This window comes from Chenopodium quinoa, unplaced genomic scaffold, assembly GCF_001683475.1.
Source record: "Chenopodium quinoa cultivar QQ74 unplaced genomic scaffold, ASM168347v1, whole genome shotgun sequence".
NCBI lineage: Eukaryota > Viridiplantae > Streptophyta > Magnoliopsida > Caryophyllales > Amaranthaceae > Chenopodium > Chenopodium quinoa.
In genome coordinates, this window is record NW_018744988.1 from 3,134,055 (window position 1) to 3,276,392 (window position 142,338).

General features: G+C 36.7%; 10 protein-coding genes across 13 annotated transcripts; 5 read left to right on the forward strand and 5 right to left on the reverse strand.

Annotated features, from left to right (window-relative positions):
* Positions 1–8,946: 8,946 nt before the first annotated feature.
* On the forward strand, positions 8,947–13,454 carry LOC110706704 (UDP-galactose transporter 1-like). Its single transcript, XM_021884665.1, has 5 exons — positions 8,947–9,542; positions 10,723–10,972; positions 11,067–11,274; positions 12,243–12,474; positions 12,920–13,454. Exons 1-5 carry the CDS (start codon positions 9,435–9,437, stop codon positions 13,139–13,141), a joined length of 1,020 nt encoding a protein of 339 aa, XP_021740357.1. The 5' UTR covers positions 8,947–9,434; the 3' UTR covers positions 13,142–13,454.
* Positions 13,455–15,262: 1,808 nt separating this feature from the next.
* LOC110706705 lies at positions 15,263–17,470 on the reverse strand. Its single transcript, XM_021884666.1, has 3 exons — positions 16,673–17,470; positions 15,899–16,020; positions 15,263–15,754 (listed from the first exon to the last, which is right to left on the reverse strand). Exons 1-3 carry the CDS (start codon positions 17,078–17,080, stop codon positions 15,604–15,606), a joined length of 681 nt encoding a protein of 226 aa, XP_021740358.1. The 5' UTR covers positions 17,081–17,470; the 3' UTR covers positions 15,263–15,603.
* Positions 17,471–27,930: 10,460 nt separating this feature from the next.
* On the reverse strand, positions 27,931–41,190 carry LOC110706706. Of its 3 annotated transcripts, none has more exons than XM_021884669.1 (17): positions 40,799–41,190; positions 40,247–40,304; positions 37,542–37,714; positions 37,125–37,292; positions 36,715–37,008; positions 36,512–36,600; positions 35,654–35,738; positions 35,287–35,487; positions 34,697–34,756; positions 33,879–33,958; positions 33,489–33,796; positions 33,255–33,346; positions 33,035–33,164; positions 30,097–32,234; positions 29,711–30,000; positions 28,404–28,571; positions 27,931–28,292 (listed from the first exon to the last, which is right to left on the reverse strand). In XM_021884669.1, exons 1-17 carry the CDS (start codon positions 41,042–41,044, stop codon positions 28,163–28,165), a joined length of 4,710 nt encoding a protein of 1,569 aa, XP_021740361.1. In that variant the 5' UTR covers positions 41,045–41,190; the 3' UTR covers positions 27,931–28,162. The 3 variants fall into 3 exon arrangements, with proteins under 3 accessions (XP_021740361.1, XP_021740360.1, XP_021740359.1); XM_021884668.1 differs by having other exon boundaries at positions 36,512–36,564; positions 40,664–41,190; XM_021884667.1 differs by having other exon boundaries at positions 40,664–41,190.
* Positions 41,191–62,428: 21,238 nt separating this feature from the next.
* LOC110706707 (lysM domain-containing GPI-anchored protein 1-like) lies at positions 62,429–66,272 on the forward strand. The gene is made up of 5 exons (XM_021884670.1): positions 62,429–63,570; positions 64,408–64,525; positions 64,635–64,796; positions 64,887–64,918; positions 65,770–66,272. Exons 1-5 carry the CDS (start codon positions 62,889–62,891, stop codon positions 66,063–66,065), a joined length of 1,290 nt encoding a protein of 429 aa, XP_021740362.1. The 5' UTR covers positions 62,429–62,888; the 3' UTR covers positions 66,066–66,272.
* A 5,370-nt stretch (positions 66,273–71,642) lies between these two features.
* Positions 71,643–72,596, reverse strand: LOC110706536 (aspartic proteinase nepenthesin-1-like). The gene has a single exon (XM_021884452.1). It carries the CDS (start codon positions 72,594–72,596, stop codon positions 71,643–71,645), a length of 954 nt encoding a protein of 317 aa, XP_021740144.1.
* A 999-nt stretch (positions 72,597–73,595) lies between these two features.
* LOC110706708 (RNA polymerase II transcription factor B subunit 4-like) lies at positions 73,596–79,167 on the forward strand. 2 transcript variants are annotated; one of them, XM_021884672.1, is made up of 12 exons: positions 73,596–73,861; positions 73,978–74,066; positions 74,151–74,442; positions 74,549–74,595; positions 75,089–75,126; positions 75,218–75,263; positions 77,132–77,185; positions 77,270–77,338; positions 77,537–77,613; positions 77,765–77,860; positions 78,505–78,586; positions 78,749–79,167. In XM_021884672.1, the coding sequence occupies exons 1-11, from the start codon at positions 73,831–73,833 to the stop codon at positions 78,572–78,574; spliced, it is 909 nt and encodes a 302-aa protein (XP_021740364.1). In that variant the 5' UTR covers positions 73,596–73,830; the 3' UTR covers positions 78,575–78,586; positions 78,749–79,167. The 2 variants fall into 2 exon arrangements, with proteins under 2 accessions (XP_021740364.1, XP_021740363.1); XM_021884671.1 differs by having other exon boundaries at positions 73,598–73,861; positions 78,505–78,623.
* Positions 79,168–79,290: 123 nt separating this feature from the next.
* LOC110706709 lies at positions 79,291–80,442 on the forward strand. The gene has a single exon (XM_021884673.1). It carries the CDS (start codon positions 79,319–79,321, stop codon positions 80,198–80,200), a length of 882 nt encoding a protein of 293 aa, XP_021740365.1. The 5' UTR covers positions 79,291–79,318; the 3' UTR covers positions 80,201–80,442.
* A 312-nt stretch (positions 80,443–80,754) lies between these two features.
* On the reverse strand, positions 80,755–85,280 carry LOC110706710. Its single transcript, XM_021884674.1, has 5 exons — positions 84,927–85,280; positions 84,135–84,252; positions 83,788–84,027; positions 83,066–83,174; positions 80,755–81,126 (listed from the first exon to the last, which is right to left on the reverse strand). The coding sequence occupies exons 1-5, from the start codon at positions 85,194–85,196 to the stop codon at positions 81,045–81,047; spliced, it is 819 nt and encodes a 272-aa protein (XP_021740366.1). The 5' UTR covers positions 85,197–85,280; the 3' UTR covers positions 80,755–81,044.
* Positions 85,281–106,135: 20,855 nt separating this feature from the next.
* On the reverse strand, positions 106,136–108,147 carry LOC110706537. Its single transcript, XM_021884453.1, has 4 exons — positions 107,986–108,147; positions 107,240–107,529; positions 106,217–107,161; positions 106,136–106,142 (listed from the first exon to the last, which is right to left on the reverse strand). Exons 1-4 carry the CDS (start codon positions 108,145–108,147, stop codon positions 106,136–106,138), a joined length of 1,404 nt encoding a protein of 467 aa, XP_021740145.1.
* A 9,140-nt stretch (positions 108,148–117,287) lies between these two features.
* Positions 117,288–122,265, forward strand: LOC110706711 (HIRA-interacting protein 3-like). The gene is made up of 9 exons (XM_021884675.1): positions 117,288–117,577; positions 117,712–117,817; positions 119,396–119,700; positions 119,844–119,949; positions 120,035–120,397; positions 120,477–120,556; positions 120,666–120,790; positions 121,290–121,568; positions 121,874–122,265. The coding sequence occupies exons 1-9, from the start codon at positions 117,477–117,479 to the stop codon at positions 121,885–121,887; spliced, it is 1,479 nt and encodes a 492-aa protein (XP_021740367.1). The 5' UTR covers positions 117,288–117,476; the 3' UTR covers positions 121,888–122,265.
* Positions 122,266–142,338: the final 20,073 nt, after the last annotated feature.

The window sequence follows — 142,338 nt, forward strand, 5'->3', positions numbered from 1 at the left end:
CCGATTTACAACTTGCACCGATTTCATTAACTCAAGCCTACCACGAACTTCTATAACAACATATAATGATCATATATGTTTTCAAACGGCATTATATGACCCCATATGTATTCCCAAAAACCTCAAAACTTTTCGACACCGGGCCCCGAAACCTCTAAAATTTCTCAAAAAGCGTGAACATTAACCTTCAATTTTCGAAAATTTTGAATTTTTTTCGCCTGAAAATAAAAATTGTCAAAATGTTTACCATGGTCCTAAATACCCTCCGGTTGTCCAATTGGGTGGGTAGAACCATCCAATTTGCCTTTAAGCAGCCAATTTACCGGTTTACAACTTGCACAGATAACTCAAGCCTACCACAAACATTTATGACAACATATAATGATCATATATGGTTCCAAACGTCATTATATGACCCCGAGATGTATTCCCTAAAATCTCAAGGCTTTTCGACACCGTGCCCTGAAACCTCCAAAATTTCTCAAAAACGTGGAAATAAGCCTTTAATTTTTAAATTTTTTGACTTTTTTATTGCCCTTAAATAAAAATTGCCGAAATTTTTACCATGATCCCTAATACCTTCCGGTAGTTCAATTGGGTGGGTTGAACTATCCAATTTGCCTTTAAACGACCAATTTATCGGTTTACAACTTGCACCGATTTATAATTTCAAGACTTTTCGACACCGAGCCCCGAAATCTCCAAAATTTCTCACAAAAAGGTGGATATTAGTCTTCAATTTTGGATTTTTTTTGACTTTTTTCGCACAGAATTAAAAAATTGCCGAAATGTTTACCATGGTCCCTAATATCCTCCGGGAGTCCAATTGGGTTAGTGGAACCATCCAATTTCCCTTTAAACGACCAATTTACCGGTTTACAAGTTGCACGGATTTCATTAACTCAAGCATACTACGAACATTTATGACAGCATATAATGATCATATATGGTTCCAAGCGGCATTATATGACCTCGAGATGTATTCCCTAAAATATCAAGACTTTTCTACACTGATCCCCGAAACCTCTAAATTTTTTCAAAAAATGTGGATAACTTTCAATTTTGGAATTTTTTGACTTTTTTCGTCCGGAAATAGAAATTGCCGAACTGTTTACCATGGTCCCTAATACATTTCGGGAGTCCAATTGGGTGGGTGCAACCATCCAATTTATCTTTAAACGGCTTATTTATCGGTTTATAACTTGCACCAATTTCATTAAATCAAGCATACCACAGATATTTATGACAACATATAATGATCATATATGGTTCCTAACGTCATTATATGACCCCGAGATGTATTCCCTAAAATCTCAAGGCTTTTCGACACCAGCCCCCGAAACCTCCGAAATTTCTCAAAAAGCTTGGATATTAGCCTTCAATTATGGAATTTTTTGACATTTTTTTGCTCGGAAATAAAAGTTGCCAAAATGTTTACCATGGTCCTTAATATCCTACGAGAGTCCAATTGGGTGTGTGGAACCATCCAATTTGCTGTTAAATGGCCAATTTACTGGTTTACAACTTGCACCGATTTACCAGTTTACAACGACCAAATTAATTAAACCCGACTTGAACCGAAATTGACCCTAACCCGTGAAAACCCGAATTTAACCCGACTTGTTACTAACCTAACCTAAATTCAGCCCGACCCGTTCCTAACCCGACTCGAATTTAACCCAACCTATTACAAACCCGACCAGAAATCAACCCGACTTGTTATTGATCTGACCCAAATTCAACCCAACTTGTAATTGACCTGACCCGAATTTTATCAGACCTATTAGTTACCCGACCCAAAAATTCAACCCGATTGGTTACTAACCCGACTCGAAATTAACATGACTTGTTATTGACCCTACTTAAATTCAACCCAAATTGTTCCTGACCCGATTTCAAATCACCTTAAATGCAATTTAGACCACCTTATTATTGTTGATCAAACCATTTTGTCTAGGGAGACCAAGTCGATCCAGACCAGCAAAAGAAAGGATCATCATCCTCAAATTTAAGAGTTAAATATAGTATATATTTTTGTATGGTCAAAGGAGATAATTATCTTCCTAAATTATAGACTATTGTTCCCTGGTACATTTTCATATATATTATAGTCAAATGAAATAATTAGCTTGATAAAAATGATAATTATCTATTTATACTTAGTTGAACCCGAATATGACCTGACTTAGAATGACCCAACATGATTGTAACCTGCAAATTATTGACTTGAACATAACCCGACTTAAATTAGAGAATGACCCGACTTGGAAATGACCCAACCTGATTATAACCCGCAAATTATTGACTTGAACCGAACCTGACTTGAACCCGAGAATGACCCGAGTTGAAAATGACCCGACCAAATTATAATCCGCAATTTATTGACTTGAACCAAACCCAACTCAAACTTGAGAATGACCCGACCTGATTCTAACCCGCAAATTATTGACTTGAACCGAACCCGACTTGAACCCGGGAATTACCCTAACTCGTTTTAACTTGTGAAAACCCGAATTAAACCCGACCTATATTGTTCACCCGACCCGAATGTAACCCGACTTGTTATTAACCCGAACTAAACCCGACCCAAATCCGATAAGAAGTATGATCCGACGTGACCCGACCCAAGCATGACCCAACTCAAACCCGACCTGCATAGGTTATGAAATTAATCCGAATTGACCCAACCCGTTTACCCGAATTGACAGCTCTAGCTTGCACGAAGATAATTTGGGCCAGACCTAAGTGTGATTCGTAAGGTGTATGACTCTTAGGTTGAAGTGTTATTTTTCATTGATTTCACTTTCCATTCAAACAAGTTTCATACTTGGGTAGAATTGACAAAAATTTAGCAAATTTGTAAAAGTTGATTCTAACTATTATTTAAAGATGGTATTATGTTTAGTATATAGGTGATGCCAAGACCTTTTTTTTTTTTTTTTTTTGATAAAATACCATTTATTTTAGGAAAATTTTACATTTGCTACCACCAAAAAGATCATGCTTCACATTTGCTACCCCTTTAATTTTTTATTTTGAATTGCTACCACACAAACACACTAACTATTAAAATCACTACCACTTAACGGACACCATTAGTATTTCCGTTACCACCACCCAACCACCGTCCGGCCACCACTGCTCAACATCAAATCACCGCAACCACTGCCAATCCGGCCACCACTATGTCGCATGAGCCCACTCCCTGCCCTCGACTCCGACCACCCACCCTGTCGACACCGTGTCGCGTTCCCAGCCCCCTCAAAAATCTGATCTCACCCCCGTCTCTCCCCTCAAAAACCCCCTCGATCGCAGCCCCTCTCCCCTCGAAAACCCCCTCGATCTCAGCCCCTCTCCCCTCGAAAACCCCCTCGATCCCAGCCCCTCTCCCCTCCCCTCGAAAACCCCCTCGATCCCAGCCCCTCTCCCCTCCCCTCGAAAACCCGATCCCAGCCCCGACCTCGTCCCCCGTTCCCTTTTTTGGCCGCGTCGGCGTTCCTTTATCAGCCTCAAATCGCAATTCCCTGCCACCCAAAACCACCCTAAGCGAGGTTTCGAGCAAGAGGTTTAGAGTTACGGTCGTCGGTTTTGGGTGGGGAAGGGGAGTGGTTCGATTCTGACCCGGATCACCGGCGCCGGCCGCAGGTTTGGGCGCTGGCCGCCGGTAGGGGGAGGGGGGAGGGTGGCTGACGAGGAAGGCTAGGGTTTTTTGGGTGTTTTTTTTTATTTGTTAATTTTTTTAATTTTTTTTTAATTATCTAATTTTTGTTAGTAAACTTAACGGAAATTCTAACGGTTTCCGTTAAGTGATAGTGATTTTAACAGTTAGTGTGTTTGTGTGGTAGCAATTTAAAATAAAAAATTAAAGGGATAGCAAATGTGAAGCATGATCCTTTTGCTGATAGCAAATGTGAAATTTTCCTTTATTTTAATTGTTTCTTTTGTAACTTTGAGGACCAAATTCACTTTTAGGCCTTTGAACACCAATAATTTATAGTGCTCATAAAATTGAATTAGAGGTCTGTAACTGACTTGATGCCGCAGCTACAGAAATTAATGGTACTTTGCCGTATTTTATATCTGATGTTTGGCTACTTAGCACCATAAATTGTGTGGTCAAAACTCAAAAGTACCTTTTACATAGTCTAATGTTTTTGCTAAGTTTTAGATTTCATTATAAGACAATTTTGGCTTATTAATTAATCTTTTAATGGTAAATCTGTCTAATTTTAGCCGTGCAATGATTTATATTATGATCATTTTTGTATTGACAAAACAAAATAGGATAAAATGTTAATTTTCCATATTTTCATCCCAAATTAAACCCAAATAGTAAAGAGAGATTCACTTTGTGACATGGTGGCCATGATTTGAGTCACTCATGCTGTCATGCATAGTTTGAATTTGGTGGTTAATAGCCTGCCTTGTTTTATTGTTTAGTCTCATGTTGTGAATGAGTAAAGTTCAAACTCTACCTAAAAGTTCAAATAAAAAATGGACATAAACTCTGAAATTTGTAATATTTAGCTCGTGGGCTCCTTATACTTTGTTCGTTTTATTGTTATTGTAACATGCAATGTAGCTAATAATGTGTAATGAAAAGAAAGTAAACCATAAATAAGAAATACATGGACTGCAATCACATGCAAATTACAATATATAAATAAATAACTAAAACTTTTGTAAAAGTGAAACGTTGCAAACATTGCACTATTAATGATAAAAGTGCAGAGCAATTAGGAGAAGTTACCTCTCAAATTAAATAATGCTGCCCTATACATCCTTTAGCCTAGGTCTAAACTTTCCTTATAATTATAAAGATGAGGTAGTTATTAATAAGACATGCTTGATTTGAACACAGATTGAGTTGCAATAGCAACACTGATAGTTTATTTTGTTATAACATTGTTGATGGAGTAAAGCTCGAGTTACAACACGAGGGTGATAAACAGTATTTTAATTAATCTTGAAATGATTTCAATTTCAAAATTAGTGGATTCAAGTTATATAGAGACAATCTATGTAAGAGTTTGGTTTGAGTGTCTGACTCAACATTTGGTTGACAAGCGCTATTGATTAATTGATTTTAACAGTACAATAAATTTTCAAAATGTGGAATGTATAAAAGATTTTTTCCTTTTTAATCAAACAAGTTTAGACAAATTCTCCATTTCAAACAAAGTTAAACATATCCACCCTGAAGATTAAAGTGAAGTAATTAATGAGATGTTGATCACTTTATTACTCTATAATTTTAAGCATCTTTAAACTTATTTGACAAAGTCATCACTCACTTATTAGACCAACAAATCAAGCAAAAGTGGAGTTACATTAAAAGTATCATTATAAGTATGAAAATGCCTAAAGAGGCATTCATTTTGCCACAAATAGATGGAGTTCTAACTTTCAAGTTTTACCAAGAATATAAAAAAGGCTAAACTTAATGCGTACTTGAATACTTGGCAAGTATTCAAGTACGCATTAAGTTTACCACATGGCAAGTATTCAAGTAAGCATTAAGTTTAGTTTTTTTTTGTATTCTTGGTAAAACTTGAAAGTTAGAACTCAATGATAACTTGAATTCATCAATAATTTACACACTATGTCAGTCAAGAATAATTAGCCAAGAACTTTTATCATTAATTCATTAAAATTAGTTTTTTATAAACAAAAAAATATATAAAATATAGTTGACAAATTTTTTTTATCAAAATAAAGGATTACGAAAAATTTGTTAGGTATAAAATAATGTAAATATTATCAAACTTTTTTTTTTTGAGGAAACATATTATCAAACTTATGTTAAGAATGTTTTTTTTATACCTATATAAATATTTGTGTTAAAATATGTCAAATCTTTTTTTATTTTAAGTAATTATATTATATAAGTTTATGGAATTATTTTTGTATAAGATCTGTTTTTTGAGGGGATTGTATAAGAGCTGTTTCAATTCTATAATAGAATTTTATTATTCAGCAAAAAAAAAAAAAATAATAATAAAAAACACTAAGGACACACCAGGAAATGACACGTATCATTGCTGGTGTATCTTTTAGTATATAGGTATTGATAAGAGGTAGATTAGGATTGAACAATAAAAAGTATGTGATCCTGCATATTGTATTGATTATATTGAGTGGATGAAAATTTTGGCATATTTGATGCATGAGGGTGATTTGTTAGTTCATATGGTTGATCCATAATTTTGTAATTTTAAATGTTTGAGTACCAACCATTCTTGGTAAGGGTTGGGCACACTTGCACCCTACAAAAGACCAAAGTCCAAGTCCGTAATAAATCTATAATACGACGGCACAATGCAAACTTAGAATTGATTGATTATTGAAAGCAAGACATTATATAGACTAATGAACAAGCATTCTTTCTCTACGACTATACTTGGGGAAAATACAAGTTAATCTGTCAGATAAACGAATTTTTGTTAATCTGATGGTATTTTTGTAAACATATTGAAAAAGCAAGGTCATTTATTCATTACTTTTGATGAGCTGTCCAATTACTGTTTGCTTTTACTGTTTGGTGAGGAAATTACACATGTACCCCTCAACTAGTACATGAAAAGACGCATATACCCCTTCACTGGTACTTGAAAAGACAATTATACCCCCAGATAAACAAATTTTGTTTATCAATTTTGTTTATCTGGGGAATTAACTGGGTATTGCTCCTATACTTGGTGGGATTGTCTAGCTTAGTCCTAACTACATTCGAATCCGACCCGGGTTGCACATTTTTTACTTATGGTGGGTGAGTCTCCCAACAAGAGTTTCTACATTTAGGGCATGTTCTCTTATGTTGAAATTCAATTCAGTTCAGTTCAGTTCAGCTCAATTCAGTTCAGTTCAGCTCCTAATTTCCTTCTCTTATAAAATATTCATTTCATTTCAGTTCAGCTCAATTCAGTCCAGTTCAGCTGAGTTCAGCCAATGAGAACAGACCCTTAGTAAGACTCTCCAAACCTCCTTTAAGGGACATCAAACTGCTTACCATTTGAGCCAACTCTGATTGATATATTCAATTATTCATATTCCCAATGATATTGCCCATTTGCCATAGTAGTCAAACTAAAAAACCTTAAGCCTTTAATGTATCCCAAATATTCAAGGAAAATATTACTTTAAAATGAAATTGTAACTGCAGCATTGCAGTATTTCACTGACCAGTATAAATTCCTTGTTAAGTATAAATCCTTGTAATGGAATATTCAGTCAAAGTTCTTTTAATACTATGTGGTATTCCCTTCATAACCCGTTTTGTTTAGTTCATTATATTTTTACTTATTTGGTCTGATCTAATTTAATTGTCAAATTTAACTAAATTTTAATCTTTTATTAATGTACGATAATTCATATGCAGGATAAAAAATATTTCAAGTGAAATACAGTATTTGTGTCAAATTTAACTATGTTAATTATGAGTAATATGTATCTGATCTTTCAAAAAAAAAAAAAAAAATTGTGCATGAAGCAAAGGAAATACTCGGTGTTCGACTTGTCAAACGTTGGATTAGCAGCCACGTAATAGAGAATACATTTAATTCTCCACATTTACAGGAACAACAAGCCTACTTTATAACAAACGGCTGCCATTCTTTGGACCTTCCAACCTTCGACTGTTATGTTTTCTGTGGGCCCTACTAACCTTTAATAATTTTTATTTTATTCTTTCAGGGAAAAAAAAAATATATTTTACTGTTTTTTTTTATAATTTTTGAAGTGCCTTTAATAAATATTTATCTGTTGTTAAGGCGCAGAGGGGGGGAAGACATGCGCATGGTGCATGTGTTAAAAGCTTTACTTTAAGATGAAAATAAAATCAGCCCAATTTAACTTAAATTATTATGATAAATACACCTAAGTATAAGTTTAAATACGTGTACTTTATACGTCATATATTGTGCAGTTTATAATAAGGAGTACTTTTTTAAAAGAGAAATACAAAGTAGATATTCTTTTACAACACTCTGTCCTAATAAGGAGTACTTTTTGAAAAGAGAAATACAAAGTAGATATTCTTTTACAGCACTCTGTATTACGTAGTAAATAATTGCTTGCTCTCTTGCAAAATACGGAGTATTTTAAAATTTTAACAATTTATGAAATTTACATTGATAATCCAACAACATTTTTTTAATAGGAGTAATAAATAAATTTTCAATTAATATAGAGAAAAAAAAAATGATCAAATTTATTGTAACAAATCAAATAGATGACCTAGGATAATGATTTTTATTTATTTATTTATTTTTTTTGAATGAAGCTAAGGATAATGTTTTCTTTAATTTGCTTTTGGTTTGGAAACTAGATGAAGCCCGTGCGATGCACGGTTTGTTTGAATTTTTTATATATATATTTATGTGCTAAAATTTGTTATATATTTAGATAATTTTCTAAATATCAAATGATAATATTTTATATTTAATTAATTAAAATGGGAAATCTCATTCGCCAATTTTGCTTACGTGTCATTTAAATTATTTAATTCTAAAAAAAAAAATATTCTCGTATTTAATTGGCTATCACTAAAATTTATAATCCTACGTGACGCGTTGAAAAAATTAAATCCTACGTAACTCTCTACAAATTCAGGAAAAAACTCCCCTATCTAATTTTTCACTCATTTAAACGTATTACTTCGTAATACCCATATTAATCATAATGTATACTTTTATAATTCTTATTAACCTTTACTCCGTTGTACATGAATTTGTTTGAACTAATTTGAATTTGTTAACTTTTTATAATTAAAAAAAAAATTGTCCTATAACAAATCAAATTATTATGAACAATATAAGACCTTATTAGAATGATAGAACTTATATCAATCATAAAATAAACTTAATCATAAAATAAACTTGCGTAATTTTTATTTCTAGTAAACATTTATAATATGTTTGAACTAATTTAAATTCCCTTCAAATTAATTTGTCCTTTAATAACCAATCAAAATACTAAGAACAATATTAATTTTACACCATTTTATTCAAAAGTTAATATCTTTAAGGGAAATATTTCAAAATGGCAACAATTCACAAATGATAATAGTAAATAAAAAAATTAAAAAAAAAAATTAAAAAATCACACAAATATCCCTCTTTCACATAAAATTCTCACATCACATAGTTGAAGAAGAAACAGCTTCACCTTCTCTTGTCAGTTGTCACTATAAACACCCCAAATGCCTTCCATGCTCTTTCTCTCTCCTCTTCAATCCCCTTACTCTCCATGACACTCCAACCCCTTCTCAATTTCAATTTTAGGGTTTTCTCTCTCGTTTCTCTTCACTCTTTTGCTGTTTCAATTGGGTTTTTGATTAATTTTTCCGGGTTTTTGTTTAATTTTTAAGGGGTGATTTTGATCTGGGTTTTTCTTATTTGGGTCTGTGGAGAAATAGGGGAGAGAATTTTTGAAAAATGGAGGAGGGGTTTTGTAATTGGGGAGTGATCCGATCTCTTCTTGCTATTGTTCAATGGTGGGCTTTCAATGTCACTGTTATCATCATGAACAAATGGATCTTTCAGGTCTTTTTTTACATTTTCCTTTTATTATTATTAATTGGGTGTTTATTAATTATCCATCTTTGATCTTATTTTAATAATTTTGATGGGTTGTCTGAGCTTCTTCCTGTATATTTATATTTAAATGTGTACAACTTGAGGTTTCCTTTGTTCTGATTCTGTATTGTTGGTTTGTGATGACATCGTTAATGTGTATTTTGAGGTTTGCGTGTCAATCGTTGTAATTGATGTTTAGTTGATTATTTGTGTATTTTATTATCGTTTTTCTATTGTTATATCGTGTGAAAAAATGATTTCTTCCAGTTGCTAATTTATTCTGAATAATATGGTTGCTATTTGTTTTAGTATTTGTATGTGATTAGAATCGCTTTCAGTTTCGTGTGATGTTACATTTGCTAAGTGAGGAGGTTATCTTTGGGTATGATCCAATTGATGTTACGACTGATTGATGCTTATTCTAGTTTGTCAATGGTTTTTTTTTTTTTTAAAAAAAAAAAAAAAAAAAAAAAAATTAGAACAGGGGAAAAAAATAGGAAAGGGAAGTTCTTGCTTTATCACATTTGGCATCCCTCCAAGGGAGATGGATCGACGTGTTTCGTGTTAGTTTTTACACAATTGATTTTCATTATAATGTTGGAACTCATGTATAATTAAAGTGGTTAGAATGCCAATTGTATTACCATGGACGTCTCAATTCTGTTGTGCATCTATTTTCCGTGAATCGTGATATGTTATGGCTTATGATGCATAGTATTACTGTAAAAGACGGTATTATTGGCTTCTTAGAGAAATTTGCTATTGTGGAATTACAAGTATGTTGATCTAGTCAGATGGTAATGTTTGTGTCTTCACCTAATTTTTGAATGTGCTATATATGCCTATATGGTGTGATGAAAGATTGAAAGCAGTTAAATTGTTAAATAAATTCCTTTGAAATGAACGCAGGGATTAAGAGCAGCTAGAGAAACTCGTAGTTGGTAATTCAGTGTTGTCCTAGGAAGAACGTCTGAATTGATCTGAAGTAGAGATAACAATTTCCTCTCTTCAGTTTAGATCAGATCCATTGATGTCAAATGTGCCATTGCATGCATTACTTATAACTATGTGTTGTTTTAAATTACTCATGTGCGAGTTATTTGTGCAAATGTTAACATGTTTTCTTTTTTGGGTATTGGTTAAACAGAAACTGGACTTCAAGTTTCCTCTTACAGTATCTTGTGTCCACTTCATATGCTCTTCCATCGGAGCTTATGTGGCAATTAAGATTATGAAGGTAAAACCTTTAATAACAGTTGACCCTGAAGATCGCTGGAAAAGGATATTTCCCATGTCATTTGTCTTCTGCGTCAACATAGTCTTGGGAAATGTGAGTCTTCGATATATACCAGTCTCCTTTATGCAAACTATCAAATCCTTCACTCCAGCAACAACTGGTCAGTTATAGAATCAAACTTATCGATTTTTTGTCTCCAAATTGGTTTAAGATGGCTTTCTGCAATAATTTTGTCTAAACATAAATTGTAACAGTTATTTTGCAGTGGCTCATATGGAGAAAATACTTTGAGTGGAAAATCTGGGCATCTTTGGTCCCAATTGTTGGTGGGATTCTTTTAACTTCTATGACGGAACTTAGTTTCAACATGTTTGGATTTTTGGCTGCTTTGTTTGGTTGCTTGGCGACCTCAACCAAAACTATTCTTGCAGAGTCTCTTTTGCATGGCTACAAGTTTGATAGGTACTTGTTTATCACTATCTGTTTCCTTTTCCTGCTCTGCCAATGTGTTATGTATTTTGCATAAAGACCTTTGTGCCTCATACTTGATCTATCTAATAGGCTGACCTTTATTGTTCTTCATGTTTTGTGTTGTTAATTGAAAGGATAAAGGGGACTTGTGAAATACTGAAATTTATGGTTTCTCATATGCCTTCCAAATTATTTTATTCATCAAAGAAGATCATTTCATGTGCATTACATGTTGACCTATAACCTCTATTATCATGCTTGTGATACTTTAGAATGGCGGCTTCTGTTAGATCTGTAAACGTCTGTTGGCTGACTCAGCAACTTTGCTTCATTCTTCAGACACCTACTATACGTATGAAGCACATCCCACTCCCTGTTTTTCTTCCATTGTTGAGATCATTACAGTTTACAGATCATCCCTGATTTTTACGGTGATTAACTTTCTGTGTTATCGACCATCTGTTACATACTCTTATATATTCTGAAAAGGGAGTTAGAGATAAGTAGAAGGAAAAGATAACGATACGAGAAAATGATTTCATTTGGATCTGGATTGATTAGTAGGAAATGTGACCTTCAGTAACATTGCGCACTAATGTACCTTGGGAATTCATGATTAGTAAAACCTTTCATTGTTCATGCATTCTTGCCTTGTCCTAGCTCTGATTGGTGAAGTAGGGAGGTAGTGGAATGGGGAATTTCTGCTTTCCTCCTCATCACCCGTTGTTTTCTGGATCTAGCGGTGTACTGAAAATGAAAATCATTTCTTCATATGAGCCTTTGGTTGTATTCAGAATCTTGTCTATCTATGGGCAAATTGCAAATATGCTTGTTTAGCTGTCTGCTACAATCTTTACCTTGCCTTGCCTGTGTTTGCCTTCATTCACCTTCTTCTCTTTGGTCTTTAGTAATCTGGTTCTTCTCTGCAACTGATTTTTTCTGTGTTGATATTTTTCCAGCATAAATACTGTCTACTACATGGCCCCTTTTGCGACAATTATTTTAGCATTACCAGCTTTGGTACTTGAAGGTCCTGGAGTGATTGTATGGCTTAACACACACCCTTCAGTCTTCTCTTCTATGAGCATCGTCTTTGGCTCTGGAGTATTGGCTTTCTGTCTCAATTTCTCCATCTTTTATGTTATTCATTCTACTACAGCAGTCACGTTCAACGTTGCTGGAAATCTCAAGGTGAGCTGAAATGATTCTGGTTATTGTTTTTGGCATCCCTTGATCTAAAGTTGTTTTGTTGAATCTTTCTACCCTTCATTATTTGCGAGTTCAAAGAACTTAAACCTCCCTCTGAAGTCTGAACCAAAGTATCAATCGATTTAGCTTATTAATTCAATCCAAAATACAAGTCATTGTACATTACAATACAAATGCAACATTAAGTATATCAATACAATGCCCAGAACAATTGTATCAATACAATCATTAGATTAACAATACATCTTTCATAGAACTTTACTTGATAATATGCTTATAGTTTATTACAACAACCTAGCAAAGGATGTAATCCAAAAATTAAACGAGATAATATTTGCTAAATATTCTGATTATGTGGATTGTTTCTTTTTCTTTTCTTTTCTTTTTTTAAATAAAACACCTAATTTGCTTGTATTGCTTTTCTTAGGTTGCTGTTGCCGTTCTCATTTCATGGCTGATATTCAAAAACCCAATATCAGGTTTGAATGCACTTGGGTGTGCTGTAACCCTGGCTGGGTGTACTTTCTATGGCTATGTGAGGCACTTGATATCACGACAACCGCCCGGCACACCAAGAACACCCAGGACTCCACGGAGTCGGACAGAAATGATCCCCCTTGTGAATGAGAAGTTAGATGACAAGGTCTGAATCAAAAGTAGCATATTGCAGGTAAATTCAAGGTGCTTGGAATAGGTTTATAGGAAGACAACATAGGTGATAACGATGATATTTATTTCTTTGTTGTGTAGACATGATTAGATTCTTATAATTCAATAGATGCTTCTTTTCTAACCCTTCATACATATATATAGAGGAAAAAAAGGTAGTAGTTCTAGAAGTATTGATTGTTTAGGAAGTTCTTCAATTTCTGAATTTACCATCGCCAGTATGTGCTTTATACAGTATGTTTTGTTAGAGCTGTTGCCCTCTTGCTCTGAAAAATATACTTCCATATTCTCCGTAGAATTTAGCTATGCCTAAAGACGGGAGTACACATTAATGTTGAGCTAGCAAATCACAAAGATAGGTATGTTTTATAGAAACAGCTGATTAGATGAAAAGGAAATGGATATAGTTTATGCTTATGGACTGAAGAATATTGCACAGTATGTTTTGTGTCTTATAAACAAGAGAGTTATAATCGTATTGGTTGTTAAAATAGAATAAGTAGGCAGTGTTTACTTAAACTACATATTATTTTGATTTCACTTCCTTTTTAGCTGAATAATGTGCTAACACATTGGCATAATAATGAAAATGGAGTGGATTCAGTGGATGTAAATAATCTAACAGAGATAGTAGAGTGAGAATAGACGTTCTGGTTGATAATGATATTGAGTATATACACGCGAAAGATAGTAAGTAGATATACGAGAAAGAGGGAGTAATGCATTACGCATATACGGAATAGCATATTTCAGTAAAGGTTTGGTTTACCTGAATGGCTGAACCAACCATTTTAGACATTAACACGGGGCTTCAATGGTAATACGAAGTTGTGGATTTACTCATATAAGCTCTTAAGATACGTACCAGGAACTTTCGGGCCTTATATCTCTTAGGAGCCATTTCGCGCAGCCCATGCCACTGACCTGTGAACAGAATGGTATGGTACTCCTTAGTCCTTACTCTTAGGAGTAATCTAGTTGGTTTCTAACTTTCTATTCATGTCCAAGCTTATTAAGGCAAAACCGAGTCGAAACTTGAGCTTTTGGTCAAGTTCAAAAACTTGTTCTAACTCGGCTCATTTTAGTTTACTCATTGCACTATTGCAGTACTATGAAGCTTATATTTAAGCAAACACCTGATATTTCAATAGCAGTTAACTCGTATTACTAGCTGCTTAAATAGTTCTATATTGACGTTAATTTACCTGCACATGTATGTTTTATGTTGAGGAAATGGTATTCAAACCCGAAGCAATTTGCTATCATGTATGTTTAGCTAATCCATGCCTTAATTGACTTCAATGGTTGACTATCATTATATTAGACGGGGGGATGAGATCTTCTCGATATATGAGGATCTTATGTTCTTTGTCTATTACGAAGGATTTTGTTATCAAATAATGTGTCGTATTTACATTCACCTAGTTGATAAACGAAGATAATACATGTAATGCTAAGGGTTACAAATAAGGAGCTAAAAAACTCAACTTTAAACCGTGAAATTTGAAGCGCGAATTATACATACAGGTATGGTTCCAACCCTTCATCGACATGGTTGATTATCCAATACAGCCCTCCTCAGACCATATCAAGGAATCATCTAGACCTCAATCTTGTAGTAACCTCTGTAAATGATACAGCAACATGGACTTTCTTCAAGTTCACCTACTTTCTCATTTGTCTTGAAGCATCTTTGTAATCTTTAAAGTTCACATTCATCATTTTTCAAGTAAATATTAAAAGGGTGGTTAGGCTTTGATGGCCTCAATGTTTTGTTTTACTTAGAACGGCTACATACAACTTCAAACTCCATAAATTAAGAATTTTGGACATCATATAAAATCAAATACTATAAACAACATAGTATAAGACATAAAAATGGTCCTACTCTTACTTTAGTTTATACAACCTAAATTAATTTAACCCAAATTTTTTATGCCCTCACAAATTCCAAGGCACCTTATTGATTGCAATACAAAGTCTTCATTTCAATGCAATATAAAAACCACAACCAAACAATGTACCATTCAAAATCCAACCAAGCACCATTATATCTCACAAATCTAAAGGTACCCTTCACCTTGTTTTAAATTCTGATTAGTTATGACAAAAGTTACTAATCAATTTTCAAAATCTGACAATTTCTGACATTATTGTCACATATCAAAATTAAAGAAAATAAATTTACAGAGGAATTTAATTGAAGGAGATAATCATGATTATGATACTTTCCCATTTCATAAACAGATCTAAATTAGTTTAGTTAGTAATTACATCATGGGTTAACATATAACCCCAAATATTACTACTTAAAAGGATCCCTAATAATTATTAATAATATTCTTCATTCCCTTCTAAAATCCTAAATCTTTATATTTCATTTTTTTTTCTCTCTACAAACCACATAAAATTTAATTTAAATTAATTTATTTTAATTATTTTTTAAGCTAAGAGCCAGAAATTCTTCTGCCACCTGGTGCTAATGAGGTAACCACCCATGCCTTTGCTCTGCTTTCTGACTCCAATTGTCAAGCATTCAGCATTGTTAATGCATTGCTCCACAAAATCCTCTGAATTGCTCATTCCAAATAAACTGCCCAAAAAATCAATAATTAAAAGTATGCTTAATACAATAATTAAAATTGATTCTAAAATATCTGATTAAATTTTTTTATAAGGTAGATCTAATAAATTTTAAAACAAAAATTAATTAAATTCCTTAGAGAATTGGACTCACCAAGTCATTATTGGGGAGGGCTTCTTCTGGCCTAGCACTAGCACTGATGCTTCTAGCTTCTTCACTTGGCTCAATACTGTTGATAGCTTAGGACCTTGTATCACTAGTGCTTCTACTTCCACCTGAAAATAGAATACCAAACTCCAATAATTACAAGCAAATCTAATATATTTAGCATGTAATTATGAACTACTAGCCATTAATCCAAAATTACTAGACTTTTTAGCCATTAATTCAAAATTTATTAGACTCCGACTAATCCGAATTTGAACTAGGAGCTACCAAAGCTTATTGGACGTTGACTAATCTGAATTTAAGTTCAGGGCATACCCCACCTAGGAAGAATTCTTCCCAAAGATTTACTCATTTACACATTTGAATTTATCATACATTGATGCTTAATTATTAAGAAGTTCTAAGAAAAAACAACAACAAAATAACATCCCATTATTAAATGAAAATTTCTTGCTTAAGTCACTTTCCACTATTTCATAATCAAAGATAACTACAAGTTTACAAAGTGATAAAACAAAAAGTAGTATATTCCTAGATTTCTTTACATGCATAATAAAGATCCCATCTTTACCTCATTTTTTACAAAAACCTTAACTTAACTTTCTTCATAAACCTTTATGAATCACCATTTTCACCCATTTAAATGCAACAATATAATTTTTTTAAACTTTAAACACAAAAGATCCCAACTTTACTCTGTTTTAATTTTTCTCTGTAAATCAATCTTTTAAAAAAACAGAGTGAAGAAGAAGAAGATACCTCAGGTTTGCAAGCTTTGCAAAGAGAACCAAGAGAGCTAGCAAGAGTAGAAGCAGTAGAATGAGAATCAGAGTCAGAAATAATATGAAGCAGAGTAAGCCAATCACCCTTATTAGTAATATGAGTTAATGCCCACATCATAGCATGTTTAGATCTAGAAGTTTCTTCAACAACCACCATCACCCTTTTCTGTGCCATCATTCCTTCATTGTTACCACCTCCATACTCATTTGCATACATACTGTTAATCCCATTCATCTGTTTCCAACAAGACCCCATATCATTTTCACCTCCATAAGAGTATCTTCCATGGCTGTTGCGACCTCCATAGCTTGCCCATCTCTTTGATGTGGACTTCCATCCTTCTTTTGCGCTTAATTGCCTCAAGATTGAACCTGGGGTCGGCATTTTGAGAAATGCAGGTAAGGTGTTTGATGAAATGCGTGAGTGAAGAAAAAATGGGGGAAATGGGAAGAAGAAGGTTTTTGTGAATGTAGAAGAGAAATGGGTTAATGGGTTTTGCTGGGATTGTTAGAAATGGGGGTTTAGGAGAGAGAAAGAAGGGTAAATGGGGGTTGCAGGTGGTATTATAATGAGACAAGCACTGAATGAAGTGAGGGAAAGTGAAGAAGACAAAATAGTGGACGGATGGATGAGTGTGAATTGTGATGGGATGTGATGGACGTATGGATGTGATTAACAGGAGGAGAGAGAGTGTGTGTGAGTTTGACGGAATCAATTAGGATGGCAATGAATTAATTACAAATATAAGTATATCCCAAGATTACTTAATTAATCATGTCATAAAGGAAAGAGTAGGTATAAATTTGTAAAAGTATTTGGATGTCGACTAGCTTAATATGGTTAAAGTTTTATGGTCGATTTATTTACGGGACGCTATCTATATACAGAGCAGTATGTAAATCAATATGAAAGAAAAAAAGCGGGTGGTGAAAAGTATACAGAGTAGCACTATAACTTCTTAACAATTTAAACATCTGTTGCGTGAATGAGATTTACATTTAAATCTCCACAAAACTACATGAATGAAATGAGGTATCAATAATTCAATATATCCACTTCTCTTCTAATCTTGAGATTGAGTTAAAAGGCATTGGACAAGTACTTGTATTTTCTTAACTCAAATCTGATTCATGATCATCTCTAATATTTGTAGTTATTATAAAAGGTATACAACGTACATTTTAGTCATCTTAACCTATACTTTGAATTACTCTCTCTTTTCGTTGAGTAAAATGTATTGAAAATCTCAATCCTAACCAACCATTTTTAAGTTAGCTAGATCCGAGCAACTTATCAAATCAACTTAACTTCTATTGAAGAGCAAAAATCTGATCAATTAATGAATCGAGCTACATTTTAATCTTAAAATTTATAGTCAAGCTTACTAAAGTGGCTCAAACTTTCAACCGAGCTTTTAATCATTTATAGATAACCAGGGTTTATTTCTTAAACAAAATAACCCATTCTTTAAACGGCATAAACACTTTTTTTTTTCTCCCGCCTAGTCAATAACGATCAAATCTACGCTCTAAGCTAACCCACACCAAATCATCTTAATTAACAAAGGATCTTTGATTATGTGAAGAATTATTGAATTAATATTAAAAAGAAAAATTAGATTAAAGATATGAATTAATAATGAATATGATGAGGTTGGGGAAGTAAAGGTCGTGGGATGAATGATAATGGTACACTTTATGGGTAGTTAAAGGCTCACGAGAATCACTTTGTAGCACCAGATCTAGCAAAAGCATCACTACACTTTTCTAGTCTTCTGTTTTTATCATCATTGTTATTGAAATTATACTTTCTTTTTTTTTTGATAAGATATTGAAATTATACTTTGCTTTTCTACTCCTATACAGTTTTTTTTTTTTTTTTTTTTTTTTTTTTTTTTTTTTTTTTTTTTTTTTGCATCTACCAGAAAGATTCGATCTTTGTTTATCTTTCTTGTACCACTGCTTTTCTTTTTTTCAGTTTTATTCCCTACCTTTTCCTTAATCTTTATTTTAATTTTCCGTATTTTTGTACTTGATAGTTACTCCCTCCGTCCCAAATTACTTGCAACGGTTTGACTTTTTGCACTATTCACACATCTCCCTTTGACCATCTTTTTTAACTATTATATGAAAGTCAATGTAATTATTGGGTCTATTTTAATGTATAGTTTTTTAATATAAACTTTTTATAACTTATATAAATTTATAATAAAAGATATCAACGGTCAAACATGTGCATCGGCAAACGTGTCCAATCAAAATGTTGCAAGTAAACTAGGACGGAGGGAGTATCTTACTTTAATGTATTTTGAGATCCCTGTAATGGTTTGTACACTAAATTTTCATGTTATGTACTTCGCCAAATCAATGCAAGTAAAGAACAACACAAGTATATATGACCTTATAAGTTTTGGTCCAACACGAGCCAAGTCTAACCCGACAAGCCAATATAGAAGAGTACGTATCGATCATTTTACGTTGGGTAGTCTAGCACAAATTTAAGCTTAGGTTTGATTGCACAATCTGCACGTGAGCCGTATCATGGGTTAACCCCTTAAAAATGTCAGCATAGGAATTGAGGCTAACTATATTGCGTTGTGGGTCATGCTCAACCTTCTGACCATACATACGAGTCACGACTTAATGAAAAGCTTGTTTCATTCCTCTGTAAAAAAATATTATAACTAATTGAAATACTTGAATTAAAGCCATAACCATTCTTAAAATAATATGTACACTTATGCATATCAATATTTCATTACACAATAACATAGTGTACATACTATTGGTTTTTTTTTTTTTTTTTTTTTTTTTTTAATAAAATCAAATCAGCTCAAAATGATTTGAAAAGGTATTGAAGTAAGGAACACTATCCCTAATTGAATTTAGAATTATTCGCATAGACGTACTACTAGTGTGTATGGATAACCATTGATGCAATAACAATATAGCTAGAACCTATCACAATTGATCACACAAATTTGTCACTCCATCACCCATTCTTTCTCTCCTCTTTACAAATATAGAACCTATTCCTATTGATTAAACAAATTGGTCACTCCATCACTCCATCCTTAATGTACATTTTGATCCCTCACCATGGCATCAAATACGCTAAGCCGACAAGCTAGGCAACTCAACACCATCATCTCGCGGCAACTTCCAGTCATCGGCAGGATGTCAAAGTAAAGGAATTTGGCCTTCACATAAGAGTGCTTGTTTAGCTAGGATCAACAAAGTACTCGTATTAGTGTAGGTTAGTTCTTGTGTCCTTCTAATCATTAGACAAATTAATTACAAGACCATAAATTATTAGACAAAAAGCCAACTGTAACCGTGTGCTATGACTACTAAACGAATCTATAAATAAAAATAACAAGATCCTAATCTTAATAGATCCATAAATAGGTACATTAATTAATCACATGATAATCTAATCTAAATCAAATGTCATAAATAAATAAATTAATCTATGATTCTCAAACTAAAATAAATGAACGTGAGTTGACAATTACGTAGCATGTACGTTGCCAAAAAGGGTATATTATTTATAATCCAAATAAACGTATTTATGTCGTATTTGATGTAATTAACACAACAATTTGTAATTGGGTTTTGTATGTTTTGTATGTATCATCTCTTTCAAATGACCCCGTGAATTTCATCCACATTATCATATATTCATATTGCATGAATTGCCCTCTTTATCAAGTCGTATAAATCCTTAAAACGTGAATTTAACTAGGAAAGAGGGACCTCTATATATTGGATTATTATTGGACATAGCAAACTAAATGAAGGAAAAAAGTTGGGACCAACTAAATAGAGATTTATTTGCCTGAAGTAGTGTAGGGATATTTATTAGTTCGCACTTTAATTTACGTGTGGTGTTGAGAGTTATTGGTCATTAGTGACGGATTCAGTACGTAGTGTATCTAAGATTTTGGACTACGATGTTTAATCTATCATGTACTTGTCATCGTGATTATTGTTATGGTTTCTATTCACTTGATCTTTACTAATATGAATATAATTGAACTTATATATGTGAACCTATTTGAGCTAATTAGAACTGATCTAAACATGTATATTATAGTTGTAAATTGAACTTGAATATCACTTATTTAAACTAATTTCATATTGTTTTTATAAATTATCTTATTATAACTAATTTTTCTGACAATAATAAGTAAAAATGAGGTGAATTAAATCAGAATTTACTCCATATCGTCGTAACAATTTAGAGAAAAACCTTTGTCAATTTTCCTATAGTATAGCCGTAGGTATATAGAAATATGAAATGACAATAACATTATTGAAAAGTTTGTTGTAAATTTCCATAAGGTCTCCCTACATCATCGTTGTCTCTTCAATCCACTCCTTCCAATCGATGTATCCATATTCTATATTTTCTTGCATGAGTTGCATTGATCTTTCAAACAATGTCCTTCAATTAAGGTTGATTCTAAGTTAAAAGCATAAAAATCAAGGGACTATATTTGAAGTCTTTTCTTAAATCTTAATAAGGAAAGTTATACATGACCAATATATAACCTTTATTCTCCATGCATAATATCATCAAATCAAATAAAGTTATGTGTATTGGAATTGGTAAAAGAGATGCAAATAGGAAGAGAATATGTTTTTTTTTTAATTATTATTTTTTAAATATATCCCTTTAGTTTTGAAATGACCCTAAAATGCCAAAAATGTACAAAAATATATTACTCCTTGAATGAAGGTGATTCCTACGGACAAAAGTAAGGGCACACGGCACGTCTTCATAAAATATGGACTTTAAAGATCAGAGTAAAGTAAAGTATTATACACTCAATCGATGTCTCTGATATTTGGTCACTTGCTTGATAATATATACTTCGTAAGTTCTTCTTAATTGCAAATTAATTATATCCACCAGGTAATTAAGATTGTGGAATATTAGCACAATGATACCTCTGTTCAAACTGGCTGAAATAATAATGTGTAGATTAGAGTAGATTATACTCCTTGGTCGTCCCATGAAGTTGGACATAACGAAGTTGTTGTAATAGTACATATTTTAACCTATTGCTCATATTTGCAATATAGGTAGCTACTGAATTAGCATCTTTCACATACTCACATGTCAAATACTCCGTAAAAGGGAAGATAATTTAAGAGAACTTTCCCTACGTACAAGAAGCATATGTAATTGGTGAGACTTAAACTTGTTACCTCAAAATTATTAGGTGGATATCTCACTATCTCTACCAATTAATTAACCTTTTTTTACACGAGAGACTTTAGATTGTGAAAGTGTTTGAATTAAGGGTCTGTTCTGATTTACTGAAAACAATTTAACTGAAATGGACTGGTTGGAGCTGAACTGAACTAAACTGAACTGAATTGAATAGAGCTGAAATGAATTGTTTACGAGAAAATAAAATTTGAAATTGAACTGGACTGAACTGAAATTAAGCTGAAGAAAACAAGCCCTAAATCTGATTTGTCTGGACTATACTTAATGTACTTCTATTTATTTGAATTGTTATGAATGTAGATTTTATTTGAATTGATATAAATTAAATGTAGTTTGTATTTGAATTGATATAAATTTAATGTAGGTTTTATTTAAATTTATTGAAACATTTTAAATTTAAATATACACATTTACACTTCATATGAATAAGATAAATTAAGGTTGGTAATATCTCTCGAGTAAAAAAAATTAAAAAAATAAAATATTGTGGTAGGAATGAAATAACTCCTCGTATAATGTTATCCCCACCTAATACATACTACCTCCGTTACAGATTATGTGCAACGATTGGACATTTTCCCTCTCTGCTTTATGTCAAGTCGTTGCACATAACCTGTAACAGAGTTAGTACGTACAAAGTACAAACCACAAAACAAACAAAAGGCAGCTTGGTCTAGGACTCTAGGTGCATAAATTATTTATTGTTGTACGTACCACAAGTTAAGATTAAATTGTATTTAAAATCATCGTCAATGGTGAGATTTAAGGGAGTTTCTTTAGGAGAAAAATAATATTTTTTTGTAAAAGGATACCAATAAGTTAGTATCTAAACTAAACAACTCCAAAAGAAAGTTGCTAAATTGGAAAAATTGGACTTCACATGAGTTGCTAAATAGAGAAGTGAGTTGGGTATTAGTGTATTACCATTAAAGGGAAAAAAATAAAAATAAATAAATAAATAAAAAACTCATTTTGTATTTCAATACTCAAAGTTGAGTCTAACCAATGGAGATGATATTAAGGACGAGATTTGTGCTTATGATAGTTAAACATTATCGATAAATAGAGTATTATAGTACGCGTGAATAGCTAATACGAGTTACACAAAATTTACCAACTTAAATATTTAACAGTGTATTATGTTAATTTCCAAATGTACAATCCTGTGAATTGAATAATACTGAAAGTACTATCTGCATTATATTTCTAGTTAGGGGGTGGGAATGTGACAACTTAATGAAGATACAAGGGTGCAATAAATATTTTAATTTGTAGTGAATGCAACGGTTAATGTATGACTTAGATTAAATGGTCTAATATTAATTCAAGGTCAATGAGAACTAGAGAATATAATCCTAGTTTGATGGATTATTCTCTAAAATATAAAACGTTTAAACAATTTTAAAATTTTCCAGAAATGTTGATCAATAATAATCGAGAGGAAAATGTGTCAATTAATCAATCTAATTAATGGAAAAAATTAGTATAAACAATCAATATTTTTTTATCTTATGTCAGCTACTTAACAGTTAAATAAATAGACAAAACGCGTCGATAACGAAAGAGGCTACCCTTTTATCTATGGTCTCCAACTCTCCATCCATTCATGGAACTTGTACCTACCTTGGCATTAAGGTTATATATGTACGTGCACTCATTGTACAAATTTCAATAACAGAGAACTAATAACATACATAGGCATGTATAGGCAATTGCATCATTATTATTTATGAGGCTAAGATTTCGTACCAGCATGTAACAGGCATATATAATGCATGCATGCATGTAATGACAAATTGAAATCATACCAAAAGCTGCTTCCATATTTCTTATCATTATTTTTCAGATCCTTTATTTACTTTACTAGTGCCTTCTTCCTTCTAATTGGCCAAATAATGTTTACCTTTTTTGTCAAATTTTGTCATTAAATTTTTTAGGAAAATGCTATACATAACCCTAAAAGCTACGTATAAGCATTTAATTTACTCTTGAAAATTGTTTAAATTTAGAAAATCATGACAAAAACACACTAATTAAACCGATTTGCGCGTGTTTTTGTCATGAATTCCTAACTTTATACATTTTCCAAGAGTAAATTCAATGCTTATATATAGCCCTAAGGGCTATGTATAACATTACCCAATTTTTTATAATACCCCGTTAAATATTATTTGCAACAATTAGACATTTTTTTCTTTCTTATGTCAAATCATTGCAAATAATATGTAACAAATGTGTGTTTTTTTAAACGACTAAGAAAAAAAAAATGGAATGGTGATGAAGCATTATTGCTTGGATTTTATGCTATACAACACTTTTATCAAAATTTGGCCTTTCTTATATCATTGTGAACGTTGGAAGGTATATGATGCCCAACCAACTACGAGGTACCTATTTATTATTGCTATGAATTTTGGGCACAAATAATGAGATTGTTTTTGTTTGTTTACAAAGACTTATTGGGTCTAGAATGATGGTTCATAATGGGTATTGCTTGTTTAAGAAAAAAGAGTGTAGTCCCTTTGTGATGATTTTACTAGGAAGATTTTACTTCAATCATTTATGTATTTTTTATATTGTTATACAAGCTTAGAGGTAAAGCATACGAGAGAGAGAGAGAAAGTTTGTGGTCATGAGAAATTGAGCACCCTCAAATTTCATACTCAAATGCTCAATTGTTTGATTTGGAGATGATCAATTGAAAATAATATAAAAGATGATAACAATTTTAAGGTGAATATTATAAGCGATTGAATTTGTGCAAGCAATTGATCCTAATCAAACATTATAAAATTAGGTAAAATTTTTGGTTATGATTTAAGATGATGGACTCAATGGGTCTCCTATAATTAGACACTTTTTAATATGGTTTTGGGCGCAGTTATTAGGCAAAATAGCATGACTCATCCTCGAGGCCTTGCCTATCGTTCTTCATGAGAATAGAATCGATCATCTCATTTAAAAGGTGATGTAGATAATTTTTGACCTCTTTAGTCTCCTCTGAAAAAAACTAAGGGTACCCATAATGAAGGATACTAGTCACTTTTTCAAGATCGACTCGAGTGACTAATTCTATATAAAGAAAAATTTAATGGTAAATTCATGTTAATAATTACTTTGTACTGCCTCCGTTTTTAAATACTTGCTTCATTTCTTCATGCGCGGAGTTTTAGGAAAAATTGGAGAAACTAATAAAATATGGAGGTAGTGAGGTTGGTGGAAGAATAAAATGTTGTAAAAAGCAAAAGTAGTGGAGAAATTGGAAGTGAGAGAATATGAAATGAATAAAATATGATATTTGTTGGGTCCACTAGGTGGTAGAAATAAATTAAATATTGTAAAAACTTTCCAAATAAGAAAATGGAGCAAGTATTTAAAAACGGTCGAAAAAGAAAAGTGGAACAAGTATTTAAAAACGGAGGGAGTATATGTGAACAACAGTTATGTTATATTGGGACAAATTCCCGCTTCATCTCAAATAATGCGTATCTACAATTATCATTAATTTATTTTTTTATTTTTATTTTTATTTTTTTTGGAAGAAAATAATTATCTTAAGTTTGAAAACAGAATAGTTCAATTTCTATTTCCACAGTTACGTTCTTACGTATATAGTAACATGCGTGAAATTCAACAATTCGAAAACCCAATAATTAGAATACTAGAATCTTGTACAATTATTGTAGTAGTACATTTCTCTCAACTCTCAATATGAAACGAAATGGATAATAAAATTTCTAATATCCTAAATTTCAAATATATTGAAATTATATTTTTAACATATTCTTACAGCCAAATAAATAATGACAACAAAATTGAAAGTGAAATATCATTCAGATGGGCCCACAAAAGTGGGCCCAATGGATTTGGTTAAATAGGAAGTCAGAAATTCAGTTTGCACAACTCCAATATAATTACTCCCGATTAATTCGCCGGGGCCCTATCTTCTTCTCTGAATAATCCGATTTAAGACTGCCTTTTTTTGGGCTTAAACAGTAAAACTTTTTTAACCCCCAACTTCCCAATTATTGAAACCACTACTTTTTTCACACAATTTTTTTGTAAGACCAAGAAAGATTAATTTCCAACTATCTTTAACCTTTGTAGTTCGTTTTATCCTTTGAATATTTTCTAAATTTGGTAATTTTATTACTATATCTAAATAAAAATAGAGAAATGGTAATTCTATATGGGATGGGAAGATATGATTTCCATCTAAAAAGCCAAAAACAATTGTTGTAATTTATTATTATTATTTTTTAAAAACTTTTAGAGTAATTTTTAATGAGTAGGATTTTTAAGATGGCTTTTAACTTATTACAATTTTAGCAAACAATAGAAATATACTTTGTACTTCGCATTTGATATTGATAGATAAAATTTATAAAGGACAATAGGCTTGTATTTTCAGCTCATCTTCATCAAATGACATACACTCATGATATTCTATTTACCACAACAAAAATTTAATTTTGACTAAAGTAGGACAAAATCACGTATTACTTGGTGTGATATTTTCACTTTTACCTCCTTATATATAATATATTATTTTTATTCATATTTTGAACTCACTTTTCTTATTAATTGATAGTTATAGTTTCACAAATCAATAAAACTAAGGACATGTTCATATTTACAGAATTGAGTTGAATTGAACTGAAATGACCTAATTGAAGCTGACCTGAACTGAACTGAATAGAGCTTAAATGAATATTTTATAAGAGAAAGAAATTAGAAAGTAAACTGAACTGAACCAAACCGACCTGAAATTAAGGGTCCTAAAATAAATAACATCTCTCTAATTCAAACATCACATGACAAGCAGAACCAGAATCTTCACAACTCAAAAAAGTAAGAAAAATAGGAATACCGGACAAATAGGAATTTGTGCCAGCTGATGAAAGCCATTTTATTGCGCAAAAACTTGTAAATCCATGTTATCTTAATCTCGGTTGGTTAAACATTTCTACTCAGAAGAAGATAGAAGAGACAAGTTAGTGTTCAACATTCTTGTTATGAATGGCCATCTTGTGAACAACATAACACACAAACCAACCTAACTTTTTCTCAATCATCTTGCTAAACTAACAAAAACTAAATATCATTCGTCTTATGTTACTTGCATCATTTTCTTCATCACGGCCCGTGCCGTGAGACTTAAACAAAGGAAATAGAATAAACAATTGAGCAATTCTAAATTTATACTTCGTAATGTCTTATCTTTAGTCTAAAATGACCATAATAAAGGCCGATTAAAATAGTAAATAACCCATTAAAAAGTTTTTTTAAAAAATATCATATGTCCGAAGGATCAATTAGCGACAAAGTTTGTATATCTCTTAACAATTTAGGTAACAACTATTTTGTAATGCGGAAGAACATTGGTCCAATAGAGTTAAATAGTGTCACCCAGGGTTGGAACCCTATCATACAATAATTACTCCTAAGGCACACACCTTTGATAATTGATAGTGAAATATTAATGGTTGGTATTGGTATATTCTATGATTTTACTAAAAAAAAAACTAAGTTATACAAAGTATATCAGTGGTTGTAGATATTGATCATGAGCAGATAGTATAATGAGACGAAGGGAGTAGTATAGCTCGAAATAGACCTGTACTGAATTAACCCAATGTGTCTGTGGTGTTACCACGGTAACTACAATAAGCCTGTAAAATGTTAAGTGTACACAAACTCTTCTCTACTGCAATTATATTTCTAGACTGTATTATGTATTTTATGTTACAGACTCACATGTCTACAGACTGCATTTGCATATTTGGAGTATGAGTATATGGCAGTATTCCATCACTAGGCTTTCAAAATAACATGAAACCCAGGTATTATTTTTGTGAAAAAAGATAAAATTTGTCAATTTGATGGGTGAAATATACAGTAGTACACACAGTACACTGTTTGATAAAGTATACTACATTACTTTTTTTAAAGGTAAGAACTGACCAAGGCCCAACTCAAGGATTTCATGTCTGAATCATTAGTATGCCATTACTTGAAACTGATTGTGAGAGGTTACCTTTGAATTTAAAGAGCGAATTTTATCATAAATACTGTAGCATTTACAACAAATCCTGCTCATCGAATTTTATGGAGACAAGAATGAAGGATCAACATAAGCTATGTTATCTATCTACAACTCTACAAGACTACAACAGCCATCTTGTCAAAATTATAACTATCTGCTTAATTATAAATAATTGATGTATTCTACCTATAAGTTTCAGGTGTTGATTTGGATGAATCTCTACGATAAAAATCGTACTCGTTCAGCTTTAAGATATCGTCCTGCGACAAGCCTAGACCACCGCAGCTTAAATAATTCTTGGCAGCACGTACTCTGCAATGCACAAAACTTAGTTTAATAGTAATTACATGTTTTCAGGAATGAAATTGTTTCTTTTCGATAATATCAGTAACAAGGTCAAATGAACAACAGCCAGTAACTTACCTCCTTCGCTTTGTCTTCTCAGCAGCTTCAGCCAATCTGGAAGCCTCTGATCTCGAAATGTGAGTCAGAGAAGATAGATAATCATGAAGTACAGATCCTCTTACTGTCAAGTAAGATCTCAATGGAACTACTGACTGAACAATATTCTGTAGGCAAATCTCCCTTTCTCTGCAATAGGCCACAGCAGATTAGATATACTCTATATAAGAATTTCACAGAATCACAAGACATAGGAGACAAACCACAAATATAACAAGAAACTGGAAACTTGTAGGGCTTGATAAATTTACCAGAGAATGTGTATAACGAAAATTAAACTGGACAATAAAATTTGAAATCTTAAATTAATAAAGTAGAACACCAACATCCCATTTGGTAAGAGGTCATAAATTGAGATAATGGTGATGAAGTTGTATACAAAAAGTGTTGGTAAGGAACGCTCGTGTTCATTGCCATGGTAATGACACCACTGTTTATTACGAAGTATAATTTATTTTCCACGTTTATTCAACAAAACATCTCACCAAAAAAAACAAATATCGAGGAAAGTTGTCCAGCATACAGCAATTCCATTCCACTGTCCTAAAAGTCATGACATACCATAGCCTTCTGACTTATGTGCATCAACAATCTATATAAAGGAGCCTTAGAGGCTTAGACATCACTTAAGAATAAAAGAATGGCTGCATCACTCAATGACAATCATCATGCTAACACCTCCAAGTTCATGTTTTGGTTCAGCTTACTAGCTTAGAATAAATCTTAACTTGGATCTGATCCTCTTACTTTGTTGGTCGTAATCCACATCCTCCACAAGTGTGTGTGTATGTGCGCGCGCGTGCATGTAACTTCCCCCGTAGTCACCCCAAATAAGTCAATGCTTTTAATATTGCAAAGGTATTCCTAAATGTAAAATTAAGATTCGATTTGTCTTCACTTCAGGAAAAAAAAATCCCCATTAATTACTGCCAGGAGGGTGCATATAATGGTCATTTTATTTACAACCCGTGACTAAACAGACAAAAATGCAAACAAGTATTACAGTAACCTGTAAACTTAATAGGTGGCAACAGCATTGAGATCAACAGGATACAACTCTATGAGGGGTAAAAAAGTTTATATTATGCTATAGCTACATTTCACAACACACAAAACACACCAAATTCAGCTCATGAGTGGGAATGTTCATCTAAAAAGGACAAACTCCTAGTTCTGACACAAGGAACATCATGGAATTGGTTTAAATCAATAATAACTATGCAATGCATTTATCACAGTCAAGCACATAACTAAGTTCATGTTCAAACCTTGTGGATGAAATATCAACTGTTGTTGCCGCCTGTTTTATGCTCATGTCAACCAATGGAATTTGCCTCTTATTTAGACTTAGTAACTTTCCTAACGCCATTGAATTGCTTGTTGATATGAGCATCTCCCAACCTAGATGCAGATTTTTGGCAAGGCCCAGCTTCGCTTGTAAAGCATCAATTTCTTTAGCATACAAAAAATAGCCATATTGTGCAACTGAAAATGCCATCTGAATTTGCTGATAATGCAAACCAAAGGAAAAATCTTCCTCACTAAGACCTGATGAATCCTGCAACCATAAACAAATTATCATAGATGAAAAAATGAGCATAACATAGAATAGTGAGAACAAACAGTAAAGCTAAAAATCATTTGAGTTGCTTACATTGAGTAAAAATTCATAGTCATGAAGTAAAAGATCACCCTCTGAAATTAAATTGCTCATTCTATAACCCAACTCCACAAGTTGAAGAGCATTTTTATGCTCTGTGACACAATACTGCCCCAAATCTGTCTGCCGGAGTTCATTCCACCTTTCCTGCACAGGATTTTTCACTTTTATTGCAGAACTTCTAGAGTTTATAGATTTCTTAAAGAAATCCATGCGACTGCACTCATCCATCACCTGACATCCAGAGGTGCTGGGCTCATGATGTTCATTACTATGAGAATCTCCCATCTCTTCATCCCTTGCATTCACATTTAAGTCAATACCACAGAATCTATACTCAGAAGCTTGACGTCCAATAACAGACGGGTCAGCGTCATCAGTTGCAATTGGTGAGACAATTTCCATCATATCTGTTCCTGATGGACACTCTGTTCCATCATTAACTTCAGTCTCTGGAACAAATGTTGACTCTGGCACATAGGACATGTCGAATGACTGACACTGATCTTTAAAGTGATTAAAATTTGTAGCATCTGAATATTGGCGATGATGCTCCTCTGCTTTTGCCAAATTTAGTGTTTGCCCACCTAACGGGTTTGGAGAATTATCTACAGCAGGAAAGCTTGTGAAATCAACCACATTCTTCTTATCAGGTAATAGATGTTGGACACTTTTTGCTTTTTCCTCATCTCTATATATTTGTTCACTCATTAGTTTCAGAGAATCATCTACTTGCAGACAACTAGGATGCTTGACAGTGGGAACTTGTTGATGTTGCTGTTGGATTTTCTTCTCCTTTCCTAATTCACAGATCTGGTTACTTAATTGCAACAAGGGAACATCCACAGCTACAAAACTATTGTCACTTCTATCACCTGTCTCCGGATGCTGGTGCTGAATTTCCTTCTCTTTAGCTTCTACGAAATGAAATAGCTGGTCATTTGAAGGGTTCAAAGAGTCACCCAGTGCTGTATAGCTGAAAGGATTGGCACTTGCTGTTTCTGGATGTTGATGCTCACTGTTTTGAGTTTTTTCCAGATTCAGATTGTCAAATGATGGATTGAAAGAGACATCAGCTATTACTGGACCATCAAGATTCACTGTTCCCATTTCAAGATGCCAATGCTGAGGTTCTGCCATGCTAGCCTTCTCTATGCACTGCATGAGTTGGCCAGTGGACTGATTTCTTGTACTATCTATTGTACCACTGATGGGATCAGCATGTGTTGGAGGTGTAAACAAGCATCTCTTTATTGGGTTTTCCCCCTCTTTGCACTGTCCTACCTGGTCGCTCAACGGGTCCAAACACAGATTGCCGGCATTTTCTGTCTCTATCTTCACATCATTTGCATCTCCAAAATGAAAGACTTGATGCGCTGACTGATTATTAGAGTTGCCAATGATTGAAAGCATTTCATAATCCACTACAGGAAATTGGTGCATGTTAAAATCTAAGTTTCCATCTTGAGTATGTACAAGCAGGTCATTCAACAGGCTCAGAGAGTCATTGTTTTCCTCATTACTACTGCAGTTTGCACGGACAAATTCCAGATGTTGATGCTTTTCCTCTGCAGTTGATTGTTTGCATGAATTACCCACAGCAAAAAAGTTGAAGTCGTTAGCATGTTCCATGTCTGGTGACCGGTGTAATGTACCATTACCATCACCAGGCAAACTGTCTGAAACAGCAGGATATTCATTATTACAGATGTCATCTTCAGATTCAGACAGCACAGTGTCAGATTTTCTGCGGACATTGCGGCGAGTAAATGCTACTGGAGAGCCTGAAGAATTGAAGAACTCACAAGTATTGCTTCCTTCTATTATATCATTATCTACATGTAGAAAGCAATCTCCACTTAAAATTGCTTCTTTCTTTGCCTCAATGCTTGCTGATTCACTTATATCAAGATCCAATTGATCCTGTATACTGATATCACCCGACTCTTCTTCATCAATCAGTCCTAACAAGCTATGATTTTCTTCCATTTTGCAGAAGGATTTGGCAACTTCTGCTTCAACAAATTCAGATAATGAAGAAGGTAATGCCCAAGGAATCAATTTAGGCAATACACGGTGGCCAGCTTCCAGATTGAACATCAGAGGACTGAATATACTTCGCACATTTCCATCTGAAGCATTAAAAAAACCAATCTGAGAAAAACGCTTTTGGAAATAATATATAATTCGTATATAGATACAACAAATACTTTAATTTTGAACTACAGGTTCTTAATTATTTAAAAACTTTAGGTAGATCATTTGCAAGCAGCATGTACATAAATTTCATCAAGCCTACACTCTGATATATATGCGCATATGTACATGCAATTCATAATATATGTACCTAGCGAGAACGTCTTGAAGGATTTCAGACAATAAGCAGAACTGAATGAGCAAAATATATACCTAATTTCAAATATGATATACTAGTCTTTGACCTGAGCTCTGAATATTGTTATAATAAATGCTTTCTGTTTTTTAGGATTAAATTAACATGTTTAGAATTTACATCTTCATATGTATTTCAAAATTTAAGCAAATTAGTTAATAAAAAACAAAAACCTATTATCTAAGATATTTAGTTAAAACCTCTTTTTTTACTTTTTCTGTTAAAGATGCATATTGTTTTGCAGGGTAAAACTTCAAATATTTCCGCCTAGTGTCCCTTCCATCAAAGCTCTCTCTCTAACTAACTAGCTTATTACCCATGCCAATAGATCATAACGCCACTACCTAAATTGTGTATCCCTCTTATATCAATTAATAGCATACATGCTTCCGATCCGAGCTTTCTCCTGGAATATGCGCTATGTACCTCTATATCATGCCTTCGTTAAAAGGTATTACTGTTTGGAGGAGAGTGGAGTAAAGGACGTGTAGTTGGCAAAGTATTCTCCCTAGACAGTATTACACTCTGAATCTATCTTACCTTTAACGCATTCTTTACTCTGGCACCAAAATTGAAGATTCATCAAAGTCTTACGAATGTCCCCGCCGCAAAATTTGATGCATCTTTCAATAAGGATAGGTTGTATGTTGGCCTTTTCAGCAGAAGAAACCTGTAGAACAAGACACAATGAGATATTTGATGAGTGAACGGAAAAACTTCCAAACAGGAGAAAAGTCAGAGGATGTTATTAAGGTCAAACCAGAAATATATGGTCTGCCAGCTCCTTTAGTGATGGCATCATAAAACAAACTTCTTCTCTATCCAAACTGTCCGGCAGCAGCGGGCATTCATCTGAAAATTATAACTGTGAATAACTTCACAACCGAATAAATAGAAGAACATATCAGAAATATTTATCATGTTTATTAGCTAGTGGAGCATATATAATGTTATTGATAAACTTGTAAGAAAATCTTCATTAGTAATCCCTTACTATTACTGGTCAATATCATGGGCCGCTTCCCTATATCAGCCAGTTGTTGTATGGTAGAAATGAATCCACGATCATCGCATAAAGTAACATCCACATCTTCAAAAAGTATCAATGATTTGATGTCACCTTTGTCACAAGAAAGTTTACCATTACTGTGGTATTGACTTTCATTATTACCCACATAATCTTCCTCTTCTGAGAGAGATATTACTTCAACTGCACCATTGTTCAAATACTGTTCTGCTGCTCCATTTGTTTTTACGGGTGAAGTCTTTAAGTTGAGCTTACCCTTAGGACTTTCCTGGGCCCTAGGCAATACAAAAGGTCAATTTCAGGAGATTGTGGGTTATCTTAAGAATGATTTCAAGACAATGGGCATCAAAGGCAAACCGTTTGAGAAAATGCGATCCTACAGCCTCGCCAAATTTTTGCTTGAGAAGAGCTCCATTCCTCCAGTCTGATGCATTAACCTTGAAACAGCATGAATAAGCAGCAAGAAAAATGAATAAGTGTTGTTTAAGTAGAATACTCCATGATAAATTCTGCCAGTGGCAGGATCTACAGATGTCCATAAACGAAATCAATTACTACCATGTCCCAAAAAGTCACAAAACACTTTTACACTGGGAGAAGAAAACCCACATTAGAAATGGAAAATCACAGGGCCTTTCACAACTTAACAATATGCTACCTTGAAATTATGCAGAAGCGTTATCAGGCTCTTCTTTACGCAACTAGATAAAGTCTCTAGGTAAGACAATGAAGGACAATTAAAGACCTTTTAGCCAACTATTTACATTCAACAGTTACTAGAGAAACCGCATGCTACCACCATGTATGCAGCAAAGTTGTGTTTAGAGGTATAAAAATGAGACTACATTGAAAAATAATGATTTAGCAGGCAGGACAAGGTCACAGTCAGATCATTATCCAAAGAAACAATTAAGGTTAGGCCACTAATAAAGTTACTGACAATATAATGCGACCAAAGAGGCTCAACTGAAAACTCAACGCAGCAAGTATCTGCAGAACAATCAGCAAAATTGAACTACTATACTTCTAAAAAAATTGTGTCCCCTCAAGTATCCAAAACAAAGTAAGGAAACACACAAAACGATATGAAGCTCATTTGACTTTTAACTGACACTAGAGCTGATTTTTTAGCCTCAAGCAACAAATACGGGGTTTTCAACAAAACAACAACATACCTCAATGACTTGGAAGCCTTGCTCTTTTGCACAAGCGTATATGGCCGCCGATTTTCCACTCTGCATGGCAAAACAAAGAGCTTAGAAAAATCAAAGGAAACAAAAAATCCAGAGAGAGCAGGAACAGGTTAACCTGACACAGTGATACATGATATGATTGCAATTTCTTCATGAATTGTTATAACAATTTTTTTTTTTTTTTTTTTTGTGGGCTAGAATTACTTAATAAACATATTTGTGGGCCAAGGCAGCGGGAATTCTAACATTTACTGGACGGGGGTAAATTTGCAATCTATCTTTGGTGTTCTGACTTCTAAGCACAACTAGCACTCTTTTTAACGTTTTCTTGATGAAGAAAAAAATTATAACAATAATATATCTTTATAATTGATTTGTATAAAGATTTTTGTTATACGAAAAAAAAAAAATTGAACGTGAGGACAAATGTTAGAACAGAGTCAATAGACCATACAGTGAAAAGAAGGGATATGTCATACAAAGAGACTAGTAAAGATCAGAAACATGATTGTGATTTATTTCTATACTCTCACACTGTTAGAACATAAACTGCATTGTGAACAAGAACATACCCCAACAGGCCCTGTCACCAAAAGAACATTTTTTAAGCCAGATGCCTCTAAATTTTCAGCATCTGAATCACTATCATATTCACCATCTTGGATCGAGCACTTGTCAGCAGAGTAAGAACTTTTGCTGAAACGAAAATCCATTTCATGCCAACGATGAAGCCAGTCATTTATAAACTTCACAGCTTCACTGTTACCACAAACCTGCCAAAGTAATGGGAGAAGATATATTTTAAAAAAAACATTTTAAAGTACATACTAAAAAATGATTCCCCCTCCTAACCACCCCAAAAAGTTAAGTGAAACAAATACGAAGTATGTAAAAGAAACAAAAGTTGTTCTGTATCAAGATAAAATTCAAAGGCCAGACCTCCAATCCCTTTTCTGGATGATATTTGTTTGCCCACATGCTATTCTCTGGATAATTACCACGATTGAGATAATCTGCCATATTTCTGCAAGTCAACCACATCAGTTAGGTTTTGTTAAAACCGACATATTCCTCAATCAGAACTTGCTTTAAGAAACAAGTAGGATCTTCTAAGCATATAAATTGCCCAAAAAGTCAAAAGCAGCAACATTTTTATATAGGATCACATTTTGTTGGTCCAGAGAAACATGAAAACTGTTTAATTAAGACAATATCAGAGAACAAGCAAAAGGTGTTAAGCTTTTTATTGATGTAATATGTAGATAGACATCATGAAGACAAAACAACACAAGTATCTTATAGACAACCGAAAAGCGGACACCTAGAATACAGTATATACAGAATTTGTACCCTGAACATCCCCATCACCACATACATTTTTTTTTATTGTCTCCTTTACTGTTACTGCTTCTAGGGATTGCTACAATACAGTTTCACTATTATTTTTCTACTTTAGGGCTTTCCTTGAATCAAAATACTTAAAAGTATGGGCCTCTGCGAAATAACTTATACACTCTCTACAGGCTATGCCAAGCCTTCCTTCTGTATATGGACGTCAGTATGTCACCCCTTGGTGACTTTATAAGATAGTCCTGTAAAAAATTAATACAAGCTCCACAGGGAAAGAGTATATCTTACAGGAACTGGTAAAGACTAATAGAAATGGAGAGCCGAGAACCAGAATGGTACATACAGTGATACAAACATATGATATAATGACACATCTATGTTCATTATAATTAAACACAAAAACGTGATACATCCACTGAAATTTAAAAGCAAAGAGTGCATGACTACCTTTCCTGTGGAAAAACATTTTGCTGCTCAAAATGTGTGCTAACCTGGCCGACCTTACCAAATATACAAGGTTCAGTTTCTTCAGAATTCTAACAAAGTAGCACTTAGTCAGAGCAGCAGGTAAAATGCAAACCAAACAAAGATTTTATTTGACTTAAATTAATCTTGAGACGTAACCTCGTCTATAACAATGATGTGCTTACCTTTTCTAAGTTCTTCAACGAGTCACATGGTGTCACGTCTTCATCGATGATTATAGGAGAGGTGTACGTAAACATTACAGATGAGTCTTCATCAGTACTACAGAAATGAGCCAAAGAAACATCCTTAAGGAGCTGTGAAGTTCTGGAAGTATTTGAAGCTCTTGTAATATCATCAAAATTTAGGGAACCAACAATGCCTTCGAAGCAAGATCTTTTCCTTTCTTGATTACAAGAGGTGCTGAAGATCCCCTCATCAAAGGTCCAATTGCTCCAATCAATAGAAAATAAATCATCCTGTTAAATCAAACGTGAGAAAAAAAAAAAAACAGATTGTCTTCAACTCAACTGGAGATAGAAAGCATTAAATTGAGAGTGAAGTGTGACGAAGCCTACTAGAACAGTTTATCTACCTTAGCGTTATCAAAAACATGAATAGGACCGATCTCAACATTTCTCTCCTTTCTTTTATCAAAGCACCCATTATTCTCTGCCTCAATAGTCTCCAAATCTTTCTTTCCTGCCTTCCACGAGGAGAAAAATGGGTGTATCTGCTTTCCAGCAAAAATCCGTGAATTCTCCTGATCAGAATTGATAGAGTTAGCCACATAGAAAATTACACATTAAGAGAACAGCTCATTAAAGGCTGAATTTTCACTATACATTTTTTTAGAAGAAAAAATAAGACTGGCAGAGAGCAAAACAGTAAATTAGAGCTGAGCTAAGTCTTCATGACTTAAACCAAACATAAGCAATCAACATATTTTATCACTTGACTTAATAAAATATTGCATGAGAAAGAAATTAGAAGGATGATGTTGGAAGCAAACCTCGGCAGTCTTCTTAGCCTCCAGCCACAGATCAGGAACAGGCTGTGGAGATTGCAGGGTAGCTATTGGATAAGTTGATAGCTTTGACGTGGATGTCGCCTTATTTCCATTAGTTCTTCCATTTCTTGTTGAAGCGCGTTGCTTTGCTTTTAGTTGATGAGGGCTTGCATCATCTTCAAGAATGAATATCAAATTTAAATATATTCTCACAAAAAATGGGTAAAGCATTGTATGACGCCAAAAGTATAAGCATTCCAAGATAAAATTTCTAACTAGCTTTTTATCTACTGATAATCAAATATAAGAGGTAAGTGCAGAAATAAAATTTAACGTTGATCTACTAGTGAAAAAAAAACAAACAAACAAACAAACAAACGAACGAACAAAAATTTTAGTCATAGAAAAAGGTAAATGTGAATTGGAGAACTTTCCCTCCATTCATAATGTCTATGTTATTTCTTGTGCACAATCAATCAATCAAAGTCTTAATCCCATATGTGGGGTCGACTACATTAACCAAAAGTGATTATTCTATATAGTCATCCACAAAAATCTTCATCCTCCATCCCATAGGATCAAATACCTCATTCTCATGCAAATTCATATTCTTCCTAACTCCTTCCAGCGAAGTCTCTTTTTGTCTCCGTCTACCCTGTTAAATCTCTCCATGATCTCACTCTTCCACTCTTCGTACCGGTGCCCCCGGGGTCTCCGTCTTACATGCTCGAACCAACGGTGATTTTTCCTTCGTTTGTGAGGACATGACACAGTACAAACGGGTGCTTTATCATGTTTCAGACACCAAAATTGTTTAATAACTGCAGTCCATTAAGACAGGCAGATCAGTCGTTGCTCATAACCAGCTGAAGATAATAATGGGCCTAATATACAACTTGTTTGATTTCCTACAAATATCATTACTTAGGGACAATTAGCTCTTCAGATACTCAACGGTGTCCTGAGTTGGTTTGAAAAATAAAGTGCTGAAGTCCAACAACACTCCCATTAACACACACATCAAAAACTCAAGCTGAAAATTCTGACTGATCCTCTAGATTGCCAAAAAAAAAAAAAGAAAAAAGAAGTCACCTTTGACTTTGTTTTATCAGAGTTAGATTTTACTATCCTATTCTACTTTCAAAAACATACTCACTTTTATTTAAGTGAATCAACTTGTGAGCAAATTTCAAATAAATCTATGGAGTAGCAAGAAAGTTAAGAGAATATATGCAAATTTTCTCTAATCAAAAGTCAATGAGGGGAAAGTGCAACAGTATGTTGTGTGAGATTTAGTTCATAGACCACAATAGGGAAGGAGTTTAGGTTTTGAAGCACGGTGCTATCTGAGTGGGTAAGCAGCTAAAGATGTTTCGTTTGGTACCTGACTCTAAGTCACAAGGAACAAGTTAAAACTTTATCTTCAGCAAAATTGCCGCAAGGCTTAAGGTAGCACTAAGTTTGCTATCTAACGCCATCGAAGTCTACCTTAGACTCTTAGAGATATCTTTATAATTTGATTTTTGGCCAAGTTTGAATCCAGTTATGTGACTAATGAACGGTTATGGAGGGTTCTTGGACAAGAAAGCATCCATTACTTCCCCTGGACTTTATCATATGTCCATCTTTCACCAGGCTTATATTTCACAGCTTATAGTTTGCGAGGTTTATTAGCTAGTCTTAAAGCTTTATTGTATAACATGATGTTGTCCATCTGCAAGATTTTCCTGGATTTTTATGCTTTAATAATGCTAGTCAAGAATCTGGATCGTCCATTTTTCAAGCCATTCACTTTGTAAATGTTTCTATGGGGCATAGAGCACTTTGCAAAATACCAAATCTTACTATATTCCTGCTTCCAATTGCATTAGGATGGCAAAAGCCCCTATGATGTTTACCACCTTTATGAGTTTATGTAGGCTGCAGTTTTGAATACACTCTTAATATCTAAGGTGCAATGGCCAACTAGAGCCTTGGTTCCTAATTTGCATTTTATACTATAAGGGTGCAAAATGATCCTCATTTCTCGAGAAATATGACAATCCATATATGATACATTTTCACGCTCTACCCCACTAAAGGTATAGACAGTAAGATATAAAAGAAAGTTTTGGTCTTTCCATCCCACTTCGATGGGCGAATGCAAGTGCTGCTTTCACAAATAATAAATCACAGGGTTCTTTGGGGGTACAAATCTATGGCAGTTAAGTAGTGCGCATGGTTGGTGTGTAATGGCAATACCTTTCAGGAAAGGGCTTATGATGTTTTGGAATCATGTAGTGATTGTTGGCTTGTTGCCTCTTTAGCATAAAATCTTCCTGTGTTGAGACTTGAGAAAAACCGGAAGGATAATGCAAGCTCAAACTTCACCCCCTCTTTCCCTTCCCTCCTATCCCCTCCCTTTACCTTTATAATTTCTACCCAAAAATACTCTTTGCCTCTTCAGCTGAGATCAGCTCTGTTGAGTACCATCAGCACCTTATGATTTGCTAGAGATTTCCACATGATTGACATGGCCTCCAAACCGTTATAGAAGCAACATGGTCATAAACACATATGTCATATAAACCTAATCCTACCATCCCTAAAGCTAGAGAGACAAACTCCAGGTAACATCAATTTGTTTAACATAAATATTTAGGACAACTAGTTAACTACACCAAAATCTCAACACAGACACCAACAAGAGAAGATTAATTTAGGACTACCTGGAGATTCCGTATCATCGAGATCAACAACAGAAGCATCTTTTCCATTGACAGCCGCCTGCTTTTCAACCACAATGCACGTAGATTAACAAGAACATCATTCATGAGATGAACAAAAACATGTACAGAAAAACAGATAAGGTAATATAACACACAACTATGAACACATTCCCTATTGAATAAGATTATCTAAACAACACTCCACCAAATTCAACCATACTCAACTAAATCATAATCATAGCTTTCTTTTAGCATACCACATTCATATTAGTTCAATAAACATATCGAAAAATAAATCAAACTTTTAAAATACCACAAAATCAAGCTCAAATTAAACAACTTTCTCACAATTCAATCAAACAATTAAAGCATAAAAAATTAAAAACCCAAACCCACATCAAATAAAACAATCTCTACCTTTTTAGACCCCCTTTTCGACGGCGTAGAATTCCCTTTTGCATTCCGTCCTCTCTTTCGCTTCCCTCCTTGACTCCCACACACTTCCTCCTCGTCATCATCGTCGGCAATCACCTCAACCTTAGTATCATTCACCTTCTTAGACCCCCGTTTCTGAGGCGTAGTACTTCCCTTAGGTCTACCCCTTTTTCTCTTTCCTCCTTGACTGCTGCCAACTTCCGCCGCATCACCGTCGTCGGCGGCAATTTCCTCGACTTTGGTGTCGTGCGGTTTGAGAGGAAATAGCGTTGTTTGTACAAATTTCCGACGAACGAGCTTCGGATCCGGTGATTGAAGATCGACGACATTGGAAATTGGGGGTTGATCGGGTTGATTATCCATGGAATTGATGAGCTAGGGTTTGTGGAAAATTAGGGCTTATCAATCGAATTTAGGGGTTTTTTAAGCGGGAGTACACTAGAGTTTTACATGTGATAGGAGAGAGAAAGAGTGATGGAGGGAATCAACGATTTATTCCCGCGCAATTTGGATGAGCTTGTTGGATTCCTAATTTAATTAGGACTTTTTTTTTACTTCAAAAAAAAAAATCTAATATATCATATCATATATAACTAATATATAAAACTAAACTTTTAGTCAGGTCACGATGCAGCGACACTTTGGCGTTTAGGATAAAATTGTTGGTTTAGAGTTTTATTTTCGATAAAATACCAATATTTCAATCGTACAAATTGAATTATAATTTTATTGAAAAAAATTATTAGATTATAATTTTAAAAAATTATCATATAAATTTATTTTTTTGTATCATAATATTTTTTGGAACGAATAAAGTAGTTCAAAGCGCAAATCATTCATTTATAATATTACTAATCGGTTAAAATAACATATATACTTCACAATCTAATAGAATTTTATTACTATATAGACCTGTTAGGTCTGGTCATGAGTTAACTCGAAATATAAATTTATCTTAAAATTCAATAAACAACCCGAGCATCGCCAGGGTACAAAACTAGTATATATATAAAGGGGAGTTTTTTCCAAAGTTTTTAGAGAGCCACATAGGATCTAATTTTCTTAGCGCGTCATGTAGGATTATAAATCTTAGTAGTGGCCAATTAAATACGAGATTATTAATTTCTTTTAGAATTAAATAATTCAAATGTCATGTAAGCAAAATTGGCAAATGAGATTTTTAATTTTAAATTAATTATATATTATATATTATCTTTTAATATTAGGAATTTTATCTAAATATATAACAAATTTTAGGCTCATAAATACAAAAAAAAAAAAAAAAATCAAATAAAACGTGCATCGCACGGGCTTCATCTAGTATATGATAAAGTACAGTATACATAATTAAATATTGATTACTCAAAAAAATAAAATAAAATAAAATATTGATACGCCCTCAAAAAAAAGAAAAAAAAAAAATTATTGATACTTGTCAAGAAAAAAAAATGGTGAAAAGGGCTTAAATACTTCTTTAGGGAAAAAAGGGGGAGGAAAGACTTAAATAATGCAAAGTATGTGCCTATGTTTTTTTTTTCCCTTAACTGTCATTAAAAAAAAATTAAAAAAAAAAACTTTAGTAAAAATAATGTATAAAATGTTGTAAAATAAAGAGAATAGGATTGAAATTGGGAAGAGAATTGATATGTATATCTTTATTTCCATATAATAAGGTGTATATATATACATACAATATAATTAGGGTTTGGTTGGATAAAGATATAAACCCTATATCTAGATTGTTTCGGAATGATACAAGGGAGGATAATGGATATCCACAAATATTTCATAACACTCCCCCTTGGATGTCCATTATTGAAGACTGTGCCTCATTAAAACCTTTCTAGGAAAAACTTGTGGGATGAAAACCTAATGAAGGAAAAAGAGTACAACATTCTTCATAATACGCTCAAAATGCTGCCTCGTTAAAAGCCTTACCAGGAAAAACCCAATATGGGACAAAAACCATGGTTAAGGGAAAAAGAGTGCAGCGCGTAATTTCTCCCCCTGATGAATACATAACTTGAGGTATTCTAATGTAATGAATCTAATATAGTTGGGAGTCTTCTCACATGACGCAGAATAGTATCATTCCTTGAATTTCGATCCTCCCAAATCTTCAAATTTTTACGCGAACAAGTGAGTCTTCATATCACCAAACCTATAACAATAATACATGTGTTTATCCACATTTCATTCGTAATCTTTATTTTTAGTTGCCTTAACCATTATACTTATGCCTTCTTCTGGAGGCCGTGAATAATAGAAATTGATGATCATATTATTTGATTAAACATCCTTAATAAGCAACACATGATATTATTAATGTTGATTTTTCAATCTTGTATGAAATAATAATATAATACATGTAATTATATACATTGATCATGGTTCTCCTAGACCATGATAAAACAGTCTCACGCATAAGTATCTTGTTGATTCTTTAGAATATTTATAATTGACACGTTACTTCTCTTTCATATACAAATAGTAATTCTCATTACTAACACTTATATGCTCAAACTTCAGGTTGAGATGTCAATGATTTAGTCACATAGACTAAAAGTTTAATAATAATTACAATATTCAAAATATAAATTTTGTAGGGCTGGATATATATAAATTTGCAGTACATAAGATGTTCATAAACTCTTCTTCTTACATGATTCATAACATGCAATTAAATCGACGTCATCAATAATTCTATCACAATTATAAGCCCATTGGAATATAAATATTTCTTCCTCACTTTCCATCAAAGTTGTAAATATGTCTTACTATACTTTGAATGAATGAACATTGACGAACACCACAATTATTGTATAGAAAGTTATGCATGCAATATGAGATATAGAAAATATGATAACATATTAAACAAGTTATACAATAAGTAATCATGCATCCAACGACTTCGAACATATGTAATGAATAATCCAGTAACCTATGACTCACACATGCATATGAACATACATAGTACTTGAAATGATGCAAGACACTGTATAGTGTGGATTTAAGAATCCATATTTAATTGGACTTCTGGTCCATGATAAACTTTAATTATTATCATTATGTCGACATTAAAATGGACATATATTCCACATCCCTTATCCACTAGTCCATTATATCATGCATATGCATTATTTATCGGTTCCATCATGTACCGGTATCATCATATAATTCTCAAGGTACAATTTAATTTGCATGCTATTTTGACAATGATATCTGAATACATTTTTCATTGGTACCATCATAATTTTTCTTACATCATAGGCCATCTATTGTAATAATTCAGATATCTACACAACTTCAAGGGTATTTCATACACCTGATATTAATATACCATTACACTATTAAAAGTGTCAACTGCACTATCTTGCCATATATCACATTTTTATTTTGGAACCGATTATACAATCTACACTTCAGGTGTAGTGATTCAAGTATATACAATTGACAAGCTTTATCTCAATGTGAAACATATCTTGATAACATATGGACAAAAGTTGGCTAGAAAACATTTCAAATTACCATTATATATAGGGATCATCAGTTTAATTAATTTTTGCCAACTTATTCCAGTTCTCCCCCTAAGTTGGTAAAATATCTCATATATAGGGGCATCCAATTCTTCACCAACTTAGTATACAAATTTGCAATAAAATTCATTTCATGGGAGGATCATAATCAACAAAATTTATCTCTCAGAAGAATTATATTAAACAAGCTTTTGTCTCTTCTAGAGAGCAATTTTTAATTATTTCTTCATTAACTATACATTGCATAACGCATATGTATTTATTATTAAATCTTTCATAATTTGTACTCTCCAGGAGATCAATAATTCAACATCAATGGGGAGACATATGTTGTGCAGTTGAATTTCCTTATTTTCTTATTTCTTATGCGCTGACATATAATAGCCCCAATCAAAAGAATTGTTATACAAGCATAAATCACTTGCTTGTAATCTACTAGTGGTGATTTTCTAGATCTTTAAAGACTTAAATAATGTATTTGGCGAGCTTCTAGTCACCTGATAGTTGACAATTATATATAAGTTATTTTGGTGAACTTCTGGTCACCCATTACTCTTTAAATAAGAAATCAAAATATATTAACTCTTGAAAATTTTCATCAATACAAATTATTATGAATCATGATCCAAATATAGCTCAATCTTAATGTTATGTCTTGCCATTCAATTCATTTCACATATCTAACATTAAGAGAACATCAGCACATTATCAAATGAAACTTCAGGTTTCCATAACGGGTAATTATTAAACCCGGATGACCTATTTTAATTATCACATCCAATCACTTCTCTAACTTTGAGCTCTGGTCAGTTTTCCAACACTAGTGATCATTTTATTAAACTTAATTTATGCATGGCCATGAGTATGATGTGATATTATAACACCAACATGTGTTTCTTTATACAATTGACAAGACAATCAATTAATATTTTATCAAATAATTACCCATACTCTACTGGAGTTTAAACTATAAACTTGATACATGTTTATCTTGTTAGATATTTCATACTCTTCTGGAGTCTATTATATAATATGGAACATAAGAATTTTACTAAAAGTTATTTCTTCTAGAAATGTAGTTTATCACTCCCTCAAATTCGTCATTTTTTTGTCAAAAAAAAAATCGTCATTGTCAATAGTGGCTCCTTTCCTTTTCGAAGATACTTAATTATCTTTAGATTTTATTGATCTATCACACTTCATGCACGCTATAGGTTCATCAGCAATTGGTGTTGTCCATCTGAGACACCGATTTTAATTGGAGCATTTACAATTAATATATGATCAATGACATTTTTTATATCCATCTTCAGGATGGTACCATTTCAAAATATTTAATTAACAAGTGGCCACCCTCATTAAATAAATCATTGATTATTTATGTGCAAGGATTACATAAAATAATGGAATAAATATAATCTCCCCCTAATCCTTGCATATGGGGCATAAAATGAACAACATTAAATCTCATCCAAATTTAAAGGAATAAATTATTTTAAAATTACTCTTATATAGTCAACTCGTAACTTGAAATTGACTTCTCGAGTTAATAACATTCAAACTATTCTGTTATATATTATTAGTTTTTTTGGTGTTTAGAGAGCCACAAGGGCGGAGGTGAGATTCGATCCCAAGATCTCTTGGAATCGGGAGGGAAACTCTAACCACTTGAGCTATCCCTCACTTTCTGTTATGTATATTAGTTAATTTTATATGTTTGTATATTATCTTCCCTTAATTATAGGAAGTTAGGTCCTTCTTTATAGCCTTAGCTTACATTGATTACAGTGTATATATTGCCTATTGCTAGGCCTTTGAATAGTCAAAGAATTATCTTCTTTCACAATCATTTAATGCCACAAACATACAAGACATTTAAGAACTAAGATAGCCAAATGGTTTTGTCACACAACATCATAGAGAAGCCAACCACATACTCTTAGCTTGTATGTAGAGCACTAAATTAAAATAGTACACGAAACTTGATACCAACTAATCAAATGTTAATGAGCCACAACATAATTAAAATTCCAATAAGAAGATAAGTGTATATAGTTGTATATAATAATACTTACCTCAATGACAATGGTACAAGAAGTGGTTCCTTTGTTCATCAATATCGATATAATTATAAAGCAAGTAATTGCTCTATCATACAAGAAGTAGTGATAATCGTTGAAAACCCAAACAAATTAAACAAGTCATAAATATATATATGAACGCAAAGAGAATAAAATGTATATCATAATTACGATTTACGAAGTGAACCTTAAATCTCAAAGGTATGTGAAATAAATAATAATTTCAAAAGTTAATGGGCCTAACTCACAATATACTGTACATAAAAGAAATTTATCAAATCACTTAGATTATATGTTCAAGAATAATTTTATTCTAATTGGAAATAATTTGTCGTGGTGCAATTAATGAGGAAAATCAAACAAGTACTTTACTCCATCAAAAAATATATATAATATTCCCATCATAAATTATGAATGAAGTCTTAACCAAAACCACCATTATTAGGGGATAATGGAGTGATGAGAATTTGTCTTATAAGCACTATAGATAATACTCTACAACATACTACATATATATAACAAGTCAAACAATGTTAAACCAATTAGTGTCATGCCAGACTTGTTTCACTGATATGGGTAATATTATTCGACAGTTTATGTGGCAAGCATTTAGGAGTACTAATTTAATTTCGACATTGCAAAACAAAACAACGAATAAAATACTAAACTTTCGTAACATAATTAACATATACAGTATATACAATATGGTTACGAAAATAATAAGTAGAGGAATTTCCTGATACGGATCTCGTTGTAGCAATTGAGGATTCACTATTCTTAATATGTTCACTTTCTAGATTAGTCACATCTCACATACGCAAGGAGGAGACCGCAACCCACTTAATTCCATTAAAGGAATATGTTCCAACACAGATCATGTAATTCCAACAAGAATATGGTCCAACCATTAATCTTGTTGTGAATTTTGAAATTAAACAAAACTATAATTCAAGTAACATAATTGCACGCAAGATGCAAATCACAAAATTTGGATTTATATTCCATTCAATTTGTCACTTTGAGAGAGATCTATGGTGTTGATAACGTGTTGTAAAATAAAGAGAATATGATTGAAATTGGGAAGAGAATTGATATGTATATCTTTATTTCCATATAATAAGGTGTATATATACATACAATATAATTAGGGTTTGGTTGGATAAAGATATAAACCCTATATATAGATTGTTTCGGAATGATACAAGGGAGGATAATGAATATCCACAAATATTTCATAACATAAAACTCTTTTTCTAGTATATGTAGTTAAACTCTAAGTTTTAAAAATCACATATCTAAAAACATGACACTAACATACATAAAAACTTAAACAAATACAAAAATACACTAATAGACACTATTCAAAAAAATATATTTATACACTAATAGATATATGTTTTTTTTTTTTTTTTTTTGACAATAAAAGACATATGAACTTAAACAAATACAAACATCATTTATTTCGAGGATGGTAGGAAAGGACCAATGGTGGGAGGACATCATTTTAATTTGTCGCTTCATACCAGCACAATACATACCTCCACCAGCAAACTTATCGATTTTTAAACATACTCTTATATTTGGAAGATGATCTTGTCATGGTTTTTCGGCTTAAAAGATTGGAGGAGTTGCTTCCCTTCACAACAAATTTCCCTCTCCTTTTGTTGTCCAATTAAGGAAATCACATTCTCTACCATTACTAGATTGGCTAGTCGCACCCTTTAGCATACTGACCTTGGGCTCTTCAATTTTCCTCATAATACTGCCTTCGCTTTTTCCTTCAAATATTTGGTTCCGAACTTCCTGTGAAAGGATGCCTCAACCTTAGATATTTTTGCATCCGGACTCAATGCTTCACTTGGTGCAATCTCACAAGGGTTTTCGTTTACTGTGACAATTGATGAATTTGAGACTATTACTTCCCTCAATCCTTGTTAGGGGGGGTCCATTGAGATTTCTTCAAATATTGTCATGTTGAGTCTTATTTGACTCGTCTCAATGAATTGACTATTGTTTAGGGTAATTTTACCCTGCCACGTGGCCCAATCAGAAGGTGACACGTGTCATCCCCAGATTGGTCTAACATGGACCAATCCCTGCTCGACACGTGTCATTCCCGAAATCAAGGGAAAAGACAGTCTTTAGGCCCAAATCCCGAGAATGCCGCCAAACGGCGCAGCCCACCAATGATTAGGGTTCAGTAACCTAATCAGGGGCACAATTCCCAAAGACCCTATAAATAGGGAGATGTCCCTCATTTTGAGGGCACGTTTTGATCATTTATTACACATTTACTCTTTGATAGAGACATCCTGAGCTTAGAATCCGAGCAGATCCCTACCTAAATTTCCGCACCTTTTTTCTCCCTTCAAGTTTCTAACTTGTGCGTCGGAGGCGGAGCACCACCCAACTGGTGTCTCCGTTTGTTTTGCAGGTACTGTTTGGGGTAAAATTACCCTCTATATGTGGGCCAATGCCACCGCGACACGTGTTCGCAAGCTCAGCTCTCTATGAGCCAATTAGAGCATGACACGTGTCACTCAATGATAGAAGAGTGATAATGGGCTCTAAGCCCATAAACCTAGAGCCTTTTAGGTTAAATGACCTACAAGGCACACATCCCAATGCTCTATAAATACTGATCTTCATATCAGTTCAAGGAGGTTAATTCATTCTCCAAGGGCCATGCTCCCCACAATCCACTCTCCCTTCTCTATATTTTCTCTCTCTAAAAAATACATTATATCGATCACTAACTTGATCGTCGGAGGCAGACCTCCGGCCCCCCGGGGTCCGTTGTTTTGCAGGTGATCGGGCCGTTCGAGTGTTGCATTGCAGATCTGTCTCCCGAGGGACGTACATACCCTCCATTCGGGTACGTACAAAAAACCCCGAAACAGGTACAGCTCACCCCGGATCAGTCTTCGTGTTGTAACTCTCCCGAGGGACAAAAACACCCAAAACATTTGGCGCCGTCTGTGGGGAGAGTACCTCGAAGATGGTTCAAGAGTCTGTACCACCCCCTAACCGTCTGGGTGAAGACCCAAAAGTTTTTACAGACCATGAGGAGGATGAAGATCCTCAGGTCGAAGCTTTTACAGCCGAAGACGACTCTCTCAGAACTAAACGCATCCGGCCCAGAGACACTCTGGAGCGGGGTGCCTCCAAGGCAGGTCCGAGCAGACCCCCTGGGCAGCCGGAAGAGGCGACCCAAACGGCAGTTGGATTAGCCCCTGTCACCCGAGACGAACTCATGAGGTTCATGACGAGTTTCAAGGGTGAAATTACAGAGCTGGTCACCAAAAGCAGGGCTGGCCCAAGTAAAGGTCAGTCGGCGAAGAAGACTCCTCCAGAGAAGGGGAAGTCAGTCAGAAACCGGCAGCCCACTCCCCATCCAAAGGAGAAGGCAGCCGGGACCATTGATTGGTCAAAAATTCTCCTTCCTGAGGGGAACACCAATAACACTCGCCGGCCTCAGCAGCCGGTGAGAAGTAACAAATCAACTCTTGATGCCCGGGAGATTATTAACCGGAAGAGAAACCAATCGCTGTCTGAGTCGGCTTCAACGTCGAACTTTCCAGACAGCTTCAACAACATCTCTGCGGGGAGTGAACCCTCCTTGCATGAGAGCCAGACAGGCAGTAATACCGTCCATTCTGGCCCTCATATGATTGGAGCCGTCCCGTACGTGCCTACTCAGGCTTACGGACAGTATCCTCCTCACTTCATGCAGTCGGCCTTCTTTGGGGGTCAGGCGGCATATCCAAATGTCCAGCCATTGGACTGGCAGCTTCGCTTGCTGCGCCTGGGTGAACAACCTTTTGCGTTCACTCGGGAGATAACCGAGGCGGCTCAGCCGACCAAGGTTAAGAATGTGTTGGTTGGTACCTATGATGGTACCACCAATCCGGAAGACCACCTCATGGCTTACACCAACCTCATGTATCTGCAGGGGTTGGATGATGCCACTTGGTGTCGATGCTTTTCGGCTACATTGAAGGGCATTGCCCAACAATGGTTTGGCAACCTGCCAGCCGGGTCCATAGACAGCTTCAGGAAGCTTGCCTTCCTGTTTGCTTCCAACTTCTCAATGAACATCCCTGCTAAGAAAACAAGCCTTGATTTGAGCACTGTTAAGCAGGGAGAGATAGAAGGGTTGCGCTCATATGTCAGGCGGTTCAACCTGATCAGAATTCAGATTCAGGGACTGTCTGATGAGGTAGCTTTTACAGACTTTTTTAAAGGTCTGAGAGACGGGTCGACCTTTAAGTTCGACCTAGTCAGAAAAGGGGCTTTCACCCTACAGGCGGCCCTAAGGGAGGCGGAAAGCTACATTCAAGCTACCGACCTCTGCTCGCCTGGTAGCCAGTCGGACTCCAAGAAGTCTGACAAACAGAAAGACAGCCGGTCAGCTCAGTCGGCTAAAAACAAAGAAGAGAGCAAGAAAAGAAAAGAAGTCTGGGCGGTTACTGATTCTGACCAGTCGTCCCAGAAGAAAAAGAAAGATTTTAAACCGTACGTCCTCAAGTACGAGTTTAACAAAGATTGCAACTCCATCCTCATGGAGGTAAAGGACCGGCTGTCCATTGAGAAGCCGAATTCATGAAGAGTTCTGTCCAGTCACGGAACAAAAATAAATTTTGTCAGTTCCATGAGGAGGTCGACCATGACACCAACGACTGCTTCAGTCTTCAGCGTGCGTTGGACCGTCTGGCTGACAAAGGGCTGTTGAAGTCCTACATTTCTAAGTCCCCAGCCGGGGCAAAAAAGAAAAACAAGGGTCAGTCCTCCAAGACCACCCCCAGCCTGCTAGTAGCTCGGATACCGATAAGGAGCCGGTCTACACTATAACAGGCGGGTTCTCATGTGGTGGCCCTACCATCCGGGGCACCAAGAGTCATCTTCGAAAGATGGACAAAGATGATGATGAACAGGCGGAAGCCAGCTCCTCCTTCCCAGACGTCTTGATCACTGAGAAGGACAGGGGCAGCGTTCGCCGCCCGCATGATGACCCAGTGGTCATTGAATGTAAGGTTGCCAATCAGCTGGTTGGACGGATCCTTATAGACACCGGCAGCTCATCAGACATCATTAGCCTCCGGTGCTTGCAAAAGCTGAAATACAACGTCAGCAGCATGCATCCGGTCACCCACCCCTTGGTTGGTTTTGGGGGTGGGATGGTCTACCCAGCCGGGAGAATTGACTTAACCATCCGGCTGGGAGAGAAAGGCCAGGGACGACATATTGTCGTCAGATTCTTGGTCGTTGAGGAGTTGACCGCCTATAACATCATTCTTGGCAGGCCAACCCTCAACGTAGCCAAGGCAGTAATCATCCCGTCCCTCATGCTCATCAAGTATGAGAGGGATGACGGCTCTGTTGGTTCCTTGAATGGGGATCAGAAGACGGCCCGAGAATGCTATCTCTCAGCCGTCCGAGATACCGTGGCCCCAGGCGGTCAGGAACCAATAGACCTTAACAATGTCAAGGATGCCGACCCAGCTCCTGCCCCACCCACAGCCGGAAAGAAAAGAAAGGCTCCTCTGCTGGTGGAGGTGAAAAAAGAGAAAAAATAGCAATCACTGACCGGTGAACGATCAGATGAGCTCCATCCCCAACCGGCTGGCGAAAGCATTGATCTCGTTCTGGACGACAGCCGTCCAGAACGTACTGTTAAGGTTGGGACGGTTGCTCATGCTACCTTGGGTGCAAGCTTGCATCTTCTGTTTAAAGTTTCAAAGACATTTTTGCCTTTGAAGTGGAAGAGATGCCAGGCGTCAGCCCGGATCTTGCTGTCCACAAACTCGCCGTGGACCCCAAAAAGAAGCCCGTCCGGCAAAAGAAAAGAAACCACAGAGAGGAAAGAAGTCAGGCGGCAACTGCCGAAGTCAAAAAGCTGCTAGACGCCAGGTTCATTCGGCCTTGTAATTTCCCCGACTGGGTGGCCAATGTGGTCCTTGTGAAGAAACCTAACGGGACCTGGCGCATGTGTGTTGATTACACAGATCTCAACAAGGCGTGTCCAAAGGATAGTTATCCGCTTCCAAAAATCGACAGTCTGGTCGATTCTACAGCCGGTCACGCCTTGATGAGCTTTATGGATGCCTACTCCGGGTTCCATCAGATACCCCTGTGGAAGAAAGATCAAGAGAAGACGGCCTTCGTCACTGACCAGGGGCTATTCTGTTATACTGTGATGCCGTTTGGCTTGAAAAATGCGCCTGCCACTTTTCAACGGATGATTAATACGGTCTTCATTAATCAGATTGGGAGGAATGTGGAGGCGTACATTGATGATATGATAGTCAAATCCAAGCTACAGACGGATCACCTTGTTGATCTCCGAGAAACATTCACCACCCTCAGGCGGCATAAGGTTATGTTAAATCCTAAGAAATGTGTCTTTGGTGTTGAGTCTGGGAAGTTTCTCGGATTCCTGATTGATCAAAGGGGGATAGAGGCTAACCCCGAAAAGATACAGGCGGTGATTGACATGAAGTCACCCCGCTCTGTTAAGGAAGTTCAGAGACTCACCGGTTGTCTGGCCGCCCTGGGGAGGTTCCTCAGCCGGTCAGGTGACAAATGCCTCTACTTCTTCCAAGAAATTAGGAAGAAGACCAGATTTGAATGGGGGGATGATGCTGAGGCGGCGTTCCAGAGGTTGAAAGAGCATTTACATTCTCTGCCTAGGTTGGTCAGTCCTTTGCCTAGGGAGACGTTGTACATGTATTTAGCCGTCTCAGACCATGCCCTCAGTGCCGTTCTCCTTGCTGAGCGAGACGGCGTGCAGCTCCCGGTTTACTTCTTTAGCCATGTTCTTAAAAATGCTGAACTCCGGTACCCCATGGTTGAAAATTTTGGCCTTGGCATTCAAAAAATTGAAGCCTTACTTTTTGGCACATCCGGTGGTGATTTACACGGACCAGCCACTTAAGCGGCCAATGTCTACCTTGGACTCATCCGGGAGAATGTTGAAATGGGCTATTGAAATGCAGAGCCTTGAAATCACTTACGAACCAAGAAAGGCAGTGAAAGGTCAGGCGTTTGCCGACTTCATTGTGGAAATGACTCGTCCGGTGGCTCCAGATAATCTTGATCAGGTTTGGAAAGTGTACGTAGACGGGAGCTCTACAAAGAACGGCTGTGGTGCAGGCGTAATTTATGAGTCTCCTGAAGGAGACAGATTTGAATATGCACTACGCTTCAAGTTTCAGGCCTCTAACAATGAGGCGGAATATGAAGCCCTGCTAGCCAGCATACGCATGTGTAAGGCGGCAGGGGCCATGAAAATTGACGCCTACTCTGATTCTCAATTGGTTGTTAGCCACTATGAGGGAAGTTATGAGGCTACCCATCCGGCTATGATTAAATATCTTTAGGAAGTCAAAGAAGAGACCAAGGCACTTGAGGAATTCCGGCTGAATAAGGTGCCTAGGTCGAAAAACAACCAGGCGGATGCATTGTCAAAGCTGGCATCTTCCGCCTGCCATGATACGCCTCAGCCAGTCTTCTGGGAAGTTCTTGAAAAGAGAAGCATCTATGAGGATCCCGTTGGAATTCTGGACCGAAGCTCTACCTAGATGGATGGCATCCGGGCCTATCTCTCAGACGGCACACTTCCTGATTCGCCACAGGAAGCAGCCGTCCTGAAAAAGCAAGCTGTAACATTCGAGTTGAAAAATGGAGAACTCTTCAAGGCGGGGTTTTTGAAGCCTTTGTTGAAGTGTGTCACCCCAGAAAAGGGGAAAGAAGTTCTCGAAGACTTGCACTCGGGATTCTACGCCTCTCACATAGGCGGCAGGTCCCTAGCCGTCAGAGCCAGACGAAATTACTTTTGGCCCACTCTTGAGGCAGACGCCGAGGAGTTGGTGAAGAAATGTGACAAGTGCCAAAAATTTGGCAAACTCATTCACCGTCCGGCTACTGATCTGACGGCCATCCACAGCCCAATCCCGTTTGCAAAATGGGGCATGGACATTCTAGGTCCTTACACGCCTGCTCCAGGCGGAAAGCGCTATATCTTAGTGGCTGTGGATTACTTCACCAAGTGGGTTGAGGCTGAGGCGGTTAAAAACATCAAGACCTCAGACGTAATTTCCTTCATCTGGAAGAACATTATCACCCGGTACGGGGTACCCATGTCTATGGTTTTTTATAATGGTCCTCAGTTTGAGACGCCTCAGCTAAAAAATTGGTTGGGAGATCAGGGGATCTCAAGCTATTTCGCATCTGTTGGCCGGCCCCAAGCAAACGGCCAAGTTGAAGCTTTCAACATACTCATCTCAGACGGCATTAAAAAGAAAATAGAAAGAGCCGGTGGCTTATGGGCAGAAGAATTAATCCATGTCTTGTGGGCCATCCGGACAACAGCGAAAGGGGCAACCGGTGAAACCCCATTTCTCATGGTTTACGGTGCTGAAGCCGTCTTGCCCATCGAACATTACGAGCCGACTCTCAGAGTCATGCTGTATGATGAAGAGGCAAACTGGGAAGCAATGCGCCTGGCATTGGATTCACTCCCAGAACGCAGGGGCAATGCCGCCTTGCGTCATGAGATTTACCGTCTGAGAATGACGAGAGCCTACAACAAAAAAGTACACAAGCGTCCCTTGAAAGTTGACGACTTAGTGTTACGAAAAATGGAGGCAACCGGTAGGACCAATGAGCTGGGAAAGCTAACCCCAAATTGGGAAGGCCCCTACCGGATCTATGAAGAAGTAAGGGACGACACCTACCGCCTGGAAACTCCATACGGCAGGCGCCTGCCTAGAACTTGGAATGTAGACAATCTAAAAAAGTACTACTTCTGAGAATGTAAACTTTTTGTAAACAGTGAGTCAGTTAATGAAGATTCAGACTTTGTTTGCAAAATTATCGTTTGATTATCCGCCCGGGTAATATCCAGGCGGATTCCCCATTTACCTAACTAAGTTCGATACTTAGTGAAGGTTTCATTTGTTTGTCCGCCTGGGTAATACTCGGATCTCTTGTTTATTTAAGTTTGATACTTTGTTTATTCAACTGCTTGACTATCCGCCTGGGTAATACTCAGACGGATTCTCCATTTATCTAACTAAGTTTGATACTTAGTATGATCAAATATTTGTCTGTCCGTCTGGATATTACCCAGACAGACTCGTATGCTTAAAAAACTAAGTTCGATACTTAGTGTAAATTCAACACTGATTAAGAAACTAAGCACAAAAACGTTTAGTGGCTACACAACCGGTCTCAAACAGGACCAGAGGCTAAAATGGCCGGATGGTTGCTATTTTTATAAAATCGCCTGTCCCAACATGGACAAAGGCGTCCGGCGACACCCCTCCGGGTGCAATCGTCGCAGAGAACAGATTATCTATCGGTTCTATGTATCCATGCAGACGGCAAAAATTGAACGACCAAATTGGTCAACTCATAGCCGTCTGACTAAAAATAACCTACGAAGAACAAATCAGTTCCTAAATACCGGATGCCCATAGGCATCAGTCGTTAACCGGCTGAAGTTCTCACTTAGGTTATTTATTTTAAAATTGCACCTCACCCCAATTGGGGCAAGAGTTCAATGGCTATGAAAACTCTACCAAGACGGGCATAAGTCGTCTGTGTAGTGACCGAAATGCCTGTTGGTGTACGGATGTGCACTTGGTTTGGGGAAATCACTACTGTGATTGATTGACTTACAAACACATCATGCTCTTTGCAGCATCAGACGTCTTCAAGTCAATCAACCAGCTCCAATCGAAACCAATCACACAGCCGTCCAGGGGCAAGGACAGCCGAATTACTGATTAGTTAGGCAAGAAATCGCCGCATGCTTTTGATAAGTTACGCAAAAATTAAAATTTGCAAAAATCAAAAATTCAAATGCAAAATGATCAAAACCGACTTAGTCGGTGCAATTCATAAAAGTCCATCCAACCAAACGGTTGTAATGGATCAAATGTTAACCAGAACCCGCCCGGGAGAAAGAAATTGTTAATTAATTCGGCTCCATAGCCGGTAAAAACACAAATACTCGGCACGCAGGCCGGAAAAAGCAAGTTTTGGCATACAGCCGCTGAATAAAAAGAATTAAAAAAAAAAAAAAAGCAAAGATTGGCATACTGCCGCTGAGGGGTCACTTCTGGCCTGCAGACGGAGCCTCCTGGTTCTCCCCCTTCTCCTCATCATCTGAGGGAATTTGATGCGCTTCGTCGGGACCAAGAAGCTCAGGCGCGGTTGGCTCATTGTTGCTGAGCCAGGCTTCAAAGGAGGCAGGCTCTGGCTCACCTTGCTCTCTCAAGTACACCAGGTACTCGGCATAGCTGTGTGCCATTGCCCAGATGCTATAATCAGCGTCTGGGTACAAGGCAACCCAAGAAATTTTCATACGGGCGTTGTTGTCAGCATCACTCTCAGCAACAAGGCGGTTTTGCTCCGCCTCCAAGGTTGCTGCAAAGTTTTTCTGAGCTTGAGCAGCATCCTTCTCCAACTTCTCAACCTTGGATTTTAGTTTGTCAAGGTCTGCCTGGGTCTTCTTGAGCGCCTCTTCAGCCTGTTTGGCACTCTCGTCTGCTTTCTTCTGAGCCTCCTCCGCTCCCTTCTTGGCCGTCTCAGCATCTGTTACCCGCTGGTCGGACGCCTTCAGATCTAGCTCCAGTTGCTGGATTTTAGACGCTTGTGTCATAATTATTGCTTTAGTTTCAAGTTCATTTACGATAGTTGAGTGTAAAGCAATATTATCAGCATCTATGGCGGACTTCTTGGCCCTTTTTACCTCTTCCCGTTTGCGGGAATAAGGACGTTTGAGCCCGTCCACCCGCAGCATGGCCTGCAAAAAGCAGGCGGTATAAGAATTACAGGCGGGATAATTACTTGGTAAAAATAACATTGAATTGACAAGTTTCTTACCTCAGCCAGAAGGGATAGAATGCGTTCAAGATTGAACGTCTCTATCCAGGGATATTGTCCTTATCCCTCTTCCGGACGGCATCCAGCATGGCCTTGGCGTGCTTCTGGACATCTGGCCAGCGGGGAGATTGATCTGCACCACAATCAATACGTGATGAGTGCGAAACTAAGGCAGCACCTATCTGTTGCCGACCGTCTGAGGATGACGTCTGTTGGGAGTGGGATTTCACCCGTAAAGGCCACCCCAGCTCAAGCGGGGATTCAAAAGGGTTCTTACCTTCAGAGCCGGCCAAGCGGGAAACGCTTGCAGGCGTGGTGAACCCCGCGGCTGCTGAGGGGTTGGCAAGATCAAGGCACAGGCTGCCGCCTACCTTCTCGAGTCGCCCGCTATCCGCATCGTCTTAGCCCCGGCTGAGGCGCCAGGAGTTGACGCAGAGGCAAACTTTTTTATTTTATTGAGAACGGCTGGGGCCTCCTTTCTAGCCCGTTTGAGATTCTTCTCAAACGATTTCCCAACTTCTCCCCCCTGTGAAAATAAACAAGGTTAGTATCCGGGCAAGACAGTTTATAAAATAAACTTAAGAAAGGGTCAGGCGCTCAATACCTTGGCCCTGAGCTCGGCCGCAGCTTTCTCCGCAAGATCTTTGCGAATGGTCGCAGAAGACCGCTTGGGAGTTTTCTCCGACTGCAACATGTTTAGCGCTTCTTCTACAAAAAGAGAAATTGATCAGAATCATAAATCAATTCCGATAGAAAAATACTACAGACGGTGTGAACCCAGGCGCATACGTTTATTAAACATGTGCCCTAGCCCGCAGGCGGCTAGAAAACATTCATCCCTGAACCAAGCGCTCTTGGGAATCCAATTCTTAGGGACTTTTATTGTTTCCCCGGTTGACAGAGTTGCGTCTGTGAGGCCGAAAAAGTCTGCCTCGATTATTTTGTCAAAGTCTTCCTCTGGGATCCGGGGAAGAGCGCACTTCCTGCCCAACAAGTCGGGCTTCTTATTGTACAGACGGAATTCATAATTTTCCCGTCTGGTCGGGGCTGACATCAGGTAGAACCTGTGCTTCCAGCCATCGAACTTGGAGACCTTGTCCAAGGTCATCATGTATTGCGGCTGTGTGGTTAGAGTATACCACGCCCTCCAGCCGCCTGGGCTTCTGCTGAGGTAATGCATGCTTGCAAAGGCCTCCCAGCTAGGGTTAAGCCCTTGGAACTCGCAGGCGGCAACATACCCCAGAATGTTGGTCCAGGAGTTGGGGGTAAGTTGCTAGACCCTAAGGCCGTAACCTCTCAAAATTGCCTTCACCGCCTGGTGAAGGGGGAAGCGAAGGTCGGCTTTGAACGCCGCCTCATAACAACCAAAATAGCTATTGGCGTTCTCTTGATCATCCCCCCAAGCGACGGTGCCCAGCTCAGGCGGCACCCGGATCTTATACCCGTCTCCAAGCGGGTGCATTTTCTTAAAGTTCTCTAAGTTCTCCCCCATCTGGATTCGGTCCTTGGAGGAGACGTGGATGCTGAAGGGGTCGTCCTTCTCACTCCACTTTTTCCTTTCTTCCTCCTCGCTATCCGGAAGAGGGGGCAAGTCATCGCTGCTCTCGGAGGTAGAGGCGGAGCTGTCGCTCTCCGTCTCCCCCTCGCTTTGGTCCATGGGGGCAGAGGCGGCCTCGTCGCCGCCTTGGTCACACTCTTCCAAAAAAGAGTCTGCAGGGGTTGAAGGGGCGCGCGAAGGGGATCTCTCCAGAGCCGTCTAGTTTCCCTGACCAGACGTTTCTCCCTCAGGCGTTTGGCCGCCTGAGCCTTCGCTCTTGTAATTCGGGTCCGTGGCCGTCTGCATTATCCGAGCCATGGTGTCCTGCACAGACACATAACTGGTCGGAATCCATGGCAAAGGGTGGTCCCAACACCCCGAGCCGGCACTCCCAGTCCTAGACTCAGCCGACCCTGGTGACCGGCTGGACTCTAACCTAGGTTGTGCCGTGTGTGTTGGTGATGCATCCATTTATTGCAAGAAATTGTACAAGCAGTGCAAAAAGAAAAGAGCTGAGAGAGACAGAGACGGTACCTTTTGATTTGGTATCTGAACGTAGACGGGACCGGCTGTATTGCTGAAGAACAAACTTTCTTGCTCGCGTTTGCCTCAAACAAGTGACTTCTGCTCTCTCAGAGTTTTTCTCTCTAGGAAATTTTTGTAAACGTACAAAATTATGAGGGTAAAACGGCTATATATAGAGGGTAAATTTGGGGGCATTTCCGTAATTTACCCGGAAGGTGAACGGTTACTCTGTAACGGTAAAATTACCGCCAGCCGGAGCGTGACATGTGTCACATATGCCACGTGGCGTGCCACATCACATCTGTGAGGGGCAAATGTTTAGGCTAATTTTACCCTGCCACGTGGCCCAATCAGAAGGTGACACGTGTCATCCCCAGATTGGTCTAACATGGACCAATCCCTGCTCGACACGTGTCATTCCCGAAATCAAGGGAAAAGGCAGTCTTTAGGCCCAAATCCCGAGAATGCCGCCAAACGGCGCAACCCACCAATGATTAGGGTTCAGTAACCTAATAAGGGGCACAATTCCCAAAGACCCTATAAATAGGGAGATGTCCCTCATTTTGAGGGCACGTTTTGATCATTTATTACACATTTACTCTTTGATAGAGACATCCTGAGCTTGGAATCCGAGCAGATCTCTACCTAAATTTCCGCACCTTTTTTCTCCCTTCAAGTTTCTAACTTGTGCGTCGGAGGCGGAGCACCACCCAACTGGTGTCTCCGTTTGTTTTGCAGGTACAGCTCACCCCGGATCAGTCTTCGTGTTGTAACTCTCCCGAGGGACAAAAACACCCAAAACAACTATTAATATTCTATTGTTAGACTCTATACTATTCCACTTCATACTAAAGTAATTGGGCGTGCCCTAGTTCCTCTTCTTGAGAAACAAGAAGAGTTTCTCAAATGGCATTTGTGTAATTAAAATGCATCGGGAATTGTAAACTAATGGTATTATAATCATAAGAAGTGCTGACTGTAAAATCCACTATAGTTGATGACTTGGACTAAACTTGACGGCGTCATATCAAGTTTGCGTTTATCGTTAGCGGCGTTACATTGCAGTACCATCGGAGCTTAGTCTTTCACCTCTATCACAACAAACACCAACACATTCACCTTCCACTTTTGTCTCCACCAACAACAAGCACCGACTGTCCAACACCATCCTCTTCCTCTTTCATCTAAATCATCTCCACCAACAACAACCTCCATTGAAGCTTCGCCGCAAAAGCTCCAATTCCTCCATTCAAACTCGAATGCCTCCATTGAATGGCGGCTTCGCCGCCAGAATTTAACGAAAAACCCTAAAAAAATTGAAATTAAGGGTATGGTTAACCCCTAATGTATAGGTGTTTGACGCTTATGAGCTTTCCTTCTCCATTGAAGCTACTACGTAATAATAGATTGTGAAATTGAACTTTGATGATTACCGATTAACACTAGATCGTGAAATTGAGTTTTTAATCTTACCTTAAATTGCTTCAATGGTGGAAAACTGGAAATAATGTACTGTGTTGAATCGGAATTTGGGAATGTATTTTTTCTTCTGAGCATCAATTTTGAGCATTGTTCAAAAGTAAAGTAACATGGGTTTACCTTGTTAACTCCGTCTATGTCAAGTCCAACAACTGTCATACTAGAATTACAGAAATACCCTCATGAGAAACAATTTATGTTAATCAATATGAGAAACTTGGGATTACCCAAAGTAATTTATACTATAGGTAGTGTATTGATACACATGTATTGTAAAATTGAAAAAACTTTTACCAGTAATTAAACTATATAATGATACCATTTAAAATGATATTTTGCACATGTGTCGAGAGTCAATTGACATCAAGATAAAAAAATAAAAAATAAAAAAGAAAGAAATGGTAAGTGGACCAAATTTGAACTTGTAGATTATTACTATTCAATTGTTTAATTTATAATTAATAATAATTAAGATAATATCGATTAAAGTTTTGCATCGATTTATGTGTCATGTCACTATGAAATACTAAAAAAATATAAAAAATACTCTTTCCGTTTTTAAATACTTGTTCGATTTCTCCATACGCGAAATTTTAGGAGAATTTGGAGAAAGTAATAAAATATGGAGGTGGTGGGGTAGGTAGAAGAATAAAAAATTATAAAAAGCAAAAGTTGTGGAGAGAATTGGAAGAGAGTAGTGAGTATAAAAATAATAAAATATGATCATGATGGGTCCGCTATGTGAGAGAAATTAATTCAATATTGTAAAAGCTTTTCAAATAAGAAAATAGAACAAGTATTTAAAAACGGCCCGCAGAAGGAAAAAAAAAAAAAAAAAAGAAGAAGAAGAAGAAGAGAGTTGAACAAGTATTTAAAAACAGAGGGAGTATATTGCAAGTTACATGACAGTTGAAACCCAAGTACTGGGTATATGTTTGTACTTCATTATTTAGAACAAAATTTTAGTACCCATGACAAAGGTTTTGCATTAACCATATAAAGGTTCGTCATTGCTTTCATTTATTATTTTTTTTTAATGCTGATTGCTTTCATTTATTAATTATCAATCTAAATGTAATATGTCAATATTAGTTGTTATGACCTATGAGAATGAAGTTAGCAAGCTAGTAATATGTTAATCATGGAGTGTATTACAAGCAAAGTTTATTCAAGAACACAAGTCTTAATTTTATTTCTCACAACATTTATTGGCTATATTCTAGTAATGAAAATTTTCTTTTTCTTGTAAAAAAATATAATTAAATTGCTATTATTACTAAACGAAATGAATATATTGTATTCCCTTAACAACTCAATTATCACCACAAAATGAAAAAAAAAAAGTGTTTCCAAATGAAATGATATACACTATAAAGTTCCTCAAAAAAAAAAAAAATATACACTATAAAGTATGCAGATATTCTGTCCGAAAATAACTGACATATTCAAATTTTACAAATATACTGATTTACTAATTTGACCTTATTTTTATAATTTACACAAGTTAATACAAGTATTAATAAAAATTATAAAAATAAATTGTATTATGAATTTATGATAGTACTTTATATCAAATTATCAATACCAAAATAAAGCCTGTTCTCATAAACTGAAAAGTGCTGAAATGAATTGAAATGAATTTATTATAAGAGAAAAAAATTAGAAAGTGAACTAAATTGAACTGAACTAAACTGAAATGAAAATACTCATATTAGAACAGAACCTAATATTGTACAATTTTAGTGAGACTGAGCAAAATAGTGAACTCATGGAATCATGGTAAAATTGAAAATAGTCTTGTCACAACTCAAAAAAAAAGCTCGAAAATCAAGACAACCACACCTATGTCTTGCACAACTTTTGTCCACTTCTTCCTTACTTTTACAACTTTAACAGACTTCTCCATTTCTCCTCCCTCTTCTTCCGCCTCCAATCTCTCTCCTCAAACCCAGTTTTTCCCAAACCCTCAAAACCCCTTTCAAATTTCCAACCGTTTACATCTTCCTCAATAACCCCAGATTTTTTTTTTTGTTCTTATTACCCAGAAAAACCTCTTAACTTAAGCAAACACCCAACAAAAAAAAACCAAACTTTTCTTCCATTTATCTTGTTTCTGGGTTTTTCTCACTCATTTCAGACAAAAAAAAAAGCAACCTAAGATGCTAAACTCAAAACCCACTTCAAATTCACTGTTTAGCTCAAAATCAACCATTTTCACACTCACAATCTTGTCAATTTTATCATTAGTAAGCTCAAAATCAACCATTGAACCCTGTTCAAACTCAGACTCATGCAATGCTATGCTTGGTTACACTTTATACACTGACCTTAAGGTTTCTGAGGTAGCTGCGCTCTTTGGAATCGACCCAATTGCTCTATTAACCGCAAATTCAATCGACATTTCGTACCCGGATGTCGAAAACCATATATTACCATCCCAGTTATTCCTCAGAATCCCCATTAGTTGCTCTTGTGTTGATGGTATTAGGAAATCAGTGTCTACCCATTACAAAACCCGGCCTTCGGATTCGCTTTCCTCGATTGCAGACTCAATTTATGGGGGTTTAGTGTCTGCAGATCAGCTTAGAGAAGCTAATTCAATTACTGATACTGCTGTTCTTGATGTTGGACAGAATTTGGTTGTGCCTTTGCCTTGTACTTGTTTTAATAATACTGATAACTCTTTGCCTGCTATCTATTTGTCATATGTTGTTCAGCCTGCTGATACATTGCCTGGTATCGCGGCGAGGTATAGGAATACCATTACTGATTTGATGAATGTTAATGCTATGGGAAGTACTGCTATTTTTCCTGGAGATATACTGTCAGTGCCACTGTCTGGTGAGAACACTGTCCTGTTTTTCTTGTTGTTGTTTTAACTGTTGGAAAATGATGTGTGTAACCCATTATATGAAGTTGAATGACAAGATGGTTTAGCATTGTTTATAACACTGATTGACGCGTGATTTTGTCATGAATTGAATACATCCCAGTTTGTTCTGTTTTAAGATGTACCATGCGCCCATGTTTATTGTTTAGCTTGCAATATTAATTGAGCTTTTCAGTTATGGGAGTTTTCTGCATTGTGCTACAACATTGGTAGACTTTATATTATACGAAGTATGTATAGAATGCTAAATTAACTGAAATGCAGACTCCTGTATGAATTTCTAAGTGCTTGATAGATTTATAGTAGAAAAATGTGTTATTTTAATGCTATGTACTCTAGTAAGGCTATATTGAAGATTAGAATTCATTCAAATTTTTTTTATTGAAGATCAGAATTGTAGTATACTACTCCGTACTACCTTAGTTACTTAGTACCTTTGTATGAAAAATACAAGCTTTTTGAACAAGGTAGTAATAATATAATTTTTTTTTTTTTTTTTTTTTGGCATACATTAAGGAATTATCTAAGAATTTAGTTAGTTAATTCTAGCTAAATTTGCAATGTTTACACAAAACGATGAATTATAGTGTGTGTGTGGGTCAGTCAGTGGGTGAGTGCGTGCGCGCGCGTGTGTGTTGTGACTGTTGTCACCTGTCACCTATATGTTGTAAAATTTAAAGAGTATTCAAACAAGCAATGAGGTTCACTTTGTTGGAATCCTCTCTCGGTATCTTTTATCTAAACAATGGTGTGATGGAAAAGTTTCTAATTTTGTCATTGCCTTGCAGCATGTGCATCAAATTTTCCCACAACTGCTTCTGATTATGGCCTAATTGTTCCAAATGGAAGTTATGCAATCTCCGCAAGTCACTGTGTACAGTGCAGTTGTGGCCCAGGGAGCCGCAAGTAAGTAACTTATACAATTCAAGATGATATTCGCCTTTTAAATTTATTTGGAGGTATTGGTTTACTTATTTGCTTGGTAGATTAAGCATGGTTGTGGTTATGTTTACAGTTTGTATTGCATGCCAGCATCATTGGCAGTATCTTGCTCAAGCATGCAATGCCGTGGTAGCAACCTTATGCTTGGAAATTCTACTATTCAACAAACCAGTGCTGGTTGCAATGTTACTTCTTGTAATTACGATGGTTTTTCAAATGGCACAATTCTGACTACGTATGTCTATGAGTCTATCTATAAGCTGCATCTTTCTTAGTATTTATGGTTGAAAGTTCTCTGGCTGAAATTTGTATTGATGTTTTTCAGGTTGTCCACATCTCTTCAACCTCGTTGCCCAGGTAAAACCTAGAACTAATGTATAGGGTTCTTCATGTGTCCAGTTTAATGCTTTTGTGTCTTCCTAATTGCCCACAAGAGGAATGCTTATTAAAGGATGATCGAGTCTTTCTTTTATTTTTCCCACTGCTAGTATGTATTGCATGAGCCATTGTTCTGTTAGGGTCTGGGTCTCTGAGTCATATTCTACACAAGTATGGTATTACTAGGAAATCAGAATGAGTCACATACTCATCATATATTGCAACATCAGACCTTGCGATCCTGTAAAAAGGGTTTTGTTGTGTTGGAAACTTCAATTCTCTAGTTTACTTATGAGGTTCCATACATCTACTTCTACAAGAGATTGAAATCCACAAGGAACAATCAAAGTTTATTAAAGCCAACAGTGGGGTTCAAATAATGGGTAGCACCTTGTAATCACGAGGAATCCAGCTAGTACCATCTCAATTAGAGATGCTGGGGGTGTTGATACCAGTTCATCTATTCCACGCGTTAATTTTTTCCCATTCACTAAAAGATGAGGCCATTATCAAATATTCTTATTAATCTTTGCATGGAAAATTTGAACACTTTATATGCAGCCGTGGTTCTACATAAAAGGGTCATTATGCTTGTTTTATTTTTTTAACATTTAAATTAAACATGATCTGCACTCTGCAGAACCATAGTATGTACCTTGTTATTTTTCCTTTTGCTGTTAATTCCAATCTTGTGGCACCGATAACTCTAGTTTCCTCTTAATATTATTTCAATTCTATGTAATAGAGCATCATTGTATATTTGCGTAACACTTAAGCTGTCTGGTTACAACATAATGACTTTGGTCTATTTGAATCTCGAAATGGTTCAGGGCCTCAGCAGTTTCCTGCTGTCTTTCCACCTCCTACTACAGCTACTCGGGATTCCATATACGCTCCGGCATCAGCACCAGCACCATCACCCTCGCATTCTCGGGGAGCTAGGGTTCCTGGTTCCACAGGCGCAGCTTTACCACCTCTAGGTTCATTTCCAGGCAGCGGACCTGCTGCAAGCACTGCTGGGATTGCTACCTCAGGTTGCTCATCGGTGAATCCATTTGCTGCCTTACAATTCACAATTGCTTTATGTGTGTTCCTTGTGTGCCTGGGGGCTCGTCAGGGCTTCTGATATTCTACCACTTTGAACTTGTTTGTTGTATCTATGTGACCTAATTGTAACAATTACTAATTTTTGGATTCCTGATGAGAATTTTTTTGTATCAGTAGAGCATTTGGTTATTTCATCATGTAATTCTATATTTGTTCAATGACTAATGAGTTTCTACTATCGGCAATTATCACCTTTCTTGATAATGTCTTGAAATTTGAATAAGAAGCCGGACGCTGCTTTATGTTATTCCTTGTTCATTTTAGTTTTTCTTGTGATAATTTTTGTTTTGATTAGTTTTTGCTCTACCATTACAAAAAATTCTCATCTAACCATATGCGCATTGAGATGGAAAGAAGGATACTGTCTGCTTCTCCAGATCATGAAGAATTACAAAGTTCTGCTGCAGCTGGCTTCCAAACATTGATACACCATTACTCGGCATGATTGTCAGGCACACCATCCTCGGGCTGCTGGCATCAGTCAAGTAGTTATCTTTGGGCAGCTCCAACACCAAATCCTTGAAGTGTAATTTCAGTTTAGGGAAACTGTGGCTCGAAGCATTTCTGACAATATTACGATTCAATAGCTTGCCTTTATCATTCATAGATCAATCATATTTATACAAGAGGACCTTGAGCCTCAAGGAACAATCTATATCAAACTAGGAAACTAAATAATATCCTTTCCTAAGATAAGATTATATAATATCTAGCAAATATATCAAATATATCTTGCCTAATGATAACATATTGAAGATTCTATCATATCTTCCTAACACCCCCCCTCAAGTTGAAGCACTTGGATCAAAGATGCCCAACTTGCTAAGGAGATAATCAAATTGAGGCTTTCCTAAGGCCTTTGTAAAAATATCCGCTAGCTGCTCATTTGTGCGCACATGATGAGGAATAATGAGGCCATCTTGTATTGCATTACGGACAAAGTGACAATCGACTTCGATATGTTTTGTACGCTCATGAAAAACCGGGTTTTGAGCAATATGTATGGCCGCTTGACTATCACAAAAAATTGGTATGGCTCGAGGATGTTGCACGCCCAAGCTCAAGAGTAGCCCTTTTAGCCACTTCATTTCCATAGTGATGGCACACATGGACCTATATTCGGACTCTCCAGAAGAAGTGGCGACCGTTGGTTGTTTCTTGCATTTCCACGCTATAGGAGAGTGACCCAAGAAGACCAGCCATCCCGAGACAGATCGGCGTGTGATGGGGCACGCTGCCCAATCCGCATCACACCACCCCTCAAGGGTGAGATCACCATCAGCCCGTAGCAAGATTCCTTGCCCTGGAGTACTTTTCAAGTACCGTACAACACGAATTGCAGCCTCCCAGTGGACTTGTTGCGGTGCCTGCATAAACTGAGAAAGCACATGTACTGCATATGTCAAGTCGGGCCGTGTAACAGCCAAGTAGACTAACCGACCAACCAACCTTCGATATGGCTCTGGGTTAGCAAGAGTAGGGCCGGAAGCACGCCCCAAATTATGATTTTGTTCGATGGGTGTCATGGCCGGTTTTGACCCCAATAGGCCGGTTTCTGAGATGATATCAAGAGCATATTTGCGTTGACATAAAAATAAACCGGTTCTACTCCTTGCCACCTCAATCCCAAGGAAGTACTTGAGAACACCTAAGTCCTTCATATGAAAACAATTGCTCAGATAATTTTTAAATAATTGCAACGCCATAGAATTGTTCCCTGCAACAATTAGATCATCCTCATAAACAAGAACATTAAGTTGCACAGACCCCTTTGTATAAGTGAATAGGGAGTAATCTGAGTATGATTGTGTAAAACCATACTTTTTCAAGGCCGAATTTAATTTAGCAAACCAACATCTAGGAGCTTGCTTAAGACCATATAACGATTTCCGAAGACGACAAACAAGACCCGACTCATCAGTTGTGAAACCCGGGGGAAGTTTCATGTAGACTTCCTCATTTAAATCACCATGAAGGAATGCCTTGTGAACATCCATTTGATGCAATTCCCAATTCTTAGAGGCGGCAATAGCAAGGAATGCATGAACCGTGGTCATCTTGACCACCGAAGCAAAAGTTTCATCATAATCTATGCCTTCGGTTTGATGATTTCCAAAGACAACTAATCTTGCTTTTAATCTTTCAATACTACCATCAGAGTTGTACTTAATTTCGTACAACCATTGACTCCCGAGTGCCTTCTTCCCGGGAGGTAATTTTTCCAAGGTCCACGTGCCATTGGACTCTAAAGCACACATTTCTTCTTTCATGGCCATCTTCCAACCATGGTCTTGCATTGCTTCTTTAAAGGATCGTGGCTCCTTCCCACCTGTTAAAGCTGCAACAAAATTTCGGTTTTTTGCAGAAAACGTATCACAACTAACATAATGTGCTATAGGATACGACATACCTGAGGGAGGAGTAGTAATTGGGTTGAGTGATGCTTCGGATGGACTATTTCAAGCTACATGAGTATGAGTGACAAAATCTTTATATTTGGAGTTTGCATACTTCGGACGGTGACCACGCCCCATTGGCTCGGGTGCTGTGGAGTCCTCACCACCTGCTGTCTGTACAACTGACGTGTCAGGGGTAGCCGTGGCTGGGAGGTGGGCGGCGGCAGTGATTGAGGGGTGTGGGCAGTCGGTGGCTGCTGCATAGAGTCCCCCTCATCACTGTCAAAAATAGGGGTAAAAAAATCCAAATTCTCCTCCATATTTATTGTAGCATTCATACCATCCGTAGCTCAATATTGGTGCTTTCGGCATCCGAATAAGGGTACACATCCTCAAAAAAACGCACATCCCGAGAAACAAAAAATTCCTTTTTATCCAAGTCAAATAAAAGTATTGGGTTTTCTATCGGGTAAAACTCTGATTTTACTTTTATTAGTTACCATCCTTTCTTCCCAAAAGGGTAGCCCACAAATATACATTTACGACTACGACTTGCAAATTTATCCCCTTTTGCCCTTTGGTTATGAGCAAAACACAAAGAGCCAAATACTCGTAATTCATTAAATAAAGGTAGGGTGCCAAACAACATTTCATTAGGTGTTTTATTGCCTAATAGGACTGAAGGAGTACGATTTATTATATGAGCGGCCGCAAGAGCACACTCCCCCCAAAAATATATTGGTAAACCCCCCTGAAATCGAAGGGCACGAGCAACATTGAGAATGTGTTGGTGTTTTCTCTCTACCCTCCCATTTTGTTGAGGTGTGCCAACACACGAGGTTTGAAACAGGATACCTTGTGCTAGGAAATAATTTTTCAAGCAAAAGAATTCGGTTCCATTATCACTACGCACAATTTTTATTTTCTGTGAAAATTGTCTATCAATCATGGCAATAAAGGACATAAATATTTTAAAGACCTCAGTTTTATCAACCAATAAATATATCCATACAGCACGGGAATAATCATCTACCAAAGTTAGAAAATAATGTGCACCACAAGAAGAAGGTTCGATATAAGGGCCCCATAAATCACAATGCACTATTTCAAAAATACGGGAAGCTTTATTATCACTCATAGGAAATTTGTCTCTAGTGTGGTTAGAACGATGACACACTTCACAATCTTTAGGTAAATTAGCACTAGAATTACTAAGAAAAGGAAGTAATTTTACAACTTTTTCAGAAGGGTGACCCAACCATTTATGCCACAGTTTCAAGGTGTCTTCAACCGAAATAGCCGCAATAGAAGCTTCTTCCCGAAGATAATATAGTCCATCCTTGAGATCACCCGTTCCAATCACCTCCCTCGTGCGTTGGTCCTGTATAGTACATGTATTAGAGTTAGTGATGACTTCACAATTATTAGTAGAGCATAATTGTGAAACCGAAATTAAGTTACAATTTAATTTAGGAACAAAAAGCACATTGTGAAGAAATATTGTGTCTGTTATTTTCACAACTCCTTCTTTCATAGCAATCACACTAGTACCATCCGGAAGGCCCACATTGCATGAAGGGACATCACGAACATCCAATAAACAAGAGAAATCACCGGTGACGTGGTGAGAACAACCGGTGTCAATAATCCACTTACCATTCAAGCGGTGAGAAGGAGGTGGCGCGTTACCCATAACAGCCATGACGGCTTGCCACTGCTCGGGAGTGAGTTGCGGAAGCGGAGAAGAGGCCGAGGCAGTGGTGGATGATGGCGCAGCAGCTAGTGGAGTTGCGTTGGCTTTAACAGGGGTTCTTCTACCACGAGTAGACCCACGAGAGTCCTCCTTCGAACCGTATTTTTCAATATACCATGGGGGCACACCATGCTTATCGAAGCAAGTTGTAGCATCGTGCCCCTTTTTGTGGCAGAAAGTACACACCAGAGCTGCCCTTTCCGCGCGAGATAGACGAGGTTTGGAGTTACTCTCCATCCTCACAGCAAACCCAGCAACTTCTGGAGCCTCGTCTTTTATTGTTGCAAATCCTCGGACTCGTTCTTCCTGGGCAATAGTTTGAAAGGCACGGTTCAAGGAAGGTAAAGGCTCCTGGGATAGAAGAGTAGAGCGAAGAGCAGCATAATATTCAGAGTAAAGCCCGAGAAGAAACTGTTGGAGACGATCCCCTTCGCGTCTATTTGCGTGCTTCTTTCCGACATCGCAAGTACACTTGCCACACTTACAAGCAATCAAGGGCTCATGCTTATCAAGTTCATCCCATAAAACCGAGAGCTTGCTAAAGTACACTGCTACTGGCATTGTTTTGGTTTGCTCACACCGAGTAATTTCGGATTTAATTTGTTGTATCCGTGGTCCATTAACAAGACCAAATCACTCATGTAAATCATCCCAAAGCTTTTTGGCGTTGTCATAGTTTGAAAGCATGGACCTCACCTCCGGATCAATCGTGTTCATAAGCCAAGACACGAGCATACATTGTATCGTGACCCAGTCATCCTTCGTACAAGGTGGAGCATAGGTAGTGATCGTACCATCCAAGAATCCAAATTTCCTCCTGGAAGATAAGGCAATAAAAATTGCATGAGACCAATCATTGAAGTTGTTTAATTTTAGGCGTTGTGGAGTTATGAAGTCACCAGGACGATCTTGGGGTCCTAGATAATACGGGGAGTTCGGTTCAATTTTAGGTGGTGGTGGCGGTGGATTGTCATCGCCGGGCGACATTGTATACAGTGGTAAAAAAAAAAATTATGAAGAACCCCCTGGCTCCGATACCATGACAATATTACGATTCAATAGCTTGCCTTTATCATTCATAGATCAATCATATTTATACAAGAGGACCTTGAGCCTCAAGGAACAATCTATATCAAACTAGGAAACTAAATAATATCCTTTCCTAAGATAAGATTATATAATATCTAGCAAATATATCAAATATATCTTGCCTAATGATAACATATTGAAGATTCTATCGTATCTTCCTAACAATTTCTACCAGCAGGTGTACGAAAGCATAGATCCAGGTCTGTATACGAGGAGAATACAGCAGGCAGCCTTGTGCGCTTCACAAACTCTTGCTTCAGCACCTGGTAAGCTTCTTGCTCCAAGTAAGTTAATGTGGTTCCAGTGTCGAGAATCATCCCACCAGTCCCATCTTTCTTCAACCTGAATGTTGATTTCATTATCGGAGAAGAGTATCATCAACAGATATCCCTTCTAGAGATACATAGTACCGAGATGGTAATACCGGGTTTTCGAGAATTGGGGTACCCTGAGAACTGCTAGCATTAAAGCCCTCATCTGCCAGAGACCCGAAAGAAAGGGTACCCTTTTTGTTTTCTCCTAGCACTGGCAAGCAATACGAGAACTTTTTCACCTTAAGCTGTGTGACGAGGGACAGAGGGCCACGTCCTAGACCGATAATGCCTGCCACGGTGTCTAGACCGGACCCTCCATTATTATTCCCACAGCCAAATCCTATGTTCGGTATAGACACATTGTGTGTCGAGTCACCTAGGATGAAAGTATCCGTTGCTAGGTACCCTTGTGTGAAAGACATATCCCCGTATAAGGTCTTATATCTACACAAATTACTCATGCATTTTTTCGTTTTAGAGGCACATAAAGGGCTGGAACAAGGAAGAGGAGAGAAAGAGGATGAAGCATTAGGGTCAAAAACAGGGGTGGCTTGATGGTAGCAAGCCATACAAGGCATGCATTGTGTCCACACGAGATCACTACCGGTGTCCATGATGGCAGGAAACTGCCTAGGAGGAGTCCCGAGAGACATGTTCATTATAAACTCGCCATCAGCTTGAAGAACTGACGACTTAAAACTAGGAGATGGTGTAGGGTTCGCGGCTTGTGAGCTAAACCCTTCAAGCTTGATGGTGCTTTGAGCTGTTTGCGAGTTGGGAAGTTTTAACTTGGAATTAATACGTGCAATATCAACTCGAAAACTCACTCGGGAAGAAGGGGTGACTGCAAGTGAAGTGGACATTGTCAATACTAATGGAATGAAATTGACGATCATAAGAATAATTGGTGAAGATAATTGTTGTAAAGGTGGGTTGAACATTTTGAAAAGATGGCCACCAATGAAATTGAGATGATGCAAATGCAAATAAGGATCCATTTACATATACTCCTTTCGTTAATATTGTAGAGCGTTACCTAAGAATAGTATGGAGTATGAAGTACGAAGTAATCTTAAATTCTTAGTATGATCGTGTTTATATTTTGTGAGTCAAAATTTAAAGCAACTTATTACTGCTAGTGGAATATCCGAATAACAACTTTAAAATAGATTGATGAGCAACTTAGCACTATGATGCTATATAATGCCGTTGCAGGGCTTGCACTTGCACCTAATTTCCCACTAGTACTTATTTCGTTCTTTTTTAAATTGTAATATAGGAGAGTTACACGTTAATTACGAGAGTAGAGAGATAGAAAAGAAAAATAAAAAAGGGTGATTAATGTGATGAGGAGAGAGATAGAAAGAATCATTGTCCATGTGATGTTTTAATTACTTTACTCCGTATAACTTTCCTAAAAGAAATACGTTGCGATTAAAAAAGAATTCAGGAAATATACATCAACATTACATGTTCAAATTTCAAACATACCAAAAAAATTTATGTAGCTTTAGAATTTTAAATTGTAATTTGATATTACTTTTGATATGGAATTGTTATCAAATTAAAATTGGGGTATTGAGGGAGTTTCCTTCATTTAAAGTTGATTATACTAGTGATTAAAGGGAGGCTAAAACTCGAGAACTATCACGGTTTATTTAGGACTATACATAATCTTTCCAAAAAAATACTGCTAATCATTTTTTTTCGTCAAAATTAAAAACAACAATAATTTGACAGAGCTCATGCATGGATGGCATAACTCAACTCATACATTCATTCACTTATATTCATGTCCATGTCGTGAACGTTTCTATGCTTGTTCGTTGATGTTACTATTAAGAAGTTCATATGTGTTACGAATTTCTGGTTTTCTTGCGTTTAACAAGCCATAAAAAAAAAGGTATAAACTGATCATGTTTTTTTTTTTTTTTTAATAAATCCAATAAATAATTAGCAAAGAAGGTTTCTTATATTTTTTTTCTTGCTAGAAAAAAAAAAGAGTTGGAAAAAAAATGTTCAATTTTTTATTTACTTGGTTAAGAAAAACTCATCATCCGAATACGATTCAAGTTAACTGATCTTAATCCAACCGGTCAAAATCCGACCCGAACCAAAGGACAAGAAGTTAAACACAAGTTATACTCCGTACAACACATTACACATCTAACACAAGTGAATAAGTGAAGTCGTCAAAATAAATTCAAGTCAGAAAAACTCACGTCGCCGGCAATGGCTCCGATTGCTTCCAAGCTCTATACTGGTAATCATCAACATTCTATCTCTCTCCTCCTTCAAATCATCACAGATTTTCCCCAATTATAAACCCTAACTTTCAAAAATCCCCAAATTCAAACCTTTAATTTTTGAATTTTGCAGACGATGTAAGTTTGGTGGTACTATTGCTCGACACCAATCCATATTTCTGGACTTCATCTTCTATCTCCTTCTCCCATTTCCTTTCTCACGTAAAACCCTAAACCCTAATTTTTCTCATTCCTTAATTTTCTTCATTATTGATTCATTCGTAATAATTCTATCTTTTTTTGCAGATTCTCTCATTTATCAATTCAATTTTGCTGCTCAATCAGCTGAACCAAGTTGTGATCATTGCGACAGGACACAATACTTGTGGTTACATTTACGATTCGTCGTTATCGTCGGTTTCGTCGTCGATTTCTTCCAATCAGAGCTCGGATGATGCTAAAATGCCGGCTTTTTGCTCGGAAGTGCTCAAGAATTTGGAGGATTTTGTGAGTAATGATGAGAGTTTGAGCTCTGTTGGTGCTGCTAATGGCGTGGGTTCCTCACTTTTATCGGGTTCCCTGTCCATGGCTCTTTGTTGTATCCTTTGGTTCGATTTTTCGAGCTTTTTGTTGTTTTGATTGTTAATGAGTGTTTAAGTTTGAGGACATTATTGGTTTTGTTTGGATTAATTTGTGGAAAATAGATGTTCAGCGTGTTTTTCGATCCGGGCCGCTTCATCCTCAGCCAAGGGTGAGTTGCTTGATTGTATTTTGTGTTTGTAGTTTTTAGTCTTCTCTGTGTTTCATCATGTTTGGTAATTTTGAAATTTGATAACTACTGTATGTATCAAATATGGGCTTCAGTATGTATGAAAAATCTCAATTTTGTTGAAGCAATTTGTGGATTTTGTGATATTTGCTCAGTTTCATAAAAAAAAAGAACTTTATTAAAATTATAATTTAGAGCTAGTTGCATTCTGTATAACTGTTGTTAAGCACCCTTCAAATACTGCTATGTTGATTGGACCTTTCATGCCTTTCCAAAGCATCTGCATTCATCCATGGTACCGCGAGTCTGCAATAAAGTGTAAAACTTGAACATTTCTTCAGCTGACGTAGTTGTTTGTGATATTATCTGTGGCCTACTGGCCTTTACATGACATCTAAAGAAAAATGCTGGTTATTAATGTAACATGTGCAAGAGTTGTTGGATCAATTTATTAATTTTTGTGCTACATTGGCAGATATTATGCTTGCATGGATCCCCCGATGGACCTGAGCAGTATGTTCTTTTCTTTTTCATTCCTTTATTCTACTCTACAATTTTGTAATTTAACATTCGTCTTTAAGTTTCTCTAATTTGCCTTTCTCAGATATGTTGCTGTGATGAATTCTATCTTTTCAGCTCAGCGTTCCATGGTACCTTATTCATTCAATACTCAAGTTAAAGTTTGTGTAATCCAGATTTTTTTTTCCCCGTTGTCACGGGTTGATAAAGCATCTATTTGACCAATATTATGGTGAAGCTTCACCATGAGTCTTATGTGGTAAAACAAAGGAAGCTTAATGCAAATTCCCTGCTTCTTTTTCCTGATAACCCAACAGATTTGTGAGACCATGGAAGCTGATTAACATCATACTTTAGTTGTTTCTCTGCCACCATAGTGTCTGCTTTGATGCCCCAGTAAGTATGAGATTGAGTGGATGATACAAAGCTAAGAGCAAGGAGAAATAGTTCAGTAGCTGTACTCTGTACATATAGTAGTACTTAGCAGAGTACACAGCCATCTACTTTACATTTAAATTCTTATACTAGTAATTATTTTGCTGATTTGGTAGACTGTAGGGAAGTGTTTGTCTAGTAGTTAATGCTTCACTAGGGAGTATGACTTAGTGATGCCTTTCTGATATTGGAGCCCGTGGGAATCTCTTAGAGCGGCGATGACAGTTATTAATATTTTTGGTAGATAGGTTGTGTTTTAGAATATAGTCCCTTTGATTTATTTATATGTCATATTGGAGATAGGATTGCATATAAAGAAATTAATGAGAGTCCCTTAATTATGTTTTTTTAGCTCTTTTCTATTTTATGGTTTCAGACTTTCTTTCGATGGACACCTTCAAATTCTGCACTCCTAGACATTATGTTGCATATTTCATGCTCCTTGTCATGATGCTACACTATTTCCATCTTCCTTTGTTACCTTTGTTTCTCTTTCCTGATGTTTATGGGGTCAAGATGAAAGAATCCATAAGTGGTGAGTTGGCATAGGTTAGATATATTTCTGGAATGTTGCTTAGAATGACTATTGCTAACCTAGTATGAACATTATTGATTTAGGACCAAACTTACTCTTCCAAAACAACATTTAATATGATTTCATTATGCGGAATCCTCGGAATCTTTTGTTTGAAGATTAATGTTATTATGCGGTGATAACTTTAAAGGACTGTATGCTAAGAGATGGTTCCATGTTGGTCTCTGCTACAGGTGAGCTTATATGAGTACAAATGGTTGATGTGGTATTTCTAGTAATGGATTATTTTGAAAAAAAAAGTTGATAATATTTGGGTGAACATGCATTGCAATGGACATTTGCATGATAGTGATGATACTCTCTAGTCTCCATACAAATTTGCATATATACTCATTACTTTTATCATCTTGGGGTGAACATGCATAACAATGGACATTGGCATAATACTCTCCATACACATATACATATATACTCATTACCATTAGAAACATATATTGCTTAAACAGGGGGCTTCAGTTGACTTAAAGATTGAATTGAACTTTAGTTCTACTATAACTTGGATGGAAGAGAGGGATACTTCTAGCCTTGCAAATGTTAAAATAGAATTCTTTCTGAAGTATTAAAATCTTTTTTTGTTTTTGGCTGTATTATCTGATCTTGTGTGTGTTTTGCTTTATATTTTATTTTATTTTTTTGGTTCAACAAAAACCTTCCTAGGCCTTGATTCTACTGAACTAGATTATATTTTAATGATAAAACTGTTTTTCACCGATTAAAACATTTTAAATGAGTCACTTGTATATTTGGTTGTATGAAATTACTGATTCTAAGGATCAAAGTTAATTTTTACTGAATAAAGGTTATTATAAGGTGAAGGGAACTAGTCATTATACCAATTTCAAGTTCTGGCTGGAACAATGACCCTATCCTTATCCTAATCCCAAAGGAAGACACATTAAACATAATTGACTGCTCTTGTTTGATCAATTGATGTCTACAAATTTGATATGTTTGGTTATATACATGCAGGTCCCAATTGATTCTTGTGTTATAGGAGCACAGCACTCTGCCTTCTTGCAGCAGGTAGTGCATGATGCTTTTTCCTCAATGATTTTGCTTTTATAGTCCATTTAGATGTTTTAAAGTCTGTTGCATTTGATATGCAAGGCGTCTTATATTACTGGCGGGGTCTATTTGAAACCTCAACAACTTGAAGGGCTATTTCAGTATCTTTCTGTAAGTTATTTGTTGTCCTTATCAATAATGCGCTCCATTTCTACAATTTTATCTGCTCCCCCTCCTATAATTAGGGGTATGGAGGTATGGTTGAACAGTTGAACCAACTGTAGTTTGTCCTTGGTTATTGCAGGGAGTCAGGGACTGTTTCCTAATTTTTTTTCTCCAGACTTATACTTTTACGCTTATAATATGCAGACTGTTTTTGCTACTGACTTGCACTCGAGGAACTTCATACAACTTCCTAAACCTGTAGGCGTTGATTTCCGTGCCTCGTAAGTTTATTATTCCTTTGCATTAGCTCAACTGAAGCTTTCTTATTACTTTCGTGTATAAATGATTCCTTTTATGTTGCTTTAACATGGTATTTTGTGCTTTGCCATTTTCTCAATATTATGTGCTAATGTCTGCTATGCAATTTTCCAGGTGTTTTTGCCACAAAAACACGATAGATATGGGTTACATATGTTCAGTATGCTTGTCTATATTCTGTATGCACCACAAGAAATGTTCTACGTGTGGGTGAGTAACAAATCTCTCAGCAACTAAATTTAACAACTTCTGCATTATTTTGTATTAGTGAAGCTACCACCTCCTGCTGATCTCTTGATACCATTCTGGACTTAACAAACTTAGTATGGTTAAAGGATCATGCTTAGCAGTTGTATAAGCAGTTTAGTTTATTTTAGCTGTTGCCCATTACATTGCAGGGGATATGAGTCTCTTTGTTGTGGATTTGACATAATTTTGGTTCTTTACATCCACTTGGTCTGCCCAATATAATTAACTGGAAAACACTTTTACCTTCCACTGAACTTGTCATCTAGTTATTTATAGACCTACCATACCTTCTGTAGTGCCATTGGACTTGTCATTTGGTTCATCTGCTCAAGATCAGTTTGTGCACTGTGCGGTGAAGCGCGTTGTACAAACTTTTTTGGTGGATTATTCGTCTTGCTATTTCTAAACTGTATTGTTAAGTGTGTGTGAGGGTGGGTTTGCAAGGTTTTTTTTTTTTTTGGCAGGAGTCAAAAAGACGTGACATTTACTTTCTTGGGACAGAGTTAATTCTCAGATTTTGGTGTCACATTCCTGTATTGATCTTCCTTTACATATCTGATTGCTTTTCTGTTCTTTGCTTTCTGCATCTTTATTTGAGAAAATAGGTCAGTTTATGGCCGAGCCCAGTCAGATGCATCATCAGTATCAGGTCAGAAGAGAAAAGATCCATCATGACACACATGTTCGGTATTTCAGCTCAAACTTTTACTCTGCACAAATGATGGTATTGGCAAATATCTTATATCCTATAGGGGGCGTGATCTTTATTTTATATACGAGTAGATATTTAGATTTTATCTCCCTTTTCACCTTTGATCAATCTAACGTGTGTGCCAAATTTACTTGCAGGGTTTCAAACTTGCGGCAGTATGCTTACGTGGCTCCATGAAGCTTCGTTTACGAGAGTCGAAAAACTGTTAAGCATGGTCCATTCTGTTATTCCTGGCATAAGCAAATATGAAATTATACCAGGATCATTACACAGATTTTCTGATACTGCAATTTCTTCTGGTTAAGCCTAGTTGGTTAGATTATGTGTTTTTTCCCCTTATAGTTCTTTGGTTATAAATCATATACTGTATTTCTTTGTAGCCTTTCATTAGTATCAGATAACTCAGTTAATTGTTTTGAAGAGTGATAATAACAGCAGATGTTGCTATGTTTTGGATAACTTTACGTCTCTTTTAGTACAATGTTCTTTCCAAAGACTAGGTTTGTATTTAAACACGCTTAATTAAAAAAGATCTGACAAATATCTAGCTGGATAATATGATCCCATGTGCCTTTATTGAATCTATAGTGTCCCACCCATGTTATTTTTAAGGATAACTCATTGGCTTCGTATGTGATTTTGATCCTATTTTTATACAAAACTATCTGGAGCTGCCCCTTCAATCTATCCTATACAGCATTCCATCCATGGAAGAGAAGGACCTCCGCCACCCCCTCCTCCCCTTGGCAAACAATGCGGATGCCACAATAACCACCACCACTGGCTTTGTGGGTCCGACGTCAAACGATAGTGGCAAGACCACCTCATCCCGCTTGAGTGTAATTGCTCGTCTCCTTGTTATATTCTTAATTGGTGCCATCTCCATATGGGCATCCCATGAGGCATCAAAAGGATTTGTGATCACAGTCGTTAACAACATGAAGGATACACCGGCGGGAGAGAAATTCACTCTCTTTTTCATCTCCAATGATGAAGCCATCCGATTAGTTCAAAGTTCTTCCACTTTTGCTGCCGAAGTTCTTTTTCCTGGTGATGATAGCATACCTGAGAAGCTCATCGACCAGATCGATGTCCAACTAGTCAGCCACAATCTAACCAGTGATCATACAGTTGCTGTCAAGTCTTTGGGACAAAAGAGCAAGTATATACTCTTCATAAATCCTTTAGTCATGGAATTTGGTAATTTCAGGTACAGAATCAGAAAAGAAATTCAAAAAGGCATGGCTGAAATTTTGCTGTTCAATAGGCAACACACAGCTCCGAAGACCTTGCTAGCTGGAATGGTTGAATATATAAGCGATTTGGCCGGTTTTGGCGGTCCAAAGCCGGTGTTCAAACAGAGAGATGTCAGCGCGAAGTGTTGGGAAGAAAAGGATTCAGGAATTGTGGCAAAGTTTTTGGCTTACTGTGAGAAGAAAAGTAAAGGATTTGTTGGAAGATTGAACCAAGAAATGAATAGAGATGGTTGGTATGAGAAATTAATGGATAAAGTGCTTGAAATGCCAGCCATGCATTTTTGTGTACAATTCCATGATTTCACGATCAAGAATGAGGATGTGACTGAGTGATGCTCTGTCTGAGCTGTCCTGTTCTAGCTTCTGTAAATTCTTTGTATTTTTTTTTTTTTTTTTTTTGCTGTTCTGTTATACGTATATAGTCAATTAATACGGAGTACAGAGTATAATTTATGAAGATACTGAGTATTTTATTTATTTATTTTTACGAAAAAGATAGATCTTGATCTGTAGTCAAGTAGGCAGCTTTGTTTATTGCAAATTGTGGTATCATTAATTAATTTTTTTTTTTTGAAGGATCATTAATTATTTATTATTTTGGATATTCACTTTTATCTATCCATTTTGAACTTCCCTAAAAAACAAAAAATAATAAAAAAAAAAATATCCATTTTGAACTAGTATAAATATTGACAATTTCACTGCAATTCATTTCAATTCATTCTACTCTAATAGGAAGAGGGGGAGAGGGGGTGGAGGACTGGAGGGATCCCGTATCTTACTGTATTAGAGAAAAAAACAACCAAAAATTCCATTCGGAATAGTTCAGCTTGATTCAGCTTAGAGTAAGTGAGAGCTTAATTCCCTCGGCATTAAGAATGTGAATATAGCTTGGACAAGAATGATTAAATTGAAGAAACAATGAACATCAACATTTCCACTGAGAATCTCATCACATAACAAAGAAAGCCAATGTTATTTACAACTATTTACAATTAATTAGTGAGCTAGGTAACACATTAAGACAGATGAAAACAATCCTAACAGCGTGCATTATTGATTCAAAGTAAGACGGTCATCTTCAAACAGCCTTGATTCACAGGGACACTTCAAAGTAAGACAATAATCTTCAAACAGCCTTGATTCACAGGCACGCATCATAGTAAGATGGTAGTCTTCAAATGGCCTTTAGTACAAGTTTACTAGTATGATGAACCCCATGAGCAGCAAGTTTCAGCACTGCACGGCTTTGGTACATCCTACACAAGAAAGTATATGAGCACAAGGCCCAATTAAATGAATGTTTCAAAACCAAAAAGCTGTAGCCTGCTTCATAGTTCCTACTTCAATCATTATCAATTATCAAAGTATATGAGCACAAGGCATGGCTATTTCAAATTCCTTCCAAGTGTGATTTCTATGATAAGTACAGCCGTGCCTAAGGGCATCTCAAATCCTTCCAAATGTGATTTCAATGTGAAGTACGGCTGTGCCTAAGGGCATATGGCTCAAAGGTAGGGCACTAAAAAGAACAATTCCATGGCTTAGCCTCTGTGGCTCTGCATTGCTCCAGAAAGACAAAATGCAGATGACAACATATCGCTAACATACACAGTGATTTTCAGGATGTGGCTCCATTAGGATTGAGTCATTGATGGGATGATGGCAATAAATAGGCTATTCCACAGTCCAATCAATCCCTGTCATTCACATGTCATGAGAATATATGACCAAAAGATGGCTCTGATACTGAGAGAGATTACACCCTCGATGTTGTTAAGCTGTCTAGAAATTGTCATACTAAATTGTCTAACTTCTAATTTGCAATGAAGTAAAACAGTCAATTGCCTATCCAGACAAAAGTAATGGAAACAACCTCTTTGCAGTAGTAGGAGCAAGGGAAAGAGGATTTATAATTGCATAGCTCAAGGCTGTGAATTTCTGAATAACTAAACCCTGTCCTTTGGTGGGAGCCTTGTTGAAGAAAATTGAAAACATATTACTCCCTCCGTTTTTAAATACTTGTTCCATTTCTCCATGCGCGGAGTTTTAGGAGAAATTGGAGAAAGTAATAAAATATGGAGGTAGTGGGGTAGTTGAGAAAATAAAAAATTGTAAAAAGCAAAAGTTGTGGAAGAATAGGAGGAGAGAGAGTATTATGTTGGGTCCACTAAGTGTGAGAAATGAATTAAATATTGTAAAAGCTTTCCAAAAGAGAAAATGGAGCAAGTATTTACAAACGGCCAGAAAAGGAAAGTGGAGCAAGTATTTAAAAACGGAGGGAGTATGATCTAAGATTAAAGGGTATAGGTAAGTAGGAAAGAGTAGTCCTAGAGTTGGTAATCCTTGGCACGACATAAAACCAACCTAGAGAAACCCAAATCCAAAAAGACACAAACAAGAATCAAACCCGACCCAAACAGATCAATTTGTAATTATATGCAATTATGCACCTATCGGCTATCCTATCCTACTTTTTACATAATTTTTTTATGTATTTGGTGAACCACCAGAAATTGACACAAAATCAAACACAAACACAACCAGTATACCTGCTTTGCCAGCTCTAGGAAAGACTACATGTGAAAAAGTGAAGCATAAATTGACAAAAAAGATAAGAGGTTCAGCTTGTTGCACAACAGAGAGAGGCTAATCAAATAGCTGACTCACTGGCAATCTGGCACCCAGTGAAGAGAGAGAGAGAGAGATGAGGCAGCAAAAAAAAAAAAAAAACTGTATGTCATGGGAAGTTAAAGTTCCTATATTTCTTGATCACTGAATAATGATAAAGGCAAGATCCCATACCAAGCAGCTACTACACAAAGAATAGACCCCAAGAAAAAAAAAAAACTTGCTAAAATATTGCAATCCTGTTTTGTGTAGTACACTTTAACAACAATTTTAGGAAGAATGATTTATTATTATCATCGAAAATTATTAGATTAAAATTCGGTGTTGTGAGCACAGCCCACGTTCTAGCTTGGTAATTAGCGTTAATCGGTCAGAATATTTCTAAATTGAGAGGGCAGACACTTGAATTTACACTGATATCCATTACTTGTCCCCATGTTTAACAGTGAAAGGGCAAAAATGAAAGGGGAGTGGAGGGTTGTCATGTTACTTTCAAGAAAAAAAATATGAACTTGAAAATTAAAGAAAGGGGGCCTGGAAAATGTATTTATGTGGAAGTCAACTGACCCTGCGATAGCAAGTCCCCATGTAGAAAGGGCATAGAACAGCTTCCCAGCATGCCATATACTCAGCATCTTCTCAACCTTGTGAAATCCACCAAGTGAGCTGGTCAAAGCTGCAACGGTTAAAATCACACATCAGTACATAAATTACAGCAGCAGAAATCAATGTAATTGGACATCTCTGAGACACTTATAAACAAATTAACAAAGTTTCCTCATTTGATTCACAAACATCTTATAAAGGGCATATGTCATATTGTCTTTGTTGTCTTAACTCTTAAAGAGGTACCAAAAGGCTCACTCTAGGGGTTTTTGTCAAGAAAAATTAAGATCACGTTATATGAAGACCTAAAAGTTGGTCACTTGAGATCCATTGGATAGCAGATTATGTCATTATGTCAAGATCAGGGATGTTAAATTGCCAATTCCTTTAAAGGAAAACTACCTAGTTAGATCTCAAAAAAGTTCCCAATGCCTGTAACTTCAGCCCACACTTGTTTTATAAAAAATCATTGTAAGCAAGACGAATAAAATTAATTGCAGGGTATGAAGCCATGAACAAACAAACCGTTGAGAGCAACCTTAAAGATGCAGTGGAATGGAAATTCTACAGATATCAATGTCTAAAAGAGACTTATTTTATACTCTGTAGAATACAAATATCATATATTAATGACAAATGGTTCTACGAAAGTAATGAAAAGCCAATAGCCAACATAAACTTACTTTTCTGTAGCTGCTCTGGAGTCAATTTCTGCAACTTAGGATTTGACACAATGCATCTAGCAAGGAAGTTGGCAACACCATCCACCACCTGTTCCTCACAGACTATAACATAGTTTTCGTCATCTATACCACTGTGCTCCTCAACTTTTCCAGGAACCATGGAATCCGTAACCCACACCCACCAACTGGGCTCTTCTTGGTCAACATTGATTAAAACTTCAACAGCTTCCAAGTCTTCTCCTGCAAAGCAACAATAATCCCCATAAACAGCAAAAGTCAGGACTTGCGGCAGTATATGGAAAAAATTTGTACAAACTATAATTTAGTTACTACAAATGACAACAAACCTGTAGGCTCTTTAAAAGGAAACTCTTTTGTAGTCCCATTCACTGATCCATCACGGAGCGACTGAAGTCGAGTCAAGAAGCTTTCAGAATCTACAGCAGTCACAATACGCTCGTGAAGCTGCATTCACAACATAAAACAAATTACATAATTAGCTAATATTACATTCCAACACAGCCAAACTGCTTAATTCATTCCTCCTTGATCCAAAATGGGCTCACACAAATATACAATTCCTGATGCATCAATCTCACTGTAATTTATCTAAACCAAATAAACACATAGCAAATTACTTTGCATAAATATAGTTCAATAAGGGAAACTGGCAATTCTTTTTCCATCACCAATCACTCCACAGCAATATTATCATCATCTTCAGATTCATAACTCGAAAAGGCGGAAAGGGCAATGGAAATTTTCCTTTCACCAATCAATCATTTCAAAACAACACAATGATCATCTTTCAAAGCGTAATTCCAGAGGGGAGCATGCAATTTTTCATTCAATCACTTCCAAAAAATATAATTATCAACTTCCGAAGCATAAATCAAAAGGGGTCAGGCAATTATCTTTTCTACCATCAATTCCCAATGATAAAATCCACAAAAACACAACAAAAAGCTAAAAAGACCAAATCTTTTAAGCTAATTTCGTCATAATATTTAAATCTACCAAATCAAAACAAAAAAACAAGATTCTACCAAAAAATTAACCAAAATTACTTCCCAAATCCCTAAATTCACATACCCAAATCAAACAAACCCTAGAACAGAACATCAAAATTAAGAACATACATCAGGAGGGCAATCTTGAAGAAGGCAAGGAGAAGAAGAAATCTTCTGAAACAACTTCAAATTCTGCTCCAATAATTCCTTCAATTGTCTATTCTCTGTTCGAATTTCCTCGAATTCTTCGACAGTAAGAGGAGCATTAAATTCAGCGACGGAATTATCGGGGTGATCAGAGTGGTTGTTGCGATGGAGGAGCTCAGCGGCGCACCAAGCGAGCTCCGCCACCTCGACCACGATCTTCGCCGCATCTACCGCTTCTTTAGCGTGACCCATTGTTTTCTCTTGTTATTTGGGTAAGGTGTTCTTTAATCTTTACTCAATTGGGGATGACAATTATAACAAAACTTGTTTAACTTTAACATATTGATGAGTTTAGAGTAGATGTATTTATGAGTTTGTGTACATGTCGAATTGGTCCTAACTCGACTCGACTCGACTCGACTCAACGAAAAACAATAAGTCAATAACCATGTCTTCAGAAACTTAATATTATATTGAAAAACGTTGTAAAAAAAAGGGATATTATCACTGGTACCCTCAAAGAATTGACTTTTATCAATGGTGAACCTCATTAAGTTTTCATTATCAGCGGTGCCCCTAATATTTAAGCCTAATTGCTACAGTGATCTTTTCTTTAATCAAACGTTAATTAAACGTTAAGTTGGGGGTTTTGGCTTGTTTAAGGAGTATGGGAGATGGAAATACTAAAATGCCCTTACCCTAAGTACTCCCTCCAAAATTCTTGTTATTTTTCCCTCCCTTTTTTTCGATTTTTCCCTCTTTCCTCTCTCTCTTCTATTTAAACTCTGTGGTTCTTTACATTTCTATCTTCTCTTCCCTACTCTTCTCTTCTCTTCTTTTCTCTTTTAAAACTCATACTCATCAATGGCTTCTTCTGGCAGGGATGAATCTTCAAGGAGAATCAGTGTTGAAGGGGCTTGGTTCAGAGGCATGAACTGCAATTGCCAACCACCAAGATATGTAGACATTAGGTTTTTGAACTCAATATCGAATCCTAGAAGGGCGTATATAAGTGTAGGGTCTGTGATTTTTTTTATGTGGGTCAGGGAAGATCAAATGTTAAGGGACAGTGGAGGGAGGCAAGGAGATGCAGCATATATACATGCATTAAGGGCTGAATTTGCAAAGTTTATGCACAAGACTGATGAATTTGCTGATTTTATGTAAATGGTAGTGAAATTGGTTGTGGTGATGTATTTGGTGTTGCTTGTAGTTACTTTGAAATAGATGAAATTAGTTAATGTCATGTAATTGTGAAACTCTAATGTAGTTGGTGTTTTATTTTGGAATAAAAACATGGGTTTATTGGGATATTTTGCATATTTTGGAATAAAGACAGGAGTAAATTTTTGACAATAAAATAAGTGCATTACCAATTCACAAAGTGTCAAAAACAGAAGACTTAATTGATCATAAGTAATTGATCCCAAAACAAGAGGTCAACTGTTTGCATAAAATTTGTTCCAAAAAACAACTTAATCATAGTTATAGGTTGATGCTAAAAACCTCTTGACATTTGTTCCAACACCAAAAAAAGTAAGTTCCCTAAGATTATTACATCAGCAGAACAGGACAACTAGCAGATTAGCTTCATGGCTGTGACTGATACAAGTCTTGAGGTTGGCTGGACATCTGAGATTAAGAGATCTCTGTTGCAGCTCCAGCAGCCTTGGACTTTGCAGCAGCTTCCTTGGCAGCCTTTGATTGATCCCTCACCCTTGGATTTTTAACCACCAATGCCTCACTTGCCTTTAATTCCTTCCCAGTTAGACCTCCCTTGCAAGTCTTTTTGTTGTGGCCAAAATTACCACAGCTGCTGCATCTCACAGTTCTTGCCCTCTTGCCTGGTTTCTCTTCACCCTCTTCCCTTCTTCTGTTTCTGCTGGGCCTTCCAACACCTCTCTTCATCTTTGGTGGGGCAATCTGGTTGGGGTGGTTAGGATCAGCTGGTGGCCACTGAGAGAAATCTGGAATTGGGTGTATGGCATGGCAGTTGACCAGCTTGTATGTCTTTGCAGAATACCAGGAGCTCACATAGTTGTGAGGATCAACTTTAGCATGAAGCATAGCTCTCACTGCATGTCTGCAGGGGATACCAGACAACTGCTGTAGACACCCATTTGTGTCTCCCCCCAAAACCAAACTCGGTGATGAGTGCCTTTCACGTCGAATCATAATCGAATGAGGTGAAAGTGTGAAAAGTCTAGTGTTGTGGAAAGTTTTATTTCTTTTTCTCTTCTCCCTGTTTTTGAAAACTTTATTTTAAAGAAAACATCCAATCCATTTTGGCTGGTCCATGAGGTCCAATAGTGGTGTAGTTGGATGGGGCTTGCAAAGACCTTTCCAACGATATATTATAAGCCCAATTCCGATGAATATTGAGGAAGTTATGGCCAATTTACTAAACTGGGTCCGGTTTGAGCTTTAAGTACGGCCCTATGATCTAGGGGAGGGCCTAATATAGTTTATCATTCCTAATGTAATTAGGACTGGTTTTAGTCTTCTAGAACATTCTAGAAGGTCTTATCATTCTTAATTCAATTAGGATTCTTCAGAGTTTTAATCAAGATCAAATAGCATTTTCGATGGAATTATATTATTTTATCTTCCAGTACAGGAAATTTATCAGATTTTCAAAAACGCGTGGAAAACCACTTTGGCGTCCAACCCCAGGCCTTGGCGCCTGGAACCAGGATTGGCGCCAAGCGCTAGCCATTGGCGCCTGGCGCTAGCCACTGGTGCTGGCGCCAATGTTGATTTTCGATCTTCAGACTCTGTTTAGTTAAATTATCTTTTTTGGATGATTTTCTCTATAAATATCGTATCAAAAACTCTGTTTTCATTCACCAATTCTCTTTATTCTTAAGTTTTAACCAACTCTTTTCATTCACCAACTATCTTCATCATTCATCAACAAGCATCATCGATCACCAACTCTCATCAAGATTTTCTTGATTATTCTCTCTCTCTTTCCTTTTCAAAACCATGTTTTTAAATACAAAATTCCGCATTCGCAAGATCTAGAAACACCTAGCCATATTCGAAGTTGCCTTCGCCCTAGACGTGAAAGGTTTTAATTTCTGAGGGTTTGGTCCCAAATCTCTCTTTCAATTATTTAATTTAATTGCTTTGATTATTATTTTCCTTGAAGTTACTAACGTGTGTATTTTGTTATTAGAAAGAGGTACGAGGCATCCAAGTAAGTAATTTAATTGATTTATTGATGTTATGATGTAGATATCATGTTTATATTGTTATTATGATTCCTAGTATCATGTCTAGGGTAATTTTAATATCAAATATGATTGTTACGATGCTTCCTATTTTCTTCCTAATATTTTTGATTGTTAGTATCATGTTAGGGCTAAAGATTTGATTTTTATTGCTTAGTGACATGCTAGGGTTTGTTATTAATCTTGTTATTATCATGCCTAGGATCTTGCTATTTTTATTATGCTCTAATATTAACATGAATATGATTATGATTATAATTTTTATAATGATTATGAATATTATTATTTTTATGATTATTTTATTTATGATAATTATTTCAATTATTATTAATATGATGATTATTTTCTTTTATGATTATTATCATGATTATTTCAATTATAATTTATTTTTATGATGATGATTATTATTATTCATGATTATTATTTATTATGTTGCTTGATATGTATATTATTTTATTCTTTATTGCTTGATCACCTTTTATTGCATGTTTAAAGGGAATTGGTACTTGTAATCATGCTTAATAAGATAATTAATAATCTTGTTAGGTTAACTTGTGATTATAATTCAAGTGATCGCCAATAATAGTTTATTTGTGCATTAATATTCAACCAGCATAGATAAACAGGTTTAGGGTTACTTCCTATTGATTGTATGTTAGTCAGAAAGCGCACATGAATACGAGCAGAATAAAGTAGAGGCCTATTATTAGGGCAGGTTCAATCTCTTTTAGGTTGGATTTGTACCATCATCCCCGAACCCTTATTTGGTTCATGACCTTATAGAGTTTACGATCTCTTGGATCGTTAAGGGGTGTAACCTTCACCTCGTGAACGGTTTACAAGTTCCTTAAAAACTTGTTGGCGACTCTTTTGCTCTATCTCCTTCCCTTTTGGACGCCACCGTACTTTAGTGTATGATCACAGTGGGGTTCAAGCTAGTGGGATTTTAAAGGCTTGAAATTATTCCCTACAACTGCCAAGCTCCACATGAGCATATTTTGTTGTCGAGACTTAGAGGGAATTGAGACTTCCCCTCATGAATCTCATACTCTCCAGGACTTGACTGATATGCCCTGCATGTGCTTGTCGCTTTGCTGATTTCTCTAAGAAGCTTAGCTATTTTAGGGCACAAGTCCTCATCATTCCAGTCTTGTGCCCTTTGATGCCTTGATGCAATTCTCACCATGCAAACTCGTCTAAAACCTGTTTGAGATGATAAATAAAGGAACAATATCACACATTTCATCCAAGTCAGCAAACATTATATTCAGTTATAGTCACATATACCTTCAAGCAGTGTTAAAACTGGTCTGCATCTGTCTACCCCAAGTGTTGAATTGAAACTCTCAACAAAATTTGAGGTGTTGGAGTCATTGCACACATTTGGATCAAACTTATGTTTGCTCCACTTTGCCTGATCACCCAAATCAGCAAACCATTTCATCACATCTGCTCCCCCTTCCTTTTGTAGCCTTTCCATAGCCTTTCTGAAGCCGTACACATTAGTGGCATTGCATGCCCTCCAGAACAAGATGTATATCAAAGTCCCAGGAAAAGCTTTCTTGTAATTCCTACTCAAATGTCTGCTGCAATATCTTCTCTTTGCATCTGGCCACACATTGGTCAATGCAATATCTACTCCCTGACATCAGCCAACATACACAAGCATTAGTTATAATTATGTAATGAACATACTCAAAATTAAACAAAAAAGAGAGGTTAAGACTTATACCTTCTGTCTGTCAGAAATGATGGTCCAGTCTTTCCTCCCTGATTCCTTGACAATGTTGTAGATTTGCCAAAGAAAGTATGACCATGTCTCTTTGTCTTCTCCACTTACTATAGCATATGCTAATGGGAATATTTCATTGTTGCCATCAATTGCAACTGCAGACAATAGTACACCCCCATAATTTCCTTTCAAATGGGCCCCATCAACCCCAATCAATGGTCTGCACCCAGCAAGGAATCCCTTCCACTGTCCAGCAAAGCTGATGAACATAGTACTGAACAAGTTGACCCTAGGTATGCTCTCACTTAAGGTCCAACCAACAAATGCCTTAAACTCTGGGTTAGTGGCACATATCATGTCAGCATACCTAGGCAATTGAGAGTAAGACTCATCATGGCCACCAAAAAACTCTTCAATCACATACTTCTTCAGCCTGTATAATGATGCTTGTTTCATGTATATCCCAAACCTTTGAAACAAAAGCTCATTTAAAGCCTTCCCTGGAATATCTGGAGCTGCCCTAATATCTTCCATCACCTTAGGAGCAGCCCACTTGACAGTGCATATAGGGTTGTAGGTCTCCAAACCTCTGTAGTTATGAACATCAGGCCAAATCTTCTTAATTGCCCATGTCTTCCCATTAGAAAACCTACTGGCATGAAGTCTCCATTCACAACACTCTCCATAGCATGTGACAGTGTACCTTTTGTTGTCTGCAGCTATGACATTCAAAGCAAAACCCTCTTGCACAGCATAATCTTTAAGTGTTTCTCTCAAATGGGCCTTATCTATGAACAACATCCTTGGTCTAACAGTAATTTTTCCAAACTTGACCTCTTCATACACCTCTCCCTGCCCATACAGCTTCTTGAAGTAGTCATCATCATCATCTGAGTCCACAAACCCAGCCCAAAACCTAGGCTCCCAGTTGTCTTCTATGTGGGGTACACAGCTCACTTCCACCCTTTCATCTTCAGGTACCTCTCCAGTAGGGACCACCTCCACATCAGAATCATCATCAGCATCAAAATCATTACCCTCAAAATCATCATCTTCACTATCATCACCAGTAGAACTGCTAGACTCACTAGGGTCACCCCCACCATCTCCATCATTGGTAGCATACACTATCTTCCTCCTAGCTCTAGGTTCACTAGGCTCAGCAGATTTTTTTGCCTCAAGTGTTCCCTTAGACTTAGCACTAATCAAAATCCCTTTCCTTCTAGCAGTGGTCTTTGCAATTTTCCTAGCAAATAAGGTAGGGTCAGTGATAGGTGCAGTCTGTCTAGGGTGAGGACTAGAAGAAGGAAGCACATTGGTTTGAATTGTGGGTTGGATAGGTGAGAACCTAGGGCTTCTTCTAACTGGCAATGTTTTGAAGACAGTGTGTGGGGATATGGGAGATGGGGGGGGTACTTCTCACCGGAAGCACATTGGTTTGAATTGTGGGTTGGATAGGTGAGAACCTAGGGCTTCTTCTAACTGGCAATGTTTTGAAGACAGTGTGTGGGGATATGGGAGATGGGGGGTACTTCTCACCACCAGAGGTTACTACCCTCTCTATGTCAATCTCTTCAGTCACTTTCCCTTTCCCTTTCCCTTTCCCTTTCTCACTCAATTTTCCTTTCCATTTCCCTGTCTCACTTAACTTCTCTTTCCCTTTCCCACTCACTACAGCAGAACCACTACCCTTCCCTTTCCCTTTTGCTTTTACCCCAGCAGAACTCACTGCAGCCTTGGCCTTCTCACAAAATTTCTCAAACTCTTTCCTGCCCTTAGTATATGCCTTCCTTGACTCAGCATTTTCCTGATCATGTCAGCCCAAGTAACATTAGGATCATAGTTAAACTCACTCCCTAGCATATTCACTAATGGGGAACTGGTTGGAGCTTCACATTCAATACTAGGAGCCACTGACTTACTACCCTCATCTAGGTACTTCTTGACTAGCTTCCTTCTAGGTTTAAGCTTGGTTGTCTCACTCTGAATTATATACTTAATGGTATAATTGGGTGAAGCTGGTGCATGAGTAGGAGATGGCTGTGTTTCAACTGTAGGAGGTGGTGGTACATCACCAAGTTCATCAACAAGTGTAGTAGTGTCACCATTAATGTCATACAAAGAAGATTTAGGTACATAGGTTGGATCATTTAAAAGGGGGGGTGAGTCTGGATCAGTTGTTGGAGGTGGTGGAAAGTCCCCTACTTCAGCAACTAATTTGTTTCTCCTAAACTCAGAAACAAGGTCATTCATATAACTACTCCTAAGAGGGTTAGTTCCAACTAAAATCTCATATATTTTAGCCCCAGGAAATGTCCTAAACATCCTTTGAACACCCCCATCATCATCAATAGGCCAGTGTTTGCCTCTATAAGCATAAGCAAATATAGGATTCACTATAACTACCCCTCTTCTCTATAACTCATCCTCAAAATCTATGATCAAATCCATGAGAATACATCTATCAACATCCACTTCAATATCAACTCTATGCACTTTATACTTAAATTTGAACACAACTATGTCATCCATTCTGCACAAATCATAGTACACTACCATTTAAACAATACTCAACACAAAATATCATCACACACTCAAGAACAACAATATAAACTGACCAAGGTTATGCAATTAGAACTACTGTAGCATGCATCACACATAATCGAATTACATATGGAAAAAACCAAACTTTATGCATCAACAGTAACTACAATGCAATTCTAGCATGAATTCAACATAAATCAAACAATAATACTCATAATTCCATATTCGAACTTATATAAGAACACCCTAACAAAATAGCAATAACTAAAATAAAACACTCTGCATTTATACAAAATACTTCACAAGAACGAAATCGAGGAAGAGTACTAACCTTATAGAGCAATTCGTCACAACAATTGTCCACAAATTTTGCTTCAACTAGGGCGTTGCTGCGTGCTTCAGAACAGGGGAGAAAGGAAGATGGACAATCAAAATTTTGCAAAGTTTTGTGATAAGTGTTGTTAGTTGGGCTTTGGGGGGAAGTTAATGAGTGGGGGGCATTTTGGTAATCTCAGTAGCTGACCCATTTTCTTAAGGCAAATCTCATTTTCTGACCTTATTCCTCACAAATTGACTTTAGTTAACGTTTGATTAAAAAAAGATCACTGTAGCAATTAGGCTTAAATATTAGGGGCACCACTGATAATGAAAACTTAATGAGGTTCACCATTGATAAAAGTCAATTCTTTGAGGGTACCAGTGATAAAATCCCTAAAAAAAATTAACCAAAGTGAAAATGGTTAATCCACTACTTTTAAATTATTAATAAATTAATTATTTTTTCAATGGTTGTTAAACAATGTCCTTATTTTACCAGGTAACGTTCGCATTTAAATATGAATTGACAAACATACCCTCACATGTATTTCATGTTTTTCTTCCCTAGCCGCTAACTCAATCCACCATTCTCTCCTCCTAAAAATAGTAACACACCACCACCGACCGAGGGCAAGGCCATCGGACACATCGCCGGAGTTCAAGTCCTTTTTTTGTGTGTGTGTGTGTGTGTGGAGGTCAAACGCCTAGTTTTTTCAGAACTCTAGGGGAGAAACGTCTAGACTTTTCAAGTCCCAAGTCCCTAGGAGATTCGAAAATTTTAGAATAAGGTTTTTCCAGTTTTTTGCGTTTTTTTGTTTTTATCATAAAATTTTCACCCATAGAATTTTCCAGTTTTTTGCGTTTTTTGTTTTTATCGAAAATTTTAGAATCAGGTTTTTTTCCAGTTTTTTGTTTTTATCATAATTTTTAATCCATAGAATTTTCACCCATAGAATTTACTAGTTTTTTTGCGTTTTTTGTTTTTATCATAATTTTTTATCCAAAACTTGAATTAAGACAAATAATACGGAGTATATCATTAGAAAGCTCTAAAAGTTTACTTTCTAACCCATTTAGAATCAGGTCAATATCATTTACAGATCTTACTAATATCCCATATCCCATATGAGTGTCAAATTACTAATATCTCATACGTATCTCATATGAATATGTTTTTAAAGACAACTAGTATTCTATAAATATACTTCAAAATCCTATAATCCACACTTTTTGAGGAAATTTTGAGGTTTCGGGGCCCGGTGGAAAAAAGTGTTGACCCTAGCTAGGGGATATATCTCGGGGTCATACAATGCCATTTCAAACCATATATGATCATTATATGTTGTCATAAACGTACGTGGTAGGCTTGAGATAACGAAATCACTGCAAGTTATGTGAACAAGTAAAATGACCGTTTAAGGGCATATTAGATGGTTCCACCGACCAAATTTGACTCTCGGAGGATATTAGGGACCATGATAAACATCTCATCAATTTTTATTTCCCAAGCGAAAAAAGGTCAAAAATACAAAATTGAAAGGTATAATCCACACTTTTTGAGAAATTTTAAGGTTTCGAGGCCCGGTGGTGAAAAGCCTTGAAACACTAAGGGATACATCTCAGGTCATATAATGCCTTTTGAAACCACATATGAATATATGATCATTATATGTTGTCATAAACGACCGTGGTATGCTTGAGTTTACGAAATCAATGTAAGTTGCGAACGCGTAAAATGAACGTTTCAGGACATATTGGATGGTTCACCGACCCAATTGGACTCCCAGAGGGTATTAGGGACCATGGTAAACATCTCAAAAATTTTTAATTCAGGGCGAAAAAAGGTCAAAAAATTACAAAATCGAAGGCTATAATCCACGCTTTTTGAGGAAATTTTAAGGTTTTAGGGCCCGGTGGCGAAATGTGTTGAGACCCTAGGGGATATATCTCGGTGTCATATAATACCGTTTGAAACCATATATGATCATTATATGTTGTCATAAACGTCCGTGGTAGGCTTGAGTATTTAAGAAATCAATACAAGTTTGGAATGGGTAAAATGACCATTATTTAAGGGCATATTGGGTGGTTCCATCGACCCAATTAGACTCCCGGAGGATATTAGGGACCATGGTAAACATCTCGGCAATTTTATTTTCGGGCAAAAAAAAGTCAAAAAATTTCAAAATTAAAGGCTATAATCCACGTTTTTTTGATGAAATTTTGAGGTTTTGGGGTCCGATGGCGAAAATTGTTGAGACCCTAGGGAATATATCTCGGTGTCATAGAATATCGTTTGTAACCATATATGATCATTATATATTGTCATAAATGCACGTGATACACTTGAGTTTACGAAATCACTTCAAGTTGTGAACGGGTAAAATGACCATTTAAGGGCATATTGGATGGTTCCACGACCCAATTTGACTCCCGGAAGATATTAGGGACCATGATAAACATATGGGAAATTTTAATTTCTAGGCAAATAAAGGTAAAAAAAATTACAAAATTGAATGCTATAATCCACGATTTTTTAGGAAATTTTGAGATTTCGGGTCCCGGTGGCGAAAAGCCTTGAAACTCTAAAGGATACATCTTCGGGTTATATAATGTCGTTTGAAACCATATATGACCATTATATGTTGTCATAAATGTCTGTGGTAGGCTTGATTTTATGAAATCACTACAAGTTGTGAACGGGTAAAATGACCGTTTAAGGGCATGTTGGATGGTTCCAACGACCCAATTTGACTCCTGGGGGATATTAGGGACAATGGTAAACGTCTCGACAATTTTTATTTCTGGTCAAAAAAAGTCAAAAAATTACAAAATTGAAGGCTATAATCCATGCTTTTTGAGGAAAATTTGAGTTTTCGGAACCCGGTGGCGAAAAACCTTGAAACCCTAAGGGATACATATATCTCTGTAACACCCCAATAATTCTCTCTTAAAAACCTATGAGAAACCTGTATATAACCTGAACAATTTCAAGAGAATTACTAGTGTGCTACCGCCACGCGTTCAAACGTTAAGACTATCTCAGAAATTTGCAGCGGAAAACCAAAACAGTTTTAAATAAACCTCAAAACAAAGGAATTAAAAAAATAAGTATTACAAGTTGGAACCATTAAGGCCCTTATTTAAAACCCAATAAAAAGTAGTAAGTGATTAAATTCAGTGTTCAAATAAACTCAAACCCAAAAGAATTAGTGTTAAATAAAATAGAATTAAAATAAATTCAAACTTGCAAAAGAAATGAAATGCAAACTGTAGACACCCATTTGTGTCTCCCCAAAACCAAACCCGGTGATGAGTGTCTTTCACGTCGAATCATAATCGAATGAAACGAAAGTGTGGAAAGGTCTAGTGTTGCGGAAAGTTTTACTTCTTTTTCTCTTCTCCCTGTTTTAATTTGAAAACTTAATTTTAAAAAAAACAGTCAATCCAGTTTGTTTGGTCCATGATATGGGTCCAATAATGGTGTAGTTGGATGGGGCTTTCAAAGACCTTTCCAACGATATATTATAAGCCCAATTCCGATGAATATTGAGGAAGTTATGGCCAATTTACTAAACTGGGCCCGTTATGAGCTTTTAGTACGGCCTAATGATCTAGGGGAGGGCCTAGTATAATTTATCATTCCTAATGTAATTAGGAATGGTTTTAGTCTTCTAGAACATTCTAGAAGGTCTTATCATTTCTAATTCAATTAGGACTATTCTGAGTTTTAATCAAGATCAAATAGCATTTTCGATGGAAATTATATTATTTTATTTTCTAGTACGGTAAGTTTATCAGATTTTCGAAAACGCGTTGAAAATCGCTTTGGCGTCCAACCCCAGGCCTTGGCGCCTGGAACCAGGATTGGCGCCAGGCGCTAGCCATTGGCGCCTGGCGCTAGCCACTGGTGCTGGCGCCAACTAGCCAAGGCTAGCGCCAAGTTGTTTTTGCGATCTTCAGACTCTGTTTTGTTAAATTATCTTTTTTGGATGATTTTCTCTATAAATATCGTATTAAAAATTCCGTTTTCATTCACGAAGAATCATCAATTCTCTTCTTCATTCATTCTCTTCATTCACAAGTCATTCATTAATTCTTTTCATTCATTATTCATTCATTCATCTCTTTCATTAGAATTCTTTTCTTTCTTTCTTTTCTAAACTTTGTTTTCACATACAAAATTCCGCATTCACAAGATCTAGAAACACCTAGCTATATTCGAAGTTGCCTTCGTCCTAGACGTGAAAAGTTTTAATTTCTGAGGGTTTGGTCCCAAATCTCTCTTTCAATTATTTAATTGAATTGTTTTGATTATTATTTTCCTTGAAGTTACTAACGTGTGTATTTTGTTATTAGAAAGAGGTACGAGGCATCAAAGTAAGTACTTTAATGGTTTAATTGATATTATGATGTAGAATTCATGTTTAGATTGTTATTTTGATTCCTAGTATCATGTCTAGGGTAACTTTAATATTAAGTATGATTAAAAGTATGATGCTTTCTATTTTCTTCCTAATATTTATTCATGTTAGTATCATGTTAGGGCTAAAGATTTGATTTTTATTGCTTAGTGACATGCTAGGGTTTGTTATTAATCTTGTTAGTATCATGCCTAGGATCTTGCTATTTTTATTATGCTTTAATATTAACATGAACATGGTTATGAGCATGATAATGATTATAATTGTTATAATTTATGATGATTATGAATATTATCATTATTATTTTGATAATGATTATTTTATTTATGATTATTATTGTTTTGATTATGATTATAATTTTATGATGATTATTATTATTGTTATTGATTATTATTATTGTTGCTTGATATTTATTATTTATTGTTTGATCACCTTTGATACATGTTTAAAGGGAATTTGTACTTGTAATCACGCTTAATAAGATAATTAATAATCTTGTTTAGGGTTAATTTGATTATAATTCAAGTGATCGCCAATAATAGTTTGTTTGTGCATTAATATTCAACCAACATAGATTAAACAGGTTTAGGGTTAATCCTATTGATTGTATGTTAGTCAGAAAGCGCACATGAATACGAGCAGAATAAAGTAGAGGCCTATTATTAGGGCAGGTTCAATATCTTTTAGGTTGGGTTTGTACCTTCATCCCCGAACCCTTATTTGGTTCATGACCTTATGGAGTTGACGATCTCTTGGATCATTAAGGGGTGTAACCTTCACCTCGTGAACGGTTTACAAGTTCCTTAAAAACTTGTTGGCGACTCTTTTGCTCTATCTTCTTCCCTTTTGGACGCCACCGCACTTTAGTGTATGATCACAGTGGGGTTCAAGCTAGTGGGATTTTTAAAGCTTGAAACTATTCCCTACACAAACAACCAACTCTCTACTCAAGATCCCACAACCCTGATGAATGCTGCATGTGTAAGAACCTGTGGTTATTCTGCTCCCCAATATTACAAATGTAAAAATTGGATCGTCACAGGGTCATTGAAAGGCGAAGGCCATGACCAAAGAAAGACACACACAAAAGCACGCAGTCAGCAAAGCTGAGTACATACAAGCTGCGAAAACAAATTAAGAAAATACCTAACATGCTACTAATATTCAAGCACAAGCATCATTAAATATAGACTCAATTCATGACTCGATTATTAAATTTATTAAGACCTCACTAATTAATATTAACTGACTCATTTATTTATTTCATTGGATTTAGCAATAGACAAGGTTGTCCAACCCATGTCCCATTTGGAACATCAATAAAGAAAAACCCCATGCCTCCTTTCGGAAACATCAATAAACATCCAACGACCACGGGCGCGACTCCGTGACCGTAGTTAGTATGAGATCTCACCTAACTCCTAGTTTTAGAAAAAATAATATTTGAAATAAGAGACTCGTAGATCAGACGGCCTCGATAAAAGTACACGGCTAATACCCCATGTACCCCAACCCCTGATTGTCATTACTCCAGATGTACACCATTCCAGAGTTTTATTGCTCATCCATCTTGCACTTTATGTGATTTACCGGTTTAGACTTGGTGATGACTCATATACATATCAATACAAACATTCCAAAAGCAATTCAATCAAACATGGCAAACTCTCAATTTAGATTCTTGATTTATTAGTGACAAAAAACGTTTATTAATTATTCCATTACTACCTCGGTGTATGGTGTGCCTCAGTCGTATGCAACCAAAAATATCACAACTAAGCTAACTGCAAATAAACGTAGTTAGGGGAGTCGAGTTCGAATCCACAGGGAAAAAGGGACTAATAACTGCAAACCTAAGTGGAATTACTCTAGGAACGTAGTAATCTAAGTAACAAGGGGGTTTTGACAAGCAATGGTGACAATTAAACTAAATCAGAACAATGAACGTAAATAGTATGCAATCAATGAGAATAACGGTCTTGGTTATGCGAAATCCACAATTGAACATACAAATTGATCATAGAAGCCTCTTCAATCAAACACTATTGAACACCTTGTTGTAGTATTCTAAATTATAAATTCTCATAAGCTAGTTAGAAATAGCAAAGCGCTCCTTTCTAACCCTTTCTAATGTATAATTTAAGACAAGCGCTCTAAATCATCCACAAGAAGAACATAAACGGAGAAATCAACAAGGATTGAATAAATTAACACAAGCGGTCTAATTTCTTCAATAATATTATTCCCTCTTTAAGTTATCAATCAAAAGCATGCATTCATAACCCAAAGTTGCTACTTTGGAAAGATTAATTAGATGCAAGCGAATCTAACAATTCTAACCTAGCAATTGATTAAAGCAAATCATGAAATAATTCAAAGGAATAATAAACATTCAATAGATAATAAAGAGAAGAGAAATCTCACAATTCGTAGCCAAAAGCTTCAATCTTTAACCAAGAATCCGGAAGATTAAGCTTTCATTCAAAAACAAAGATTTCTGAAATTTGCCAAGAACCCTAGAAAACTTTTACTTCTCTCTAACTTAATTCTCACTAATTAATTTTTCATAAAAAAAGACTATATATATGTTTCCATACTTAAAATAACATAAAACAATAATAAAAATAATAAATAAATACAAAACACGAGCCAAGACAAAGCAAACTACTGAAAAATAACCAAAACAGGCCCCGAAATCTGGAAGACCCGCTGCCAGCTGCTCGGGACCCGCTGGCAGCGGCTAAAGCAGCAAAACACTTCGTCCTCTCTGGCTGACCCGCTGCCAGCGGCTCTGGCCAGCTGCCAGCGGCCCTGGCAGCGGTTCTGCTGTCTTCTGCTGTCTTCTTTGCTCTTTCTTCTAGCTTTGCTTCACCTTTACTCAAGCTTTCTCCCTTGCTCTTCCAAGCTCCATCACGCTTCTCAAATCACGAGCTAAGTTCCATACTCTATAATCCTCCTCATTAGTTCCCGAACTCACTCACTAACACCTATAAATCCCGGCTTTTGCACACAAGTGAGATCACCGCCCGAAACTCACAAAAGCTATTAAAAACTCATGCACAACATCAAAACACACCCTAAAACTCTTCTCTCAACCCTTGATAAGACGGCTTATCAAATTCCCCCATACTTGAACCTTTACTCGCCCTCGAGTAAACTTAGAGAATAGAACACATCTCCCCATTAAGGTTCAAAACAGAAGATGGCGGAACCGAACAAGCTCTACGCATTCAAACTCAAGAAGACATCCTAGCAACCACCAACTAACCGCCTTCTCACTTCACAAACTCCCTTTTTCATTTTTTTTACATTCAACTCATCCCCCAAAACCAACCTAAAACAACAAGCACATAGCCAAGAGCATAGATATTCTCAACTATCCTACCACACGAAACTTTTGATAAAATTGGGCAAACAAGACTCAACTAAACCAAAAGTCCACAAAAAAAAAAAAAGCACTTCCACACTCAAAAGTCAAGAAAAATAACTCTAGCTTTCTAAGCATGATCAACACTTCTCCCGAACTTCAACTATCTCCCAAAAACATCAAGATGAGACCTACCCGACACCTCCATATTTCTCCTCCCCTTATGACACCGACTCCGGCAAATAGATGCGCAAATTCACGATTTTTTCTCTCTCTTCTCTCATTTTGCCTAGGAGCCCTTTCGGGTTTTCATCCTAGCCTCTCATCTTTTTCCAAATCTCACTTTCTCACCCACTCATTAGCCACTTTTTTGCTTAGGTCGCCCTTTCGGGTTTTCAACCTAAGCGGGCCCCCATTTTTTGCCTAAGCCGCCTTTTCAGGTTTTCGGCTTAGCGGGTTTCTTTTTCTTTTTCTTTATTTTTTTTTCAATTTTTTTCTTTTTTCTTTTTCTTTTTGCATTTTTTTTTTCATTGAACCACAATTAAGATAGTTATACAAAACATGAAATCAAGATAACTATACAAAATTTCAAAAATATGCAATGAAAAGCTTCCCCCCCCTACTTAAATGAGGCATTGTCCTCGATGCAAGAACAACTACAATGAAAACAAAAGTAAGGGAAAAGGAAGAAAATCGTTACCATCTCAATGAGAGGGACCTCCAGAGCCAGAAGAGCCGGCATCACCCCGAGAAGCACGCCTCTCGGAACGACGCAAAGCACGGGATGCCAGGTGATCCATGAACGCCTCAGTTGGGGGCTCATACTGTGGATATTGAGCGGTATAAAACCGACTCATGCTTCTCTGATATGCAAGCAGCTCTTGCATCCCATCGCACACCTCCTCTAGTCTATCATCTACATCAGCCCTCCAGTGAGGCCAATCATCGTGCTGCACTCCAGCAGCATCCTCACCCCCTTCCTCATCAACAAACTCTCCGCCCATATGAACATCGGGATTCTCCTCTCCCATGTTCTCAATTATTACTTCGGCATCTCCCAAATAGGGGGCAACATCCGGGTCGGGCCCAAGGAAAAAGTCTGCGGCAGCAGGGCCAAAAGGTAATGCTCGTCCCTCGGGACGAGGAATTCTCAAATAGTTCAAACCCTGTGGTCCGTATCGCCAGAAATAACTACCGGCGACGAGGGAACGCGATAATAGACCGATCTTGACCAGAGTCATGATGTTATACGTTAAGTATGCCGAATCTACTGGCACAAGATCCTCAGGGGGTGGAACATTCAAATAACAAGCAAGCAAAGAGACCATGCCACCCATGCTAATGTGGCCACTGGAGTTTGATCGCACCTTTACACAACTGTCAACAAAAATCTCGACCCAATTGGGAGTACCGACACCCTCCGGGGTCATCGCCCACAAATAAGACAATGTAATTTTGGGAACCTTAGTGGCTTCCCCTTGACATAGAATAGTGGAAGAAATAAACCTATGCACGAGTCTAAGGCATAGGTGAGTGATCTTGAAGCTATGATCACCATGAGGGTCAACTTCACAACCAGTTATAGCCCTCCAAAATGTTCGGGACGAGTACGTGCTATGATCACCCCAATGGTTCACCAATGGGGGTGCATCCCAACCAAATGCCATTCGCATATCATAATAAGACACAACATAATTCTTATTATTCAAATTAAAGGATATTTGATCACGTCCTTTAGTAAGAGTTGAAAGGAATTCATAGGTATACCTGACATAGGTGGGGGCGCATTTGGTCATGAAATTCTCCAGACCCACTTTCCTTAGCAAGAGCCGCACTACTTCCTCCATGTCTAGCTCTTGCAAAGCTTCTAAGTCAAAAAACTTGGTACATTGCACCGTTCGTCGTGGTTGTTGAAGCTTAGTCCATATCCCCTTCTCCTTGGAATTCAACCGCATACCCATGAATCCATCCCCTCGAGGCAATGGAGGTGCCTCACCTTGACTAGAAGAAGCACCTTGCTTCTTGCCCCTTGGTGGTCTTGATGGAGATGATGCCTTAGACCTCTTGTTATCCCTACCCATGACTCTAATTGTATGCTTGTACCTTGACCTTCACTTTCAATTACGAGAAATTCAACTTGCACAACTTCACAACCAACTCAATGTCACACTTGAAATCAAGAGAAAATGGAAAATCTAGGTTGTAATTGTGATGGGAATTGAGGAGTGGATGAAAGGCAAGGACTTGGGAAAGGGAGATTGGTAGGGGATCGGTGCAATTGGAGTAAGGGGATGAAAGAATAGAGAGAAGGAGGAGAAAAGGAGTAAGGGTTTGTGGGAATTGGGGTTTATGAAAGGAGTAATGAAGGTAGGAGTTGGAAAGGGGGAAATAAGGGGGAAAATATCGGGGAGGCTGCCAGAGCCGCTCTGGCAGGTTTTTTGGGATTTTCTGGGCTGGAAGACCCGCTGCCAGCGGGTACGGGGCAGCTGGCAGCGGCTGATACTGATTCCTTTTTTTTTTTTTTAAGGAGGGGTGCCGCTGGCAGCGGCTCTGCAGCAGCTACCAGCGGCTGGGACAGAGCCTGGGGTTTTTGGGCTGCCTGAAGACCCGCTGGTAGCGGCTGCAGAGCAGCTGCCAGCGGCTTCAGCAGGGAATGTCCCCTTTGGCTCTGTTTCAGCTTATTTTTGCTGTGTTTCGGGCATAAAAGATGCTCCCGAGGCCTCCACCTACATAGAAACAACAAAAACACTCTTCACATCACAAGAAAAATTAAAAAAAAAAAACTACGAAAAGAAATGGGGAAGAGTTTTCGATCGGGTTGCCTCCCGATTAGCGCCTTTGTTTTACGTCGTTGGCTCGACGCGGCTCATCCCACTTCGCTACTCCATTGATGGCTCGTAGAGATCGATGCTCTCCACGTTCTCGGTTTTGAAACCCTCGAAGTAGGGTTTGAGCCTTTGTCCATTGACTTTGAAAACCTTATCGGTCTCGAGGCTTTGAATTTCAACTGCTCCATGCGGATATACGTTCACCACTTGAAAAGGGCCCTCCCAACGGGACCGAAGTTTTCCCGGAAATAATTTAAGTCGGGATTGATATAGGAGTACTTTGTCACCGACTTTGAACTCCTTCCGCGTGATCATTCGATCATGCCATAGCTTGGTCTTTGCTTTATAAGTATCGGAATTCTCATAGGACTCAAGCCGGATCTCCTCTAGTTCTTGGAGTTGCAATTTCCGATGTTCACCCGCTTCATCCAATTGAATGTTAAATGACTTAACCGCCCAATATGCTTTATGCTCAAGCTCAACCGGAAGATGGCACGGTTTTCCGAAGACAAGGCGGTAAGGGGACATCCCGATAGGTGTTTTGTATGCGGTGCGGTACGCCCATAGAGCATCCTCCAACCTCAAACTCCAATCCTTCCTATCCGGATTCACCGTTTTCTGCAGAATTGACTTCACCTCTCTATTGGACACCTCGGCTTGCCCATTGGTTTGTGGGTGATAAGCCGTGGAGATTTTGTGGTGAACGGAGTACTTCCTCAACATAGCACCCACTGTACGGTTGCAAAAGTGCGTTCCTCGGTCACTTATCAACGCCCTCGAGATTCCAAACCTAGAAAATATGTAAGATTTGATAAAACCTGAAACCACTTTAGAATCGTCAGTCCTAGTGGGTATTGCTTCCACCCACTTCGACACATAATCACAAGCAAGAAGTATATAAGTAAAACCGTGAGAAATAGGGAATGGTCCCATGAAATCTATACCCCAAACATCAAATATTTCACAATATAGTAAAGAGGATTGGGGCATTTCACTTTTCTGGGAAATGTTACCTACTCTCTGGCAATTATCACAAGATTTACAAAATCCATAGGAATCTCGAAACAAACTTGGCCAGTAAAAACCACAGTCGAGAACCTTCCTTGCTGTGCGTTTGGCTCCAAAGTGTCCACCACAAGCATGAGAATGACAGAAGGTGAGAATAGGGATCACCTCATTTTCGGGAATGCATCTGCGAATGATTTGATCGGAGCAGAACTTCCACAAGTATGGATCATCCCATGCATAGTACTTCGCATCATTTCGAAGCTTGTCCTTTTGAGACTTTGTGAAACCTGGAGGAAACTGTTGAGAAACCAGAAAATTCACAATGTTAGCAAACCAAGGCCGCAAATCCTTAAGAGCAAATAAAGATTCATCCGGAAATTCTCCTAGGATTTGTATGGAAATGATGGTTGATCAACAATATGGGACAAACGACTCAAATGATCAGCAACTAGATTTTCCGCGCCTATCTTGTCCTTGATTTCCAACTCAAACTCACATAAGAGCAGAATCCATCTTATTAGTCTTGGTTTGGCTTCTTTCTTCGTCATCAAGTGGCGAAGAGCTGCATGATCAGTGAAAACAATTACTTTAGTACCAAGCAAATAAGATCGAAACTTTTCTAGAGCAAATACTACAGCTAACAACTCTTTTTCTGTGGTAGTGTAGTTTCGTTGGGCTGAATTGAGGGTCATTGAGGCATAATAGATCACATGAGATGCCCTCCCTACTTTCTGGCCTAACACAGCTCCAACTGCATAATCACTCGCATCACACATTATCTCAAATGGTAGAGACCAATCTGGGGCTTGAATGATAGGGGCAGAAATGAGCTTAGCCTTCAATTCGTCGAAAGCCTTCTTGCAATCATCATCAAAGTGGAATTTCACATCTTTCTGCAGCAATTTGCACATAGCATTCGCAAGCTTTGAGAATCCCTCAATGAACCTACGATAGAAACCTGCATGGCCAAGAAAAGAACGCACTTCACGCACATTAGTAGGATAAGGAAGAGACTGAATAGTATCAATCTTAGCCTTATCAACCTCAATACCTCTAGAAGAGACTACATGACCTAACACAATGCCCTGTTGGACCATAAAATGACATTTCTCAGAATTTAGGACGAGGTTAGAGTCAATACATCTTTTAAGGACCATAGATAAGTGATGCAAGCATTTATCAAAAGAATCACCATAAACAGTGAAATCATCCATAAATACTTCCATGAAATGCTCAACGAACTCAGAAAAGATGCTCATCATGCATCGCTGAAAGGTTGCAGGTGCATTACATAGTCCAAAAGGCATACGTCGATACGCAAATGTGCCAAAAGGACATGTAAAAGTTGTCTTCTCTTGATCTTCAGGTGCAATGGGCACTTGAAAGTACCCAGAATACCCATCAAGGAAACAGTAATAAGATTTCCCTGCAAGTCTTTCGATCATTTGGTCAATAAAAGGTAAAGGGATATGGTCTTTCCTAGTTACTGCATTCAACCTACGATAATCAATGCAAACTCGCCAACCATTTTGAACTCTAGTAGGAACCATTTCACCCTGTTGATTTTCTACCACAGTCACACCACTTTTCTTAGGAACCACCTGCGTAGGACTGACCCATTTACTATCAGATATAGGAAATATCATTCCTACTTGCAATAATTTTATGATCTCCTTCTTTACCACTTCCATCATGGGAGGATTCAGGCGACGCTGAGGTTGCCTCACAGGTTTGGCATCATGCTCTAGCAGAATACGATGCATGCAAGTGGATGGAATTATTCCCTTAATGTCTGTAATGGTCCATCCAATAGCTAACTTGTGCTCTTTCAGCACTGCCACCAACTTGTCCTCTTGCTCCTTGGTCAATTTGCTTGAAATTATAACAGGTAAAGTATCGTTCGGACCAAGGAACACATATTTCAAATGATCAGGAAGTGGTTTTAGCTCCACCTGGGGTGCCTGCAAAACAGAAGGTAAGAGTTTATCAGTAGGCACTGTCAATGGGGTAGGTGTCGAACCTGGTGGTCTAAGTGGGAGCTTGGAATGGCTATTCAACTCTGCTACCATCATCTGCACACTATTAGGCAAAGGGATATCCAAACAATCAGCAGATAAATCATTAGAAATGGAAGTGAGGAGCGCATCCTCGCCCTCAACATCGAAGACATCCTGCACTATAGGATCAATGATATCAATGGAACACAAAGAATGAGTGTCAACAGGATATTTCATGGAATTATAGATGTTATACACAATTTCTTGCCTATCAAACTCCATAGTTAAAGAACCAGTAAAAACATCAATTTTAGTCCTAGCAGTTTTCAAGAAGGGTCTTCCTAACAAGATGGGAACTGCTTGTCTATCATGTTCCATATCAAGCACATAAAAATCAGCAGGAAAAATTAGTTCATCAACTTTCACAAGCACATCTTCCACCACTCCCTTAGGGTAAACATTTGACCTATCAGCTAATTGAATCACTACCCCGGTTTCATGTAAAGGTCCAAGTTCCAAAGATTTGAACAGGGAATATGGAATAACATTAATTGATGCACCCAAATCCAACATAGCTCTATGAAAAGTGGTGTCCCCTATTGTAACTGGAACAGTAAACATACCAGGATCACTGCATTTTTCAGGAAGTTTCTTTTGGAAAACTGCAGAAACATGAGCACTCACTTTCACTTTTTCCTTCCCTCCTAACCTGTGCTTCCTCTTTATAGTACACAGTTCTTTCAAAAATTTAGCAAATCGAGGAACACTTTTTATTAAATTCAAAAGGGGAATGTTTACCTCACACTTGCTGAATGTTTCATAGATGTCTTTGTCTTTCTCATACCTCTTTGTTTCTTTCAAAGATTCAGGAAAAGGTGGTGTAGGTTCATAAGATGGAAAAGTGGGAGGATTTGCTACAGCTTCATGTTCCACTTCCTTCTCTTCAGCTCCAATCAACTCTTCAGCCCTCTTGGTTGCAATTTCAGTCTCTTTCAGCTCCTTGCCACTCCTCAATGTAATAGCGTTGGCTTGTTGCTTAGGATTCAACTCCGTTTGAGATGGAAGTTTTCCTGAATCTTTAGCTTCAAGTCTGCTCACTGCACTTGAAATTTGGCTCACTTGACTTTCCAAATTCTGAATACTGGATTTGGTTTCTTGCTGGAATTGCACCATGTTTTGTTGCATAGTAGAAACATTAGAAGTTAGTGATCTAATCATTTCTTCAGTTGACATATTACTCGAATTTGAGCTTTGGCCTTGAGGTTTGGCTAATGGTGCCCTATATTGCTGATATTGCTGCTGGCCTTGAGCATTTTGCTGTTGTTGTTGGTTCCCCTGGGAATTCCCATATCTCAAATTTGGATGATCCCTCCATCCTGGATTGTATGTATTTGAATATGGATCATATCTTCTCTGAGGACCTTGCCCTTGGAAACCCATTGCATTGGCCTGCTCATTCTGCTCCTCTTGTAATTGAGGACATGCATCAGTGGGATGTCCCATGGAGGTGCATAAACCACAAGCATTCAGTTGTTGTGGATTCCTTGAGTTCACCATGAACTCACGCATCATAGAAGTCAAATCAGCTACTTGACTCTCTAACTCAGTTGTATTCGAATTTGCTAAATTCACCCGGCGCGTGGGAGTTCTCTGACTGAATTGCCTAGAATTTTCTGCTAGCTCTGCAATCAACCTAGTTGCATCTCCTGGAGTCTTATTCACTAGCCCTCCACCACTTGCTGCATTCACCATCCTCAAGTCATCATCAGTTAGACCTCCATAGAAGTATAGGATGAGGTCTTGATCGGAATACCCATGGTAAGGACAACTAGCACACAATCTCTTAAATCTCTCCCAATACTCATACAAGGATTCATCTTCCTTCTGATCCACATTGCTGATAGCTTTCTTAAGGCTTGCAGAAATAGTGGCTGGGTAGTACTTCTCAAGGAAACACTTCTTTAAATCTGCCCAAGTTGTTATGCTACCTGGGGGAAGATAGTAAAACCAATCCTTTGCTGCATCTTTGAGAGAAAAAGGAAATGCTCTCAACTGAATTTGTTCATCAGTCATCCCAATCGGTTTCATGCTAGTGCAAACCACATGAAATTCTGCCAGATGTTTATTCGGATCTTCGCCTTTCATGCCATGGAATGCCGGCAATAGATGAATTAGACCGGATTTGATCTCAACATTAGTACCTTCCTCCAACTGCTGGTATGCAATGCACAACGGTTGTTGGTTCAAGTTGGGAGCTGTGAGTTCCCTTAGAGTTCGATTGTCAGCCATCTCCTCTTCTTCTTGAATATTGAAGGAGTACGTTGATTCACTGGGGGTTGTTCTTGCCTCTTTTCGCAACCTGGAAATATTCCTTTCAATTTCTGGATCAAACTGCAAAACTTCTTTGTTAGCAGAACGGGTACTTATCATACCCTAGCGAACAAACAAAGAAAGATAGCTAAGAACAGTCCTAAAATAAATTCTACTAAGATAAACAATTAAAAAGTAACGCCTTAAGTCCCCGGCAACGGCGCCAAAATTTGGTGTGCCTCAGTCGTATGCAACCAAAAATATCACAACTAAGCTAACTGCAAATAAACGTAGTTAGGGGAGTCGAGTTCGAATCCACAGGGAAAAAGGGACTAATAACTGCAAACCTAAGTGGAATTACTCTAGGAACGTAGTAATCTAAGTAACAAGGGGGTTTTGACAAGCAATGGTGACAATTAAACTAAATCAGAACAATGAACGTAAATAGTATGCAATCAATGAGAATAATGGTCTTGGTTATGCGAAATCCACAATTGAACATACAAATTGATCATAGAAGTCTCTTCAATCAAACACTATTGAACACCTTGTTGTAGAATTCTAAATTCTAAATTCTCATAAGCTAGTTAGAAATAGCAAAGCGCTCCTTTCTAACCCTTTCTAATGTATAATTTAAGACAAGCGCTCTAAATCATCCACAAGAAGAACATAAACGGAGAAATCAACAAGGATTGAATAAATTAACACAAGCGGTCTAATTTCTTCAATAATATTATTCCCTCTTTAAGTTATCAATCAAAAGCATGCATTCATAACCCAAAGTTGCTACTTTGGAAAGATTAATTAGATGCAAGCGAATCTAACAATTCTAACCTAGCAATTGATTAAAGCAAATCATGAAATAATTCAAAGGAATAATAAACATTCAATAGATAATAAAGAGAAGAGAAATCTCACAATTTGTAGCCAAAAGCTTCAATCTTTAACCAAGAATCCGGAAGATTAAGCTTCCATTCAAAAACAAAGATTTCTGAAATTTGCCAAGAACCCTAGAAAACTTTTACTTCTCTCTAACTTAATTCTCACTAATTAATTTTTCATAAAAAAAGACTATATATATGTTTCCATACTTAAAATAACATAAAACAATAATAAAAATAATAAATAAATACAAAACACGAGCCAAGACAAAGCAAACTACTGAAAAATAACCAAAACAGGCCCCGAAATCTGGAAGACCCGCTGCCAGCTGCTCGGGACCCGCTGGCAGCGGCTAAAGCAGAAAAACACTTCGTCCTCTCTGGCTGACCCGCTGCCAGCGGCTCTGGCCAGCTGCCAGCGGCCCTGGCAGCGGTTCTGCTGTCTTCTGCTGTCTTCTTTGCTCTTTCTTCTAGCTTTGCTTCACCTTTACTCAAGCTTTCTCCCTTGCTCTTCCAAGCTCCATCACGCTTCTCAAATCACGAGCTAAGGTCCATACTCTATAATCCTCCTCATTAGTTCCCGAACTCACTCACTAACACCTATAAATCCCGGCTTTTGCACACAAGTGAGATCACCGCCCGAAACTCACAAAAGCTATTAAAAACTCATGCACAACATCAAAACACACCCTAAAACTCTTCTCTCAACCCTTGATAAGACGGCTTATCAGTGTATAAACACCTTGAGTGCATAAGGCACCCCAAAACCTTAACCTCGTCTTACAAGACTTGAATTTCTCCTTTACTCATTTTGTTTACATAATCATGAACGAGTAATAATTTGATCTTTACACCAATCACATACCTTTTCCTTTAAGCGCACCTTGCATAATTAAAGCACAAATAATACTTGCATTATATACTAGTGCACATCATTTGAAATTCACAATGTATAACCAGACAATTTAACCCAGTCAATCCTATACATGATACTAAGTTCTCTATCCGTCCTTAAACATGCACCTACAAGCAAGGTTTCGTATCTTGTACGTACCTTGTGTAAACAATCCGGTTGACCACTTTAAAACTAGAAGTCACCTTCTACAAAGTCCTCTCCTAAACCAAACAATTAGAAATAAATCAATACCAAAGCAATTAAAATTATAGCAATACTAAACTACTTTAAAACCTCTTAAATCACCAAAATAAAGCCTTTAAATTGTCCCCAAAAATCAAAGTTAGTAATATAACATCCCAACTTTAAGTTTACTAGGGTGGCCAACGCGCGCGATACGCGCGACATGGCTAGCCAATGCGGAGAAGTTATCAAGGCTTGTCTTTGTACTTAAGATTTTAGCTTGTACATAGTTATGATTAGTAAGCATTTTGCACGTAAAATGTCTTATGCAATCTTTAAATACCTTGAAACTGGTAAGAATTAATACAATGAACCTTTAGAAAGAGTAATAATCAACTATTGAGTTCAAAATCATACTTCGTATATCTTTAACCTTTTCTTATGTATTTTAAAGAGTAAAAAATAGCATTTACATGCTTTTCTTATAGAGTCTAGATGGTTCTCTAGAATAAAATTTTGATACATATTACAAGCTGAAAAATAAAGAGAAACAAACAAAGGAATAATGAAATTTTGCATCAATTTGTTCTTGGGTACCCTATGAGTAGTTAGGACTCTTAGCCTATTAGGTGTTAAATTTTAGTTTTGAGTTTGGAATTTGCTCAAGTCCAATGCAATGTACATTTATACTTAGTATTGTTGTTAAATCTAATATGATCATCTAATATAAAGTTTGGTAGCTTGAACCCAATGTAAAAAATCCAAAATAATAAAATACGGAGTAGCTGAGTTACCCAATGTAAAAAAAATCCAAAATAATAAAATACGGAGTAGCTTTTTTTTCCCTCTCTTTGTATATTGGTCCAGGGGCTTTATTTTTTATTTTTTAATACTCTGTAATTAAACCCAATGTAAGAAGAGCTGAGTTATCCAATGTAGGCAAGCTTGAGCTCAGCTTAATTCAACTCAACAATACAAAGAAATACAGTAAATCATTAAGTTGATACTCATTAGATGCAGAGCATATAACATTATTATGATGCATCATATTAGAATCTCACAATAAAAAGTGGTATCTTCTCTTCTAACAAGTAACAATAAACCTTTAAGATAGGTTAGGATTGATAAGAGAACTACTCACACCTCCTTTCCTTCAAATATAGAATATACATCCAGAGCCTAAGCACAAAGGCATTCTACTCCCTTTAAAAAACATGTACCTTGAAAAGTTGCATCTTTTAAAGTTGTGGACTCTCATTTTACGCTCTTAATCCCAAAATTATAATCGAAATTTAGATGTCCTTTGCATCTCATAACAACGAATGTAATACCAATGTTGAAAGCCACCTTTGTAAAATTCTACAATACCCAAAATCAAAACCAAAGTACAATCTAAAGATCATAAATAAAAATCCTAAAATATCGTATAGAATTAAAGTACCTTTTGATCGGATTGGTGGTAGCGCTTAACTGGACAAACCACAAAGTCACTGACAAATATTCATGAAATGATCAAATTGAAAGAATAGAAAGAGACATGAGGGGCTTCCATGGGGTAGTGCTCGGAAGTTGGTATATTTCCCTCGCTTATAGTGTTTCTAGTTCTCCATTCACTTTAATTATCTACTATATTTTTTTCTTTCAAAATCCAACCAAATTTAGGAAAAATAGATGAATATCCAGACCCTAAAACTTAAAAAGGATAATACCTTAAAATCTAAAATCATTCAAAACCTTATAAAACATTTGAAATTAAAATTGAAAAATACCTTTGAAGATTATATTGTCAGTGACTTTGTGGTTGAAACTTGAAACCATTAATTCAACCGATTGAATGAGAAGATAAAAAGTACGTAATAACAGAGAGAAGATATACAATATTAAAAAAAATAAAAAAATCTTGTAATATTAAATGGGGGCAAATGCATAAATACACATTTTTGGAGTTATAATTGTCACAACACTATTCATAAGAGCAACATTCTACTTTAAAAAAATCTAGTAATATTAAATGGGGGCAAATGCATAAATACACATTTTTGAGGTTATAATTGTCACAACACTATTTATAAGAGCAAGATTCTACTTTTTATAAAGTAGGGATATGTTAGAATTATGAAAATATAGTGTTTTATATCAAATTACAGCAACTTTAAAGTGGGTAAATAAATCTGAAAATTTGTTTTAAATATATAAAATAACCCCCTAAGCATAATTACTTGAATTAGTCATTATATAGCAAGTTAGTGTGTTAAAAACCCAAGAATATATCAATTCAATGCAATTAGAGGCTTCAAAATAAAAGGTATGAAATCTGAAAATTATTTTTAAAGTTAGAATATAAAGTTCAAAGCTTTTTCAATCACAAAATACTCACAATAATTATTTTGTAGGTTTAGAAGCATAAAAACATGAAATTAACACTACTTGTTCATAAAAATTGAAACTTTAATAAATCTGAAAATTTATTTATGATTAAGATAATTATATTTTAATGTAATTTAAACATAGTATGATTAGATAGTTTGATTAACATGTTATCAAGCCCTAAAACATGAAAAATCAATGCTTTAAACCCTAAAATATGCAAAATACATAATCTGAAATTTTATTTAATAATTTAGACATACAAAACCCATAAATTTATAATCTTTTGTAATTTATACATACTATTAAAGCCTAATAACAATAATTTTATAATTGAAATCAAATAAAAATTGAATCTTTATCAAAATAACAAGAAATAAAGAAAAGAGAAATAAGAGGAAGGAGAAGAGAGGAGAGCGAACTACAGTGGTCAGGCGGGCGCGGCGGCAGGGGCGGCAGCAGGGGAAGCTTCGGGGTTTTTTTTTTTTTTTTTCTCTGTTTGATGCGTGAATGAAGGAGAAGGAGGAAGAAGTGAAGCTGCTCTTTTTTTTCACGTGAGAAGGGGGAGAAGGGTAAGGGTTTTATTTGGGCTTTGGGTTTCCTAATTAGATTAGGAGTAATATTTGGGTTTTGGGCTATAATGTTAAAATTGTTTGTAAATTAGTTAAAAACATATTAGTTTACTTAATTAAATCTTTTCATAAAAATTAACTTATTTAATGAAACTGACATAAAAATATTTGTAAGAATAATATATAAATAAATTATAATTAAGTTAAAAATATGGGGGATTACAATCTCGAGGTTATATAATGCCGTTTGAAACCAAATATTATCATTATACGTTGTCATGAACGTCCGTGGTAGGCTTGAGTTTACGAAATCACTGCAAATTGTGAACGAGTAAAATGACCGTTTAAGGGCATATTGGACGGTTTCACCGACCCAATTTGACTCCCAGAAGATATAGGGAACCATGGTAAACATCTCGGCAATTTTATTTCCGGGCGAAAAAAGGTCAAAAAATTACAAAATTAAAGGTTATAATCTACGCTTTTTGAGGAAAATATGAGGTTTTGGGGCCCGGTGGCGAAAAGGCTTGAAACCCTAAGGGATACATCTAGGGGTCATATAATGCCGTTTGAAACCATATATATATGATCATTATATGTTGTCATCATAAACGTCCGTGGTAGGCTTGAGTTTACGAAATCACTTCAAGTTGTAAATGGGTAAAATGACCATTTAAAGGCAAATTGGACGGTTCCACCGACCCAATTATACTCCCGGAGGGTATTAGGGACCATGGTAAACATCTTGGCAATTTTTAGTTCCGGGCGAAAGAAGGTAAAAAAATTACAAAATTGAAGGCTATAATCCGCGCTTTTTGAGGAAATTTTGAGGTTTCGGGGCCTGATTGTGGAAAGCCTTAAGACTCTAAGGGATACATCTCAGGTAGGCCTGTACAAAACTATCCGAGAATCCGAAAATCCGATCCACAACCGATCCGAATTTTTGGATATCCGATCCGAGTTTTCATTTTGGATCGGATATCCGATCCGAAAAAGCGGATATCGGATGCGGATTTGGATATTAATTTTCAGAATTTTGGATATCCGATATCCGAAAGATATCCGAAATATAAAGCCTAAAATAATATAATTTTTAAATTGTTCATATAAAACTAACCCTGTATTATTAACTTATTGTAATATTCTTAATATATTTGATGATAATATTAATTGCAAAAGGACTACTATTTTTGTTAAAATATTTTGTACAACTTAGCGATAAAAAATGGTAAAATTAGTGAAATTTAGAAAGTAATCATAACAATTTTACTTAATATTGGATAATGGATATCCGAAGCATCCGATCCGAAAATTTTGGATATCCGAATATCTGATATCCGAATTTTTTAAATCGGATTTGGATATCAATTTTTGAGATTTCGGGTCGGATATCCGATCCGTGAACAGGCCTAATCTCAGGGTCATATTATGTCGTTTGAAACCATATATGATCATTATATGTTGTCATAAACGTCCGTGGTAGGTTTGAGTTTACGAAATCATTGCAAGTTGTGAACGGGTAAAATTACCGTTTAAGGGCATATTGGATGGTTCCACCGACCCAATTATACCTCGGAGGGTATTAGGGACCATGGTAAACATCTTGGCAATTTTTAGTTCCTGGCGAAAGAAGTTAAAAAAATTACAAAATTGAAGGCTATAATCCGCGCTTTTTGAGGAACTTTTGAGGTTTCGGGGCCCGGTGGCGAAAAGCCTTGAGATCTTAAGGGATACATCTCAGGGTCATATAATTCCATTTGAAACCACATATGTTCATTATATTTTGTCATAAATGTCCGTGGTAGGCTTGATTTTACGAAATCACTTCAAGTTGTGAACGGGTAAAATGACCGTTTAAGGGTATATTGGATGGTTCCACCGACCCAATTGGACTCTTGGAGGGTATTAGAGACCATGGTAAACATCTCGGCAATTTATATTTCCGAGTGAAAAAAGGTCAAAATTTTTCAAAATTGAAGGCTATGATCAACGCTTTTTAAGGAAATTTTGAGGTTTTGGGGGCCGATTGTGAAAAGTGGCAAAATTGAAGGCTATAATGCACCCCATTGTTCGAGTACAGGCTGGACTGTTCAGATCATTATCAGTTAAGGTCGGGTTCTTGGGTCAGGTCAGTTTTTGCTAGCTTTAGGGTCTCAATACTTTTCGTCACCGGGCCCTGCTGAAACCTCAAAAATTCTTCAAAAACTATGGATTATATAGCCTTTAATTTTGTAATTTTTTTTTACCTTTTTTCGTCTGAAAATAAAAATTGCCGAGATGTTTACTATGGTCCCTAATACCCTCCGAGAATTTAATTGGGTGGGTGGAACCATCTAATTTGCTTTTAAACGGTCATTTTACCAGTTTTCGTACATGCCTCTTGTATTGGCTATTAGCTCTCACGGGGCCTTTACGTTGACGGATAATGGTCACATATGGGTCCACACAATATTATATGATCCCGGGATTCCCGTAGTGTTCCGTGAAATTCCAACACCAGCTCCCGACACCTCCTAAATTGCTCTGATTTTGTGTATTATAGTAGAGTTGTTGATTCGGGTATTCAAGTCGGGTTTGGGTTGGGTCAAATCAGGTCTCGGGTTAAATTAGGATCTGGTTATGTCGGGTCAATCTAGCTTTATATCAGGTTCAAGTTCGGGTCGGGTCAATTTCACTTGAGTTTATTCTAGGTCGTTCACCTTTTCGGATATGTGTCGGGTTCAATTCGAGCCAAATTCAGATCGGATTCAATTTCAGGTTCGGGTTGTGTATGAGTCAGGTTTGAGTGGGTAAATAGATGGTACATTCGGGTTCGAGTTAATGTTGGGTTGGGTTTTGGTTCAAGTTCAATTCCAATAAATATCAATGTGCTCAAGTTGAACCTATATAATTACACCTTCATTCCATAATTTGATCAGCTTTATCAAGATTTTATTAACCCTATATATGAGTAATAGAGAACAAAAGGTATACAAGGTGAATCGGATTGTGGGTTTACAGATTTATACCGTATATAAGTTGAACAAAAGGCATATAAATTTTATTAAACCTTCCATGACTCGGGTATAGGTTCTAATTGGGTCGGGTACTAGTTCGGGTACAAATTGTTGTTGGGTCTGATTAAAAATCGGTTGACGGTTTCTCTCAGGTTGGGAGCAGGTTCGGGTTCAGGTTAAAAAGTATTGGATCAAATCGGTTGTCGGTTAACATATGGTCAGGTTCAGGTTGGGTTACAGGTCACTAGATTCACCCCATTGTTCGGGTATATATTGAGTTCAGATCATTGTCGGTTCAGGTCGAATTTTCGGGTTGGGTCAGTTTTTGACAACTCTACTTTAAATGTTGAAACGAATTGAACCACATTCCACACATCACAAGCCTAGGCTATATAATCAGAAGGATCTTGCTAATAAGTACTCTCACAGTTCCACATCTTGGAGTATTATCTTTGAAACAAATGTCAAAATTACACTTTGATCGATGTAATTAATATTTATTTTATTTTATAGTACTAGTATTACATTTTTACATTTTAGCTCTCTTATTTAACACACTAAAAGCACTTGTTACTTGTTAGTTTTAGTTTAATCGAAATTTGAAATCAATTATTCAACCCTGCCCAAAATAAAACAAATAATGGCGCAATTTTTTCAAGATGGAGGGTATTTTTCAAAAGGAGTTTCCAATGTCAAAAATTCAAAATTCAAAAAGACAAAAAAAATTCTCATAGAAACATAAAATAAAACTACTTGTATGCGCGAAAAGTCCACACACTACAATTAAATTAAAAAAAAAAAAGAGAGTTCACTCTTCCCTGAAACCTGCTTACCTCATTTTCCACAAACCTCTATTGAGCAACAACATCCTCTAACAATGGCGGAAAAACCTCAGGACAATCAAACGGCGCTCGATATCGAGTCTCAAATCAAGTCCGCCATTAATTCTCGCTCTTCTTACTTCCAAGAACAAGCCGAGTAAGTCCTCTTTCTCTCTCTTCAATCTTCTTCTTTACTTTCTAGAATCATCTTTGGGTTCAATTTGATGTTTGTTTGAGTTTTTGATTGATGAATTTTGATTTTGTTTTTTGATTTGTGGAATGAATTTGCAGTTCTTTGACGTTTGAGAAAGTGCGAAGGTTACTTGAGAAGGATTTAGGGTTAGAGACTCACGCTTTGGATACTCATAAACGATTTGTTAAACAATGGCTTCAAACGGTATTTTTTTTTTTGATTTCCTTTTTTTTTGGGATGATTTGTTTGTGATTGATTGTATTGTATTGGAGTGTGGTGATTATTGTTGTGGGAGCTAAATTTTGATTGATTTTTAGTTTATTTGTAACAGATCTTTGGTAATGTTGGATTGTTGATGCTTCTTTAAGCTTTATGCAGTAGTGATTACGGATTCGAGTTTTAATTTTGTTTAGTCGTTGTTAATTTGAGCTGTTTATTGCTGATTATGTTGCATTTAGTGATTTGGCTTGTTATTTAGTTTAGTTTGGTTGGAGAAAGTATGAGTCTTGCTCAAGTAAGGGTGTTGGGGAATGCTAATTGTTTACTTTGTTTTTTCGACGTCTTAGTATGTGGTAGCAAGTTTTGTAAAAGGGGGAAGATGATTGTTTAATTTCTTCATGATTGATAAGAATTGGAGAAAATGTGTTTTTAAACTTAGAAGCCGAGATTAGTTAGAGAGTGGCGTTGTCAGAAGAAGCATGGAGCTATTGATTTTATTTGGAAGGCTGTGAGACAGCTTATGACTATAGATATATATTCCAGTGATTTGATAAACTTAACATCAATTTCTTAGTAAATAGTTGAAGGTTTTTCTGATAACTGGACGCTCTCATATGGAGAATGTATTTAAGTGGCAATTTATTGTCTAAGATGACCCTATATTAAGGTGGATGTTTTGTTGTTTCCGTTTTCCCGTATATATGCCTGATAAGATTTCATAAGAAAACTGGTGAACTAAGTAGTGGATTGAGTTAAGCTGTTATGGGGAAGGAAATGGTAAATTGACTGGTCTAGCTTACTGTCATCGGGCAGCACTGTCTTCTATAACAACCTGAGGTCAGATGAAGTGCCTTTAAATTTTAGAAAAGATACGAGAGGAATCTATTGGGTTTATTTGGATGGTAGCTTTATGTAAAAGGAAGGTGTTTTGCACGCATACTAAACAAGTCAAAACATTTAAAAAATAAGTCCCTGTATTCATGCAAGTGCAGAAACAAATGAAAAAAAAATCTCTTTATTATTCACGTTTAGGAGGAACGGCATAGGGAAATAAGGAAATGTAATCCATTGAATATAGGCTAGAGTGACCAATCAGGGTCATTCCCCTCCAGCTATTTGAGATGAAATATTATGTGCCTCTTTCTCTCTTTCTGCTCTCCCCCACCCTCTCTTCCATCCATGTGGTCTTTGGCTATTGGGCAATGTACTTATCTTTTTAGTTGAATGATTCTGGTTATTCCTGACCTGAAATCCTCTTTAGATGACTTGTTTGCTTTAAACCTTGTTTACTTCAGATTTCAGAAACAATTTTCATCAATTTAAGTGACCTAGTCAGATCTCAGACGCTTAGATTTTCTTCCTTTATGTCCTAACACTGTAGATAATAATAAAGAAGGAAATTTAAGTGAGAGAAAACTGGCCTGCTGATACACTACAGCTTCTCAATTAACTTTATAAAATTGGGTTTCCATGGGAAATAATTACCTTGTCTTGAATTCATAAAGATGATGTTGATGATCAAATACTCAAAGGAAATATATGTTGCTCTTCTCTGAATGCTAGTGCATAGAATCTGCTACTTCTGATAACTTGTCCAAGAGCCAAGATGAAGCTGGGGAGAATGTTGTTTCCTCAACTGACGAACCACAACCTGTAGATGATCTTCAAGTGAAAAATGAAGCAGAGGAGGCAAACGCTGGAGGTGTACAAACAATGGAAGACTCTCCTGTTATGGGTCTCATGACAGGTCCTGAGAAAGAAAAACCTAACGTTGATGCTGAAGACACTGAAAGCAAACTTGTCCCAGATGAAATCACAATTAAGAAGTCCATTTGGGCTAGAGCTTCTTATCTCAGAGAGAATTCCGAGTATGTCTTCTATAGCTCAATTTTTATAGCTGTCATCTCTCTCATTCTCTCTTGGAAGGCGGGAGGGGTTGCCATTGTATCTTTTGATGCTCATTTGTCTATGGAAGAGTTTATAGTAAAGAAGAAATCTTTTTTATACTCAGGAATATTACATTGGTTGGACTACGTCGGCTTCTGGAGGAAGACATGGCATTCAAAAAACATTCATTGGATCCGTTCAAGAAGTTTATCGGTCAGGAAGTGGATGAGGTGAGCTAACATAAATTGGAACTCATTTGGAAGAGATAAAAAAAGTGGATGTGTTTTGCTAATAGGTGTGACACTAATTTTTCAGATATTAAACTTATCTGATGTTCCTCAATCCACTGAGAGTGAGAAGAAGAAGAATCCTAAGAAAAATTCTTCTCGCAAAGTCTCTTCCAATTCTAGAAAGGAGGAAACAGCTGCTTCTTCAGGGAATGAAAGTGATGAGGTTGAAGAAGAGGAAGTGAAAGTTAGAAAGAGAAGTGCTACCAAAAAAAAGCCACAGAAAACAGAGTCAGTCAAAAAACGTAAAAAGACCGAGGAGGACACAAAAGGAGCTAGAAGAAAACAAAGTAAGCTTTCAAAGTCTACATCAGAGGGAAGTGATGAGGAGGAAGGCAGAAATGTTTCTGACAATGATAATTCTGATTCATCTGCTGAGAAACCTAAAAAGGTGAGATATCTCTCTATGTCTTCTAATTGATGAAATTCTTTATCAATATTATCTTCTATTAAAGTATTTTACATAACAGAAGAAAGAAGTTCCTAAACCACCCTCATATGGCAAGCAAGTGGAGCGTTTAAAATCAGTGATCAAATCTTGCGGCTTGAGGTCTCTAATTTCTTAGTATCTCAATCTTTCAAATTAATGTTAGTAATTGAACAAGTTGCTACCACATGGTTTCTGTAAAGGCTAATGTTATTCCTTTGTTCTTCTGCAGTATTTCCCCTGCTATATACAAGAAAGTTAAACAGGCTCCTGAAAACAAGCGTGAATCCTGCTTGATGAAAGAGCTTGAAGAGATGCTTGCGAAGGAGGGATTGTCTACTAACCCTTCTGAAAAAGGTGAGTATGGTGGTAGAAACTAGAAAGTACGGATTGTACATTGTGCTTGTCTTGCTAGATTGCTATTTACTATCTGTTTTACAGTGTTTGGTTGTCCTTTCTTCAACTATATCTATAAAATTACCATCTACAGCTTAATTGGGCATGAAATTCAGGTGCATTAGTATCATTGAAAGATTTAGACTTTGCATACATGGGTATATATGATACCATTAGCATTAAAAACAAGATGTGAACACCCTTCTGGACCTCATTCAGAATTCTATGGGCTTGCAATACTCTGTTATGTGGAATTATTTCAGGTGCTTTTATTTTGGCTTCGCTTTTGTGGATCATTTTAATACTAGTTACATTCACATTGGTTGAAGCTTTTCAATTTTGGAGCTTAGGTGCTTAAATTTTACATTGGAGCTTAGATGTGTGCCTATAAGGTCTCACAATACGTCTGTCTGATAGGAGAGCATGAAAAGGCACATTACTGACTTTTGATTATAAACAGAGATCAAGGATGTAAAGAAAAGGAAGGAAAGAGCAAAAGAACTTGAAGGCATAGATTTAAGCAATATTGTTTCAAGTGGTCGCCGACGATCTACCACCAGCTTTATACCTCCACCTAAGCCCAAAATTCCAGATCTCAGTGAAAGTGAATCAGAAGAAAGTGAGAATGACGATGATGAGGATGAAGAAGAAGAAGGGGATGAGGAAGCAGAAAATGTGGAGGCTGATGAAGATCAGGAGAATGGTGGTAATGACAGTCAAAATGAGGCTTCCGACAAAGGTAATTTTTTTTTTCTATTCAATTTTATAACATGCCAACCTTGGTTGCCTCTTGGTCCAGGGATTATAAAGCATTTGATTGCTATATTTTGTCTGAGTGGATACTATATAGTCAATGTTGGTCCGTTGAACTACATTCTCACAAACCAGATTACTCCATTGTAGTTTTCAGTGTGATGCTTAGGTTGAGGTCCTAATATTCTGACAAGGTCTCTTCCTGCTCTGCTGAAACATTAGCTACAGAAAGTGTTGTGTAGTTCTGATGGTTGCTGTTTCATGTTGATTTTGGTTCTTTCTTCTCTTCAGGTGATAGTGAATAGTGATTATTGATTCTGGACGTTTCACTTGAAGGACCAATGACGAGGAATTTGATAGGCATAGGATGATTATGTATTTATGCTGCTTTTTTTTTAGTGCTTATAGTTTTCTAAAAATTAGGAAGAGAGTGTATTTAGTGCTTATAGTTTTCATAGAATCTGGTTTTAGAAGTTGATAAATAGGAACTCTGTCAAAGGAAGATGCTAAAATTCTAAAAAGAGCTTTGTATTCTGCATTTCAAAGATGCATTTTTTTGTTGTGTAATTGGTCATAATTGTTCTATATATTTATATAAGTGGACGGTATCGAAAAGAGCTTTGTATTTTGCAATTCAAAGATGCATCTTTTGTTGTTGTGTAATTGGTCATAATTGTTTTATATATATTTTGTAGTCTTGCACTCCATATAAGTTTAATTTACTTATTCTGGTTTAGTACGTCATTCTTAGTTATGTGATTTGAACTTTGAATATTGTATTTGTAATGCGTACATAAATCATGTGATTATACATTTTTACAAGCATGGGGTGTACATTCGGTTTTTGGTTTGGATTTAGCCCAAATCCAATCCGATCCGAAATTAATTTCGGTTTTAATTTTCAAATCCAATCCGATCCGAATTACTTACCAAATCCAATCCGAATTATAATTCGGTTATTTGGATCCAATCCGAAAATCCGAATTAAAATACGTTGCTAATTTTTTAGGTCTAATGCGATTATATAAATAAAAATGCATTCATAAAATTTCAATTCTTGAAAGTATAATAGCACATGGTTTATATAAGTATTGAAAACATAGGTTAACATGATTAATATTATTATAATCATAAACATGGATTAACATGATTAATATTAAATTATTTGTAAAATAAAGCTTTCATAATTCGGTTATTTCGGTTTTTTTGGATCCGAACAAGGTCGATCTGATCCGAAAACCGATTTTTCAAAAAAATTTAATCCGATCTGATCTGATTTAAAGTTTCGATCCGATCCGAATTGATAATTCGGTTTTGGATTGGATTGAATTTCGGTTTTTATCCGAATAATGGACACCCCTAAATTACGTGCATTGTATATGTTATTAGTTATGTTGCACAAGACAAGATATAAACATATAGAAATAGAGTAGATATAGGGGTGTCAATCGGGTTTGCGGTTCGGTTTTTGGTTAGGTTTATCGGTTTTCGGTTTACAACGGATCGGTTTTTAACGGGTTGGAATTATTATCGGGTCAGTTCGGATCGGTTTTAAATAATTTCGGGTCGGATTCTAATCGGGTTGGGTTATAATTGGTTCGGGTCATAATTGTTTCGGGTTAAATAATTTGGTACTAATGTTTAGACGTAAATTTTTGGAGGAGATTACAATAGTAAGATTTTTTTTTTTTTTTTTTTTTTTTTTTTTTTTTTTTTTTTTTGAGGGGAGATTACAATAGTAAGTAACAAAGAGCAATTTTCGTTTGCTTACTGTTAAGTCTTGACCCTATATTTCTTTACTTTTAAAGCCTAAAACAGAGTATATGAAAATAAAACAAAAAAAGTAAATCAACATCTTATATCTCTAAAATGTTGGGGTTAGCTGCATGTTTTGGTAGATGATGTGGATATTCTAACAATTATTATTGACAAATATGTATTTTTTAAAACCTTTTCAGAATACTCAGGTTGACAATGGCGCCTTTTCCATGGTTAAAAGTTCATCACGATTCGAATGAGTATGACGTACCTCTGCAAGTATCTTCAATGCTTCATATCTGGTCAAAACGAGACAGACAATTTATAAAAGAAGGTTTCTCTCTTCCTTTACGAGCAAAACTACTTCATGTATTAGTGTAACACTGACCGCATTTAATAAGTGTAACACTTAATAAAATACGAAGGGAGTATTAAAGGTTGGATTGTTTGTAATATATTTTTCTTTAGTCGATTAAACTTCCCTAATATTAAATAAAATTTCTAATAATGAAACTTTTTTCTTTTCTAGTTGTAGTTAAATAAATGAAATGTTTTTGTTTAAATTAATTTCTCTCTACAACTTTTATTCCCTTTTCTCAACTTATACGGTTATAACCTACCACCCATTATTTTACAAAATTTATTTAAACACGGATAGAGTATAGTGATGTAATACGTGCCCAATTCTTACCAAGTAACTTGTATTTGATTACATTTTTTTTTATTTAATATCTTATACTTTGTGCATCTACAACCCTCACATCACCCGATTAATGAACGTTAATTTCTTGAGTATCATCAAATATTCACTTTGTGAAAAAAAAAAATTGTATACTTCTTTATATAAACAAAGATTATTTAGAGTATGTTATATTCACTTGATTATCACTTATTTGAATTTATTTCGGTTATAATTTGTTCTTTGGTAAATTGTAACCCTTATCAACACATCTAAAATTCTACACTTGTGAATTTATTTTTTCTAAAATAAGATGAACATAATGGGGCTTTAGATAATGTTATCTTACTCTTTATATCCATCGCATCAACTCTTTCCTTGCCACTGTATGTAGTTTTGTGCCCAAATGCAATATTTATAACTTGGGACACTAATATAATGGATTCAGTGATCAAGTAAAGGTTAGAATGAATTACTTTCCTTCTAGCTAAGATAGGCAAGATAAAAGTAAGAATTGGATTAAGAAGCAAGGGATAATATTACGGTATTACCCCAAGCAAATAGGAAGATTTGCGATAACAAGTAAAGAATTGATTACTTTTACACTATACCTAGCAAGGAATCATTTTCTACACAGTATTTAAAGAGTACAAGATGCATGAAAAACTTATCACAAACCAAAAAACATAAGCTTGTATTAAATCATTGTCCATAGAAAAATCTAGTTACAATTTAGTACGTGAACTACTTCATATTGAATTGTATTACCTCTTTCTCTTTTTGATCCCCATTAAAAAAAAAAAAAAAAATGTTCAATATGGTAGATTTAACCATAGATGTTATAAAAGCAACAACCCAATTTGTTGCTGCTCAAGCTTGGGAGGAGATAAGTCTTGCCCGAGGTTTTCAAGGTCACCTTAAAAATCTGAAGGAGAAATTCAATGACAATCAAGCGTTCCTAAAAGATGTAGGAAGTGCAAATGATGTAGTGAAAAGAGAGCGTGTGAAACGTTGGCTTCAAAAGGTCAAGGATGTCACTTACTTTACAGAGTATAACACAGAAAAAGAAATATGGAAATGCAAGATGCACGATTTAGTGCATGATCTTGCAAGCCATATTTTCGAAAAGGAGTTGTTCATTTGGGATGTGCATTCAATTGTCGCCATCTTGTATTATTCGATTTTACAGAGGAAAAAAGCAAAGCTTTGAAGGAAGAAATAATACAACAGGTACGAACAATGAATATATGGAGTGGGAAATGCCCGAGTTGGAATGTGTTAACTGAAGCAAGATGCTTGCTGAAGGTTCAATGGGCACTCAAGAGGGGGGGGGGGGTGAATTGAGTGTTAAGTAATCGTTGGCTAATTTTGCTTCTTTTCGGATTATGTGTGAGGAACCAGTTGTGCTGGTTCCCGTACGCAGCGGAATATAAATAAGCAATAAAGAAGACAACAAATTTAACGAAATAAAACAAAGCAATAAAGAACACAACAAATTTAACGAGGTTCAGCCAACTCAGGCCTACGTCCTCCTATCCTAAGTTCTTTATTAATCTACTCCGAAAAACAAAGACAAAGAACACTCTGCTGTTTCCCTACTCCGGGAACCAGCAAACCCCACACTCTACTCCGAGTGTGCTCTCGACTTACACTCGTAAGCCCAATGTGTTTGAACTCACAAACACTCACCCAGCCTTTAACCCCTTTGTTAAAGACTCAATACAAGAATCAAGAACTCTCCTTTGATCTCACTTCTACGAAGCTAATTAAGAGAAAAAGTTTAAGTACTGGAATGCTCTTGTATATAACTTGATGAATTGGATTAGTGCTTAAGTATATGCTCTCAAATAATTGCTCTTTTAATTTCTGGAGAGGCACACGAAATATGTGAAATAAGATGAGTTTATATAAGCTTAGATTCCTAAAACCTAGTTTCCTTAAATCACACAATCTTAGAGAATAAGATATATTGTAATTTTAGGAAAGTTTTTATCTTATTTGATTTAATCACAAAGATAGAATCAATTAAGATAAATACTCCTAGTTTTTAGGTAACCAAGAATATTTCATCTTATTTCCAGCTGCACAAAATATTTTCAAAATAATCTTTTCGAAAAAATCTTTTTGTAAAATCTTTTTCCAAAAACGGCAGCTCGAATATTTCGTACAGTGAACCTGGTTCCCCGACCTGGTTCCCTGAATTGAAACATGTTATGAAACCTGTTCCAACTTTGTACCAGATTTCATATCATACTTCAATATACTTTTAAGCACTTATATAACCCAAACATGCAAGCATACTACGGAGCATATTACATGAAAACCTAGATAACATATTAAAGCATAAATCGTCTTTTCTTCATGTAATCTTCAAGACTTGAATCTTCCTTGAATACTTCTATTATGAGCAAACAATCTTTCTTCGAAATATCTTCGAAAGACTTCTATGCTCCAAGTCTTGGAATCAACTCAACTACTGCACATGTAACATGGTTAATGCACAATAAAGAGTATGTGGCTGCTTTTCCGCATAGCAGTCAAGGAAACGGTTCATACTGGTTCCCCACCAGTACATAGCACATTTATCATCTAACTGTTTCCTGTATATAGATAAGTTAGTTCAATAGATAACTCATATAGTCAATAACTTATCTAGGGAAACAGTGTTCTATTATAGCTGGTTCCAACCAACTGTTTTCAACACTTATTAAAACCTGTTTCCCATAGCTGTTTGTCATCATTCAAAACCATCATTCAAAACCTAAGGGACTCAACAAATTCCCCCTTTTTGATGATGACAAACTTTTGAAGTTCCTGAACCTGTGGACATGCTCAAAAAGAAAACCGTCAAAAACTTCAAGGACTCAAAACTCTTTGGAACAAGTCAGTTAGGCTAACTGGTCCCCTAAGCAGAAAATAGAAAATACGAAATAAAAAGACTCAAACTGACTCAATCTAAACTAGCTAAACCTTAGGCTTCAACTTCAGACTACTTCCCCCTTTTGGCATCATTAAAAAGTATCCACAAGTAAAAGCAATGTGCACAAGTTAATGTGCTTATCCATACAATGGCATCAACCACCATTCAAGCATTATGCTGCAAAAAGAGATTAGCCAAACAGTTCATACCATAGCAGAGTTAGTAGTTCATACAAGCCAACAAAGTTCAACCAAAGAAGCCCAAATCCATCCAAAAAGAAAGTTCATGGAATGGAGAGAAGTAGACAGACCAACAAAATCAGTTATTTAAGAATAAACATGAGGGTGAGGAAACAAGAACAGAAACAGCATCACTCCTCATCATCATTCTCGTTCCCTTCCTCCTCCTCAAACTTTGCAACATCTTCTGTATTATCATCTGATTCCTCTTCATCTTTGTCACCATGCTCTGCCAAAATCATTATATTACTAAGCATATTCTTGTGATTCCCCAATCTGTTTCAAAACCACTTCCTGACCTGCTGGTTCCTCTTTTTTTTTTTTTTTTTTTTTTTTTTTTTTTTTTTTTTTAAATCATGAGAGATATGTACTGATTCAGAATGTTCTCCTTGTTGCATAACGAGTGCAAAACTAGCATCACATCAATCAAGCAAGGAGGTTCTTGCTGGTACCCTTTTTCTCTTGGTTCCTGGAACAGCGTCAATGGACTGTTCCTCCTACACCTTCTCAGTGAACTTCTTTAATGAAGATTGAGTTACTCTACTTCGTACCATGGTCTTAACAATGAGTGTCTCCTCATTGTAACCAACAATCTCTATTTCATCCTCTTCACTCTGACTTTTCCGAATTTCCTCCAACTTCGGGCTTAAGGACATTTGAGCTTCCTTCTGATGTTCCCCCTGAGACTGAGCTGTTTCCTTGAGTGAACAGTAACCGAATGAACAATGATGAATTTAAAGCATACGAGATAGAGAAAGAGAATTTCGAGTGATGATGATTGATGATCTGCACAAAGGGTTAGTGTATATTTTTAACAATGAAGCACAAAGAGAGAAGAAGGAAAGAAAAGAGTTAGTTGAGCCAATAAAAAGCAACTGTAAAGGATATTTTTTTTTTTAAATTGAAATCAAAAATTTGGTAATTATCTTTTACCATAATTATCTCAACCAACTATAAATAAGGCATATGATATGTTTGCCTTTTATATGGGATTAAATAACTGAAATAAGATAAATTCCTTCCAAAAGGAAATATCTTATAGTAATCTTCCGAAAATAAAAGATATTATCGGATGACATATCAGAGCTGGTCTGCTGTTTCCCTTTGCTGGTACCTGTATAGAACCATGTCACGCTGTTTCTGGCAATTCAGCCTGATTTCACCTGTTTCTTACAACAATGATTCTCAATCCTTTTGAGATTTTGAACCATCTACACAACACTTGAAAGATATCAACATAAGTATGTACACACACTATACAAGAGAATACCATTCTAACCAATCATTGAAGGAAGTAATTGAAGCCAATACCTAAAGTCTAACTAGACCTAAAAGGACTCTTAACCTACAAAAAGACTCTCTACACAAAGGCTTTGTGAAGATATCAGCAATTTGATCTTCACTTTTACAAAACAACATCTCCACCAATCCTTTTTCCACATTGTCTCTTAAAAAATGGTGTCTTATTTCAATGTGTTTTGTCTTGGAGTGTTGCACAGGATTCTTTGAAATATTGATTGCACTAGTGTTATCACAGAAAATAGGAACACTTTTATAAATAACACCAAAATCTTTCAGCTGGTTCCTTATCCACAGTAGCTGGGAACAGCATGAAGCTGCAGCTATATATTCAGACTCTGCTGTGGATAGGGCCACTGAATTTTGCTTTTTAGAACCCCATGAAATTAGACAAGAGCCAAGAAAGTGTGCCATACCTGATGTGCTCTTTCTATCAACTAAGAAACCAGCATAATCTGCATCTGTGTATCCAATAAGATCAATGGTACTGCCTTTGGGGTACCACAATCCCAGATTTGCTGTTCCTACAAGATACCTAAGTATCCTTCTAACAGCCTTCAAGTGAGATTCCTTTGGATTGCTTTGAAACCTAGCACACAAACCAACAGAAAACACAATGTCAGGTCTACTAGCTGTTAGGTAAAGTAGAGAACCTATCATTCCTCTATAAAGAGAAGCTTCAACATCTTTTCCCTTAAGATCAGCATCTAATTTTGTAGATGGGGGAACAGGTGTATCATAAACTTTGCTGTTCTCCATGCCGAATTTTTTCAGCAACTCTTTTAAGTACTTTTGTTGATGGATCATTATTCCATCATCCATTTGCTTAATCTGCAGCCCTAGGAAGAATCCTAGTTCTCCCATCATGCTCATTTCAAATTCACTCTGCATAAGATTAGCAAATTCATCACATAAAACCTGATTAGTAGCACCAAATAAAATATCATCAACATAAATTTGTACTACAATCAAGTGTTTCCCCCTGGTTCTTATGAACAAGGTCTTGTCTATTGTTCCCCTCTTGTAATCATTTGCCATCAAGAAATTGGACAATCTTTCATACCAAGCCCTCGGAGCTTGTTTCAACCCATATAATGCTTTGTCCAACTTGTACACATGTTGGGGGAACAGTGCATCTTCAAAACCAGGTGGCTGCTCCACATATACTTCTTCCTTTAAATATCCATTGAGGAAGGCAGTCTTTACATCCATTTGAAACAGCTTAAAATTCATGTGAGCAGCATAAGCAATTAAAATCCTAATAGCCTCTAGCCTAGCTACTGGTGCAAACGTCTCATCATAGTCAATTCCTTCTTGTTGATTGTACCCTTGCACCACTAGCCTTGCTTTGTTTCTGACTATAGTACCAAGGTCATCTAACTTGTTTCTAAAGACCCATCTAGTGCCAATGACTGATCTTTCCTTGGGACGGGGAACCAGGTGCCAAACCTGGTTCCTCTGAAACTGATTTAACTCATCTTGCATAGCTAGTACCCAATCAGGATCAGTCAATGCCATTTTATAGTCAGTAGGCTCTACATTAGACAAGAAAGAATAGAAAGCACAAAAGTTTTGAAAAACATTTGTTCTCGTTTGAATCCCCTTATTTATATCACTAATTATTTGATCAGTGGGATGAGAAGATTGATATCTATAACTTTTAAAATTAAGACTGTTTTGTGCTTTCTCATTAAGTTGGGAACCAGCATGTTCATGGATCTCTCCTTCTTCTGAGGAGCCAGGAGGATTCACATTCATGCTGTTTCCTCTATCATTACTTACCTCAGGTTCAGGGGTGGTACCTTCTTCTGTTCCCCCTGAACTCATTACCTGTCTATTATTTAAGGAACCATCAGGACTTGGTTCCCCTTCAGAGTCCTCATTATCTTCATTTTCTTCTCTAGGCACTTCATCATTATCATCTGGTGGAGTATTTGGTAGGCCTAGATCTGCTTGCACTTCATCCGTGGGACCAGTATACTGGTTCCCCGTGAAATCCATCAATCCAATCACTTCATCAGGTTGTACCTGCGCAATCTCAGAAGACATGTTAAATTCATCAAAAATGACATGGACACTCTCCTCAACACGAAGAGTCCTTTTATTAAAGACTCTATATGCTTTGCTGTGAGAAGAGTATCCAAGGAAGATTCCCTCATCACTTCTAGGATCAAATTTATCAAGCTGGTCCTTCCCATTATTATGCACATAACATTTACATCCAAAAATGCGAAAGTATGTAATGTTGGGCTTTCGACCTTTAAGCAGTTCATAGGGAGTCTTATTTAACTTTGGTCTAATGAGACCTCTATTCAATATATAGCAAGCAGTGTCAACAGCTTCTCCCCAAAAACTCTTTGGGAGACCACTCTCAATGAGCATCGTCCTCGCCATCTCCTCAAGAGTTCTATTCTTCCTTTCTACAACACCATTTTGTTGAGGTGTTCTAGGGGCTGAGAAGTTGTGATTAACTCCATGTTCCCTACAATAATCAATAAAGTTAGCATTATCAAATTCAGTACCATGGTCTGATCTTACCGAGACCAGCTTGTGGGTGAGCTGGTTCTCCACTTGTTTCACCAATGTTACCCATTCTTCAAACGTTTCATCCTTTGTGTGTAACATCATTACCCAAGTGTACCTGGAATAATCATCAACCATAACACAGACATATCTATGACCTCTTCGACTTTGTACTCTCATGGGACCACACAAGTCAATGTGTACAAGTTCGAAGGGTCTGCTGGTACTCATAATAGTTTTAGGCTTAAAAGAAATTTTGACTTGTTTCCCCCTTACACATTCAGAACAAACTTTATCAGCTTCATACTTAATGTTAGGAAGGCCTACAACTAAGTCACGTGTTTTAAGTTTGTTTAGAAGTGTTAGGCTAGCATGTCCAAACCTCTTATGCCAAATCCATTGATTATTGTCAGAAACAGCTCTCAAACAGATGGACTTGTCTTGAGGGATTTTATCTAAGAAGGTGATGTAAACATCATGCTTCCTGGTTCCCTCACATACAAGTTCTCCTGTTTGTGAGTTAACTATGTGACATAGGTTGGCTTGAAGCTCAACTATATTACCTTTGTCACATAATTGAGAAATACTCAAGAGATTATGTTGCAAGCCTTCAACATAATAAACATCATCTATTGCGTTAGAAAGTGTCTTACCAACCTTACCTAAACCAGTGATGGTTCCCTTGCTGTTATCCCCAAAGGTGACACTTCCTCCATCAAAGGCCACTAGTGAAAGGAATTGATCTTTATCCCCGGACATGTGTCTTGAGCAACCACTGTCCAAATACCAATAGGTGTCTCCCTTCACTCTAGCCTGCAAGAGCAAATCAAACATTAGTTTTAGGAACCCAAACATACTTGGGTCCCTTTTCAACAACATTAACATCTTGTTGATCCTTTCTTCTCCACACATATTTTACACCCTTGCTGTTCTTATTAGCACTAATTTTCTTAGCTGGACATTCATGTATCTTATGTCCATTTTTACCACAATGAAAACACACATGCATTTCTTTAGTCATGACATACTTGCCTCGTTGATATTCTTTGATCCAGGTGGTTTCTCTAGGAGACCAGTTAGTCCTGGTTCTCTGTCTAGTATAACCAAGACCAACTTTTCCTCTGTTTCCTCTTGATGAAGTCAGGTAATTTAAGGATTCTTGAGCATTCAATAATTTGTCCACATGTCTATGACTATCATTAAGTTCTTTTTCTCTGGTTTCAAGTGTTTTAGTTAACAATTCGTTTTTCTCTTTAAGAAAATCAAAGTTACTTTTTAAAGCTTCGAATTGTAGATTAAGTTTTGAAACCATAGAGTCAATAGACATGTCAACAACCACTGGTTGCTTGTCCTTTTTCAGTTGATTGATTTCCGCATGCAAATCACAAATATTACTTTCATACTTATCAATCGTATTACTGACATCTACACTGGTACCTGTAGGGGAAACAGTGAACTGTGCAGCTTTAAGTGAAGCAATTTCCTTGTGAGAGTTTTCCAGGTTGTAAGCCAATGTTTCAAAGGCCTTCAACAAGGAAGTTCTAGTACACGAATTTGCTTTACTTATAGCTACTGAAAAATCAAGAGTATCACTAGTGGTTGATAAGTCTCTAGGGAACCAGGAGGTCAGATCCTCTTCACCATCAATTGGTTCAAACGATCTTTCCTTTTCTAGTTCCACTTTACACTTGTCCAATTCAACCTCTAGTTCTGCTACTTGATTTTTTAGTTCATAACAGACTCCTTCTAGATGATCACAACTAGCAATAGCAATATTACATTCACCACGTTTTTCTTTTAATTCTCTTTTGCAAGTTATGTATGTTTCACTTAGTTTATAGCATTCATCTAGTAAGGAATCAATACAAGCAAGCATATTTTCTCTATCATATTCATGCATATCTTCTCTAATTTGCTCTAAGCTTACCTTGCGTTCATGTAGTACATCCTTCTTTGCCATAAAGCATTTGTTGAATGTACTGGTTCCCCCTCTGGTTCCTGGACCAGTGCTGTTTTCCTTGATGTTTGTAAAGGCAGTTAGGCAAACATCTGAGTTGGGTGATCCTTCTTCTTCATCTGACCCTGAGTCAGAGTCTCCCCACATGGAAGCTATCATGGCATTCTTGTATGCTTGTTTATCTCCGGATTTAGACTGTTTGTCATTCCACTTAGGACAATCTCGAATAAGATGTCCTTTTTCTCCACACTTGAAACATCCTGTAGAAGAAGAATTAGAGTTAGATTTTTTATAGTTTTTAAAATGCTTACCTTTGAAATTCTTTCTTTGATCTCGAAGAGATCTCTCAAATCTTTTTGCAATCATGCTAATTTCATCTTCATCATCTTCTACTGTTCCCTTAAGCGCCATGCCTCTTGCTGGTTCCTTCTCAGACTTAGAGTCAATCAGCATCTCATGAGTCATAAGGGAACCAATCAGCTGTTCCAGAGACAAGGTAGACAGATCCTTTGCTTCATATACTGCTGTTACCTTGGCTGTCCATGCATCTGTTAAACTACGCAATAATTTTCTCACAAGATCCTCGTCAGATAAATTTTTACCAAGAGATCTAAGATCATTTACAATAGTCATAAACCTACGAAAGCAATCATTGATTTTTTCATTTTTATTCATGGCAAACAATTCATATTTAGACATGATTAAATCAATTTTAGACCGTTTTACCTCACTGGTTCCCTCAAACGCAAGTTCAAGGGTGTCCCATATCTCCTTAGCACTACTGCAGCCAGATATACGATTTGTTTCGGTCTCACCTATTGCTTGTTGTAGTATTGACATTGCCTTAGCATTCTTCTCCAGCAACTTGTAATCAGCAGTGACCAATTCGCTATCTTTCTTGGGAACCTGGTTCCCCTCAACATCTGTCTTGAGAATGATATTAGGACCATTTTTAACTACGAGCCAGCATTCATAATCAATACCCATGATAACATTCTGGATCCTGTTCTTCCACCAAGCATAATTATTTCCATTAAACTTGGGTGACTTGTTGTCATAACCGATTGCACTTAATTCTTGAGTACTCATTCTTAACTCCTCTAGATGTTACTCTTTCGAGAAGCTTAGGCTCTGATACCAATTGAAGGTTCAATGGGCACTCAAGAGGGGGGGGGTGAATTGAGTGTTAAGTAATCGTTGGCTAATTTTGCTTCTTTTCGGATTATGTGTGAGGAACCAGTTGTGCTGGTTCCCGTACGCAGCGGAATATAAATAAGCAATAAAGAAGACAACAAATTTAACGAAATAAAACAAAGCAATAAAGAACACAACAAATTTAACGAGGTTCAGCCAACTCAGGCCTACGTCCTCCTATCCTAAGTTCTTTATTAATCTACTCCGAAAAACAAAGACAAAGAACACTCTGCTGTTTCCCTACTCCGGGAACCAGCAAACCCCACACTCTACTCCGAGTGTGCTCTCGACTTACACTCGTAAGCCCAATGTGTTTGAACTCACAAACACTCACCCAGCCTTTAACCCCTTTGTTAAAGACTCAATACAAGAATCAAGAACTCTCCTTTGATCTCACTTCTACGAAGCTAATTAAGAGAAAAAGTTTAAGTACTGGAATGCTCTTGTATATAACTTGATGAATTGGATTAGTGCTTAAGTATATGCTCTCAAATAATTGCTCTTTTAATTTCTGGAGAGGCACACGAAATATGTGAAATAAGATGAGTTTATATAAGCTTAGATTCCTAAAACCTAGTTTCCTTAAATCACACAATCTTAGAGAATAAGATATATTGTAATTTTAGGAAAGTTTTTATCTTATTTGATTTAATCACAAAGATAGAATCAATTAAGATAAATACTCCTAGTTTTTAGGTAACCAAGAATATTTCATCTTATTTCCAGCTGCACAAAATATTTTCAAAATAATCTTTTCGAAAAAATCTTTTTGTAAAATCTTTTTCCAAAAACGGCAGCTCGAATATTTCGTACAGTGAACCTGGTTCCCCGACCTGGTTCCCTGAATTGAAACATGTTATGAAACCTGTTCCAACTTTGTACCAGATTTCATATCATACTTCAATATACTTTTAAGCACTTATATAACCCAAACATGCAAGCATACTACGGAGCATATTACATGAAAACCTAGATAACATATTAAAGCATAAATCGTCTTTTCTTCATGTAATCTTCAAGACTTGAATCTTCCTTGAATACTTCTATTATGAGCAAACAATCTTTCTTCGAAATATCTTCGAAAGACTTCTATGCTCCAAGTCTTGGAATCAACTCAACTACTGCACATGTAACATGGTTAATGCACAATAAAGAGTATGTGGCTGCTTTTCCGCATAGCAGTCAAGGAAACGGTTCATACTGGTTCCCCACCAGTACATAGCACATTTATCATCTAACTGTTTCCTGTATATAGATAAGTTAGTTCAATAGATAACTCATATAGTCAATAACTTATCTAGGGAAACAGTGTTCTATTATAGCTGGTTCCAACCAACTGTTTTCAACACTTATTAAAACCTGTTTCCCATAGCTGTTTGTCATCATTCAAAACCATCATTCAAAACCTAAGGGACTCAACAAATTCCCCCTTTTTGATGATGACAAACTTTTGAAGTTCCTGAACCTGTGGACATGCTCAAAAAGAAAACCGTCAAAAACTTCAAGGACTCAAAACTCTTTGGAACAAGTCAGTTAGGCTAACTGGTCCCCTAAGCAGAAAATAGAAAATACGAAATAAAAAGACTCAAACTGACTCAATCTAAACTAGCTAAACCTTAGGCTTCAACTTCAGACTACTTCCCCCTTTTGGCATCATTAAAAAGTATCCACAAGTAAAAGCAATGTGCACAAGTTAATGTGCTTATCCATACAATGGCATCAACCACCATTCAAGCATTATGCTGCAAAAAGAGATTAGCCAAACAGTTCATACCATAGCAGAGTTAGTAGTTCATACAAGCCAACAAAGTTCAACCAAAGAAGCCCAAATCCATCCAAAAAGAAAGTTCATGGAATGGAGAGAAGTAGACAGACCAACAAAATCAGTTATTTAAGAATAAACATGAGGGTGAGGAAACAAGAACAGAAACAGCATCACTCCTCATCATCATTCTCGTTCCCTTCCTCCTCCTCAAACTTTGCAACATCTTCTGTATTATCATCTGATTCCTCTTCATCTTTGTCACCATGCTCTGCCAAAAATCATTATATTACTAAGCATATTCTTGTGATTCCCCAATCTGTTTCAAAAACCACTTCCTGACCTGCTGGTTCCTCTTTTTTTTTTTTTTTTTTTTTTTTTTTTTTTTTTTTTTTAAATCATGAGAGATATGTACTGATTCAGAATGTTCTCCTTGTTGCATAACGAGTGCAAAACTAGCATCACATCAATCAAGCAAGGAGGTTCTTGCTGGTACCCTTTTTCTCTTGGTTCCTGGAACAGCGTCAATGGACTGTTCCTCCTACACCTTCTCAGTGAACTTCTTTAATGAAGATTGAGTTACTCTACTTCGTACCATGGTCTTAACAATGAGTGTCTCCTCATTGTAACCAACAATCTCTATTTCATCCTCTTCACTCTGACTTTTCCGAATTTCCTCCAACTTCGGGCTTAAGGACATTTGAGCTTCCTTCTGATGTTCCCCCTGAGACTGAGCTGTTTCCTTGAGTGAACAGTAACCGAATGAACAATGATGAATTTAAAGCATACGAGATAGAGAAAGAGAATTTCGAGTGATGATGATTGATGATCTGCACAAAGGGTTAGTGTATATTTTTAACAATGAAGCACAAAGAGAGAAGAAGGAAAGAAAAGAGTTAGTTGAGCCAATAAAAAGCAACTGTAAAGGATATTTTTTTTTTTAAATTGAAATCAAAAATTTGGTAATTATCTTTTACCATAATTATCTCAACCAACTATAAATAAGGCATATGATATGTTTGCCTTTTATATGGGATTAAATAACTGAAATAAGATAAATTCCTTCCAAAAGGAAATATCTTATAGTAATCTTCCGAAAATAAAAGATATTATCGGATGACATATCAGAGCTGGTCTGCTGTTTCCCTTTGCTGGTACCTGTATAGAACCATGTCACGCTGTTTCTGGCAATTCAGCCTGATTTCACCTGTTTCTTACAACAATGATTCTCAATCCTTTTGAGATTTTGAACCATCTACACAACACTTGAAAGATATCAACATAAGTATGTACACACACTATACAAGAGAATACCATTCTAACCAATCATTGAAGGAAGTAATTGAAGCCAATACCTAAAGTCTAAACTAGACCTAAAAGGACTCTTAACCTACAAAAAGACTCTCTACACAAAGGCTTTGTGAAGATATCAGCAATTTGATCTTCACTTTTACAAAACAACATCTCCACCAATCCTTTTTCCACATTGTCTCTTAAAAAATGGTGTCTTATTTCAATGTGTTTTGTCTTGGAGTGTTGCACAGGATTCTTTGAAATATTGATTGCACTAGTGTTATCACAGAAAATAGGAACACTTTTATAAATAACACCAAAATCTTTCAGCTGGTTCCTTATCCACAGTAGCTGGGAACAGCATGAAGCTGCAGCTATATATTCAGACTCTGCTGTGGATAGGGCCACTGAATTTTGCTTTTTAGAACCCCATGAAATTAGACAAGAGCCAAGAAAGTGTGCCATACCTGATGTGCTCTTTCTATCAACTAAGAAACCAGCATAATCTGCATCTGTGTATCCAATAAGATCAATGGTACTGCCTTTGGGGTACCACAATCCCAGATTTGCTGTTCCTACAAGATACCTAAGTATCCTTCTAACAGCCTTCAAGTGAGATTCCTTTGGATTGCTTTGAAACCTAGCACACAAACCAACAGAAAACACAATGTCAGGTCTACTAGCTGTTAGGTAAAGTAGAGAACCTATCATTCCTCTATAAAGAGAAGCTTCAACATCTTTTCCCTTAAGATCAGCATCTAATTTTGTAGATGGGGGAACAGGTGTATCATAAACTTTGCTGTTCTCCATGCCGAATTTTTTCAGCAACTCTTTTAAGTACTTTTGTTGATGGATCATTATTCCATCATCCATTTGCTTAATCTGCAGCCCTAGGAAGAATCCTAGTTCTCCCATCATGCTCATTTCAAATTCACTCTGCATAAGATTAGCAAATTCATCACATAAAACCTGATTAGTAGCACCAAATAAAATATCATCAACATAAATTTGTACTACAATCAAGTGTTTCCCCCTGGTTCTTATGAACAAGGTCTTGTCTATTGTTCCCCTCTTGTAATCATTTGCCATCAAGAAATTGGACAATCTTTCATACCAAGCCCTCGGAGCTTGTTTCAACCCATATAATGCTTTGTCCAACTTGTACACATGTTGGGGGAACAGTGCATCTTCAAAACCAGGTGGCTGCTCCACATATACTTCTTCCTTTAAATATCCATTGAGGAAGGTAGTCTTTACATCCATCTGAAACAGCTTAAAATTCATGTGAGCAGCATAAGCAATTAAAATCCTAATAGCCTCTAGCCTAGCTACTGGTGCAAACGTCTCATCATAGTCAATTCCTTCTTGTTGATTGTACCCTTGCACCACTAGCCTTGCTTTGTTTCTGACTATAGTACCAAGGTCATCTAACTTGTTTCTAAAGACCCATCTAGTGCCAATGACTGATCTTTCCTTGGGACGGGGAACCAGGTGCCAAACCTGGTTCCTCTGAAACTGATTTAACTCATCTTGCATAGCTAGTACCCAATCAGGATCAGTCAATGCCATTTTATAGTCAGTAGGCTCTACATTAGACAAGAAAGAATAGAAAGCACAAAAGTTTTTGAAAAACATTTTGTTCTCGTTTGAATCCCCTTATTTATATCACTAATTATTTGATCAGTGGGATGAGAAGATTGATATCTATAACTTTTAAAATTAAGACTGTTTTGTGCTTTCTCATTAAGTTGGGAACCAGCATGTTCATGGATCTCTCCTTCTTCTGAGGAGCCAGGAGGATTCACATTCATGCTGTTTCCTCTATCATTACTTACCTCAGGTTCAGGGGTGGTACCTTCTTCTGTTCCCCCTGAACTCATTACCTGTCTATTATTTAAGGAAACCATCAGGACTTGGTTCCCCTTCAGAGTCCTCATTATCTTCATTTTCTTCTCTAGGCACTTCATCATTATCATCTGGTGGAGTATTTGGTAGGCCTAGATCTGCTTGCACTTCATCCGTGGGACCAGTATACTGGTTCCCCGTGAAATCCATCAATCCAATCACTTCATCAGGTTGTACCTGCGCAATCTCAGAAGACATGTTAAATTCATCAAAAAATGACATGGACACTCTCCTCAACACGAAGAGTCCTTTTATTAAAGACTCTATATGCTTTGCTGTGAGAAGAGTATCCAAGGAAGATTCCCTCATCACTTCTAGGATCAAATTTATCAAGCTGGTCCTTCCCATTATTATGCACATAACATTTACATCCAAAAATGCGAAAGTATGTAATGTTGGGCTTTCGACCTTTAAGCAGTTCATAGGGAGTCTTATTTAACTTTGGTCTAATGAGACCTCTATTCAATATATAGCAAGCAGTGTCAACAGCTTCTCCCCAAAAACTCTTTGGGAGACCACTCTCAATGAGCATCGTCCTCGCCATCTCCTCAAGAGTTCTATTCTTCCTTTCTACAACACCATTTTGTTGAGGTGTTCTAGGGGCTGAGAAGTTGTGATTAACTCCATGTTCCCTACAATAATCAATAAAGTTAGCATTATCAAATTCAGTACCATGGTCTGATCTTACCGAGAACCAGCTTGTGGGTGAGCTGGTTCTCCACTTGTTTCACCAATGTTACCCATTCTTCAAACGTTTCATCCTTTGTGTGTAACATCATTACCCAAGTGTACCTGGAATAATCATCAACCATAACACAGACATATCTATGACCTCTTCGACTTTGTACTCTCATGGGACCACACAAGTCAATGTGTACAAGTTCGAAGGGTCTGCTGGTACTCATAATAGTTTAGGCTTAAAAGAAATTTTGACCTGTTTCCCCCTTACACATTCAGAACAAACTTTATCAGCTTCATACTTAATGTTAGGAAGGCCTACAACTAAGTCACGTGTTTTAAGTTTGTTTAGAAGTGTTAGGCTAGCATGTCCAAACCTCTTATGCCAAATCCATTGATTATTGTCAGAAACAGCTCTCAAACAGATGGACTTGTCTTGAGGGATTTTATCTAAGAAGGTGATGTAAACATCATGCTTCCTGGTTCCCTCACATACAAGTTCTCCTGTTTGTGAGTTAACTATGTGACATAGGTTGGCTTGAAGCTCAACTAATATTACCTTTGTCACATAATTGAGAAATACTCAAGAGATTATGTTGCAAGCCTTCAACATAATAAACATCATCTATTGCGTTAGAAAGTGTCTTACCAACCTTACCTAAACCAAGTGATGGTTCCCTTGCTGTTATCCCCAAAGGTGACACTTCCTCCATCAAAGGCCACTAGTGAAAGGAATTGATCTTTATCCCCGGACATGTGTCTTGAGCAACCACTGTCCAAATACCAATAGGTGTCTCCCTTCACTCTAGCCTGCAAGAGCAAATCAAACATTAGTTTTAGGAACCCAAACATACTTGGGTCCCTTTTCAACAACATAACATCTTGTTGATCCTTTCTTCTCCACACATATTTTAACACCCTTGCTGTTCTTATAGCACTAATTTTCTTAGCTGGACATTCATGTATCTTATGTCCATTTTTACCACAATGAAAACACACATGCATTTCTTTAGTCATACATACTTGCCTCGTTGATATTCTTTTGATCCAGGTGGTTTCTCTGGAGACCAGTTAGTCCTGGGTTCTCTGTCTAGTATAACCAAAGACCAACTTTTCCTCTGTTTCCTCTTGATGAAGTCAGGTAATTTAAGGATTCTTGAGCATCAATAATTTGTCCACATGTCTATGACTATCATTAAGTTCTTTTTCTCTGGTTTCAAGTGTTTTAGTTAAACAATTCGTTTTTCTCTTTAAGAAAATCAAAGTTACTTTTTAAAGCTTCGAATTGTAGATTAAGCTTTGAAACCATAGAGTCAATAGACATGTCAACAACCACTGGTTGCTTGTCCTTTTCAGTTGATTGATTTCCGCATGCAATCACAAATATTACTTTCATACTATCAATCGTATTACTGACATCTACACTGGTACCTGTAGGGGAAACAGTGAACTGTGCAGCTTTAAGTGAAGCAATTTCCTTGTGAGAGTTTTCCAGGTTGTAAGCCAAATGTTTCAAAGGCCTTCAACAAGAAGTTCTAGTACACGAATTTGCTTTACTTATAGCTACTGAAAAATCAAGAGTATCACTAGTGGTTGATAAGTCTCTAGGGAACCAGGAGGTCAGATCCTCTTCACCATCAATTGGTTCAAACGATCTTTCCTTTTCTAGTTCCACTTTACACTTGTCCAATTCAACCTCTAGTTCTGCTACTTGATTTTTTAGTTCATAACAGACTCCTTCTAGATGATCACAACTAGCAATAGCAATATTACATTCACCACGTTTTTCTTTTAATTCTCTTTTGCAAGTTATGTATGTTTCACTTAGTTTATAGCATTCATCTAGTAAGGAATCAATACAAGCAAGCATATTTTCCTCTATCATATTCATGCAATATCTTCTCTAATTTGCTCTAAGCTTACCTTGCGTTCATGGTAGTACATCCTTCTTTGCCATAAAGCATTTGTTGAATGTACTGGTTCCCCCTCTGGTTCCTGGACCAGTGCTGTTTTCCTTGATGTTTGTAAAGGCAGTTAGGCAAACATCTGAGTTGGGTGATCCTTCTTCTTCATCTGACCCTGAGTCAGAGTCTCCCCACATGGAAGCTATCATGGCATTCTTGTATGCTTGTTTATCTCCGGATTTAGACTGTTTGTCATTCCACTTAGGACAATCTCGAATAAGATGTCCTTTTTCTCCACACTTGAAACATCCTGTAGAAGAAGAATTAGAGTTAGATTTTTTTATAGTTTTTAAAATGCTTACCTTTGAAATTCTTTCTTTGATCTCGAAGAGATCTCTCAAATCTTTTTGCAATCATGCTATTTCATCTTCATCATCTTCTACTGTTCCCTTAAGCGCCATGCCTCTTGCTGGTTCCTTCTCAGACTTAGAGTCAATCAGCATCTCATGAGTCATAAGGGAACCAATCAGCTGTTCCAGAGACAAGGTAGACAGATCCTTTGCTTCATATACTGCTGTTACCTTGGCTGTCCATGCATCTGTTAAACTACGCAATAATTTTCTCACAAGATCCTCGTCAGATAAA

Bases quoted from the DNA above. Each gene is read 5' to 3' on its own strand.
- LOC110706707 (XM_021884670.1), top strand. From the start codon at position 62,889: ATGCTAAACTCAAAACCCACTTCAAATTCACTGTTTAGCTCAAAATCA. The intron at 64,526-64,634 runs GTAAGTAACTTA...TTATGTTTACAG, and splicing joins TGTGGCCCAGGGAGCCGCAA to TTTGTATTGCATGCCAGCAT. The intron at 64,919-65,769 runs GTAAAACCTAGA...GAAATGGTTCAG, and splicing joins TCTTCAACCTCGTTGCCCAG to GGCCTCAGCAGTTTCCTGCT.
- LOC110706536 (XM_021884452.1), bottom strand. From the start codon at position 72,596: ATGGATCCTTATTTGCATTTGCATCATCTCAATTTCATTGGTGGCCAT.
- LOC110706537 (XM_021884453.1), bottom strand. From the start codon at position 108,147: ATGGTGAATGCAGCAAGTGGTGGAGGGCTAGTGAATAAGACTCCAGGA. The intron at 107,530-107,985 runs GTAGCTGATTTG...TCCAGTATTCAG, and splicing joins CAACTGAGTTAGAGAGTCAA to AATTTGGAAAGTCAAGTGAG. The intron at 107,162-107,239 runs GTATGAGAAAGA...TTTAATAAAAAG, and splicing joins TCTTTGAAAGAAACAAAGAG to TGTTCCTCGATTTGCTAAAT.
- LOC110706705 (XM_021884666.1), bottom strand. From the start codon at position 17,080: ATGCCGACCCCAGGTTCAATCTTGAGGCAATTAAGCGCAAAAGAAGGA. The intron at 16,021-16,672 runs GTATCTTCTTCT...TTCTATTTTCAG, and splicing joins GCAAAGCTTGCAAACCTGAG to GTGGAAGTAGAAGCACTAGT. The intron at 15,755-15,898 runs GTGAGTCCAATT...TTTTTTGGGCAG, and splicing joins CCCTCCCCAATAATGACTTG to TTTATTTGGAATGAGCAATT.
- LOC110706710 (XM_021884674.1), bottom strand. From the start codon at position 85,196: ATGGGTCACGCTAAAGAAGCGGTAGATGCGGCGAAGATCGTGGTCGAG. The intron at 84,028-84,134 runs GTTTGTTGTCAT...GTTGCTTTGCAG, and splicing joins TCCTTTTAAAGAGCCTACAG to GAGAAGACTTGGAAGCTGTT. The intron at 83,175-83,787 runs GTAAGTTTATGT...TAACCGTTGCAG, and splicing joins TCCAGAGCAGCTACAGAAAA to CTTTGACCAGCTCACTTGGT.
- LOC110706709 (XM_021884673.1), top strand. From the start codon at position 79,319: ATGGAAGAGAAGGACCTCCGCCACCCCCTCCTCCCCTTGGCAAACAAT.
- LOC110706711 (XM_021884675.1), top strand. From the start codon at position 117,477: ATGGCGGAAAAACCTCAGGACAATCAAACGGCGCTCGATATCGAGTCT. The intron at 117,818-119,395 runs GTATTTTTTTTT...TCTGAATGCTAG, and splicing joins TTAAACAATGGCTTCAAACG to TGCATAGAATCTGCTACTTC. The intron at 120,557-120,665 runs GTCTCTAATTTC...GTTCTTCTGCAG, and splicing joins ATCAAATCTTGCGGCTTGAG to TATTTCCCCTGCTATATACA.
- LOC110706708 (XM_021884672.1), top strand. From the start codon at position 73,831: ATGGCTCCGATTGCTTCCAAGCTCTATACTG. The intron at 73,862-73,977 runs GTAATCATCAAC...TGAATTTTGCAG, and splicing joins TGCTTCCAAGCTCTATACTG to ACGATGTAAGTTTGGTGGTA. The intron at 77,861-78,504 runs GTGAGTAACAAA...TTGAGAAAATAG, and splicing joins AAGAAATGTTCTACGTGTGG to GTCAGTTTATGGCCGAGCCC.
- LOC110706704 (XM_021884665.1), top strand. From the start codon at position 9,435: ATGGAGGAGGGGTTTTGTAATTGGGGAGTGATCCGATCTCTTCTTGCT. The intron at 11,275-12,242 runs GTACTTGTTTAT...ATATTTTTCCAG, and splicing joins CATGGCTACAAGTTTGATAG to CATAAATACTGTCTACTACA. The intron at 12,475-12,919 runs GTGAGCTGAAAT...TGCTTTTCTTAG, and splicing joins ACGTTGCTGGAAATCTCAAG to GTTGCTGTTGCCGTTCTCAT.
- LOC110706706 (XM_021884667.1), bottom strand. From the start codon at position 41,044: ATGGATAATCAACCCGATCAACCCCCAATTTCCAATGTCGTCGATCTT. The intron at 35,739-36,511 runs GTAGTCATGCAC...GTTGACTTGCAG, and splicing joins AATGTTTTTCCACAGGAAAG to AAATATGGCAGATTATCTCA. The intron at 33,347-33,488 runs GTAAGGGATTAC...TATAATTTTCAG, and splicing joins CATGATATTGACCAGTAATA to ATGAATGCCCGCTGCTGCCG.